At 34.3% G+C, this 124854-nt stretch overlaps 7 protein-coding genes across 10 annotated transcripts in view; all 7 read left to right on the top strand.

Moving 5' to 3' along the window:
- Positions 1–5505, top strand: part of LOC123527682 (hydrogenase maturation factor HoxX-like) — a 14476-nt gene extending 8971 nt beyond the window's left edge. Inside the window, exons 5-8 of the mRNA XM_045307297.2 lie at positions 640–913; positions 2332–2525; positions 3123–3298; positions 3525–5505. Coding sequence (XP_045163232.2) covers positions 640–913; positions 2332–2525; positions 3123–3298; positions 3525–3747 — 867 coding nt within the window. The 3' untranslated portion in view covers positions 3748–5505. The remainder of the gene's footprint in view (positions 1–639; positions 914–2331; positions 2526–3122; positions 3299–3524) is intronic.
- Positions 5506–32706: 27201 nt separating this feature from the next.
- On the top strand, positions 32707–44504 carry LOC123527680 (multiple epidermal growth factor-like domains protein 10). Its single transcript, XM_053523826.1, has 6 exons — positions 32707–32849; positions 39297–39336; positions 39609–41034; positions 41370–41461; positions 41795–41845; positions 42442–44504. Exons 1-6 carry the CDS (start codon positions 32829–32831, stop codon positions 42510–42512), a joined length of 1701 nt encoding a protein of 566 aa, XP_053379801.1. The 5' UTR covers positions 32707–32828; the 3' UTR covers positions 42513–44504.
- LOC123527679 (cell death abnormality protein 1-like) lies at positions 42868–60844 on the top strand. The gene is made up of 3 exons (XM_053522698.1): positions 42868–42900; positions 47977–48034; positions 59171–60844. The coding sequence occupies exons 1-3, from the start codon at positions 42868–42870 to the stop codon at positions 59995–59997; spliced, it is 918 nt and encodes a 305-aa protein (XP_053378673.1). The 3' UTR covers positions 59998–60844.
- Positions 60845–61265: 421 nt separating this feature from the next.
- LOC123528300 (uncharacterized) lies at positions 61266–65227 on the top strand. 2 transcript variants are annotated; one of them, XM_045308034.2, is made up of 5 exons: positions 61266–61458; positions 61924–61976; positions 62844–62906; positions 63062–63106; positions 64407–65227. In XM_045308034.2, exons 1-5 carry the CDS (start codon positions 61295–61297, stop codon positions 64442–64444), a joined length of 363 nt encoding a protein of 120 aa, XP_045163969.2. In that variant the 5' UTR covers positions 61266–61294; the 3' UTR covers positions 64445–65227. The 2 variants fall into 2 exon arrangements, with proteins under 2 accessions (XP_045163969.2, XP_053378764.1); XM_053522789.1 differs by lacking the exon at positions 64407–65227 and having other exon boundaries at positions 63062–63185.
- Positions 65228–69853: 4626 nt separating this feature from the next.
- Positions 69854–90107, top strand: LOC128545907 (scavenger receptor class F member 1-like). The gene is made up of 4 exons (XM_053523827.1): positions 69854–70024; positions 75480–75540; positions 75852–76802; positions 89956–90107. The coding sequence occupies exons 1-4, from the start codon at positions 70004–70006 to the stop codon at positions 90090–90092; spliced, it is 1170 nt and encodes a 389-aa protein (XP_053379802.1). The 5' UTR covers positions 69854–70003; the 3' UTR covers positions 90093–90107.
- LOC128548571 (uncharacterized) lies at positions 79232–84370 on the top strand. The gene is made up of 2 exons (XM_053523828.1): positions 79232–79374; positions 79560–84370. The coding sequence occupies exon 2, from the start codon at positions 80842–80844 to the stop codon at positions 81778–81780; it is 939 nt and encodes a 312-aa protein (XP_053379803.1). The 5' UTR covers positions 79232–79374; positions 79560–80841; the 3' UTR covers positions 81781–84370.
- Positions 90108–92620: 2513 nt separating the features above from the next.
- On the top strand, positions 92621–112471 carry LOC123527765 (multiple epidermal growth factor-like domains protein 10). Of its 3 annotated transcripts, XM_053523829.1 has the most exons (7): positions 92621–92813; positions 102568–102625; positions 103569–105233; positions 105992–106127; positions 106480–106532; positions 106953–107015; positions 109329–112471. In XM_053523829.1, exons 1-7 carry the CDS (start codon positions 92811–92813, stop codon positions 109382–109384), a joined length of 2034 nt encoding a protein of 677 aa, XP_053379804.1. In that variant the 5' UTR covers positions 92621–92810; the 3' UTR covers positions 109385–112471. The 3 variants fall into 3 exon arrangements, with proteins under 3 accessions (XP_053379804.1, XP_053379805.1, XP_053379806.1); XM_053523830.1 differs by lacking the exon at positions 106953–107015; XM_053523831.1 differs by lacking the exon at positions 103569–105233.
- The last annotated feature ends 12383 nt before the right edge of the window (positions 112472–124854 follow it).

The raw sequence follows: 124854 nt of genomic DNA on the forward strand, positions 1-124854 counted from the left end.
GAGTATCTCTTTAGTTAATTATATAAGTATAAGCGTGGTGTTTGGTATTCGAAGAGATTAAGTTTATATTTTTCGGAGTTTGTCGTTGGTTTACAATATATTCACTTAGATAGATGACTGTTGCCTTAAGGTAGCAATTATAAATCTATGTGAAATATACGAGTAAACTATCTGTGTCCACTGTAAAACGCAACACTTACATAACCCGATATAACAAAAGTCTTGACGAACGGAAATTATAATATGAGCCGCGCCATGGGAAAACCAACACAGTGGCTTTGCGATCCGCGCAGTCTGGTCAGGATCCGTGCTGTTCGCTAACGGTTTCTCGAATTGCAATAGGCTTTGAAAGCGAACAGCATGGATTCTGGATCCATGCTGGTCGCAAAGCCACAATGTTGATTTTCCCATAGCGCGGCTCATTTCACATTAATTAAGTAACTCTTACAAAATATTTCTGAAGCGACGGTTGATTCACATAGTTTTCCCACGTGTATAATTTCAGAAAGTACTTCTACTGGTTGATGATTGAAACAATAAAAGCTAAATAAATGACCAAAGAATAAGGACATTATTTGCCTTTCAAATTAATGGTATTAACAACTGTTTTCCGTTATACCATACATTTTTATTTGCCAGGAAACCAAAGATCTAGCCCTGAAAGTACCATCAATGGATCTGCTTAAAACGTATGCAAAACTCAAATTACCAACACTTGACCAAGAACCAAGTTGCTATGATGATATAAGAGTTATATCTACCGGACCCATTTGCTATGTGCATTTTGACTTCTATAATGGAGCAATGGATACCCGCCAGGCTGCAAGGCTTGAGAAGACGTTACAAAATCTTGACGAAGTACCAGAAATTAAGGTTGTCGTACTGATGGGAGGGGACAGATTCTTTTCAACTGGTATATTTCATTTTAATAAGTTTGAGACTAATTAATCAGTACTGAAGGGGAGCGGTGGTCTAGTGGATAAGGTGTCGGCCGCTTAGTCCAGGGGTCGTGGGTTCGAGCCCCACTGGGGTCACGACCATGACTTTTCATAAGACACCAGTACTGGTTTTTCCAGGAAGCGGACTCGAGAGTGGTTCCAATAAGCTTTAAGCTTTCATCACAATTGAGCTAAAACAAATTAGTATAAGCTAATTAATCAGTGATGATTTCCAATATTTAGATGTGCATCAGTCTAAAATGGGCGTATTTGTGTTTTGTTTAAACCGTTATATATCTTTTTCTCAGTAGGGAATCCTACACTTCGAAGGAGGTATCGAACCCACAGCGATTAGGGGAGTTTATGTTGAAATTGGTGACTTTAATCACTCGGCCACCGAGGTCCCAAACCTGCAGCGAGGAGGCGATGTTGGGAAAAGGGTATACACTCACATCAACACGCAATTAGTTGAGCTGGGCTGCTTTCTGAAGTATGCTTGGCGTCCATGATGTTTAATTAAGTAATCAAAAGAATTTATTGAAAACAACTCTAGTGTAAACGCCTTTTATTAAAACGAAAGTGCCCACTCGTTTTCCACTTGTACTTAAACAATTGTGTGGGGTCTATATTACATTGTAGGCTATGGTACTGTATTAAAACTTTTAAAGTATCTAAAGTTGGACATGAGACTTAGCGGAGCTATCTAGTCATCAATAGCGTGGTTCATATTGAACTGAAAAATGCAAGGAATGCTTTTTATCTCTTCTGTTTTTGTCGGCATGGCTATTTTTACAAGTCCATTGTTACAAGTCCAATGTTCTTACTTCTCTTAGTAATAATATCTACTAAAAATATATCATGCGGTATATGGTCTATGTTTACGGCGCGTTCATGAGTTTAATGAACAGCACAACAATACACTCGTTTCACGCTATTGGTGGTAATGATTTCTCCTCCGAAGGCGAAAGTAACATTGATAATCCTGTATCTGACTACAGCACCACTGAGGATGTTTTGACAGAGTGCTTTTCAGATGCGGGATAGTATCTGCTGTTAGAGATGTTTGTCTTAGACAAACCTTTGGGGTTTCCAGAATATAACATCTGTCATCCACTGGCTTATATGTCGGTGTTAGTCCTTGCGCAATAGGAACATTTCTCATCGATCAAGAATTCGTTGGCGACTATCTCTTACAATTTTTGAAAGATTTAAGCCGATATATAATAGACAACATAAATCTCACCAATATGGTATCTTATTTCTATAACAAGAAGCACAACGGCAACAATTGTTCGATGAATAAAGTAATGATTATGTTACAGTATAAATTGTAACAAAGTATGTTGACGTGTAATCCTCTGAATAACATATAATAACATGCACACATTTGCAGGCATTCATCTTTGTGTCATTGAGAATAGCGGTTTCAAACAGACAGAAGCTCGTGCAAACATCTGCGGAATCAATAACGTTATACGAAGTGTGGTAAAAATGAAGAACAAAGCTACTGTTGCGGTCCTACAGGGAAATGCTGGTGCCGGGGGAGCTATGTTTGCCATAGCTTGTGATGTCGTCGTATCTCATCCGGTAATGTGAAGCCAATACTATTTAAGGCTCTTTCCTTATATGAGCCGTGCCATGAGAAAACCAACATAGTGGGTTTGCGACGAGCATGGATCCAGGATCCATGCTGTTCGCTAACAGTTTCTCTAATTCCAATAGGCATTGAAAGCGAACAGCATGGATCCTGACCAGACTGCGCGGATGCGCAGGCTGGTCTGGATCCATGCTGGTCGCAAACCCACTATGTTGGTTTTCTCATGGCACGGCTCATATAAAACATATAAATATATAAACAAAAGACGAATACTTATTGCAGCGATCAAAAGTTAACTCAAACATTTATGAAGTGGATATATAAAGAATCTGAATTAAAATGAAGCATTTAGAAGCTAAACGTTTTACAGGTTAATTCAGGAGACTTACATATATTAAACCATTATTAGCATTGACTACGCTTGATAATGTATTATTGGTGTTATATATTAGATACAGAACATTTACTGAATAAATGGTCAAGAGCACTGGATGTCAGTAGATTTCATCAAAGGCACAACCGTTGACATCGTATGTTTGTAGTTATTTTAACTGTATGTTTTTAGTTTTTTCCTCACATATTTTCAGGGTGTTTTACTCACTCCGTCATACAAGGCGATGAATCTGCATGGTTCAGAGTATTGGACTTATTTTCTACCACAACGTGTTGGTGAAGAAACTGCACGAAGGCTTGTCAAAGATACGACACCAATTTCTGCTACAACGGCCCAAAGTATCGGGTTATTGGATCACGTTCTCTATACGTATGTTTTATATGTTGAAATTAAATGTCTGTAAAAGTACGACATGATGTCTAAAAGCAACGAAACCTTTATACTTTCAAACATTGTACTTATGTCTACTAGTTCTTTTCAAAACTGTAGAAACTACCGATTTCGTATTGCAAGAGCACATAGTTGATTTAATTTTTGCTGCTGTTAATTATTATAACACATATTTTATTTTACTTCTTGAAACTTTTGATTTCAGCGGAAAAGAAAGTTTTAAGCAGGAAGTCCAAGAATTTATTAAGCAATTTCATATGGATGGCAAATTCGATGACATCATTAGGAAGAAGCAAGTACAAAGGGACACTTATTGGTTTCGTTTAATTGAGAAACACCGCAGCTACGAATTAGAGAGAATGAAAGAGGACTTCAGATCAACAAAATTTCTTACATCTATGCGCAAATTTGTGTATAAATTACAGTGAGAAATGAACTTTATAAAAGACATGTAACATCGTGTTTGATAGTTACAAAGTAAAAGCGGTACGGGTATCCATGCCAGTAATCAATAAATAACTTACTGTAGTTCCGCTTGGATATGTAATGCACGACTTGTTAAAGTATATGGAGCATTCAGCAACTGTAAACCACCCATGCATTTAATTTTCATAAACAAAAGAACTATTTAATGCAAAATGTGAAAATTTGCTTATTCTTATTGTCAATTTGTTTGAACTGTTCCGTATTTTGCAAAGTTTTGAAGGTTTAGATAAATGTAAATCAATGTTCAACTAATCGTTGCTGTGAAAAGGGCAAACGTTCTATAGTTGCATTACCAAACACGCTGTGCATTTCATGCTTGTAAACCCTGAAATGTTCCATCTTTAGGGGACGGGACATAACATGTCACAGGAATTGAAATGCAATAAACATTTAAAGCTTACCGGAACAAAATTGCTACTCAACTGTAAGTGCAGTTTTGTTTATTAATCATTCAGCAGAATTAGGTAAAGCTTCTGAATGATGAATTTCAGTTATTGAGCATTTATCACTAAGCGGTTGAAAAATTTCGTACACGCATTTGCCAACATTATATTATCTTACAATCGGTGTCTGCTATGTTTGCATGTCCTCAGAGGTCGGACATATTCCTGAGGGAATCACGGCAGTCATCTTGTATGGATTGAATGAAATGTGTATGACATACTCTGTGGAAGTATGTACGGGAGTTACTTGGTATGAGAAAAAAAAGTGAAAAAGCAGTAACTAGCAGTAAAAATACTTTCGCATACATGATTGTGCATTGCACAATTTGAACGAACATTTCTGCGTTCAATCAGATTTCATCATGTAAATAAATCTGCTTGAAATTTTTACTTCTGATCTTTGCGTTTATTCATATTGTCGGAACTATGTTTACATGTTACGTAATTATCTACTTTTATTCTGACTGGAAAGGCTATAACATAATTATGTGAAATTTGAATTTTTCTTGAAATCAATGAATCAACACATTTTCTAAAATATTTTTACCATAAAAAGAGACAGGAAAAAGATATAATAGAAAATGAAACATTGATTTCTGACGCATATCTGAGTCTATGTAAAAAACCGTTTTGTTCCAACAGAAAAAATAAAAAGGGAAACTTGTCAAAATATTACTTGCAAATAAGTTACCACTCTTATTTCATAAAATGAAGTAATAGGTAATTGTTTCTTTGTCAAATGAATATTTTTTTCGACAAATGGAGAATGTTCTTTCATATACAATAAGAAAGTATGTATGACGATATGTGGTGGTTTATTTCAGGAACCCTGCAGACAATTAATATTGTTAATTTGCTGCAAAGCTCCAAGCCAATAGAAGCATATAATATGCGGAATATATGCTGTTAAAATGTTAATTATTATTATGTGTAACACATGTTCCGTCTTCTTTTGATAGAAGAAATTGTTAAAGATACTACACACTTGTATACAATTAGCATAATATTGCGGCAATTTTAGTTAGTTATTCAATAATATGATATTATTAATTAGGCGATTTTCATATTGGCTTTGTTGCTTGGCTGAGGACTGTTGTAGTATTAACCGGCATGTATTGTAAGGATGCAAATTATGTTAATACACTATTGGATTTTTATTTGTTTTACAAAACGGGTCATTTTGTTTCATACTTCTACATATTTGTATACTATTATTTCGTTAATTATTATTAAAGGACAATTTCAGTCTCAGTAAAATGTGTTGTTTTTGTCAAACAGAAACTTTCCACTCAACCAATTTATTTAAACGTCAAAATGTTAAAGGATGCCACAAACATCGTTCTTACTGAATCTACAACAATAACTATATAAACATATAGCAAACAGGATATTGCATTTAACCCTACGATCATAACATAAGTAAAACTATTCCTACTCGGACTCCCCGTATAAGTTAGTAGAGTAAATACGTTGTTTATTAACGTCACATGTTTTAAATATACGGTACATACATATTATAATAAATGCTAATTCTTAACATATCCGGGCCCAACGGATCTAACTCTGTCCTGTTTATTCATTACATACTTATAATTATCATGATCTAATATATATTTAGTATATGGCGTTTATACACTCGTTTTTTTTTCAAGTGCTGAAAGATAGAAATACAAAATACATTAACTTTTCTTAGGCAAACAAACACTAACGGATATTTGTTTGTTTCGTTTTTAGCTCATCTGATTTTTTGAAAAAAAAATGATGAGTTATTGTCATCACTTGATCGGTGTCGTCGTCGGCGTCTGCGTCTGCGTCGGCGTTGCCTGGTTAAGTTTTATGTTTAGGTCAGCTTTTCTCCTAAACTATCAAAGCTATTGCTTTGAAACTTCGAACACTTGTTCACCATCATAAGCTGACCCTGTACATCAAGAAACATAACTCCATCCTGCTTTTTGCAAGATTTATGGCCCCTTTTGTACTTAGAAAATATCAGATTTCTTGGTTAAGTTTTATGTTTAGGTCAACTTTTCTCCTAAACTATCAAAGCTATTGCTTTGAAACTTGCAACACTTGTTCACCATCATAAACTGACCCTGTACATCAAGAAACATAACTCCATCCTGCTTTTTGCAAGAATTATTGCCCCTTTTGGACTTAGAAAATCAATTTTCTTGGTTAAGTTTTTTGTTTAGGTCAGATTTTCTCCTAAACTATCAAAGCTATTGCTTTGAATTTGGAACACTTGTTCACCATCATAAACTGACCCTGTACATCAAGAAACATAACTCATCCTGCTTTTTTGCAAGATTTATGACCACTTTTGGACTTAGAAAATATCAGATTTCTTGGTTAAGTTTTATGCTTAGGTCAACTTTTTCTCTTAAACTATCAAAGCTATTGCTTTGAAACTTGCAACACTTGTTCACCATCATAAGCTGACCCTGTACAGCAAGACACATAACTCCATCCTGCTTTTTGCAATAATTATTGCCCCTTTTGGACTTAGAAAATCAGTTTTCTTGGTTGAGTATTATGTTTAAGTCAGCTTTTCTTATAAACTATTAAAGCTATTGCTTTAAAACTTGCAACAGTTTTTCACCATCATATGCGGACGCTGTACATCAAGAAACATAACTCTATCCTGCTTTTTGCAAGAATGGTGGCCCTTTCTAGACTTAGAAAATCATGGGTAGGCCAATATTTCTATTATACAAAAAAAAATCCCGCAAGGCGGTGCTCTTGCATTGGGTGTAACGTCGCAACGACACAATCATAAGTCAAGTGGCGACTTTCCAGGTTTAATGGGTGAGGCAGACACCATGTGTTCTCCGACCTTATTTAAGTTAACTTTCCAGGTTTAATGGTGGAGGCAGACACCAGGTGTTCTCCGACCTTATTTAAGTTATTTTCATCACGGACTGGCACCTGGGTAGACCAACCGACCTTCCGTAAGCCAAACGGATGGCTTCCTCACATGAAGAATTCAACGTTCCGAATGAGGCTCGAACCAACATCGTTAAGGGGAAAGTGGTTTGAAGTCAGCTGCTTGAAACACTCGGTCACGGATTTATTTCCAAGTTAAAAGCAAAGTAATTTTTTTCCATTTAGTCGGTCTACGGTACTGGTAAGTTGCAGTCGTATAAACTCAAGTGATAACGTAGTAAAGATGATTTTTAATTTTTTCTAATCCGGAAGTTCCTGCTTTGTATTAGGTGAACTATTTTTAGAAGCTACGAGGGGCGTTCAAAATGTAATGTTACTCTGCATATAGTTCCATAACCGCTTGTTATTTTAAGGTGCGGTTTTCGGCACATTAAAGAGCAATTTATTGGAAACACAATGCTATATAAATTATAAAAATCGGTAGATTCAAAGTAAAAATATAATCATTTGAGTGAAGTGTACTCGGGTATACTGGACAATTTTATGTTCAAAATATTGAGATTGTAACATGCAATTCCTTAATTGTACTATTCAACAACTAGAACTATAGTTTAATTTTCAGTTTAAACAGAAAACAAATCATGATCTTCGCAAACTTATATGAAAACTAAAATAAAAAAGTTTATAACAGTTTTAAATTGAGTGTGTATATTTTTACTCGAAAAATGATAAGATGAGTACAATAAGCCTCTGCAATTTTGTCAGGCGCGATAATCATCGTTTAAAAAATTCTTGTATTTTTAGTTGATACTAGTATCTTAATTCTCTCAACACATATTCCAGATGGAATCAACCTCGAGTTTAGAATTTTTAGTTGTGTTATAAAATTAAAAATGCAATAAATAGTTTAAAACAAACGCAAACTCATCACACATTGCTTTACCTCGTAGAAAAATGATAGAATTTTGTGATTTTACAAGTAATTCTATTTTTCTGAGAATATAGATACCTAGGACAAACCTTGATTATAATTATTGTCCAGTACACTCACTCAAATGATTATATTTTTTACTTTGAACCTACCGATTTTTATAAATTATATAGCATTGTGTTCCCAATAAATTGCTCTTTAATGTGCCGAAAACCGCATCTAAAAATAACAAGCGGTTACGGAACTACATGCAGAGTAACATTACATATTGAACGCCCCTCGAATGTAGTCTTCTCAAACTTTGAATAAAAAACCCCCCCCCCCCCCCCCCCCCCACATTCCTTTTTCTATGGCATCAGACTTGTAATATATGTAGCATTGCTATATAAATAAATAATAATAAATAAATAATTGTTGTATCCAAAATCACATAATGAACAATCTTAAAGGTTGCAACTGGCAGATACGACCTGTCTAAAACTGACCAAATATAGGTCTTAAGTAACAAGTACGATCTTATATTATTAACATAATGTCATTTTTGGTTCAATGAACAAGATCACACAATAATGATTTTTGTTCAAATGATAGCCCAATGCACGCAGTTTCCGAAAATGTTTAGGTTATGTAACAATAGGGAAACTTCCTGTACGGGAAATCAATTTATGGTTTTTCATTTCTTCCCGAACGGGAAAACAGTTTACTGAATCAAGTAACTTGTTTTCCGTTTCAGGAAGCAAAATCATCATTTTTGACATGTTTCCATCAAAAGGTCCAGCGCTTAAGGGTATACATGTTGTCATTAAATGAAATGTGCCAATGTGAACTAAGATACTTTGTCTAAAATTTAGATTTTTTCTGTCTTAACAAATTTTTATCAACTTTTATATTTCCTAATTTCCAAGTCTCCCGAATAGGAAACATAACTTCCATAACTTTTCAGGTCGTTATTTTTTAATTAATGATGCATACCATTGCATAAAATCATTTGGCCCAGTAAAATTTTAAGAGACACGAAACTTATAACAAGGACTGCATGTGCAGGAATATAAAATGTGTGTTTGTCAGAAGTAAGTGTGGAGCATCTGGATATATCATTTTGTTTGAGCATTTATCAAGCCGGGAAATGTTAATAAGTGTTTTATCAGTATTATTTGTGTAGCTTAATTACGCTTTGAAAAAAAAAATCAAATTGAATATAAATCTATATAATGAGCTTCCCAATCGAGAATTTAAGTTTCCGATCCGTGACACTTTGAAATTGAGTAATTTCAATGTTATTTTTGTTTGTTAGGATATTTATAAAAGCATTGAACGGTAGATTGTGTATTACATTTACTGATACCATGTATTTTCTTATGCACAGAGTCTAGTCAAGAAATGGTGATATGACTCCCCGAAATGGAAGCATGTTACTATATTTAGTATCATGTTTCCTGTTCAAGAAGAAGGGGAAAACAAAATGGTTGATTTCCGAACGGGATGTTTCTCCTACTTTATATGAGAATGTTAAGATTTGATATGAGTAAAATACACATATTGAAGAATATTTATACATTTGTATTTGCTATGAGCAGCTGCCAAGATCAAAGCACGTCTTCAACTATTGAGGTGTTATCTTTGAACTTTGATATATATACTGTTACATCTTAAATGAGACAGTTACTAAATATATAAGCATGCTGTAGTGTAGTTTTGACAAAAACAATTGCGCAGTTTCTTAAAATGATACCACACACCACAAAGAGAATAATTCAGTTTATTAAGCTATCATAAGGCACTGAAAATTCACTTAATACAACAAACCAGTTTGCCACATCATTTGAAAATAAGTAACATAATACATTCGTAATTTTTAACACCTTGTGCTGCTTCAAAAAAGTTAACCTTATATAAATGAGATTATGGGTTATCATTCAACATCATTTTTTTTTTCAATTTTCTATATATCTATATATAAATAATGCAAATGTAAAGAAACAAATTCTAGAAAGTTTTAATTATATAGCTTTGTGTTTTCATGCATTATTAACATTATAAATGATCATATTAAGGTATTATCTTGAAAATAAAATGAAATATTATATTAGTGACACCAACGTATGACACATTTAATTTTTGCACTACTTGGCAAACACTCGTATTTTTATTTCAATTTCAAGAATATTATAATACTGGGCCTAAGTATATCTCAAACAAGCTTAGAATCAAGACCTTTTCTGTATGTTGATATAATCGTCAAGTTCAAAACCATCATCATTATTGATTGACGCAATCATATTGAATGTTATGTAATTGTAATTATTTCTTTGCTAAATTTCTATAATGAACTTGTCCATCTTTCAATTTGGACAGTACCATTTAACTGTTAAACGTGTTTACTGCGCTTACTAAAATATACTGACCGAATAGCGAAGAATGCATATCTTGATCCAAGCGCATGAATGTGCAGACTGATCAAGATCTACACTGGTCGCAAAGGCAGAACCAATCTTGTCCAACATGCTAAGAATTAAAGGACACTATGTTATTTCATTTGAGTTTACCTGGGTATAAACTACACTGGGACATCCTGCAAATCCATGCATTGCACTAGCAGTATCCAAATGTGATTTATATTGGACCATGTATAAACGAATAAATGCTTGAAGATTATCTTGTTACAAAAATTCTTTCCGAAAGTTAAGCGAAAGGAAGGTGCGAACAAAAGACAGGACACTGTTCAGATTGCTCAGGGGTAAACTTTGGTTTTTATTGTGAAATTGCATGCATGCCCATTGAATTGAAAAAAAAAAAAACAAAAAAAAAAAAAAAAAAAAAAAAAAAAAAAAAAAAAACAAACAAAAAACAAAAATTCATATGACAGAAAGTTAGGATATTGTTCGATTTGGTGCGAGTTTGAAAATTTCTCAGGTCAAACATGTGCTGAATGTATAAATGGAAAGTTTTGTGATATGTGGTATAAAATATGTCCTTGAAATTGCAAAGATAGTGTATGCGCATAAATGTGCAGACTGATATAGGTGGGCCGGTGGTCTAGTGGTAACATGCTTGACTGTCAATCCAGTGGTCCGGGGTTCGAATCCCGGTACTGGCAATGGAAATTTCTGAGATGTGCTTGAGTGTCTGTCACCTAACTAGAGGCATGTACTGGTTCTTCCCAGGAAAAACGGCTTCGCGTGTATCGGTGCTATATACCGGGCACGTTAAAGAACCAGACTGTCTATTCGCAAAGAGCTAGCCTAAGTTAGCCGGACATGTCTGTATCTAAAAAGTTCTCTCTATCTGTTCTGGGGGCTTTGTCTCACTCTGTCCCTCTGGTCAGATCGCTCTGTGTCTGTACTAGTAGAGGATGAATTTCGCACCCTGTGCGGCTGCGTTTGCTATAATTATGTAAAGCGCCTTTGAACGTGTTTATCATGAAAAGGGGCGCTATATAAATCTGGTATAATAATAATAATATAATAATAATAATATGCAATAGAAATAATGGGCAGTTTTCCAACGGTAACCGTTGTAAAGCAAATTACAATGGCCCTTAATGCCATTACGGTCCGGAGTGTTACGAGACATGTCCAAACAAGAGTTAATGTGTCAACATTTCAGGACATTGCCTTAAATGTAAGGAAATTACTTTGGAAATATATGTGACACATGTAAGATCGGATTTTATGGAATTACATGTCAGTATAGGTGCCCGCGTAATTGTCATTATAACGTTTGCGACGTAGTCAGTGAAAACTGCCGTGCAGGGTGATATATACAATGTGGTAGGAGCATTCACAGTAATCAATGGAAATGAAAAGTGCTTGAAGTACTGTATATGAAAGTTTATTTTGAATTTGACGCTGACAATTCAAAACAAGAAACTATGTTTATGTGTATACTGTTACTCTCGAGTTCACGGAATCAGTAGTGCCCACAACCTCTGTTTCTCAGAATAAATTTAAGCAAACAGAAAAACAAGTAATATGAATATTGGCACAACCTTCTTTCTCATTATGTCCATTTATCGAGACAAAAACAGGTATTTACATCAAAACTTTTGAATGTAGGGGAAGTCTTATGATGCAAATGTGTTTAAGTGTATAGAATCTAATAGTCAGTTATAGTCAGGGGTGTGCCTATTTTTCAATGAAATAATTGATCAGTTAAATTTATTTTGACAATCTTATCAATTGAATTACAATAAATTACTTGATTTTTTGGACAAACATTGAACTAATTACAATTAGTCGGGACAAGTTATTAAAATTAATGTTTATCAAATCATGTCTTAAAATTTCCACTGGTATCTTTCGGCAAAATAAAACATTTCAATACAGCCAATGTCATGGTGTGCCTAAGCAAACAAGGCTAATAATGTGTTTCCTACAAGCTGACCTCTGTATATGAAGTGAGTGACTCTACTGTATTCACTCAGAAATCACTTTTCCGTTATATAAAATCATTTCATATTTGGTACACAGTACTGGACAAAACGGAAACTTGATTCCCTATTATTTTTTTCAATAGACAGAAAAAAGAAAAGAGCGAATTGTTATCAGATACATTATTTTACAATGCAAAGTTTTCAAGAGAAAAATATGCAAATGACGGATTATGTGTAGCAACAACAAGTAAAGTTATTACAAACCAGAAATGACATTGAATCTATATTATGAAAGAATACAAAAGATGTTGACAACTTATAATTTACAGCACAATAAATATAAACTATGACTGCGTTACAGTGTGAAATTTCACCTGAGTACTTACAGACGATGCAAAATAATTAAGAATAATTAGATTTATTCACAATTACTTGTCAATTTCGAAGTCAGTAATTAATTAATTACATTTTTTAAAATTTTGTTTCAATTATTAATTACTTTCAACTATTCAAATTGTTAATTAGTTATGATTGAATTTAATTAAATTTTAATTAAATTTTAATTATAATTATGCATTAGGTACAAGCCTGGTCATAGTCGTCTGGATAGGTGCACTAACTAAACATTTGTTATCTAAGAATATTCAATATGATATTCACTGTTAAGTCTGTAATTCACTGAATAAAACGTAAGATTCTTTGTAACAGCTGACACTGACATTTCTTATCTAAGTCGATGCTTTGTATTCCGTTAATTCCTTATTGTTTATATATTGTTTGTGCATTGTTGCTTTTGAGTCTCCGTATATATTTATTAAGAATAGGAAGTACTTTATTACAATTACATCTAAAAATCTTTTATTCCGATGTGACTAACGCTCAGTCGTTATAATGCATATAACATATCAGTAATATGTGAAATAAAATAGCACTTGGACTAAATTAGATATCATTTAAGTGCTTATCGAACATATGAATAACGAAAAGCTGAACTTTTTGTGATATCGTCTCTTTCCAAAAAGTTGCTTCATCAAGGTGGTTAATCTACTCGGACTTTTTGGATCAAATCAGCGTCCCACGGCTATATATGATCAGGCAATGGACTTTTTATACTTTTATTAAGCCGAACAATTGACAAGGCGTGGGTAAACGAAAAATATCAACATAAGCCTGTGTAAGTTTGTCAGATTTGTAAATTCATGGAATAATGAAATATATTAGTCGTTTATACATGTCATGCTATACCGCCTTGGTTACAGAATAAACGTGTGATTCTTTGAAAAGCAAGAGAGACTTTGTTAATTTGTGAGAAATGTGTCGACATTTGCCTCCATTATAACAATACTAGGACGATTTAAAAGGTTTTAGGGGGAGGACTCTATGATAAACAAATCCTACCAGAACTAAACTGTTTTGATATCTGTCCTCTGGTCTGTTTGTTTCTCCTGTTGCTCTGTCTTCTGAAAGACATTGAGTACATACGTTTTTGGTTCTTAAAGTTTGCTTTTTATGTATTTATACACGAGCATTTATGTGTTTTACATGTCATGCCTTTTTGTTTCCATTACGTGTGTTAGAGATTCACCTGGCGGGGATACTTTTATTTGTTTTATATATAATTTATTTTAGGTCGATTGTGAAGGAAGTTCTACAACTTATATTAATCACTCTCGACACCTCATTCCTGATGGAATCCATCGCCATGAGGGTATGAGAGAAGAGGCCAGTTTCCCTTTTAATCCTGGGCGCCAAGCAAGGGAGCTAATGGTACCATTTTTTACGTCTCCCGCACTCGAAGCGGACGCTCTACCACTAGGCTATCGAGGCGGTTAAATAACACTGACCCGTATCATTGGAACATGGTGGGGGTAAGTGTGAGGTTGGGTGTGCACCATAAACCGCTTTAAGCTCCCCAGTCGTGTTTTTGCCAATGACCGTTCCAAGGCGGTGCCCCACTGTTTTCCTTTGTTTGTTCGTTTAGTCCTGTGTGCGAGTGTGTGTGTGTTTTTAAGTGGTGTGCACGTCTACTTCCTGTAGATTTCGTTTTGTGGAGGTTGCGTTTTTGGTACGTGGCATTCCATGTTTGATACTTGTCTTTGTTTTTTTATAGCTAATTTGTGCTGTTTGAAATGTTTCGTTTTTGGTATTTGATGGAAAAGGACGATTGGAAATGAATGTAGGTTTTAGCTAACTTTTTTTCGGACACAGGACTAATTTTGATAAAATATCTCTGGGCTCTGTATGATTTTATCTAATTTAATTAAGAAAATAAAGCAACTACACATTATATTTTTGGTGACACATACGAAAAATGATCAAATCCCTATCATGAAAACAAAGTATAGACACACTAAATAGATGGCCTTCTTTATTTTGTAAAACTGCTGAAAAACTGCCAACACAATAAACACAATCGATATATCAATATGTTAAAAATCGATGTTACAAACAACGTTATTTTTTACACGGACCCGTAGGTGAAGCTTTTGTGATTACAGTTTTGCGGGTGTTGACATATACTAGTATTGTTTTTATTAAGATCGGCAATATTTGCTTCAAGGGGAATATTTCAATATATGAGGAGCTTTGTGACACATAAACCTAACATTGAGAAACAATAATTAACTCGCAAGTATCGATGTAGTATCTTTATATTTAATAGGGATGGAATATTTGGAATATTTACAGAGTCTCGGTTAACAGCTACAATAAGCCTATGACAAAGCCTTTTTGTCTTAGACATGTTACTAGCAGAATAATAAATCTGACATTGATACTTGTAAGTTATTACATTTGTATCAAAACTAGGCATGCGGAGATTTTGAGAAACTTTCGGCCCTCAGTATTTTTTTCAAGTACGGAAACATTGACACTGTTCTCATTGTGACAGTGTTCATGTCATAACATTCCGGACATTGATCACATTTAGTTAAATGATATAGTGGGAAGTTTGAAAGTCATATCAAACTGTTGGCCCGGTTTAATACTCGCGCAGTTGGTTCTTGGGTAACCCAAGATAATTCTATTTATCCTTATTCGTCAAAATATAAATGATTTCCATAAGGCATCTTTACTTTTCCCTTTTGTTGAAAAGCTCGAATTTCAAAATGTCTTATTGTTAGAAACATACGTTTGGTGTATTATGAAATAGTTTCAGAAATATTCAGTTGTTGATATTCTAACTAGACTGTTCAGAAATAATTAAAGTAAAAAATATGGCCAATTTTCTAATGGGAAACTTCTTACTTAATCATAAAACAACTTAGCACAAATGTGTCTTGTCAAACTTGCCCATAAGGTATTTTATATTCCGATACATAACAATGCAAGGCCGTCACAGTCAAAAGAAGAAAACAGTTGTACTAAACAGAGAAGTACACCTTAAATGCCTGTCCACAAAGATTATTTGTCAAAATACGGCCGCCAGAGCTAGAAATTAAAAATTATTTTAAAAATCATCTCCCCCGTAACCACTTTTCGGATTTACAGGTTTTTTTTACAGACATGTATCACAATTTACTTAAATTTTTGAAATCAGTTTTATTTGTCGAAAAAAGATCATGCTGCGTTTTTTTTCCTGTATGAATTTATTTGAAACTGAAACTACTATTTCAAATTTATGGAAGGAAATGTTTTCCTTTGTGATCCATGTGTGTTTCTGATATACCTGGTTAAGTTGTAAAAAAACTCTGAGATTAGTCCACAGCGGCCCTCTCTTACTCTTACGACAGGTTTGCCTTCATATTTGATTTGCATTAATTTTTGGTACATTTCTACGTATTCTGCTATATGGATCCTTAAACATGTCTTTTGGTTATGTTATCTCTCTTAAACGATGACTTTGATACTTGATACGACGATTATTTGTTCATGCGATATAAGTTTTGTTCCGTTATTTTGATAGAAAATATAGTTTTCAAGTCCATTTTGATACCAAACCGTTCTGATAGAATCCACTTTCACCGCAATGTTAGTAGTTAGATATGTATTTTAATAACATTTAAATTTATTCATTAGTTGATATCGACATGTGAATGCGGATACTGTGAAATCATTAAATTTCTTGGTTTTTGGTCAAAACGGCAATTTCTTGGGAATATGAATTCGTGGATTTCAACTTTTGAACATAAAATGAATGGAAATTTTACTTGTTCGTTGGGATTAAATTTCGTTGATTGACTCAACCGCGAAATCCACGAAAATTAGTCCCCCACGTACATTAATGATTTCACAGTATGCATCAAAATAATAAAACCACAATCCTGTGTAACTCTTATCTTTTGTCATGTGAAATTTCTTTTCATAAACTTGTTTTCCGTGTTTATTTGTATTTACAAGTTACCCATTGTACTTAAACATTCATAAACTTTTCTCATACACTTGCTGAAAGGATGAGCATCGTGTTTGTTGTAAATTGGCTTTTTATTCACTTTAAAAATGTAGTTCAAGAGGGAGAGCGCAGGTCTACGGATCGCCGGGTCCTGAGTTCGAGCCCTGGGCGAGGCATATGTTCTCCGTGACGATTTGATGAAAGACATTGTATGTGTTTGAAATCATTCGTCCATGTGGGGAAGTTGGTAGTTACTTGCAGAGAACAGGTTTGTACTGGTACAAAATCTAGGACCACTGGTTAGGTTAACTTCCTACCGTTACATAACTGAAGTTCTGTTGAAAAACGGCGTTAAACCCAAAACAAACAAACAAACAAATAAAAATGTATCGTAACCTTAGATATTTCTTTATGATTTGTATAAAAAATATTATTCAACTCGACATTAAATTCTTTATACGTTTATTGTTCGATTTTACAGGATGTCGAGAAGTTTCTCCAAAACATTTAGTGTGTTCTTTAATATTACAGGCCATATTGTATGTCATAGTAATGCAGTATACGCTATCAGGTACTTTTAACAGTGTAATACTTTAAACTTTACAGTAATTACACTCTTTTAATAGTAATTATATTATTACACATTTTTAATACAATATTACTGATACTCATTAAGATGAAATAATCAAACAATTGAAAATTCATATCTATTTTCATTTCACTTCTGATATAAATTTATATATATGCGAACAAATTTGTGTAAACCTACTCATATGATTTTCCTTCACAAATACAAAAAAAAAATACATATTGTATAATTTCTGTTTAACTAAATTTACTGTTTTAGAATTGAATTGCAAGATCGACTGCGCATGTTGCAAAGATAGACTGTGCAGTAAGTTGTCTCACTATGCGAACATTTGCAACAAAGGATGCATTGATGGCTACAGAGGAGCCAGATGTTACATCAAATGTGCCAACAACTGTAAAGCATGCGACAGGAACAATGCAAGTAATTGTACAAAATGTCATGACGACTTTTTAATAGGAAATGGAACAACGTGCATGAAGGAATGTTTTGCTAGATGTAAATCATGTAGTGATTTCAATGTTTGTACCGAGTGTCAGCAAGGGTTTTACAATACAGCAAACACAAGTAATTGTCCACATACTTGTCCTTCCATGTGTGAAGAATGTTCTTCATCGCATGATTGTAGCACGTGTGCAGTAGGACGCTATAACGGTCATGAATATGACAGTCCCCACGGTTTATTTTTAAATAACTGTACTAATAAATGTAACGCACAGTGTCGCGACTGTATATCGTACAGAAATTGTACAATATGTGTAAAGGGAATGTATGGGTATGACTGTCAACAGAAATGTTCCGAAGGTTGCACACAAGGAAGATGCAAACAGGAGACAAGGCAGTGTCTCTGTAAAAAGTATTTTACCGGAGACCGTTGTTCAGACTGCGTCACGGGTAAATATGGCAATTTTTGTGACATTGCATGTCCATTGAATTGCAAAAACAATTCATGTGACAGAAAGTCTGGCTATTGTTCGTTAGGGTGTGTGAGTGACAATTTCACAGGCCAAACCTGCACTGAATGTACAGATGGAAAGTATGGTGACATTTGTAATAAAACATGTCCTTATCATTGCAAAGGTAGTGTTTGTAATAGACAAAATGGACAGTGTTGTAAAGGAAATTATAATGGCCCTAAATGCGATGAGTGCGTATCAGGCCAATACGGTCCGAATTGTAACGAGATATGTCCAAACAATTGTGACAGTGGTAAGTGTGGCAACATTTCAGGATATTGCCTTAAATGTAAAGGAAATTACTTTGGAAATATATGTGACAAATGTAAGATCGGATTTTATGGAATTACATGTCAGTATAGATGCCCGCATAATTGTCATTATGACGTTTGCAACAGAGTCAGTCGAAACTGCCTTGCAGGGTGTAAGGACAGCTTTTCAGGCAATAAATGTTGTCTGAACAGCACGAATTGTGATAAATGTCTGTCAAATACAGTATGTAATACATGTGTGCTTGGTTTCTATGGTGGCGATTGCCAAAATCTTTGTCAAGAGAAATGTGCAGCTACTGCGTGTGATCGTAAAAATGGAACGTGTTCAAATATAATCTCCGAGCATTCCATGTCTCTTGACCTAGTTGCAATTGTGGTGTCAGTTTCAGGAATCGTACTTGTCGTACTTGCCACTCTTCTGGTAATACTTTTAAGAAGAAAAGGATTTTGCCACAGGTATGTAGTAGCTTTAAATCATGAAAAAGAATTTGGAACTCTGAAGCAAGGCTATGCAATTCTAATTATCGATTGGATTGTGTACATAAATGATTAAAAGATAGTTAGATGGTTAAAAGATGCATAGATGGTTACAAGTTAAATATTTCAATTTCTGTCTTTTTATGGCATTTGTATGTTTTCTATTATAAAGTCTCTTTTTAACCTTTTACACCTAAGCTCAATCACGGCCTGGATATGATCTATTATCTTTGGTCAGAGACGGTTTCAGATCTTTTTAGTTTAATCGATTTATCTTAATTACAGGCAACGAAACATACAACAACAAACGCCAGTATACTTTTAAAATTTGCATGTTAATTCTCGGATAAACGACGGAGTACCTGCGCAAACATCCGGTATGCTTATTTCACACATTCTAGCATATACTTAATCAAACATGATACTGAGGCTGATAATACTAAATTGATGTACTGAACATGTTGTAATTTTATGATATTGCAATGTTCCTTTTGTGATAGGTTTGTACATTTAACACATTTGAAACATGTTTTATTGGGCATAACATATAATAACAATATTGAAAAGAAATTACTGATAAAGGACAATACAAATTGACGATTGGCCGAAAGAAAATATGTTTGCATATCAGAACCTTTATTTCATTTAGTACTCATATCAATTTTATTTTAATGTCATATATGTGTAAGATTTAAGTATCGATTTACAGGGAATGCATCAGTATCAGAGAGAGCGTATGACACACTGGAACAAATCATATATGTGTAAGATTTAAGTATCGATTTACAGGGAATGCATCAGTATCAGAGAGAGCGTATGACACACTGGAACAAAGGATTAGTAATTATAATAAGATACAATGTACATCCAACTAATAATTAATATACATTTGGATTATATAGCAATTAACTGAACAAGAAAAACACCAACTGGGAACGAAATAAAATACCACACCGTATTCAATTCGAACCATGATATGGCTTCCAAAAGGTGTTGCTCAGTAATATTCTGATAGAGTAAGTCATGAATATTTTTAGTTACCAACCTACCCGGGCAGCTACTGGAAAAACTATACTCTTATTTGTCAAGGCTTGCAGTATTGTTACCTGTTATATTCGTAGTTTGGTTTCTATTGCTAACGTTGCAAACCACTGTTAGCAGTTATTAAATATGCGTTTACTGAACATTATTTTTACCCTTTGTCTGATAATTCAATTGATCGTTAAATACGTTTCAACAGGACATCGTATCCTATTAATTCTCACATAGCTGGAAGTCAACATGTGTTCTAATCTAATATAGCTTTTGCCGCTTTGTACACAAAAATGTTGGTTATAATTATATCATACAATTTTCAATCTAAATGTTTGCATGTTTATTTGTCAATGAAAACAACGAAAAAGGACAACCAAGTCTTAAAGCAAAACACAATTTAGCGCTTTTTTGCTTACTTTGAAAGACAATTAAGTCTTTAAGCAAAAAAAAAATTACCGCTCATTTTGCTTACTTTCAGCAGATGTGGGCACTACTAATTACGTCAACGTAATGGCGCATGGGAATACAACCGCGGCAATGGACCAATAGTGGAAGCAAACACAGTCGAAGTGAGAAGACCTATAAAACAAAGAAACCTGATTGATTATTTGAAATTTTCGCTTTATTCTTTGTCATATCTTACCGATTTATTGATTTCATGAAATGTACCTTTAAAGCGACTAACCCACACATTGTGAATAGTAATCTTTAAAATAATTTATCATAATGTACTTGAATGTATGTATGTACGTATGTATGTATGTAACCGCCTCGGTAGCCTAGTGGTAGAGCGTCCGCTTCGAGTACGGTCGTTGGGCGCAATGCAATTTTCCAGTGAGGCAGCACTATAAGGTTGGGCATTGTTCTCACTGCTACAAGTAGACACCGTCGTTTTTATGACTGAAATTGTTGAAAAAGGCATTAAACCCGAACACACACAGGCACGCACGCACAGACACACAGACACACACACACACACACACACACACACACATGTATGTATGTACAATGGATAAACGGGGATACCCGAAAGGGGCATAAAAAAGAAAATAACCATTGGGCCTCTGTATAATTTTCTTATATTTAGGCTATTTTCATCATCTATTTCCTTAACAATGGCTTATATTTTCTGGTCCTTCAGGATCATTGATTTCAACTCATTTAGATTTGAAGATTGAATACTGCTTAAGCCGGTGCTAGGGGGCGTGGGCAGTGTTGCTTTTTCCATTACTGCCCATGAACAGACTCAATCAAACCGAGTCTGCAATTTTCACTATTTGCCTTGTTCTCTGTGCTTCCGAGGGATCTACTTTCCAGATTTTATTTTTATTAGATATTTAATTGCAGTAAGTGTTACTTCAGTTGTTTTAGATATGACCAAAGTTCGGATTGGTTTCATGTTATTCATCTTTATTTGTCATTCATTAGTTAATGCCCAACATATAATTGCATTAGCTTGATATTTTTTAAAGTTGGTTATTCGGGTACCTACTCGTGTGCGCGATACCGCCCTCGTATGATTTATGTACATGTTGGCGAACAGGAAATTCACACCTTTAACAGGTTATTATTCCGTATTTAACTGAAGATTTGAAAAGTTTTAGTATTGAATCTGTAAGATCATACCTTAACTATATCCATGTCAAATATCTATCCAATATAATCTGAATAACTGTGAAAAAAAAAACGTTTTTTTTTTGCTGCGAGAATGAAGATATTTTAAGGCGATGGTATATATTTTCACGATTGATGGTATTATTTCGGATTATATGAGGACATTTTTGTTAGGAAAATGAAAAGCAGTCATTCTATGTGTTAGCCGTCACTTTCATTTCACATTAACTGGAATCACAGTAAAATTAGATCGATTTTTTCGAAGACAGTGTATAGAAAAAAAGATACCTCTGACGATGTACCATGGTACCATCCTCGTTGTTTCTGTCAAGATAAAGATAAAACTTTGGTCTTTTATGCCCACCAGCTACTGGAAACAGCCTATCCGGAGAAAAGCTTCTCACATCGCTTCAAATTCGCTATCAACTTAGTATCAAGATCCATCTACATAGACACATTCTTATGTGTATTTTCAATTGAATATTGCTTCCGTACATTTTGTCTTGTTATTTAAGTTGTTACGGGGTATAAAATGTTCATAGCAAAAACAAAATTGAATTTGTTCAGAAATTCTATGATTTTTGTCAAATATTTTATTGCGATCGACCCATGTTTCTAAGCTTCGTTTTGAGGAATAAAGCCAGTAATTCGGTCGAAAATGTGCTTCGTCAAGAGTAGTCGAAAGAAGCCAGTAGTAAACAGATCCTTATTTCTCCATGTTTTGTTTTTTCGAAAATTCGTATGGAACAAGTGCTTTAATCACACATTTTACTGCAAGAATACAGCATGCACTCATGCACAGGGCCGGATCCAGAAATATTTGACTGGGGGGGGGGGGGGGGGGGGGGGGGCACTCGTCTTGAACGAAGACATCACTGCCGAGGTGCAACACTGCAAGGTATTGGAGGGGGTGCCTTTGCCCATGTTAGACTCTAGGCAGGGTTTCCGGGGTCAGGGGGACTCCTGGAAATTTTTGAAATACAGGCAGAAAATGATGTCCTCTGGTGTATTTTAGGTCTAAATTTTGAAGTATTGGAGGGGTACGATACTTCCCTCTTGATTGGGGGGTCTGGGGGCTCTCCCCTGGAAAATTTTGAAATACAGGTATGAAATGGTGGCCTCTGGTATATTTCTGGGTCTAAATTTTGAGAAATAATTATTCTAAACCCGTTTTTTATGGGGATGTGGTTTACAAACTTCGTAAGATCTTGGGTCATGGTAATTTTCCAAATGTATTTGGAAAGATTATCAAACGTTTTATTAAAAGAGGTTACGACCCAACTGTTTTGAGACATACCGCATGTTTAGTGTTCAACCCGTTTACAGTTGGACACTACGCTTCCCGCTTTGATTGCGTCTGACGGAAGAGGGGGAGGACTCTATGATGAGCAGTTTTTAAATCCTACCAGGACTGAACTGTTTTGATATTTGTCTTCTGGCCTGTTTCGTCGGGCCCTTAAGGGTGTTTCTCTTGTTGCTCTGTCTTCTGAAAAGGCATTGAGTACATACGTTTTTGGTTCTTAAGGTTTGGTTTTTATATATTTATACACGAGCATTTTTGTGTTTTACATGCCATGCCTTTTTGTTTCCATTACGTGTGTTAGAGATTCACCTGGAGGGGATTACTTTTATTTACACTGTCCCATGTCTTTGGAACATGGTGGGGGTAAGAGTGAGGTTGGGTGCGCACCATAAACCGGTTTAAGCTCCCCAGTGGTGTTTTTGCCACTGACCGTTCCAAGGCGGTGCCCCACTGTGTTCCTTTGTTTGTTCGTTTTGTCCTTGTATGTTGACTTTGTGTGCGCGCGTGTGTGTATGCTTATTGTTCGTCTTGTCCTTATGTGTTGGCTTTGAGTGTGTGTGTGTGTGTGTTGTTCGTTTTGTCCTGATGTGTAAGCTTTTGAGTGTGTGCGTGTGTGTGTGTGTGTGTGTGGTGCACGCGTTTGCGTGCTCGGGGTTCGTTTTGAGGAGGCTGCGCTTTTGGTGCGTGGCATTCCTTGTTTGATATTTTTCTTTGTTTTTTTTGCCAAAATAGTAGGGTGCATCTTTGATGAGTATGTCACTTCTCGGCCAACTGGGGAGGCAGGGGCCCCCTCGGCCGGGCCTGGATCCGGGCCTGATGCATGAAATGAGATGGTTTATGTTTATAGGCCTACACTCCACACTGCAAGTTTTTGCAGATCGAAACCGAAAGTAGGGGTTTATTGTGCGGACATGAGCATATTTTAGGGTAGCAGACCACAACTGACTGGCATTTTACTAGGAACTATTACACTCCCTCTTTATTTTCATCGTTACTTTAAGTTATGATAGAACTTTCATGAAAAATAGGTGTTGGATAAAGTGATGTTCTATTAACAGGCGCGTAGCTAGGGCATTCTTCATAGTACGCAGAGGTAATGCGTAGGGATCTTGATATCTTCCTCATGATATTTTTTATCTGAGAACCGCAAATGGTGCATTTTGGCGTGTATTTGAAGCTAAACATTGCACGAAAACCTTATTCGTTCTTCATCTTTTATATAAAATGTATTATTTTACTAGGTATGCGTGTTATATTGCATGTGCAATTTGTGGTTCATTGATCCATGTTATATGTGTGCAGTATTCAAAACAGATGCTTGGTGGTAACACACTTTCAAAACATCATTATGATTGGATAACAAGAGATGTGTGTATAAGTATATATTTGAGAGTTGTTAAAAGGAATGTTGCCATAACTCCAAACTGAATACTAGTCAACAAAGACATGCTAAGTGTCATAATATTGTTACAAATGTACCAAATAAGAAACTGATGCCTTGCATAGGGAAACTATTTCGGCGAATGTCATCGACGTCTGCATTATGTCAACTTCGTGAAAATGTATCATTATCTTTTTTTCAACTAAAACTGTATTCTGCAAAATGTTTCTTACTCCTTTCAAATTATTTTGCAGTTTGCCATCGTGATCTTGCACTGAGCGCTACATGCATCTCTTTCTCTGGCAAGCTGTAAAGCGCGAGATAGCGATGGTGAAGCCATCGTGATTTCGCGCTGTGAACACTTTGCGTATTGTGAAGCGTGAAGCGCGAAATCACGATGGTGAAGCTAAACATCACGCTGGTGAAGCGAAAAAGTTCGAGAAAAAAACAACAAAAAAAACAAAAACAAAAAAAAAAAAAAACTCCATTTCGTGCTTTGTCATTTTGATCTCGCGCTTCGGGTATCGCCTTCCCATGACAGAGAAGCGTAAAAGACGAAGCGCGAGATCACAACGGAGAAGTGCGAAACTATGAGAATTTCAGGCTTTAACATTAGCATTGGGCAGATTTCGTACCAACAATATTGAATCATAAAACAAGTTTTTATACGTAGCGGGGATGTTGACATAATGTTATCTAAACGACATCTAAAACCAAGTATTACAGTGAAATCTTGTTTTGATGGTTTTTAAAAATGATGTTTAAGGTATTTCGAAATATTATACATATAATTTAGTTACGTAATACGCATTGAAAATATTAAATCACCAATTATATAGAAAGAGCATATTTGTCTCACTGTGAATTGGTTGTCAAATACTGTAATATCGTATGACTTGTACCGGTGTCAATAGCGTAAGATTTAACTAGGTGTAATGAATTGATTTCTATTAAATTTTATTTTCTATGGAATAATAGTTGATAATTTCATACAATTAAGTACAATTATAATATATATCTATGATATCAAAGGCTGAACGTGAAGCTATTATATCTTATTTTTTTTTATTTATATACCGTTACAATAGTTTCGCGCTCAGCTCAAGATAAAGTAAATATTATGCGAGACAAATTACGTCTGCAGTGTTATACAAAAAGTCATATTCAAAAGTTTTTAGCCTTGAAAATGTATTTTTTTTCCGATTTCTCAACCAACATTTTATTAATTGTTAACACTTTATTATAATTTTGTTATAGAAATTTCCTCCTAGACAGCTTATGATTGTAATATTTCACATGGTCAGGATTATTACAAAATAAGCAATCAGATAGTAGAATTATGAGATAAATTGCAAAACTGTACCCGAATTGTTATAAAACTACAAAGACAATTGGTTATCAATGCACGTTAAATCAACTAATCATATACTGGGCGCCGACCAGTCACCGGACAGAAATCGGGGTTTTTTCATTGCCGTTTTATAAAAAATGAACACAAAAGCATGAAATTTGCCCCGATAAAACTTCAGCTCATTTGTCTACAATTTGCACTACATCAAACAACAAGGTGGAATAGTCGCCGGACAAATATTTCGAAGACTGATTATTTTTTTGACGAGGACAATTATACCGAAAAAAACTGATTATGTCCATCTGTCTTCTACGCCTTCTAGAAACATGTTTTCATGCACATTCAAAGTGTTAAACTATCCTCGGGGTCGAACTACATAACAGCAGTAATTTACCCATGTTACCATTTTAAAAGAAATACTATCTGCAGTGGTTTGCTTGATCTTTGCTGCAGAAAATACCTCGGTGCTTATTCCACCATAAGGAGCCAACAATCAAATCTATTTCCGTTTTTGTTACTTTCGGAAAGCAATCATCCTGTTAAGCTATAGTTACGTCCAGAGAATGTCGGATTGCTTACAAATGCATAATTACATGGAAATTGCACAGCATCATTACTGATCCACTACCTTAAAAGGTTGTACTTATTCTGTTTCGCTACTTTCGGAAAACCCACGCAATCTATAAATATATTTTTATACAAATGAGGGTCGGAATGTCTGTAAATATATATTATCATATGCAAGGGCATTCACTCCTGCGGTATTAACACATGACCTAGCAAATGATACAGACGTTCATTCATTTTGCAGAAACAGTATTATGTTTTACCAATATGTGATCCAAGTGAGGAATGAATAAAAAAGAAAACTGTTTTCCACAGTTCTAGGGATCTGTGCTATACATGTAATTGTTTGAGACCCACTTGGTGCCCTCCCACACACCCACCCCCCCCACACCCCCCATACCAAAAAAAAAAAAAAATAAATAAAATAAGTTGCGCATGCGCAATGCCGTTCCAATGCCCCAAGGTCAGAGGACAGCAGTTTTGTAAACACGGGTGAGAATTGGTACAATATTCCTCGTTTATACTTACTGTCAATTTTGATATATGAAAATGAAAACAAAGTACTGAATGTTTCCGATTAGCCGATTACTAATTACGTTTGTCCGGTATATATTCCTGTCCGGTGACTGGTAGGCACCCAGTAAATCAGTTTGCTGTACAAATAATGTCTATAAGTAACAGGTTCGCTTTATTTTTTTTACAAACTCAGGTTATAACGTAAACGCACTTGCTTGTCCCGATGAGTTCGCTAAAACCGGAGTTTACTGTACTTCAAACACAATATGAAGTAAGCAATGATAGTGTATGAAGCCATCTCCGTTGCATGACACTAGCCAATTAATTGTGTATGGTTGCCAGATTTTCACTACGCAGCTGCGTATTTGCGAAAAAGTAGCTACGCGCTTGATTAAGATAGGTAAAGAGGACATGAAGTTTAGTAGGTTTGCAGGTTTGTCGAACAATTCAAGCATCGAGGAATTTGCTTACCATCAAAATATTGAAAATCAGAGCTAAAAGGATGGGAAATGAAGAAAAAAAAAAAAAAAAAAGAACCGACGAGAAATTTGGAACTAGGTCCACCCTATGCTTGCTCTGGCTATTTTTTGTACATCATTTCATAGTTATTACAGCTCGTTTGGTACTTAAACTTTAACAAAATATCATCTTACCTGTCTTATCGTCTGTTGCTAATTCTGTATTGCAAATGGTGTTTATGATTAAGCAGAGTAAGTTAAAGTATATACAAACCAATCTGCTCTTATATTGTGCCTTTGTATTGTGCCTTTGTAGATTACTAGAAAGCATTTGATTCTGTCGATCGTATATGTTTATGGAATGAATTGCTGCAGCATAACATTGATGATTAAGTCTTTGAGGCTAAATATGCAATATATGATAAAGCCAAATCTTGTGTAAAGAGTAGCCAAGGTCTATCAAATTTCTTCATTATAGCTCTGCTGGTGTACGACAAGGTGAAAATTTATCACCAATCTTATTTTCTGTTTTCTTGAATGATATAGTCTCACGTATGCCTAATATTTTTCAGGACTAGTGGAATTATCAAGCAATGTAAAGGACCTGCTAAATGATGATATTTCAGAAATGTTTTCAATTTAATTTTGTTACTTTATGCAGACGATACAGTGTTATGATTTACAAACTGCATTAAATGTTATGTCAGAGTATTATTATATTTGAAAACTTACAGTTCATTCCAATAAAACTGAGGTTGTTATTTTTTTACGTATAAAAATGCGAAACTTTTATTATAATAATGCGGCACTTGAAGTAGTAGATGACTTCAGTTATCTAGGAATTTAATTTAACAACAATGGTTACTTCAATAAAACTAAAATGTATTTGGTTGACCAAGCTAGAAAAAATATGTATGCTCTGTTGAAAATTTTTTAGGAAGTTGCAGCTTAGTATTGATTTACAATTACGTTTATTTGAGTCTGTGGCAACCAATATTATTGTATGGATCAGAGGTATTGGGTTGTGGTGATGTTAGCATTGTTAAAAGTTTTCAGCTTAAATTTTTTAAAAATGGTACTGAAGGTTAAAAAAGTAAACACCTAATGTCATTCTTTACAGGTTCATGTAGAGACTCCATCAGAAAGTGTAAATTATTGTTCTTGGATTTCATATGTAAAAGAACTTTTAGAACAACTTGGATTTGCTGAATACTGGTTGAATCAATCAGTATTTTCACCAGTGTATTTCCGCAATGTTGTACAACAGAGGTTGAAGGCCAGTTTATTCAATTTTGGAATGAAAAAAACTTTGCAAATTTACAGAAAATGTTTGTGTTACAGAATATTTATAACAATCTTTGAGTTTGAAAATTATTTTAAAGTATTACCAACAAATCTCGCAATATCCATGTGTCATTTCCGATGTAGGAACACTTTGTTACGAGTTGAAAGAGGGATATTTTTGAATATTGAGCTCAATAACAGGACTTGTTATCTGTGTAATAATACATCTTTAGGAGATGAATTTCATTGCATTATAGAATGTCCGTACTTAAATATAGACAGAGTAAAAATATACCAAACGACTTTCAACAGTCAAATGTAATGTCATTTCAACGTTTATTTCATAGTAATGATAGTACTCTCCTTTTTAAGTTAGCATTGTTTGTACAGAAAATACTTAAAATGTTTTGGGAGGAATAGGTTTTGTCACTGGCAGTTATTTGCTGGCCAGTTAAAACACTGTTTTCAACCTGGTTAATTCTAAATGTACACCGTCTTTTATCTTTTAGCTTACAAAATATTTGTATCAGATCTGTTATGACCGTAAAACTACTGTTTTATTTTATGTAGGCCCTTTAAGTGTTTGTTTTGTTAAATTTGTTGTTATTATAATATTGATGCCCGTATGGGTTCAGTTATAAATAAAATCTTGAAATCTTGAATCTCACAGATTTCCTCCCTTGTCGTACATTTAACGTTTACAACCACTGTGAGGTGTGTGTGAACAAACATTAAAAAGAGATGGGATCTGATAACCAGACTTCCATATCTGCTTCTTTTTCTTCAGTTAGTCACCTGTAAGACACTTATACAGTAGTGTATATTGTATGCACTTGTAAATAATAAGATCTGGAAAGTAGATCCCTCGGAAGCACCGAGAACAAGGCGAACAGTGAAAATTGCAGACTCGGTTTGATTGAGTCTGTTCATGAGCAGTAATGGAAAATGCAACACTGCCCTAGCACCGGCTTAACCAGTATTCAATCTTCAAATCTAAATGAATTGAAATCAATGATCCCGAAGGACCAGAAAATATAACAACACTGAGATGAAGTCGGGGCGAAGTCGCATTATCAGCACGAACTTAATGGAGGGTGCATCTATAATTACAAGATACGATGAAAGGCAGATTTATAAAGCCGCAGCCTCTCCCTATACGAATACATGCCCAAAGATAGGGTCCGATTTCCCTTTCAGGAAAGAAAGAAGGTCAGTCTTACCCTAAGCACTTTTGCACGGTGCGACGACAAGTTTGGTCGCTTTCATAATGAGACTGAAGGAGAAAAAGAAAAACTCCAAGTATGCATGATGATAGAATGTGTAGAATAGAGGGTGGGTGTGAGGAAAGATTTGATATTGGTGAAATACTGCTAACTCACTTCTTTACATCTTTAAAGTTAACATTCTAATCAAATAGATCTATTAAAGGTCGGGTTTCACATTTCCAGTTCTTATTTCCAGATCCTCAAAGCGATTACCTTTAATTGCGTTCATTTAAGTGTACCGCGGAAGTAATCGCTGCGGGGAGTTTTATAAATGTTCATTGACATAACGAGGACGGTACCTATGTGCAAACGGGTAGGTATCATTGTTTATTTTCATCCATCGTTAGAGGTACCATCAAAAACATCGACAGGATGTATATAATTGAAATTTTATCAACAAAAATAACTTGCAGGTACACGATCCATTCGTTTTGTAGTTGAGTATGCATAGTTTTACCAAGGAGAGTGGCAAATTCAGTTATCTCAACTTCGAACAAAGAAAAATACGTCTCAAAACGTCAAATTACATGTAGTCGTATCAATATTATTGAGGACTGATATTTTCACCAGTGCGAATTAATGCATTTCCTCGGACGATTCTGTCTTTAAAATGTTCAACATGCTTAAATGTGTGTCATACGTTGGCATTGTTTTTATATACCCTATACAACCTACATGTATATAAATCACACGAGGGCGGTATCGCTCACACGAGTAGGTACCCGAATATCCAGTGTGGACTAACTATATTTGTTAATACAAGGCAATTGGTGCGACGTTAAACCCAACAAAAGAAAAAAAAAACAAGGCAAAGATTTATTTATTTAAAGAATGCAGACCGCTAGAAACGAGACCCTATACCAGAAAATGTATGACAGATGTGAACAGAGAAAGCAATAGAAAAGCAAACAAACACAAACAAGTAGGCAAAACACAATGAGGAATTATGGAACGGGTTGTGGCTCCCAAAACACTTGAGGTCAGTACAAAAGACCCGACTCGTAACCGTCACCATGCCCTATTTTTCAGGGCATTGTAAACTGGACTTATATCCTCTAGGTAAATCCTTAACATACACATTTGTAACAGACCTAAAATTGTTATTATATACATGTATATAAATAGGAAGATAATCTAACATATTTCAGGCGTCGTCTCCCATAAGCTAGTAATATACAGAGGATATGCTTTTCGAATTTTGAATCATTTCAGTACGACGAGTTATAGTCAATTTATATCTATTATAATCATGAATCAACTATGGAAACAGAAATAAGATGGTGTTTATCATTGGTCTGTATTGCTAATAAAAAGTAGCGTTTTATGTACGCTGAACTGTTTTGTATTCATTAGACATACCAATATATATAGAAATGCCTGAAAACATTTAATGTGTCAAAAATTGCATAGATATACGAATGCAGTTAGACACATATAAAAGATATAAAAAGTGGTGATTGGTATGGCATGTCAAACATTGCAGTAATATTGATGTTAAATATCACTGATTCAATGATTTTCTTCTATAACGTCTTATATATGTCCTTAAATAGTATGTCGTGTTAAAAAGATTTCACCCAGTAGAAAAGCCTCGACAAGAAAGCAGCCAAACTGAGTTTGCCTGAACCAGTGAAAACCGCTGTAAGAAAACTTATTAGCATTCCGTTTAGATGCATTTATACTGTCCGATTATTAAAATTGTCATATAAATGTTTTATTGCATTAACAAAAGCAGTGCCTTTGATTTCATTTCAATATACTTATAAAGTTGCCAGTTATTAATTATCATTTGATAGATATTGCTAACAAAGTGAACCAAAGTGAAAGTTTTAAAACTACTTGAAGGTGGAGTCAGTGTATGTTAATATTTACTTGTAATTGGAAGTTACATGACTGGACACCATTGGGCCAAATCCGTTTTGCTTCGAAAGATTTTCACCAAACCTCTTTTAGGGCCGATTCAATGTGTTCTTGTTGATGACTGCTATCGGTTTATAATAATTCGGAGGCCTCCGTGGCCAAGTGGTTAAGGTCGATGACTTCAAATCACTTGGCCCTCATCGATGTAGGTTTAAGCCTCATTCGGGGCGTTGAATTCTTATTGTGAGGATACCATCCAGCTGGCATACAGAAGGTAATCAGGAAAAAGGGTAAAGTTGTTAAAAAAGGAACAGCGATTTGTAATATATCAATTAAAACATTTTATGTATTTATATAACTTAGCAATAAGTGTTCTATGAATCATTAAAGGTATCTAAACCGTAAATTACTAATTTCGAGACATAGTTTCTTGATCTGTATGATGAAGAGTCCTAGTCAAATTCAAAAGCATGCTTCAAATACTTCTCCAGTTCATTTTTTCCATTTCATTGACAACTTAAAAGCTCTCATTATGTATATATTTTAATTTGATAGATAGATAAAGTCAGATATTTTTGAATGAATGTATATGTTTTTATCATTTTATATGTTACTATTTGTTTTACTGAATGTAACTGAGACATTGCAGCGGATTCAACCAAAATCTACAAATGATCAACCTTTAAAATTAAGTATTTTCATCAAATTTCGACTAGTTATCAAGGTAAATGCAGTTTCCCCAAATTTGATATATTTAAAGATGGGTGCTCATAATAACCGTTTAATAGAAAAAATATATATAGTTTCACTTTTCCCACGATTAAAATTTCATTCATAGACATATCTGCCGTATTTTTGTCCACAATTGTATTAATATGAAATCAACTAGAGCGGAACATTCACTGATGTTATTTCTACACAATAAGTTTGTCTTGCATTACAACTATTTGAATAAATTATAACCACATACTTGGTGCATGGTAGTTAGTTGTACTTGAAGAGAATCTAATTTAAACTTCTATACTTCCTTGAGTTTATATATGCCATCTTATATAATCATTACTTGTTTAGTTGTGTAATAGAAGTGATAGATATAAGTGTTTGTGAAAACAAGAAAATTGTTGAAATCTAATAAAATGAAGTGGATTTACAGAGCGGTACGTAAACTTAGGGAAAGTAAGATTTGATGTTATACAATTATTGCCATTTAGTGAGGTCGATATGCGGATTTATCGACCTGATAAAAGCGAATATCGACCGGGAGAACAGCCTGAGGTTGATATCGCTTTTATCAGGTCGATAAATCCACATATCGACCGAACCTAAAAGGCAACAATTGTTTTATTATTAAATCCAGCCAAATGATAAGTATAGAAATTAAATTCAAATATATGCAACCTTTGGTACTTTTTCGTAGTAAATTGTGTACGACGTCGTATTGTCTTGACGTCAAACCATTGTTGTCTACGTTTGACGTCAAATTATTCGTACCTAAGCGATTTCGCACGTGACGGTTTTCGGTGCGGTCAATATGTACTTTAGGCCCCGCCCACCAGTCAATATGATAATTTATCATAGAGCATGTGAACGTGTTTAAACCAGTCGCAATCAACAAAAAAATCAATTTAATAATAAATTGTAATATATAGAGAGGGCATTACAAGCATGAATAATTGAAAATATTTCATCCTTTCAAGGTCTATGTTTGTTGATTAGAAGAATGACCATACGGAATAGGTTGGGTTTTTAACTTTTAGGGTTGAACTAATCCAATATAAACTTTTTATTGTAGAATAAGTGTATGTAAGGAAATTAAACATAGAAAAATGTTCTCAAAAATATCATGGCAAATTTTTGAGATATTGTTTCTGGAGTTCTGAAGTAACATTTAACACGAATTGTGGCCGTTATTGTGGACCATTTGCTTTATTGTTCTACTACTGTTTTTTACAACATAATGTTAGTTTCAAATAACAGAAAATTATATTGTTAGATTTCTAGCAAGTACTGGTAGGCTACGTAAAGTATTTTACCGTCTGTGTCAAAATTCAGAACAAGGAATTTCTTACCAAACTTATACATTATACTACAAAACCAAATTCGTCGTCATTGAAGTTAAAAGGGGCTGAACACCAAAAAGGTGTACTTCAGAGTCAAAAACAGGACAGGAAAAATCGTAAAACAAAAATGTATTCACTATGTTACTGCAGATGGGTGGGATACGTGATAACATAAATATTGCTAGAACATCATAAACAGTTACATGTCTCTTTTTCTGAATCGCAGAAATAACTAAAGACAGTAAATTGTCAACAAAACTCAAATATGTTGGAAAAAGTTTTAGGTCTGACATTATCATTATTTCTACTAAATACAACCGGCCTAATAACACGTGAATATCTAAAGTCGAGCAAATATATCGCGTGTACCTTAATACATATATTACTTTTTATTAAGATCGGCAATTTTTGCTTAAAGGGGAATAAGCAATATTCGACAATAGCTCAATTTACGAGGAGCTTTATGACACATAAACATGTCAAAATTGTTATGAAAATCAGACTGCAAATAAAATAGTTACAGCAGATGATATGAATCTTATCAATATACTGAAACGGCGACGCTTTTTGCCGCATTGACATTGTTGCTATATCCGTAAAAATACATCCAACATATATGAGCCGCGCCATGAGAAAACCAACATAGTGGCTTTTCGACCAGCATGGATCCAGACCAGCCTGCGCATCCGCTATTGCAATCATAGAAACCGTTAGCGAACAGCATGGATCCTGACCAGGCTGCGCGGATGCGCAGGCTGACCTGGGTCCATGCTGGTCGCAAAGCCACTATGTTGGTTTTCTCATAGCACGGCTCATATGGTATCAAAGGGAAATTTATGCTAAATACAATTAAATATGAGACTGTAATTCAATGTATTCACGTTTACATTAAGATTATAGTTCGTATCATATTCCTACCTTCAACATATTATCATCTTGAATGTTATAAATAGATTAACCAACCATATGTGGTAATGCCCATATAAATACCCCGTCATAACATGGATAGTATTCAGGTGGCTAGTATTTTTTCAATTTTATATTACCTTGTAAGTTATAATGCTCCATCAAGCTCTTTCTAACAGGACATGTGCTCAAATGTTGCATATTCCCTTTACAAATTAATCAGTTTTCCTAACATTTTTTTTTTATATTTCCTGATCTTAAAGTGTCTGTTACAACATAATTGAATTATAGATCAATTAATATGTAAATACAAATATGACTTGTTGCATACTAATCCAAAAGAGACTGCATTACTCCAAATGTTTTGTTTTGATACTGCAGCTGGTCCAGACAAAATTCATTATCAACTTTTAAAACATTTACCGCAAGAATAATTAGACCTCCTGGGAATTTACAGTATTACATGACACAAACTCCAGTAATTATAGACCGATTGCACTTACTAGTTGTTTACGTAAAACTCTAGAACATAACATAAATTTTAGACTTGTTTGTTATCTTGGATCTCAAGGCATAATAAGAAACTTTCAAAGCGGTTTTCGGAAGCAGCGCAGCACAACTGATCATCTTGTTCCACTGGAAAAATTTATTCGTGATGCATTTTTAAAAAAAGAGCATCTCCTGTCAGTTTTTTTCGGTTAAGAAAAAGTATATAACACTACATGGAAATATGGTATTATGAATGACCTTCAAGACTTAGGTTTAAGAGGTCGTCTTCTAACTTTTATATCACATTTTTCATTTGATCGCAATTTTAAAGTACGTGTTGGTTTTACCCTTTCTGACTCTTTTGAGAAGGAAAAGGGAGTTCCACAATGTTATTTTTTATCTGCTACACTTTCTAGCAGCATCAAACTTTATAATATCGTGAAATGTTCGTTACCAGGGACAGACTGCTCATTATATGTCGATGACGTTTCGATATGCTATCGTTCAAAAAATATGCGTACAGTTGAATGGAAAATGGTTTTAAATTTTCGAAATCGAAAACTCAGTGTGCACACTTTTGTCAGTTACGGAAACCACATTGTGATCCTGAGCTTTTCCTAAATGGTACAAAATACCCGTTGATGACGAAGCAAAATTTATTGGTGTTATATTTGATAAAAAAAACCTTCTTTTTGCCTCATATAAAATACTTTAAAGCCAAATGTTTGAAATCATTGAATCTTTTAAAGGTAATTTCAAATACTGATTGGCGTGCCAATCGCAAGGTTAAGACTTTATAGAGCTTATGAAGCAAACGAACCCTCTCTTTACACCCAACGTGACAAATTATCATTGCAATATGCTCCGAGAGTGGCTGCCAATAAATCCAATTCTGCTAATAAAGTCATATTTAAACCTAAGTACTTTGATTCATATGAGAGGAAACCAAAACAACTTAAAACTTTTGACTTTCGGATCAACACTTCTATGATGGAAACAGACTTTGAATTTGTTGATATAAAAGAAAATTCAGTTCCGGGTACGCCAACATGGACTCTGAATTCTCCTACAGTTCTTTTTGATATAAAAACTGCCTTCAGAAAGTCTGAAATAAACCCTGAAATATTAAAGTCCAAAAATAATGAAATCAAGTCGACTTACAAAGATCATTTCCCAATTTACCCAGATGGTTTCAAAGATGACTTAACGGTTGGCTGTGCTGTCGTCAGCCACCTCCATCAGTGAAGGTTACGTTTGTCAAATAGCGCCACAATATTTTCAGCTGAGGCAAAAGCTATTGATTTGGCCCTAATTTGTGTTTCAAAATATAATGAAGAAAGTTTTATTATCTGTCCCGACTCACTTTCAGTATTACAATCAATTTACAATCGGAACATGGAAAATCCTTTAATTCAAAATATCCTTCTAATGGTTCATGAACTATCATTTAGAAATCCATCATATTTTGTTGGATTCCAAGTCATGTTGGTATTTATGGAAATGAGGATGCTGATATCGCAGTAAAGAATTCGCTTTCATTACAACGATCTCATTTGAAATTACCATATACTAATTTTAAGCCGAATATAAACAAGTCCATTTTAACTAGGTGGCAGTCATCGTGGAACAATGCTTCGTTCTATAAACTTCATGATATAAAACCTACCTTAGGTGAATGGCACCAAGGGCACAGATCTGTTCGCATGGAAGAAATTGTTCCTTTTCGTTGTCGAATAGGTCATACAAGTTTAATTCATTCTTATCTTCTAAACAATTCAAATCAACCAGAATGTGTACCATGTCAATCACCGCTTACTAATAAACGTATTTTAATCGAATGTGTGGACTTCGCTCCGCAGCGCAATACATACTATGATGTTCAATCGTTAAACAATTGTTTGAGCAAATTTCTGTGGACAAAATTTACATTTTTTGAAACAGATAGGCTTTTGTCATAAAATTTGAACCATATTATAGTTTTTATTCACATTTTTTTCAATATTATCATGTTTTCAACTGGTATTTTCAACACTATATATGTATATACTTTTTAACTTTGTTGTAGATATGCATTACAATTAATGGTATCAATATAAATTTTATTCGGCATTATACATGTATGTCTTTTTTGTGTCGATTCGCCGTACAACCGAACTCATTCATTCATTCTACGCTTGAGAAATGAAAACAAAAAGATTAAGGGGAAAATATACTAAAGGGAAGACCTCGTTATAGAAACGCAGCGCCCTTACAATAGTGTTTGCATGGATATGTCAGAAATGCTTAAATAACCTTTGACATATAGATAACGTAGAACAAATAAGCAAAATAAAAAAAATAAGAAAAATATGTTTGGCGTATTATGAAATAGTTTTAGAAATATTTAGTGGTTGATATTCTAACTAGACAGTTCAAAAATAATTAAAGTAAAATTATGGCCAATTTTCTAATGGGAAACTTCTTACTTAATCATAAAACAACTTAGCACATATGTGCCTTGTCAAACTTGCCCATAAGGTATTTTATATTCCAATACATAAAAATGCAAGGCCGTCACAGTCAAAAGAAGAAAACAGTCGTACTAAACAGAAAAAAAAACAAAGACAAATATCAAACAGGGAATGCCACGCACCAAAAACGCATCCTCCTCAAAACGAAACCCACTGAAGTACACCTAAAATGCCTGTCAACAAAGATTATTTGTCAAAATACGGCCACAAGATCTAGAAATTGAAAATTATTTTAAAAATCATCTACCCCGTAACCACTTTTCGAATTTACAGGTTTTTTTAGAGACATGCATCACAATTTACTTATATTTTTGAAATCAGTTCTATTTGTTGAAGAAAGATCATGCTGATTTTTTTCCTGTATGAATTTATTTGAAATTGACACTATTATTTCAAATTTATGGAAGGAAATGTTTGCCTTTGTGACCCATGTGTATTTCTGATATACCTGGTTGAATTGTAAAAACTCTGATGAGCGGTCTTAGTCCACAGTGGTCCTCTCTTACTCCTACGACAGGTTTGTCTTTATATTTGATTTGCATTAACAAACGTTTGGTGCATTTAAACGTATTCTGCTAAATCGATCCTTAAACATGTCTTTTGGTTATGTTATCTCTCTTAAACGATGACTTTGATACTTGATATGACGATTGTTTGTTCATGCGATATAATTTTTTTTCCGTTATTTTGATAGAAAATATAGCTTTCAAGTCCATTTTGATACCAAAACGGTCAGATAGAATCCACTTTCACTGAAAGTTAGTAGTTAGATATGCATCTTAATGACATCTAAATTTTTTTCGTAAGTTGATATCGACATGTGAATGCGGATACTATGAAATCATTATATTTCTTGATTTTTGGTCAAAACAGCAATTTCTTGGGAATGTGAATTGAATTTCGTGGATTTCAACTTTTGAACATAAATGAATGATAATTTTACTTCTTCGTCGGGATTAAATTTTGTGGTTTGACTCAACCGTGAAATCCACGAAAATTAGTATGATTTCACAGTATGCATCAAAATAATAAAACCACAATCATGTGTAACTCTTATCTTTTGTCATGTAAAATTTCTTTTCATAAACTTGTTTCCCGTGTTTATTTGTATTTACAAGTTACCCATTGTACTTAAACATTCATAAACTTTTCTCCTACATTTGCTGAAAGGATGAGAAGCATCGTGTTTGTTGTAAATTGGCTTTTTATTAACTTTAAAAATGTAGCTCAAGAGGGAGAGCGCAGATCTACGGATCGCCGGGTCCTGAGTTCGAGCCCTGGGCGGAGCATATGTTCTCCGTGACGATTTTATGAAAGACATTGTGTCTGAAATCATTCGTCCATGTGGTGAAGTTGGTAGTTACTTGCAGAGAACAGGTTTGTACTGGTACAAAATCCAGGACCACTGGTTAACTTCCTACCGTTACATAACTGAAGTACTGTTGAAAAACGGCGTTAAACCCAAAACAAACAAACAAACAAACAAATAAAAATGTATCGTAACCTTAGATATTTCTTTATGATTTGTATACAAAATATTATTCAGCTCGACATCAAATTCTTTATACGTTTATTGTTCGATTTTACAGGATGTCGGGAAGTTTCTCCAAAACATTTAGTGTGTTCTTTTATATTACAGGCCATATTGTATGTCATAGTAATGCAGTATACGCTATCAGGTACTTTTTACAGTGTAATACTTTAAACTTTACAGTAATTGCACATTTTAATAGTAATTATATTATTACACATTTTTAATACAATATTACTGATACTCATTAAGATGAAATAATCAAACAATTGAAAATTCATATCTATTATTATTTCACTTCTGATATAAATTTATATATATGCGAACTAATTTGTGTAAACCTACTTATATGAATTGCCTTCACAAATACAAAAAAATACATATTGTATAATTTCTGTTTAACTAAATTTACTGTTTTAGAATTGAATTGCAAGATTGACTGCGCATGTTGCAAAGATAGACTGTGCAGTAAGTTGTCTCACTATGCGAACACTTGCACCAAAGGATGCATTGATGGCTACAGAGGAGCCAGATGTTACATCAAATGTGCCAGCAACTGTAAAGCATGCGACAAGAATAATGCAAGTAATTGTACAAAATGTCATGACGACTTTTTAATAGGAAATGGAACAACGTGCACGAAGGAATGTTTAGCTAGATGTAAATCATGTAGTGATTTCAATGTTTGTACCGAGTGTCAGCCTGGATTTTACAATACAGCAAACACAAGTAATTGTCCACATACTTGTCCTTCCATGTGTGAAGAATGTTCTTCATCGCATGATTGTAGCACGTGTGCAGTAGGACGCTATAACGGTCATGAATATGACAGTCCCCACGGTTTATTGTTAAATAACTGTACTTATAAATGTAACGCACAGTGTCGCGACTGTATATCGTATAGAAATTGTACAATATGTGTAAAGGGAATGTATGGGTATGACTGTCAACAGAAATGTTCCGAAGGTTGCACACAAGGAAGATGCGAACAGGAGACAGGACAGTGTCTCTGTAAAAAGCATTTTACCGGAGACCGGTGTTCAGACTGCGTCACGGGTAAATATGGCAATTTTTGTGAAATTGCATGTCCATTGAATTGCAAAAACAATTCATGTGACAGACAGTCAGGCTATTGTTCGTTTGGGTGTGAGAGTGACAATTTCACAGGTCAAACCTGCACTGAATGTACAGATGGAAAGTATGGTGACATATGTAATAAAACGTGTCCTTATCATTGCAAAGGTAGTGTTTGTAATAGACAAAATGGAAAGTGTTGTAAAGCAAATTATAATGGACCTAAATGCGATGAGTGCGTAACAGGTCAATACGGTCCGAAATGTAGCGAGATATGCCCACACAATTGTGACAGTGGTAAGTGTGGCAACATTTCAGGATATTGCTTTAAATGTAAAGGAAATTACTTTGGAAATATATGTGACAAATGTAAGATCGGATTTTATGGAATTACATGTCAGTATAGATGCCCGCTTAATTGTCATTATGACGTTTGCGACAGAGTCAGTGGAAACTGTCTCGCAGGATGTAAGAACAACTTTTCAGGCAATAAATGCTGTCTGAACAGCATGCATTGTGAAAACTGTCTCTCAGATATAGAATGTAATACATGTGTGCCTGGTTTCTATGGTGACGATTGCCAAAATCTTTGTCAAGAAAAATGTGCAGCTTCTTCGTGTGATCGTAAAAGTGGAACTTGTTTATATATAATCTCCGATCATTCCATGTCTCTTGACCTAGTTGCAATTGTGGTTCCAGTTTCAGGAATCGTACTTGTCGCACTTACCGCTCTTCTGGTAATACTTTTAAGAAGAAAAGGATTTTGCCACAGGTAAGTAGTAGCTTTAAATCATGAAAAAGAATTTGGAACTCTGATGCAAGGCTATGCAATTCTAGTTATCGATTGGATTGTGTACATAAATGATTAAAAGATAGTTAGATGGTTAAAAGATGCATAGATGGTTACAAGTTAAAAAAAGATGCATAGATGGTTACAAGTTAAATATTTCAATTTCTTTCTTTTTATGGCATTTGTATGTTTTCTATTATAAAGTCTCTTTTTAACCTTTTACACCTAAACTCAATAACGGCCTGGATATGATCTATTATCTTTGGTCAGAGACGGTTTCAAATCTTTTTAGTTTAATCGATTTATCTTAATTACAGGCAACGAAACATACAACAACAAACGCCAGTATACTTTGAAAATTTGCAAGTTAATTCTCAGATAAATGACGGAGTACCTGCGCAAACATCCGGTATGCTTATTTCACACATTCTAGCATATACTTAATCAAACATGATACTGAGGCAGGTAATACTAAATTGATGTACTGAACATGTTGTAATTTTATGATATTGCAATGTTCCTTTTGTGATAGGTTTGTACATTTAACACATTTGAAACATGTTTTATTGGGCATACCATATAATAACAATATTGAAAAGAAATTACTGATAAAGGACAAGACAAATTGACGATTGGCCGAAAGAAAATATGTTTGCATATCAGAACATTTATTTCATTTAGTACACATATCAGTTAGGATATAAACGTCATATGTGTGTAACACTTAAGTATCGATTTACAGGGAATGGATCAGTATCAGATGGAGCGTACGACACACTGGAACAAAGGATTGGTAATTATAAAAAGATACATCCCACTGTAACTTTATATACATTTGTATTATAAAGCAATTAACTGAACAAGAAAAAATAAAACAAATGGGAACGAAATGAAATAAAAACCATATTAGATTCGAATCATAATATGACTTCTAAACGATATTGCACAGTAATATTCTTATAAAGTGAGTAATGAATATTTTATGTTACCGACAAATCCGGGCAAAACTTGAAAAGCTGCAATACTCCTATTTGTCAAGGCGTGCAGTCTTTTACTTGTTACATTTGTATTTTTGTTTCTATTGCTGAAGTTGCAAACCACTACTAGTAGTTGCTATTTATGCGTCTACCTAATATTATTTTTACCCTGTTTCTGATGATGTAATTGATCATAAAATACGTTTCAACAGGACATCGTATCTTATGAATTCTCACACCGTTGGAAGTCAGCATGTTCTAATCTAATGCAACTTTTGCCGCTTTGTACACAATAGTGTTGGTAATAATTATATCATACACTTTAAATGTTTGCATGTTTATTTGTCAGTGAAAACAACGAAAAAAGACAACCAAGTCAAAAGGCAAAACCGCCCTTTTTGCTTACTTTCAGCAGGTGGTGGCACTACTGATTACGTGAACGTTATAGAGCATGGAAATTCAGCGGCGGCGACGGACCAATAGTGGAAGCAAACACAGTCGAAGAAAGGTGACATATTAAACTAAGAACCGGGATCATGCAATTGGATGTGTTGATTTCTTCTGTGTCATATCTTACCGATTTATAAAGATGTGTTTTACTGACTGCATGTAATGTATATTGACACCTTGTGTATATAAATCAAATACTATAGTATATGTCAAATTTTTAAATTTTGGTGTTTTATTAGCATAAGTGAAAGTTTGTTCGTTTGACTCAAATTGAGAGATAGCGACCGAACCATGACTTATTGCAGATGAAAACACTGGTATTTGGAAATGATTTTATGACATTTGAATATTACTTAAAATGGGGACCGAAATAATTTGTGAACGCAACATGTCGTCGAACGACATTGAGAATAAAACAAAGGTAACACTTTCCATGGAATATCCTAACTTCATGTTTCAAAATAAAGACGGAATATAGTCTCGATTCAGAAAAAAAACCAGCCATGATATCATCTGCAATAACTCTGAAATAAAAGTAGAAAGAGAAACTATTTTCTGGAAATGCTGGTATTAAAAAGGCATAAATTATTGTTAGCAATTGTTCAATTTTAGAACAAATACATATTACAGATTCAGAGAAAGAAGACTTTGTATCTCTGCATCGATTACAAGAACAAAACTTTCTTAATTACTTTAAACTGATAAAAAGCATCCCTATATATGATAAAAATAAAGTCAACTAAGAACTTTTGATATAACTCTAGAAAATCATTATCACAAATGATAAAGAGCTGTTAGAAACTAAATCTGTTTTTAAATAATACACAGATAAAGAATAAAAAAGATAAAGACTAGTAAATCTGAATATAAATTGAACAAAACGTTTTTACATGACAGTTTAACTTGGAAACAGCTATAGAAGATTCCATATTCAACAACAATCGCTACACTATTAGGCAATTTCCAAAACAGAGTCTTAAGGGGTTTACCACCAATCAATAAATATCTCTTAACATGTAAATTAGTACCATCAACCGTCCATGAATATAGAAACTGTTGAACATTTAAATTGGGAATATCCACATGTACAAAATGTATGGTCGCAGTTTATCAGCTTTTTTTTTAAAGTCTAAAGGCTTACACTATTGTTTAAGTTACAAAGATATAAGTTTCTGTATATTCGACAACAAAAGAAATAATGAAGTTGTCAACTTTATTATGATTCTTTGCAATCTTTTTATGTTTAGAATGAAATACAGGAAAACAATTCCAATATTTGAACACTTCAAAGTTTTTCTTAATAATAAAATAACATTAGAAAAAAAATGCATTAGTAAAAACAAGTTAGAAAAGCACAATCTGAAATGTTCTCGTTTGTTTTCAGTTCCTAGCATATCGTAGTTAACCATAAGAAATCCTTTATTTAGTATTAAAATAGATGGAATCGGTCAAATATTTTTCCCTTCTCCCCCTTCTCTTTTTTTCTTAAGTGATTAACATTTTTCAACTTGACCAAAAGTTTAATGATATGAGCCCCGCCATGAGAAAACCAACATAGTGCTTTTAGCGATCAGCATGGATCCAAACCAGCCCGGTTATGTTATTGCATATTATAGTTAGGTAGCAGGTAAATCTACGCGACTGAATGCTATCGATTTAGGGATTACAAACCGTATTTTAATATTTTTCCATAAAATAATTTGTACAGGGAACTAACTTAGCATTGTAAACATCAAAAGGTGATTATAATGGCCGTGTTCTGGCACCGTTGAGATATTTTGCATTACAGTTTTCTTATTTCTAGATTCTGCTTATATATGATGTTTTGGTACATGTTGCTCATCTCACAGTATCAAATTCTAGCATTGTTTGTAGTAATTAAAAACTAGTAGTTCGATGTGTTTATCTCTGCGTTAAGTGAGACCGTCTTCCCGATTTTTGTCAATAGCTTAACAATAACTATTTCTATACCATATGTTTATCTTGCTTTACAACAATTTGAATAAATTTTTAAATCTGTAGTTATTGCATGGTTGTTGGTTTTATTTGTAAAGAATCGTATTTACACTTCTTTACTTCCTTAATTTTATATATGCCATCTTATGTAATCATTAGTGGTTTAATTGTATAATAGAAGTGATAGATATAAGTGTTTGTGAAAACAAGAAAACTGTTGAAATCTAACAGAATGAAGTGGATTTACAGAGCGGTACGTAAACTTAAGGAAAGTAAGATTTAGTATATGGTAATATAAAAGGTTGGAATATGGTAATATAAAGGGTTTGTATATGGTAATGTGAAGGGAGGTCATTACAATAATGTATAATTAAAACTATTTCTTCCGTGCAAAGTCTATGTTATTTATCACTCGGGGATATAGTTTTTTTTTTTAACTTTTAGGATTGAACAGTCTAATATAAATTTTTTATTGGAGAAACTATTTATGTAAGGAAATTAAACAAAGAAAAATGTCCTCAAAATTTCAAAGCAAATTTTTAGATATTGTTTCTGGAATTCTGAAGTAATATCTAATATGAATTGTGACAGTTATTGTGGACCATATGTTGTATTGTTCTACTACTGGTATATTATAACATAATGTTAGTTTCGAATAACAGAAAATTATAGTGTAAGATTTGTAGCAAGTACTGGTAGGCTACGTTAAGTATTTTCCGTCTGTGTCGAAATTCAGAACCAAATTTATACATTATAAACAAAATTCGTCGTCATTAAAGTTAAAAGGGGTTAAACACAAAAACGGTGTACTTCAGACTAAAAAAGAAGACGGAAAAAATTGAAACAAAAATATATATTCACTATGTTACTGCAGATGGGTGGGGTACGTAATAATAAAAATACAGCTAGAACTTCATAAACAGTTACTGGACTTTTTTTCCTGAATAATAAATCGTCAATAAAACTCTATGTTGGAATAAGTTTTAGGTTCTAACATTATCATTATTTCTACTAAATACAACCGGCCTAATAACACGTGAATAACTTATGCCAAACAAAACATATCGCGTGTACTTAAATACATATATTACCTTTTATTAAGATCGGCAATTTTTGCTTATAATAATGTAAATACAACTTACATGGCATAATAAATAATCACAGTATTTCACAGATATCACAATTGTAATAATAATGTCATCTATCATATAATAATGATTATAATTTATCACAGGATGTTATTCTTGTTTTGATAATCTAGTGACTGAAACAACATAAAACAACGTAAATGATATAGATATTACATCTAGATAGTTGTAATACTTGTTCCAGTATATATAATTTCAATTAGTAGATAATGCACTGGATTGCCCGTAAAACTTCGGCATTTACATGCAAAAACTTATTTCCAACGTGGTCCATGCTGTCACATTTAGATCTTAAGTGACTAATTACTCTTAACAAAACTGTGTCACATGATGGTATAAAAGTGATAATGAAATCAAAAGACAAAGATCTTAAAGGGGAATAAGCTATATTTGACAATAGTTCAACTTACGAGGAGCTTTGTGACACATAAACCTAGCAAAATTGTTATGGCAAAACTGTTAAGAAAATTAGACTACAGATAAAAAGTGGTTACAGCAGATGAATCTTATCAATATACTCTAAACGGCGACCCTTTTTGCCACATTGACATATATGATATCAAAGGGAAATTTATGCTAACTACAATTAAATATGAGAATGTCATTTAAATATTTGCATTTACATTAAGATTAAGGACTGTATCATTTTGACCTTCAACATATTATTATCTTGAATGTTATACTAATTTCAAAGTGGCGGCCACTGTCCAAACGTTTACAGATTTATTGTTTATTATTTCAGTAACTTTGATAAAAGAAACGTCAAACTATTGATAAATAATTATAAAACATAAAATAAAACTACATTATCATTTATGTCTTCTCATGTTCATTTTTTCCTTTGTCATTGGAACAACTGTCATTTTTGAGATCTCTTACTAACAGTAACAATTCCTCAATGCAATGCAATATGTTTTGACTATAACTTTATCAATACCTGCCCTATTAACTAAAGCTGCCTAATACGAATATTAAGACGGTAAATTTCATTAATAATTTATCATATTTACTGGTACAGTTTCTTCTGTTCTGACAACTAATAACTTTCAATCATCATTGGTATTTACAATGCGCGTCAATTGTTGTCTCCTATGGATACTTCCACGTGTCATAGATCGTTATGATGGGTACCTGAAATTAGTCTCTACTTGAACTTGAGGAAATATCATAAATTATACAAAATGTATGAAAAACGGCATGGTAAAAGTTGTTTGAAATATACAACACAGTATAAAACAATGCCAACTTTATGGATATACCAAACGAATGCCATTTTTAAACACTACTGTTAGGAATCTAATACCTTAAGTTAACATTTGACATTCTAAACATACACGTATGCATGCACGAATTTTTAAACGTCATTATATTAATAAAAAAGAGAGTAAATGATGGCAGTCTCGCTTTCATTGAGTCTACCCATATGTAGTACAATCATTTTGAACGAAATAAAATAACAATGAATCAATTGAAAAATGCGGAGTTAGAAATTTTGATTACCTTCCCTTTGTCGTATTAGGTATTAAGTATTAAAGAAAAAATGATTTGAATAATAAATGTACGCTCCGAACTTTGTGAAACAGCCATTTTTGTTTTTATTTTAAAGATATTAACTAGGAGAATATATATGGAAACTATGAAGTCTTAAAAATATGCAAATGCAAGGATTCATCATTGAATATACTACATGTATACCTCTATATAATCAGTTCTTCAGTTTGGCCGTATATGTCATCATGTAATGAATAAAATCGAAAGTAGTGTCTGCCTACCGCAGCATCGGACATATTCAAATTATAGTGTTTTTAGTTTAGTGCAGACGGTCTAGTTAGATATTTTGAATTAATGAAAACAACTGATGCAAAATATGACTCATTTAAAGTTTAATGCAGACGACATAGTTAGATATTTTGAATTTGTAAAAATAACTGATGCAAAATATGACTCATTTAAAGTTTAATGCAGACGACCTAGTTAGTTATTTTGAATTTATGAAAATAACTGATACAAAATATGACTCATTTACAGTTTAATGCAGATGACCTAGTTAGATATTTTGAATTTATGAAAATAACTGATGCAAAAAATGACTCATTTAAAGTTTAATGCAGACGACCTAGTTAGATATTTTGAATTTATGAAAATAACTGATGCAAACAATGACTCATTTAAAGTTTAATGCAGACGACCTAGTTAGATATTTTGAATTTATGAAAATAACTGATGCAAACAATGACTCATTTAAAGTTTAATGCAGACGACCTAGTTAGATATTTTGAATTTATGAAAATAACTGATGCAAACAATGACTCATTTAAAGTTTAATGCAGACGACCTAGTTAGATATTTTGAATTTATGAAGATAACTGATGCAAAATATTACTCATTTAAAGGTGTGGATTCTATGGATATTGATATGGATATGGTTAAGTTCCAGCTTTCCAGTTGAAGGTAAGTGGAGTTTTTTTTTGTAATCAATTTTATATGAGGGGCGGCCAAAATAATTCATCTGAACTCCTCTAGTAACTATGTTAAACGAAACAGACTATTTTATATGCATAGAACATAACTAGATAAGTAAATTAAAAATAAATCATAATCACTTTGCCATTAAGTATAATATACAGTACTAGTGTGCCTTTATATCCGAGAAAGAGGCTTAGAAATTGCCTCTGACGGCATTCTTTGTTACTGCTCGACAACGATATTCAGAATTAACGTTATAAAACTTATGAAACTTGCAGAGGCGGTGTGATGGAGGCGGGGGCGAGGGCGTTTGTCTTCACCTTCTCAAATACATAGTAAGTCACAGCAAGAGGCCAAGTGTTAAATATGCACATTCATATTTGCGATATTTTGCTTCGTTTTTATTATAAGCTTTCCATTTTTCTATTAAATGTATTCACGAATGATAACAAAACTGAGTAATAAAACAAATAACGTCGCGTATATGTATTGAACTGAAATTATGGAAAATTCAAAAAGTCTATAACACGGCTACTAAACCCTAGCGCCACCACCAAAAAGTGGTGATAAGGAAAAGAGCTATCGACATTTCAGTGGTGCAGCTATCACCGGTAGGTGGGTAGCATTTATATTTTACGTTACATTTTCATTGATATAACTTATATCAAAAATCGGGGAATGTAGTGCCGTGAAAGACCATTTTTTTTTTACAATATGTTGACTGTAATTTCGTTAAGATATTATGTAAATTGTGGTATAAAGAGCTATAAAGAGCTTTTCTCCTGATTCCGACGTTTTTATATTTTTACATCTATATGCATTCCTGAATTTTGATGCCTAGACACATTGTATGAACATTATCGCTCATGCAAATAGTCTAAATACTCGTATGTATGATCCACACACAGACATACATTAGTATAAATAAAATTTCCCGTAAAAGAAATACACAAACATTCTTAAAAGTGGTGGCGCTTTCGCATCAGTGATGACGCTATACAGTAGTGGTGGCGCTGCGGCGGACGGTTAGCGTTAGAACGTCTGACTACAAATAAGTAGTTTTATTTATGACAAATTAGGTATAATTACAGGGATTATCATTTACATTTTTGAATTTAATGTCTTAAAGTTATTTTAGAATTAAGTGAAACATGTATGTGAATAATTATTGAATGACTAATATTTTAATCTCATTATAAAACTTTTATATATTCAAGTATTATACAGACACTGTTTATCCGTTGCAAGCGAAAGGGGAAAATAGACCACTCCTAACATCTTTAAAGAAGAAAAATATCTTGCCAAGCCTTTTTTTTCTACGAATGGATTAATTCAAATTAACACAATCATCCTACTGAAGGCAAGTTCTAGAAGTAGACATACTCCTCCAAAATATCGTCACTTAAAAAGAGCTTAATTTGTTCACCGATCAAAATCATAGGTCATTAAACTGGAAATCACATTCTAAATATAACAAACCTTTTGACAAGTCCGTCACTATCAAATCAAGAAACACTTTAAGATATAAGACGATTCTAATCATGACATTGAATATGGAGAAGTAGTTGAAAATATTAGCGAAATGGAGGATGTGACACTTACATGAAGTTCTACAAATGAGTGAAATTATGGAAAGTAAACCAAACACCCCGTGTTAAAATGCTACGCTTATACGTAACGAACAGCATAACTTAGCGGCATATTACCCGTATAAACAAGTCATAGTATCGTTAAATACAAGATTTATTAATTTGTTCTTTAGCAATAATGTTGACTAACAAACTGAGTATGACTTCATGGAATGTACTGTTCCATATAAAATATCAATGTATGTAAGGTAATCCGAAAAAATCTGTTAACTGGGCTCATGATTCGCGTCATGACAACAAGCCCCTATGACTTCTACAAACGAATCAGTCTTATGACCAGGGTGTCATTTTGAACCTTAAGTGACGACCGTTCCACCAGTATATTACATTTGGCATTTGAATACAGACAAGAAATAGTAAGACGCCAAAAAATTTTGATAAAAACGAATTAAATGTCAGTTGGACATCAGTTGGAAGGGTGTCCAAGAATCTTTTGTCTCATTGAGATATGCTTGAAGATCTTAGCAAGTAACTTGCAAAATACGCGTTTATTAGGGAATATAGATCTTTCGCAGTATAGTTCTACAAATGAATGAAATTATGGAAAGTAAACCAAACACCCTGTGTTAAAATGCTACGCTTATACGTAACGAACAGCATATCTTAGTGGCATATTACTCGTATAAACAAGTCATAGTATCGTTAAATGCAGGATTTATTGAATTGTTCATTAACAATAATGTTGACTAACTGTATGACCGCACGTGGAATGTACTTTTCCATATTAAATATCAATGTTTGTAAGGTAATCCGAAAACATCTGTTAACTGGGCTTCTCATTCGCGTCATGACAACAAGCCCCTACGACTTCTACAAACGAACCAGTCTGATGAACAGGATGTCATTGTGAACCTAAAGTGACGACCTTTCCACCAGTATATATTATTGGGCATTTGAATACAGACAAGCGATAGTAAAACGACAACAAAAATTGATAAAAACGAATTAAATGTCAGTTGGACCAATGTCCAAGAATCTTTTGTCCTATTGAGGTATGCTTGAATATTTCTGCAAGTAACTTGGAAAATGCGTTTATTAGGGTATACGAGGATTGTTCAAATATGAATGCATCAAAGCATATAAAAATGTATCCTTGATAGAGTTCAATGAAAATTTTATTTGGTCCCCTCGAAGTATTCACCTCCAATAGATATGCAAAGTTTCAGTCTTCTAACCTAATCCTTAAAGGCATTTTTATAGTCTTTTCTAGTTATACTATGAAGACACTGGAATATTGCAGAACCGAGGTGTTTGCGCTTCACAAATTTTCGACCAGAAAGGTAATTTTTGAGCCTTGGGAACAAAAAGAAGTCACACGGGGCAAGGTCAGGCGAGGGTGAGGGAGCACAACAACCTTTTCCTGCTTCAGAAAGTCTTGTACAATAGACGCCATGTGCGATGACGCATTGTCATGTAGCAATCTGACATGGCCAAAGCAGTTGCGGGTCTTCGATTTTTGAAATATTTCTTCAGTTTTCGAAGAACTTTTAGTCTTGTAAAACTTCGTATTTACGGATTTGCCTTTAGGTACAGCAACCTGAATGGCAGGACCCTGAGTTGTGAAGAATATGGCATACATTACCTTCTTGACAGTCATGGTCCGCTTTGCAATGCATGGTCTTTTGCCAGACTTTGTTGCCCATATTTTGTTCTGAATCTTTCATTTGGGCTCAAAAAAGTGAATCCATGTCTCGTCACCAGTGACGACATTTGCAGAAGACCGTGCATTGTAATTTGGAAACTGTTTAAGCAACAATTTTGCGCATTGCACGCGTGCCTTTTTCTGCTCATCTGTCAACAGATGGGGAATCCATCTAGCACAGATCTTTCTCATTTTCAAATAACCTTTAAGAATTGTATGAGCTGCTCCTAATGAGATGCAACCATACTAGCTATTTGCGTAGCGTTGTATCTTGCATCAGTAGCAACTATTTCTTTCACTGTAGCAACCATCTTGGCAGACGCTGCTGTTTTCGGCCGACGGCCATGTGGTGCATGTTCTGTTGAAACTAACCCACATTTGAATTTCTTTAACCAACGAATAACTGTCGAAAAAGACATTTCATTATGCCCATAAACAGAACATATTTCATCAAAAATGTATTTACACCCTATGCCAAGAATACAACGATTCTTAATATAGGACCGTATTTCAACAGCGTACGCTGACCTTCTTTCAAACATTTTTGTATTAGTATACACGAGTAGGTAATGTTTAGCGAGCGATAGACACAGCTTAAGTGAACGGATTTTAATGGGTGTGGTATCAATGTAAAGCTAACATGTTTACCAACCCAATAATCTTAATTTCCTTGTGATTTTAGCATTATTGATCGAGATAACGTTCTAGATGCATTCATATTTGAACAATCCTCGTATAAATCTTGCACAATATAGTTCTACAAATGAGTGAAATTATGGAAAGTAAACCAAACACTCCGTGTTAAAATGCTACGCTTATACGTAACGAACAGCATATATTTGCGGCATATTACCCATATAAACAAGTCTTAGTATCGTTAAATGCAAGATTTATTAATTTGTTCATTAGCAATAATGTTGACTAACAGTATGACCGCACGTGGAATGTACTGTTCCATATTAAATATCAATGTATGTAAGGTAAGCTGAACAAATCTGTTAACTGGGCTCATGATTCACGTCATGACAACAACGACTTCTACAAAGAAACCAGTTTTATGACCAGGCTGTCATGGTAAAGCTAAAGTAACGGCCTTTCCACCAGTATATTACATTTGGCATTAAGCGATAGTAAAATGCCAACAAAGTTTGATAAAAACAAATTTAATGTCAGCTGGACATCAGTTGGGCAGATGTGCAAGAATGTTTTTTGTCCTGTTGAGAGATGCTTGAAGATCTAAGCAAGTAATTTGCAAAATACGCGTTTATTAGGAAATATACATCTTGCGCGATATACAAAATGTAATTGTATTTAATAATTTGGTGCACGTGAAGAGTATGTCATTAATAAGGCAGATAAGTCAATTGATTCCTTTCTATTTAACAAAAAGAAAACCATTTAAGTATTAATCGATGTTCTTGAAATATTTGAAGAAGAAAAGGTAAAAATTGAGTTACTGTCATTTCAGTGTCGCGGCCAGGAAAATCCCACATGCTTATGATACGTGTATGGTTCTTTGTTTCTAGATGTAATAAAATGATTCCAATGCAGTCAGAGTTCAGCTGGTATAACGATACATTGCTCGGGGAAAATGGCCTTAGAAAATATTATGTTGTGGACACTTTTATTTCGGAAATGCTTAGCTGCGAACTGTTGTCTTTTCTGTGTGTTTTTATTGAGTGGAGATTTTTTGGTCGAGAAATAAAACTGTTCAAATTTTCCAGACCTTAATTAAGGTTGACGTGTAAACTGGTTGCCGCAATTGAACAGAAAACGCATAACATAGTCATAGCGCCACCACTACTGTATAGCGCCATCACTGATGCGATAGCGCCAGCACTTTTATAAAATACTGGCATATTTCCTTTAAGGAATATTTCATTACTGCTAATGCTTGCCTGTTTAAGTATCATACATATTTCGACCATTTGCGTGCGCGATAATGTTCTTAAAGTGTGTCTATGCATCAAAATATAGTTCGACTACAGACAGATATCGAAATGTACAATTGTGCGAATCGGAAGATAAGCTTTCGACACCACAATTTTGATCTTTTTACAGATTTTATTATTACATTTTAATGAAATTACTGTCACCCTGTAGTATAAGTGCTCTTACACGGCACTACATTCTCCAAATTTTCAGATAAATTTTATCAATAAAATAAAGACAGAATGTAAACTTTTAGATTTAGAAACTGATAATAGCTGAACCGCGGAAATGTAGATAGCTCTTTTCCTTATCACCACTTTTTGGTGGTGGCGCTAGGGTTTAGTAGCCGTGTATAATTATAGGTTATTAGCTTTGTATCGGGACATATGCACGAGTTCTTCAGCTGAAATATTGCGCGACTTTAGGAGCGCAATATTCTTCCGCTGAAGAACGAGTGCATATTTCCCGATGCAAAGATATTAACCTTTTTTATTACATACGCATCTACACGTATAAATATTATATAAATATCATAGATATGTTCAATAGCCTGAAAAGGATTGACAATACTGAACTAAATAGAAACAAAATAATGCAACAACACACACTGAATTATATCACGCACCCGATACGAAATTCAGTCTTCAGTGTATGGAAAAATATTGACAAGCTTTTGTAAAAAAACATACTTCCATTCAATTATACAATTTATAAACAGACGGAATCCTTATACATATCAATATTTCCTAGGTACAAATAAGAATGTCCTGCAGAATGGCAAGTTAATAATATTGCACCGATTTATTTTGTCATAAATCCCAATGAGCACAAACAAAGTTTGTCTTTAGAAAATTGAATCAACGCTCAACATGGGACTCGAACCTACGGCCCTCACCCTAAAATTGTCTCGTGCTACCAACGGAGCTAGCCGGACGCTAATACAAACATTTATAAATCAAGTTGATGAAAATACAGAAAACAATACCTCTACTGTTTTACTTTTATAAGTAGACCAGAAGCCCGTTGCAAGTTAGTCGGACTACCACCTATTCTAGCAAGTGTGAGGAAAATATTTTGCATAGATCTAACTTTGGCCAATTAAATAAAACTGATAGTGTTTGAACTCGATTAAAAACACATGACCTGTTTTGTACATGCTTTATTCTAGGTCTATAACGGTATACAATATGTCTTTCGATAGTTAATGAAGTTTAAGGAACAACAGGGCCATGGTGACCCTATATCGCTCACCTGAGTTTAATTGCTTGCTTGAACAAATTTCCTTGCTAAATGAAGAAGAAAAAGGAAAAACAGAACCAAACAAAAAAAAAAAAAAAAAAAAAGAAAAGAAACAAACAAACAAACTATGTGAGAAGGTTTGAAATCTGTTAAAAATTATACAGGAGGTCCAAATCTCTTTGCTGTATCTTCAAAAACAAGAAAGTAGCTCAGTAGGTCAGGGTTAATATTATTTAAGATGGGTATTGAAATCTGTATCAAACGGTCTACATGTTGTTCAAATTTCCATGCTGTATCTTCAAAACCAAGAAAGTACCTCAGAAGGTCACGGTTTAGACTATTCAAGATGAGTATTGAAATCTGAATATCAAATTTTACGGGTGGTCTAAATTTTTATACTGAAACTTCAAAAACGAAACGGTAGGTCAGTAGGTCATGATTAAGACTATTCAAAATGAGTAGTGAAATCTGTATCAAACATTATACATGTGGCCGAAATCCTTTTGCATTAGCGAAGGAAGAAAGTCGGTCGGTAGGTCAGGGCCAAGAACATTAAAGATGAGTATTGAAATCTTTATTGAACGTTATTGACGTGGTCCAAATTTCTATGCTGTTTAGATCGGTGTGCAAAACTGTAAATGTCATCCAAATTTCAAGGCTGTTTCTTAAAAAAACAGAAAAAAGTAGGTCAGCTGGCCTCTAATTACTTGGGGACACCAGGTAATTATAATTCGTCTCGGAAATATTATCAGATAATTTTGAAGTACTTTTTCCTATATAACTCATATGAAAGTGACCCCGGAACGGGCCACTTTTCACCCCAGTGGTATGATTGAACAATTTGTTAGAGAACCACTAGGCAATGCTAAATACTAGTGATAGGCAAATCGATTAGATTTGCCAATCGATTAATCGGCATAATCGGACAAGCCAACCGATTCGATTAATCGGATATAATCGGATAATCGGTTAGTCTAGTTGCATATCTATAAGTTCACCTCACAGAGTATGTTTTATGTCATTACTTAAGAAATGAACCACACAGACATCAAATATTCTATTTCTATTGTATCCATAAACACGGGTAAGTTAACAGCATAAAAGTAAAATATTTGTGAAGATAGTAAACTTCAAATCAGGTACTCGTCTTAATTTCAACAGGGACCTATCTAGTGATATTGTGTTATCAAATTAAAATTATTTGGAGCAAAAAAGTATTAACGATTTATTAGATCTAATTCTTAGTTAACATCTGGAATGATTTCAATCCCACAAAATCAAAAATTGGAAATAACTTTGCTAATATGCTTGCCTAAGTTTTTCGGCATTCTATGCATACTGCCATACTAATGTCAAGAGTTTAGGTTGATAGTTTTCCCGGCTTGATTTTGTAAAAGCCATATACCTTCCAAAATATGGGTGACCACAGGTGATCTCAATTTCTTTCGAGATTTGGAGGAAGCTATTTTTACGTAGAGTAGTTTCCCTTGGCGTAATTGTCCCAAAGAACCGTAAATACCAGAAAGAAAATGGTTAGAAACAACCAAATTATCCGTTTAGGGTGCCAAGTAATTAATCGGTCAGGGAAAAGTGAAGTCGGCGATCGCGTTCATGAATGCAACGCCGACGATTATTCGATTGTCGCCGATTGTCGGCCCATCACTACTAAATACCAAATATCAAAGACTTCAGCCTTGAACTTTCAGACAAGAAGACTTTTTTTCCTATATAAGTCTATGTAAAACTTGCCCACCCCCCCCCCTCCCGGTGCAGGGCCTCTTTTCACCCCAGGGACATAATTTGAACAGTTATGGTAAAGAACCAACGGGCAATGCAACACACCAAATATCAAAAGCCTAGGCCCTGCAGTTTTAGGCAAGAAAATTTTTAAAATTGTTTCCTATATGTCTATGTAAAATTTGGGACCCCTGGGTGGAGCCTCTTTTCATTTCAGGGGCATCACTTGAAAAATCTTGGTAAAGGACCACTAGTCAATGCTACATACCAAATATCAAAGACTTCAGCCTTGAACTTTCAGACAAAAAGATTTTTTTTTCTTATATAAGTCTATGTAAAACTTGCCCTCCCTTCCTTCCCCCCCCCCCTCACGGTGCAGGGCCAATTTTCACCCCAGGGACAAAATTTGAACAATTATGGTAAAGAACCAGCGGGAAATGCAACACCGGGGCGGGTCATATTTGACCCTAGGGGGGTAATTTGAATAATCTTTGGAGAGGACAACTATATAATGCTACATACCAAATATCAAAGCCCTGTGACCTGTGGGTTTGGACAAGAAGATTTGTAAAGATTTTCCGTTTGGTTTCCATGACAACCAGATATCTGCATACAGTAAAATTCTTTGAATACTTTTTTAACATATCTGTGAAGTTTCATCAAAGTACGGACGACGGACGGACGCCGAACGGTGAGCGATCACATCAGCTCACCCCCAGCACTTTATGCTCAGGTAAAATTAAATCCACCGGGTTATTCTTTTAAGTGGAGATCTGCAAACGATGAAGAGGCACTCTAGTCTACAATGCCAAGGGTCACGATAGCTGCTGGATCCGCTACTGCATTTTCACGAAAGTTATCAAGATACATTAAAGATCAGTCTATCTAACAATAACAGTAATTAAAGTGCAGTCATTTTATAAATATAATATATATTCACGCATCATTTTGCTATCAGTAATTTTTTTTAAAGTTCAGTTTTGATCTTTGATCTTTCTGTGACCTTGAAAGGACCCTTAGATACGACAATACCTTAATTGTTTCTACAGTTAGCCCATATATAAGGATAAGCATAGCTGTCAAACATTAACAAACATTGCCACTGGAGGTCACTTTTTCCAGATATGTAGTCAGATTATAAACATAAGAGAAATGTTCTAGATATAGTGGACGCAACTTGACCCAGATGGTTGACCTTTGTATTATAAAACATAATGAGGCACAACCTTTTATTGAAAAGGAGTGTTCGTAAAACATGAGCTGCACGAGAAAAAGGAAATATAAATGTGTAAATATAAATAAGTGTATTGGAAAGTTTTAACTGATCAAATGTAAGTATATATACTTTGAAACTGCACTATATACAAACTAATTCCATATAAGTATAATTATACAGCTACCCTAAGCACCCTTGATTTCTATAATGAAATAATCGATATGAATAATCAGCCTAAGGTCAACCATCGCGGTCAAGTTGCGACTACTATACATATATTTTTCTATTAATAATAAAATACATACAGGCGTTGCGACCCAACCTGTAAAACAAATGTGGGGTTAAATGAAAATGCGACTGTACAGCGGCATAGGTTATTTCTGAATGCAATAATTTGACCTTTGACCTCATTATATGGTAGTGAGAAAGGACCACTTTAATAATAATATCCGAGTATTGATATAGAATGGCATTAGTTGTCACATTTATCTCAGATATTGAAAGACTTTAGTGCCAGCATGCTCGTTCATCAGATAGATGCTGATATTCCTGAACAGAAAGAGTATTTGTTTATTTGTATTGATCATATAAATTGTATACAATTTCTCAGTCAATAAAGGATTAATACGCGTTCTGTTTTCCGCGCCACGTTGAAAAAGATATTGCATGATATTTTTGATATTTAAAAGTAACGTCGTAACCGCGCCGAGCAGCTGTAAAAGATGTGTCCACACATACTTTTAAAGCAAAAAACTAAAAACGTTAATCAATTTTTTATTTTTTGATTGTTCTATTAAATTGTTTTATGAAATCTAATATTTACAAAGTTAGTTTTTTTTCTAGAATTTGATGACCGTCCCTCATAGTTTAAACATTATTGGCGATAACATTATAATCATAAAAATTGTTTAAATTAACGAGTTTTAAAATAAATACTTACAGATTTACATATTTGAAAACGCATATCTGAATAAAACCAAACACCTGGAAGTCTAATGAAGGTACTACATGCATAAAGTTCTTGTATTTATATTTTCTTGTCTTATATTTATAACATGGGATGCACAAAGACATCCGCTAGAAAAGACGTGTCCATGAGTACAATTTGCAATGGTGATATTGTTTAAACTTCTATAATTGTTCATTTTGTATAAACAGTTATAAGGGAAAGGCAACACTATTCTAATATATATTCTGTCTAGTGCTCTTGAATATAGTTTTAACATTTACTGGAAAATTGAAAAGTTATAATCATTTAAGTTTTTCATAAACTGGCCTTTCTGTATCTACATAAAAATAATTGATAATCGTTTTTGTTTTGATATTTGTTTGAACTTCATTTATTTAATACAGCAAATAAATTCTACATTTTCTCTAAGTAATCTTATTTTACATTTCAAACTAAATAAAACAAAAATTAATAATTAAAACATTTGTTAAATAAATATTTTGCCACTTTTAGTAAATGACAAAATGAACACAAAATTGACTGCCCACGGATTAGCCATTCTTTCAATATAAACAAAATATTTTTCAATGTTGGCACGATATCAAAAACCTTTCAAGTGTTATGTGTGGCTAGACATTCACTTTCGTATAACAGGTAAGTTTCCCCTTCCAATAAAGAAATAATAACCATTAGCATGTAACAAACAGATGTACCATATTTGTATTGTATTCGAATAAATAAATATGATCCTTTGTAGGTATTGAACATGATACAACATGTTACGACAACTGTGACTGCTGTAAGAATAATATATGTCATACTGATGAAAAATATAATTGGAATAATGTCTGCAAACATGGATGCATCGGTGGTCATAGGGGTGCTAGATGCTACGAAATATGTTCATATAATAATTGTCTTTCGTGTCTCAAAAGACCAGATAATTGTGACAAATGCTATGAAGGCTTTTATCCAGGACCAATAAAGGACTGTAAATCAGAGTGTCCATCTGCATGTAAAGAATGTATTTCAAACACAAGCTGCACTTCTTGTAAGGACGGTTATTATGATAAAGAGGGCTCGACAACATGTCAGTATCATATTTGTCCAGAGAATTGTGAGTGTAATGGTAGTGTTTGTGTCACTTGCAAAAACGGGTTTTTCGACACAGCAGCTAAATGCAGCAGAGAATGTCCGCCTAACTGTGTCGCATGTTCATCTAAGAATCTATGTGACGAGTGTAAAAACAACTTTTATAACGGGTATGAATTTGACAATAATGCGGGGCCGTTATTCAATAATTGCACGTTAAGATGCAAAGATGCATGCACAAAGTGCCACTCATACGACAACTGTCTGCTTTGTGTTAAGGGAAAATATGGCCAAAAATGTCAAGATAACTGCTCAGTTGGTTGTAAGGATCGAATCTGCCATATCAAATATGGTGATTGCATCTGTTCTTCAAACTTTGTTGGTGACAAATGCAATGAATGCGTTAATGGAAAATATGGGACCAATTGTAACACGGATTGTCCCGAAAACTGTAAGAATGGTAAGTGCAAAAAAAAATTCGGGACATTGTAGTGACGGTTGCATTACTAACACAATCTTTGGTGAAACGTGTAATTTCTGTACAGTGGGTAGGCATGGTACGCTATGCAACAAAAGGTGTCCTGTCAATTGCAAAGGTACAAACTGCGAACGAAGTACTGGCGTCTGTACTGAAGGATGTGAAAGTAACTTTACTGATAATTTTTGTGACCGTTGTATACCTAGAAAATACGGTGCAGCCTGTGAAAATGAATGTTCAGTTAATTGTGCAAATTCAGTTTGTGAAAAAGAAACGGGGAATTGCTTTGGATGTACAGAAAATTTTGATGGGGACAAATGTGATATATGTAAAGATGGGTTCTACGGGCAGAATTGCAATAGTTCCTGTTCTTTTCAATGTTTCAACAAAACATGCGGTATCAAAAGCGGTATATGCAACAACGGCTGCACAAATAATTATTCAGGTGATAAATGTTGTGTACAGAGCGACAACTGCATAGAATGCGCCTCTGACACTGAATGCAAAAACTGTAAATCAGGTTATTTCAGTAAATTGTGTCAGAAAAAGTGCCCTGTTAACTGTTTAGGCTTCTGTGACATTTCATCAGGCGTTTGCAACGATTGCATAATAAATCATTTTGGACCTTTCTGCAACTCCAAATGTTCTGAAAATTGCAATGTTTCACGGAACAGCTCCACACATAATTGTGCGACATCCGACGGAACATGCATGTTTGGTTGTAAACAAGGTTTCTTCGGGCTTAATTGTAATGAGACATGTAGCAGTCTTTGCATGGACGCTTTGTGTAGACAGGAGAGCGGTATATGCGTAAGAGGTTGTGTAGGCACAAAAGACGACCCGATTTGCCATCTCAGTTCAGGTAAAGCTTACGCACGCAAAAAATATAAACGTGTATTTCAAACCTGATATTATATTTAGTTCGATACAGCGGCGGTAATACAATTAAAAAATATACACTTATCATGAACTTTGGAACATACTAACTGTATCAGTAGGTATTTCAGTATCTTTTCAAGCAAGAAATGATGAACAACTTTAAAGCTTGGAGGATATTTTGAAAAGCCATTCACCTCTGTATTCAAAAGCAAGTGGCAGTAAAACAATCAACCTTAAGATTACATAATGTGTACAATAACCCGGCAGACTCTGAAGTTTACTTTACAGTTTTGACCACGCATGAAACTATCGTATTAGATCATGATTATCATTTCAAATGAAGCAATTTGATTCTTTACTGATGTAGTTTACTTTGCGATTGTGAAAACATTTTATTTCTAAACCCATTAATTTTGAAACGTTAATTGTTTTATGTCTATGTGCTTTACGAATTCAGGGAAACCACAAGATGTATCCACTGACAAATCAGCAACACCTACGATAATTATTTTGACGACACTCCTTGCTACTACTTCCACTGCACTATGTATTCTAATTTTGATCAAAATAATTAAGAAAATAAGTTCTACAGTCAGGTAACCTTTAGATAATTTCCTTGTACGAAGGTTAAGATATTAATTGGTTAAATGATGTAACTTTATGTAAATGTTAAGGTACATTTAATATATAATATATATATCTTCATTATTATTATGTGTTTGTTAATTGCCTAATTTGAGAACATAATTCGGTTCATGATCCATTCAAAAGGCTGACATTTGACTCCACTTTTTATCCAAATTTTATATATGGCAATTAAACGTACGTTCTTAACAATAACTCTGTACTATATTCGAATGCTTTACATCTCATTAAGTTAAAAGGGAACAGCTGAATAATCACCAGTCTTAACAGTGAGTGTCTCCATTCATTGCCTTTCATTGTTTATGCAATATATATTCATCCTTAATTTGTTTGGTGTTTCTGCTTCTTATAATAATGTTTCATTTAGATATTGTCAAATTGTAATATGTAAAAAAACACATTTCATCTATTTACAGGCGAACCCAGGAGTCTATAATTCGAAGTTCCTTTCAAAATTCAGAAAATGAAGGTATTTGGTTTGTGCAGGGATTATGAAATGTATTATAAGTTTATTTTAACATTATTTTAATAAATGTTAATGTTGTAGGATATTTTGTTGGTCAAATAAGCATGCTCTAAAATAGAACCTCTACAGTTAATTCCTAATAAAATGCGTATAGCTCTCCTCTTGGATTCTCTGTTCTTGTAAAAGAGGAAAATCGACAGTGTTACAAAACATATAATACATGTTCGCTTATTATAAATATGTTAATATAATACAATTTAGTCTTACGTTTGGAATGCACGGAAGGCATCCATGCGTACTTAAAACGCATCCATATTTTTATATCCTTAACGTTCTTGGTCTGCAACGACTATCATATATTAACAGTTTTGTCTCCTACATTTCATATACATGTAGATTTATCTTAAAAATTATAAATTTTACCGACCTTGATGCGAAATTATTCGGTGTCTATATTTCACAAGTTATTCGTTTTGCTAGAGCTTGCTCAAAAGTAAAGATTTTTAATGGTAGAAATCTTCATATTAGTGGAAAAAGTTATTACAACAGGGTTATCCATATATAATTTACGGAAGGTATTCACTATATCTTACTACAGATAGTCCAACCTTTTAATGAAATATAACACAAACCTTAAAACACTTCTAAAACAAATATTTCTAAAATGTGTAAAATTTTTATCAAACGCAATGCGAAAATCATAAAGCACAGTGCATGTTTGGTGACTCGACCCTCTACAGTTAGTTGCGACGCTAAGACTAACAAAGTGTAAGACTCCATTCTTGCTCGGAGTACATCACCATGGTAAAAGCACATTAATGTTTTAAATACGAATAACATAGATAGAGCTGACAATCTTGTTCATTTCAGAAGTAATCGCTGTTACTGAGGTAGATAATGCCACCTATGAAAATCTCAATACAACTCATGGTGGTAGGTATATTATAATATCCCTTTATAGATTAATAAAACAGAACGTAATTTAGCAACAACAATTATATTAAAAATATAAGGGCTTAAACTGATAATTTCTATCTACTGTATTGCACTGTTATGTGTAAAATTAATGAATTAATTTATATTTACAGCTCCGGAAGACACGTATGATACAGCCTCTCACAGCGTACAAGAAAGTAAGTATTGCTCTAATCCATACAAAATTAGTACACATGATTAATGGCTTTTCTTAAGCTCTAAACCGATTTCTATTATTACTATATTATTTAGACCATACAATATAGTACAGATAAACTGTAAAAACAATATAAAAAATCGTCAAAAGTTACATAAACTCTTAAATTCTGCTTATTTTACAAATTGCACTGTACATTGATATCATAACATAATTAAATAAAAAAATAGCAAACAAGAAAAAATAACAACAAAAAAAAAAAAAAAAAAAACGAAACATTTTATCACCCTTCTTTTATTTTATATATATGCTGAAAATTAATATGGTAAATGTAGTTGAATATTTCAAGTTTTTGTCATAACAATTATTATATTTATGCATCTAATATTTCAAGGAGGCAGTTGTAACTATTATTCAAAGGAAGCCTAGTGGCGTTTACTAAATGACTGTTTATGTTGAGCGAGGGTCCGCAGCCCGTTGATGTTTGTTCTTCTCTACAATTATTGTTAATGAATAAGATAATCTAGCATTACTTGTCAGTCACAGAATCAATTATCAAAGTATTTTTTTCAGTTCCATGAGAGCATTCATTTACGCGTCTGTTGTACTCGCAAAATATTTGTATTGGCACTACTTCGAACCTTGTAAGAGAAAATATGTTGACATTGGGCAGTTTAAAATTATTGTGCGATGATTGTGGCAAAAAGCTCCATGCGTAGCGGCCAGTAAAACGTCTTTCTTTTAATTAACGTTAAAGCGGGACAGAATACTGGAAAAGTAGAAGGGGTTGTTTATGATTCAATGTAGAAGAAATATTCTTATACTATTGCATGGATAATAAATATTGAATTCAACGGTATCTGGTAGTATATATTGTAAAAATGATCACCAACAGAAACGGTAGCATTCGTGATGTTTTTTCAGAAACATTAATGATAGCGTCGTGGCATTTTCCTTTTGTTGTTTTTATATCAACATAAACTTGTCATAGTACCTTTTTTTTATTTCGTTGCACTATTATGAGCATGCGCCTGCGGATACTAATATAAAATGAGAGCCTGCATATTTTATGATCTTTGACGAAACTCTTTTTCACTTGCATTATTTATTTCGCGTATCGAACATATACATCCGTTTATTGTCGGTCGTACGTAGTCCATATTGTCTTAACAACGTGAATTGAAACGATGTGATCTTGTCCAAAAACATGTTCTAGGAAAAAATGAACGTTCCGTGCTGCATCTGTGTCGATACAAATTTACTTATTATTACAATGAACTGAATGTGTTCATTTGTTTCAGGTGCGGTCAATTCCGGGGAACAGGATACATGTATATAAATCTGCATATAAAAAAACATGAAATGCCAATCTCTTTCCGTGGCGGTTTTCTACACTTGCACAACATACGTATAACTAAGAAAGAGGACTTGGATATTTTAATGTGAAATTCCTTTACTCCACATAATATTTAAAAGATTGTGTAATTACGTTGTCCTGCAAATGATCAGTTCTATTAACTTATTTCAATGATATCGCAACGACATAACACTTGTCTGCTTATTACCTACAGTAAATGACTTTGAACACATCAGTGTTTTATGTGGTCTTTACATGTATTCAAGTGGTAGATTTAATCGAGGTCTTATAATAACTACGATTTATCAGAAGTATTGAATTTAGAACAATGTATTATACGTATTTATGTTTGTAAGAATGTTATCTGTGTAAACTACTAATTGTGTGTGGTATTTAATTATAAAATTAACATATTTGCCTGAAAATTATCACTTTGCTAAACATACTCATTGTTGTCACATCATTTACAATATGCGTGAGCAGTTATGAATTTGCCTTTAAGTTACTTAATAAGAAAAAAAGGAGAAACTCGAAAGAAGACTCTGCCATTGGTCGTGGAAAGATCTGCAGCATTTAATGTAAAAGCTACTTTCTCATTAAGTTTTCTTTACAAGTAATACAGCAAAAACAACAACAAGAAACGCTTTTCGATTCAGTAAGTGTATATAATATGGTATCAGGTATGACAAATCTATAAGTTTTCATCTTGTTGTTAGTCTTGTGTTTGCTGTTCATATTTGTTAAATGAAACATCCAAATATATATATTGTTGATATGACGTCTTACTTGTTTTATTTTAATCTTATAATAACAATGTCTTAAATAGATAGGAATTCAAATTTCAAAATTTATATAGCTCAATAAACTTTGATATGACATTGCTTTTGATATTATTCTGAGGCTGTTCCCTATCTTATGTAAAAATGTAAGACAAAATGTATTTTGGGTTTAGAAAGTGGCAAACCTATATTTTGGTTAAAGAGAAATATGAATCCCGTAGCAACAATGTTTTGATTGAGTTTAAAGGTTAAGTTGATCAAGTCTTTGAATTTCTTCTTTTTGCAAGTTACACAATCCTTATTAGGAATGATGTAAAAGATCTAGTGATAGCAGCAATATTTCGAATTGAGATATGTCTTAAATGGCCAAATGTGATTTTAACACAGGAAACTTAAAAAAATGTTTTAGGACGATTTCAAAGTAACCAAAATATCTTTAAGATAACAAACCAATATTATAATATTATAAAGTTAAAAACATTTTATTTAAAATAGAAAAAGTGGAAACTCCACAGATCGTTCAACACGACAAAAACGAAAATGTTGCAGACTCGGTTTGATTGAGCCTGTTCATGGACGGTAATGGAAATGCATGCTACCGTCCATGCCCTCTAGCCCCGGGTTGAGCAGAACTCAACATTTACACATGCTAAAAGTACAAAAAGCAATTTAGAGACACCCGCAGATGTATTCATACGACGGTGCACATGGAACCTTCAATGATACACGTGTTGTGGCGTGTAATTCCATGAAGGCTTGAATGCTTGTCTCTTTACTATTCATTATTTCAACTTGCATAAACTCCTTACAAAATGTAAATTTAAAGGATATTCATTATGATATCATTTATTCTTCTTCTACGTGCGGAAACGTTCTGCATTTCTAAATCTGATTCTTGTTAAATGTTGACAATTTTTGCCGCACCTTTACGTAGCGTTTCAGCTGTTTTATAAAAACGAAAAATGGCGAATCGTCTTTTCAGTATCTATCAGTATACTACATAAACTTTCTTCTTTATCATTTGTTTAAACTATTTCAAATAGACAAACACCCAATGTATTCTTTAAATAAACCATGCAAGTAACAAAGTCGGAATTTACAAACCGTATGTATTTCCGGTTGAAGGCACTGGCCTACAGATCCTACGGCAACAAAAATTAATTTTACACATCAGCAAATTATTGATACATTTCTTAAGAAACACTGATAATTCCATTTATGTCGTGATGGGCGATCTGTGGTTCTCCACTTGTTCTGTTTACTTATCACAGCAGCGTTGTATGTGACGTGTAGCGGCCGTAAAATGTCTCTCTCGTACTTTGAATTAGAACTATTATATTTCGATCTCTTCAGATCGTTCACAACAGCATTCATGTTATGTAAATGTACTGTTTGATTTTCCAGCTTCAACATTTCCGTTTGGGTGGTTTCAATACTCCGGCTTTAATAGCAATGGGTATTGTTCAATCACCCATAGGCTATGTTGCCCGCTTTTAAATGTTGTATTTTGGCAGTTTCTGTGATATGCAGGCCTTAACCTGAGATCTTCTCTCTTAATTCAAGTTTGTTAAGTTCTATCCATTGTTTGCTCGTTTAGGGCAAATCCATTATTCCACTTGTGGACCATACCTTGCTTTTTATGGAATTGTTCTCTGTGTATCATTGAAGGTTTTATGTACACCGCCGTTTGAATACTCCTGCGGATGTCTCTAAATCTTATTCAACGATCTTGAAACATGTTTTAATGTTGACGTCTGCTTAACCCGGTAGCTTGTATTTTCACTACCGTTTATGAACAGGCTAAATTTTGACCACTTTTCCAATCAAATATAATTCTTTCATAGTTGTTTTGGCATTACAAACTGAAATTTAGGATCCCAGACATTCCACTTAGATCTTGACATAACGGATGATAATTGCGGCAAGAGAGTAAATTGTCTTCCTTTATGTTACGTATGAATGAATTTGATTGGGTTTTCTCTGTTAACGAATCATTACATTTTTTACAGTACACAGCATATGTAGCTACGTAGAATCACTTTAAATTATCTGTTATAAACCTTTCACTGTGTGTTTGCACAAGCAAAGCTTTGGCAATCTAGACCAAGGAATCCAGATAAAAACAGTCATCACATTCTATGCTGTTAAGAATAATGTAAATATTCCAAATTATATGAACGTAATCTGCGCGTATTATTTGTAACAAATATGTCTGAATGAATTGCAATTTAAAATATCAGTTTCTAAATAACACATTTTGACACTTTGTAAAAATACATTAGTCATCGCAAAATGATGATCCCATTCTTTTTACCCGCAACAGCGACCTATATATATATAGATTCGAGCTTAGGAATATACACAGTATCCGTGTGTGCTATATCAACGTCAAAAATATCATACTTAATTACTTTGCATATGTTCTTGCCATTAGCAACAAAATCATGTACTGTTTAGGTATTATGTCATTTGGAATTCTGTTTATTGCTAAAAGGTGATTAAGATATGTGACACGTTTTACCTGACCTGTGTCAAACTGTTTATACTAGTAGCATGCTAGTCTCTAATACTTATGGTTACCATTTGCTATCTTATGCTTGTAGTCTTAACTTTGTTGTCATCGTGATATCTAATATGTGTTTTATAGTTTTAAATTTGCTTATCTGAATATGATTAATGTGCTATGCTTTGCTATGTTTTGCTCATGCATGTTATTTACTAGTCGGTTTAAAAGCTCTGCAGAGTACATGTTATATTGTTGTGATATCCGACTTGAAATAAATTTTACTTGACCTGACTTGACTCTCACGGCCCCTAGCACCGACTATTACACATATATTGAATGTACTTCATGATCTCAAAGGACCAGAAAATATAACAACACTCCTACTGATTTACTTGTCATTGATGAAATAAAAAAGTAGAGACTGCACAGGACGCCAAACATGAATAAAATGAAAATGTTGTAGGTTCGGTTTGAACATTTTGCATGAAAGATATTTCAGAGAATTTCCAACTGAACAATTATACATGTAGGTGAGCATCTTGAATGTGATTCTGGCTTTGATGGGTAGTCTTTGAGATCATTGAGTCCGTTCATTATATGTGTAATCACCTTTTAGTGTTTTGTTTACCTCGCTTTGAGCAATATCATACAAAATGATATTGCAATAATCTAAATGCGATATGACCATTGACAGAACAAGAATTTCGGCAGCCTCTTTGGTTAGATCTTTCCGGATACTTTTATTTCTGAAGTAGTTGAACATCGCTGTTCTACACTTTCGTTTAACATGCTCTTTAAGGGTCAAGTTTTCATCCACGTATGTACCTAGATATCGAATAAAGCTCACTGATTTCACTTCATCACCTGCAATGCATATTTTGTCAGTTGCGCACTCAGAGAGTTGTTGCCTACTACCAAACATGATGAACTTGGTTTTGAAAGTGTTCATTTTGAGCTTACCTTCATTCATCCAGTTGTTTATTGTTATAGCATATTGCTCCAGTTCTTGTATTGCCTGGGATTCCACTGTTGAAGAGGATGGTTTAATGCGTTTATTAGCCGTGTGGTCATCCGCAAAGCCGTAAACTGAAATCAATGGCGGAATAAACATCAAACAGTGTTCTCGCATATGTCAAATAGAGCCAAAGTCCTAGGCAACTCCCTTGTGGAACGCTAACATGTAGCTGGCGTGGAAAGGACATTACTGAATTGACACTTACACGACAATTTCTGGACCGCAGATAGGAATCATCCAGCTCAGTGCTGTTCCACAAATGCCATACTGCTTGTTCAACACATCAACGAGAATGTCATGTTCTACAGTATCAAAGGCGGCACTGAGCGCCGTAACTTCTTTCCTTTTCCATAGCATCAGTACATCATTTACTAGACGTAACAATGCTGATTCACAAGAATGGTTTTTCCTGTAAGCAGATTGATTTTTGGGTAGAAGATTTTGTTCGTTTACATGATCATTGAGTCTGAAGAGAGCTGCCTTTTCAATTAGTTTTGACAGAAACGAGAGATTACTAACAGGCCTGTAATTTGCAAATTCAAGTTCGAGTCCCACTTTCTTTAACAAAGGTCTTACAATTGCCTGTTTCCATTCTGAGGGAAAAATGCCGTCACGCAACGACAAATTTACCAATTTGGTAATAACAGGTAATAGTTCATCTAAGTACGATTTTAGCACTTTTGTTGGTAGAATATCAAGTTCACCTGATTTCGTCTGTAGTTGGTTTATAAGTTTTTTTAACTTATAAATGATCTGCACTATTCGCCATTCAATCAGTATATTTTTTCTATGCACCCCTTTAACAGTTAATGATACTGTCAACAATGAAAGATGGACAAGTTCATTTTAGAATTTTAGCAGGATAAGGGTTAAACAAGCAAACAATATATCAAAAAGGTTTTAGACAACACAAGAAGTTATGAAAGCGGAGTTGGACTTGGAACCACCCAAGCCTAAATGTTTTAGTTGAAAAACTAGGCAGAACCATTATCACAGTACGTATAATATGTGTGCGATAAAATTGAAACTAAACAAATTTGTTCAACTGTGAACATGCTGCATAATATTTATGGTATTAAACATAACAGACGTAAAATGTATCATGATTAAACTTGTTTACTTCCTGGATTTAAATAAATTTCATTTTTTAAATTCAGATCTGAAATGTATATTGACTTCCTGACTGTTTCATTAAAGTGAAATAATTTGTGGAAACTATTTTTTAGTTTAAATTTAAGAAAATGGAGCGTATTAAAATAACGGTACGTATGCAAACTTAAATTTGCTACATATGTATCAATATAATGGACGGGCTTCACAACGTCTCGTAAAATGGTAAATAGTTCTTAGTGCAATTCTTGCAAGTTGTTAGCAGCTATTTTAAACAGAATGTATAAATAAATGCTGAAGCGGTTGCAGATTTAGTGCTTACAATGTTCTACTTTAATTCAAACGAAATATATCGCATTTACCCTAACAAGTTAACTGTTTTTAGAAATGAGATCAATGTTATTGTCATAAGTTTTAAGTTTTCCCATTTAAACAACTGTTTTGGACTTCTTTACTTTCCTGTACCGGTCGCATTTTGCTGTTTAATTGCTGATGTTTCTGAAGTTATTTAATATAAAGGTCTTAAATCTTGTTTGAATTATTTATACCATTTACTGTTAGTACAATTACTTTAAAATAACAACGACGGTAAAGTGGTACAAAAATGCCGAATTATCTATTAAAAGCGATTAAACTCGGCACTATATCAGATGAAGTAGTTTCGTAAAATATATATTTGCAATCTAATACTGATAGAAAGTTATAAAAAGACACAATGACTAAAATTTTAAGGAAACTAATTCTTTTGAGAATGTAGTGAATTTTATAACATAGTTGATAGGAGGGTTGTGACTTTCATTATAATAATATAATATAATAATAGGAGGAGTGTTATGATACATATCAAGTTTTATCTGGTGGTGTGATTTACAGCAAAATCACTGAAGTCTAAATAAATGACATTGAATGCAGATGGTTTAACATCATTGTGTTGTGGTTAAGCTTTATATAGGGGAGTCTGGTGGTGATATTTGATTTGGGTAGAGTATACTTTTTGGCGAAACGTACTGAAACCAGCCAACCTTTTTTAACATTTGTAACGTGCTGTGGTTTCTAATACGTACTGCTAAAATGTAGTCATATAGGCATCGTCTGTGTTTGCTTTTATTGCCGACAGCTTGAAAGTCTTCTTTATTAACCCAAAATTAGTCCAAAAGTCTGCGTTACTTTCGCTTCCGACGTCATTGATTTACCACTGGATTTACGGCCATAGCTTCTGATGTGACACGAGAAATGTTTTCTCTGAATGACTCAAATGAGAGTTTTAACATATCTGAGCATTTATCAAATTTGTGTAAGCTAATAATAAATTATGATGTTATAGTTTCAATCTTCATGTGATTGTAAAATGACGATGTTATCTAAAATAACATAATTCCTTGTGTCATGTGCCAAAGTGTTTATGCATGTCACTGCCACATTAAGCAGGGTTATCTTCAGGCCCTTTCTGCCGGGCTCTTTGCCCAGATAAAAAGTCAGCGCCCTGCTATGAAATTTTGATGTAAACATAACATACTTTGACTATACCCAGAGGCAAATAAAAATGTTATAGTCGGGCAACGTTATCACAGACAGTAAATTGCATGTCCATACGCATTGAATGTACACGATAATACACAGATTAAACCTGAAACTAACATTGAGACAGTATTAAATAAAACGGACGCTTGCATAACATGTTGAATCATAAGTATTGTCTTTTTCATATCTAGCAAGAGAAAGCTAGGCCATTTCAGTCAAAACATGCAAAAATTTAACCGCGAATGGCGGAAATCGGCAAATACTCGTGCTCAAAACTGTAGCGTATTTTTGACGATTCACATTCTGGTAGACCAATGCATAGCGTCAGAGAAGGTAGAAAACTGCAATTATTTGATTAAATTACTTTTACTTCAAATATGTTTTCATAAAATAAGCTGCAGATTCAACTAAAACACGAAACACATGACTATTGTTAGGAGTGACTGACAAAACTGCTATGTTTAGATAAAAATTCAACTAATGCAAGAAAAAATCAGAATACATATTTTCATTTATCCCGAACTTCAAAGAAAATCAAGTAAAAATTTTTTAAATAAAATATCTTAGATAAGTATATATCTTTAACATTTTCGCAGGCTGTTTCATGTCATTCTTAAAAATTATCGTGTCAATTGCTTATTTAGATAAACTACTAAAAAGTGTATCCGTCTATAATTCCGCAGATCCCGGCTATAACAAAATCCTGGCTAGAATCCTGATTGATAGAGGTAGAGGGTTCCTGACCCTCCTTTTTATATTAAAGACAATGAACATGTTTTAGATTTTCAGATCATGTTTTTGTCTGTCATGTCCTTTAGTATTTTGTAATTGATTGTTTTTAATGATTGCTTATATAGGGCTTTTTTTGCACTACCTTGACAGATACACGTTGCGATGCTCAATCATAATGATATACTTTTCGATTGCTTCAACATCTTCTTTGTTGCATTAAATAGTGAGCAGGGAATGCATATTCAAATGAAATTGCACTCTATAGAATTCGTGTTTCGCAGGCTGCGTTTTTTCCTTGTTAACATATGTTGCATATTTTACAGATATAGTTTAATAGTTTTTTCTTGTAACATGGCGCTTCATCATGTTCATACATGTTTTTGTTTAGTAACTGATTTGTTTCATTTTCTTGCATTTAAACGAAAGAACAACGCTTAAACTATCTAAAATAGTAGTCCGCTTTTAACTTTTATGCTGAAATAGATTTGCGTCGTATATTTCTCAAAAAAGTGTTTGAACTACCGTCATAAAACATTTGAGCAATGTTATGCAACACGTGCAGCTGTGTACCTGTGGTGAATTCATCAAATTGCAGCGAATCATGTTATTTCTACAGTATATTATTATACTGATATTGACATGAAAATCTAACCTTGTGTAGTCTTGTTTTTGATATTAGTGGTTGAGTTTAATATACATTAATGTAAAATAATAATGCAGTGCCGTTTGCAACTCCGCACAGAAATAATTGAGAAATATGGCAAGTACTACAAAAATATTCTTTGACCAAAGACGAAAACAATATACATGTATCTCTTTTGGGAACCGCAACTGGATCCGGTAATAATGTCATCAATATGGCGACCAATTATGAAGTTAATATTGATAAATATTGTCCTAAGAAATTAATAGAAATGTTTATCGAAACAGATACCATGTAGTTAAACAAATTAATGTGGCATTTAAGATTATTATAGTTACACATTTTAGGAAAACAATTGTATCTAATCCATTTTACCAGTTTAATTTGAGCCCTTCCCACCTAATTTCCTTTTTTATCACGTCTCTACTACCTCTTGATAGTCATTACTTTTGCCTATTCTTGTCGAGTTGAATTTGAAATGTGATTATTTCTGAATGTAACAAGACGTGTAACATACTATCTGTGAAATGAAACAAACAAAGTCTACTATAAATTAGTATCTAGAATATGAGAAATGTGCAGTACAGATCGATGTCATTCGTTCAAAGCGATATTCTGTACTACAAAATTATCAAATATTGTTCCGTGTATATGTATTGTTTAACCCTTCAAATTTACTCAGCTTAAAATCAAAACGACAAGTAGGTCTGTTTAGGTTTAATAGAACTGTTTAATTCATTGTAGATGTTGCACGGTGTGTATAATTTTCCGGAATCTTGCAATCTTTAATTATTCAAGATTACTGATGAATTATATTCATTGAGAATTTACCTCAACATTCACTGTGTTTTACTTTATTCAGGCTCAGCCCCGCCATAACATAGCTGTATACATACAAGATTATTATCTAACAATCAAAATGTACTGAGCTTAACATGATGTTTCCACAATTTCATTCAGAAACTCACCAGGAGCAGTTGATAGTGTTGTCATGACTGGAACAAAGCAATTATTATAATAGTAATACTATTTCAGTATTACGCTAGGCGACGTGAAGGGTATTGCACTTTCCATTACCTCTCATGAACAGATTAATCAAGCCGAGGTTGCCATTATTTTGCTTGGTTGCATTCTATGCTTCTTAATGATCTCTTATAAATTTTATTATCTATCACAACAGCAAACTTTACGTATCATGTTGTGGCCGTAAAAAGATAGAATTTCGTTTAAGCTAAGGGGAAAGAGGGTCGATACACTTTCTATTACCCCTCATGAACAGACTCAGTCAAACCGAGTCTTCTATCAATAATTGGCTAAGTTGCATTCTGTGCTTCCAAAGAAAGGATCTTCTTAGAGGTTTAACTGTGGTTTTACCAAGTACATCTGGAAAATGCCATGACCCAGAATCTTACGAATACTCCTTATGACCTTGTTTTGATATACATTTTCACATAATTGCTTTAAACAAAACATCTGAATTTATATTTGACATTTAGTAGAGTATCTCTGCAGTTGATGACAACCGTTAGGTAGTCCTTCTATGAGTATATTTGGAAACGTATCGATAATGCTCATCGCGACTCCTTGCTCTGGCAAATCTGGTTTATTGAAAATTATGCATATGTATAAGGTTGCAAGGGGAGCATACACATCTAAGTAGGGGTCGTTTGCAATTCGTAAGTTAATTTGTGTACTTACATCAATTTTAAATATGGAGAGATGTAAATCCAAAAGCGATGCAGTGATATCTGAATAGCTAGTTTTATTTAACTGCATCTCCCAAACATAAAACGTATCGCCTATTCGAGTAAAGCCGTTTATCCGTACTTATTACTATCACATATCTGACAGTATATAATATTCAAACATTTCTTAACCATACAAAAACAAAATTGAGAGGAGTTAGGCACAAGAGGTCCCCAGGGAAATACCAACTTCCTGTAGTTAAATTGCATTCCATAATCGAACATAATGTTTTTCAATAAAATATGAAAAGGTGTAAAAATGTCAGTTTGTATTTCATGTAAAAAATAAAGTGTAATGTTTAAACTTGTTTACTTCATGGAGTAAAGATATTTACCATTTGTTATCGATTGTAATAAACTGGTTTTTTTCAATGAAGTTACATTATTGGTGGAAACACTATTTGTTATTGAACTCTAATAGAATGAAAAGGATTAGCAAAACGGTTTGTAGACTAAGCAGTATGATAACAAACACGATTCATTCATAATGGAGTAAAGCTTGTTTTTGTGTAGGAGGTTATATCTAGATGTAAAGGTTGTAAGAAATTGACTAAGGATGAGATACGTTATTTCCTCTAGTGACCTGTATCTGTTCGTAGTCATGCGCACTATAAATAATTTTATTGGATCGTCTAGGGACTGAAAAGAACGATCTAACATTCATAGGTTTATATACTTTCTTTATATAAAACATATACAACCTTAAGATAACTTTAGCAAAGCATTATACGCAACATATATGAAATCAAATCTATTAGAACAACCTTACAATCAAACAGAAAAAGAAACTCCACAGTTAAATGATGGCACGTATAGTTTGATTGAGTCAGTTTAAAAGCATTGTATTTAATGAAAGAATTAACGAAACATAAAAGCTATTTCATGTTGGAGTAAAGTAATCATATTTGCAATGTTTTAGTAGACAATAAATGTTTCGAAATGTTGTCTGTTTTAACATATGTACAGGTTGTGTTGATTCTATGGGTACCGATGCGGATGTGGTTTATTCCAAGATTACAAGTGGAAGGTAAAACTATTGATCAGCTTGTTTGGTTATAAAAGATGTCAGATAAGTATGGGTCATTGCACACAATGATATTATTTTGATCTGAAATCATCTTAAAGACTTTACACAATTATTTCTGACATGGACAACATTTTATGCACAGTTTTATACATTTTATGAATGTGCGCGAATACAAAAGAAACACCCGGAAGACAATATCAAGTGTTTACAGTTTCACATAAGTGTAGATGTAAAATGAAAGCAAATATACAAGTTATAAGTAAAATGTACTCTAACTATTGAATTATATCTGAATAATATATTCTTTATAGGTATAGTTGATAAGGAATGTTACGACAACTGTAACTGTTGTGAGAATAATAGTTGTCATTCGCAATATGGGTGGCCTAATGTCTGCACTGAGGGATGCATCGACCGTCACAGGGGTGCAAGATGTTATGGACTTTGTACCTACCATTGTGTATCGTGTGAAAAGGACGATAATGTATGTTCTAGATGTTTCGAGGGTTATTTTCCTGGACCAAATAAAGATTGTACATCGGAATGTCCCACTAACTGTAAAGCATGTACTTCTGACACAAATTGCACTGCTTGTAAGGACGGTTATTATGACAAAGATTGGTCGACAACATGTATGTACTCTATTTGTCCAGAGAACTGTGAGTGCATTGGTAGCACATGTGCAACTTGTAAAAACGGTTTCTATGACACAGACAATGAATGTAATAAAGAATGTCCGCCTGGCTTTCATGGGCTGGATTGCAGTGAAACATGTTCTATTCAGTGCTTGAACAGAACATGTGGTATCGGTAATGGTGTCTGTGATTATGGCTGCGTAGATGAATATTCTGGCGATAAATGTTGTTTGCGCAACGGCAACTGTATAAAATGCGCTTCCAACACTGAATGCAAAGAATGCAAACCTGGTTATTTCAGTTATACATGCAAGGAAACATGTCCTGTTAACTGCATCGAGTCATGTGACATCATATCAGGTGCTTGCAGTGTCTGCAAAATAAACCGTTTCGGACCTTTATGCAACTTTACATGCTCTGAAAGTTGCAAAGTTCCACCTAACAGCAAAACAAGACGGTGTGCGTCATTCGACGGAACGTGTATATTTGGCTGTGAAGATGGTTTCTTCGGTACAACATGTAATAAGACATGTAACAGACTTTGTATTGACAATGTTTGTATGCGGGAAAGTGGTCTATGTGTAAATGGGTGTACAGACTCATACGACGAAGTGGAATGTGCACTCAGTAAGTTATGTAGAACCACTTTTCACACTTTTTTTTTTTAAATTTATACAAGCATTGGCCCAATCACATAACATTAAATTTCAAATATAATTTAATATAAATATAAAACTTACGAAATGAGGCATAATTAATATTGAATGACATGCATGTTTTAATTTCTGATTTTTCGTATTGTTCCCAGATACCGTTTAGCGGGTTAATTCTGCGGGTTTTTATTTCTGCTAAATCTGCGGATGGAGGCTGTCACGCAGAAATAAATTCCGCACATTTAAATATCAGCAGAAATTTTTGACGCCGAAATAAACTTAATATTTTGCTTAATATAACGGCCCGTCATCTTTATCTCACGAGTTTTTCGTCTGCTGTCAAGTTATTCACACCTTGAAGTTCTCCGCGGTACGTAGTATAGCGGAGAACATATATCTTAACACGGCGAATCACAAACTCATTGAACCATTTTGTGCACGGGATTTTCGCGGGTATTTGGTAGCGAAGAAATCAGTTCTACGCAAGTTTCCGCACTAGTTACATCTACTTTATTGTGCGATGTAAACAAAATGGACGCAGGCACGGAGCTCATGGTGGAAAATAAAGTGAAAGAAGTTTTAAAAACGAACAATGAAGTATTGCTGAAGGACATCGGCGAAATGATGAATAAGATAAGTGCAACGTCTTCTTCTTCAAATTTAAACGCATTAGAAACGCCTAAATTCAAGCGCAAAAGCAACGAAGAACAATTTAAATATTATTCAAAAGTAGCTGTAAAATTAGAACAGGCCAGTGGTAGCTTATCGTTGCAGAAAGTTGATGAAGCGAAAGAAAATATTATTTAAGGTAATACATAAACAAAATAATAAATACATGAATAATTAATGAAATACACATGACTCGGGATATTTTCGTTTAAAAGCATGTACTAGGATCAGTGAGGATTTCAAAGTTTAGTTTTGTTTGCTTTGCTCACACTGTCAGTAAGATATGTTTATTATGTTTACAGTAAAATTTTAGTGTAGGCATAGGAAATAGAGATCAATATAATTGCACCTTTACTAATCCTACCAGGTGTTCTGTATTACAAAAGTGGATCTATTGTGACATTTTGATACAAGCAAAACTGTATTATCTGCGCTATTATTTACCTGCTGGTACTTCATTTTATTACCGGCTTGTTAAAAGTTAATTTTTTACCATATGTAAGTTGACAGAATCATAGGAACCATGTCTTGAGGGGTAAATCAAACACAAATGAATAAATCCTTAATGATTTTGTTGTGCAAAAAAGTATGATATTGTGTCTGAAACAGTTTTCATTTTCCACTCAATTGTGTAATTGCAAGGGAAGTAAACTAATATATCTCTACTTATAAGTACTAGCCCAAGGCAAGAGTTGTCATTCTTTGTGGATCACAACTTTAAATTAAAAATTAAAACTTCTGTTATTGATATTAACAAAACTATCATAAACTTCACATTTGTGAAATCATTTTTGGTTATTTCAAGGACTTGGAAATTAATTTCTAGACTTTATTTAATGTAATACTATCATTGAAAATTTTAGGGTCTATCTCTATTTAGTGTGTGTATTGATATACTGTAAATCACTTTATATTAGCGTGATCTTTATTTCGCGAATTCCGGTACCCTGAATTATTTCGCGGATTTATGAATTCGCGACGAAAGGGTCAGGAATTTAAATTCGCGAAGGTTCTTATCTTATATTAGTGAAATTTCAATTCAGTACCGTGCCGAATTTTAGCATGCCAAAGACTCGTTAAACACATGGTCCGTATTTCGTATTAGCAATCGGTTACTTTATTCACACAGACTGAAATAATTGAGCCTTTAAATCCTTTATTCAATTTACTGGCGGTTATTCTTATTACACTTCATAGCTGATAAAATGTTCAAAGTTTGTTACAGCCATTTCATGAATAATTAACGTACAAGTAAATAATACAATGGTGTGATAAATTGTCCGCTAATCCCTATTGTTGTCTAAACAAAATGTGTAAAAATATCAGGTTTGTTGAGAAGATAAGGGATGATATGGATCTTCCCCTCGGGCAATACGCGCTCTGCTTGTTTGACAAATACTAAGAGCATCAAGTAGATGATCTCCGCTAAAAACTGCCAGCTGCATGTAAATCTAATCTTAAGCAGTATATTTTACATGAATTATTCCTAATATATTGAAATGTTAAATGAATTGAAATTCATTGAATAAACATCGATGTATAGGCGGCTAGTATTGATTGCTGCACTTGACCGTATTTTGGACATTTTTTCGGATATGTCTGTATGTTATAGAAGGATATTTACGCGGATTCATGATTTCGCGATGCACCCGATTCGCGAAAAATAGCGAAAATTAAAACACCGCGAATAATACCGGATTTACAGTAATTCAACGTCAATAAGCGAGGCGTGACTTATCAACCATCATGTAGACGTTTACCGCAGTATTGTTATGAGCTTAGGTGTATAAAGTCTATTCATAGTAAAATTCAGCCGATTAATATTGGCTACGCTTGAATAGTAACGACTTTAATCCGTCAGAGAAAGGTGTATACAGGTACAAGTTATAATACATGTTTTAATAGCATGTGTCAATTTTTATGTAATCTGAAAAAACGATTTTCTTAAAAAGAATAGTTATCAGGTATTTTAGCATTGTAAACAAAATATTAACGTTATTTGATACATTTGTACAGTACATCTAGATTCGTCAGCTTAATATATGTATATAAATTATTTTAGCTTTAGATATGATAAAGAAACGACAGAAGCTGGTACAGTTAGCTGACAGTTCTGAGCTGGGCTGGCGCATGGTGGCGGAATATGAAACCAACCCGATAGCAAGTGACAGCGATGATGAAAAGAAAATGTATAAGGCTGAGGCGAGAGCTGCGAGGAAGGTGAAATCTGACAAGTCCAAGATCCGTCGTGGTCGGGCATTTCCTAACAGACGTCAACGACAGGTTCCAGATACTCCGTCGTCGTCTGGCGTAATGCAGCGTAAAAGACGTCCAGGTTTATGCTTTACTTGCGAAAAGCCCGGTCACTGGAAGATGGAATGCAATCAAAATAGTAGCAACCGTAACAATAAGTTAAGTAGATCTAGTTCATTATGTTTTGTAAATGTAAAGATTCAAAATTTGATACAAATATTGAAAAACTGTCTGTTGCTGGTAAGAAAACCAGTCAGAATGAAATGTCTGATATACAGCGTAGATCTACAGATGGTACTGTAGATGGCGTTTATGGTTCTTTTGATCAAAGTGTCTCATGTGCAAATACCAGTTTTAATGATACAGGACATAACAGCACAGATTCTATAAATAATCATGACACACACTGTGTGCAAAATGTTCATAATATAAACGTTCAAAACTGTAACGTAAATGAGACACATTTGACTGACAGTCAGAAAGTAGGTGCGAAACCATCGCCAGTTGGTAGGTTAAAGAAGCATGTTTCTGAGTGGAAAAAATATATCAGATAATGTATATATAATAGGTGTTGTACAGGAAGGTTATAAATTACCATTCAAAGAGATACCTCCTAAAGTTCATCTTAAAAATAATAGATCAGCTCGGGAAAATCCCGAATTGTTTGTAGTGAAATAAATTCACTTTTGCAGAAAGGCGTTATCTCCGAGGTTAATGAGAAACCTTACGTAGTTAATCCTTTAACTGTAGCTTGTAACAAAGAGTCAAAACCCAGGCTAGTTCTTGACTGCAGACACATCAATCCATATTTGCATAAATTTAAGATTAAGTTTGACGACATAAAAGTCGCAGAGCAATTGTTTGGTATATCAAGCTATACATTTACATTTGATTTAAAATCAGCATACCATCATATTGATATATATGCATCCCATGTTACCTACTTAGGTTTCGGTTGGGTACATGATGGTAAAGAAAAGTACTATGTTTTCAATTCTTTACCGTTTGGTATTGCCACAGCTGGCCATATTTTTACTAAAACCTTACGGGTGATTATCAGATACTGGAGAAATTTAGGTCACAGAGTTGTAATGTTTTTAGATGACGGAATTGGGGGTCATCGTGAATTTATAAAAGCTCTAGAATTAAGTCAGTCTGTGAAAGTTTCATTGTTAAAGTTTGGGTTTATGTTAGCGGAGGAGAAATGCAAATGGTTACCGGCTATGGTTTCATGCTGGTTAGGTCATGTTTTAGATTTCGAAAGAAATATGTTGTGTGTATCTGATGAACGCATACATTCATTAGAATGTTCAATAGATTCAGTGCTTTTTCAAATTTATAAAGACAGATTTAGTGTAGTACCAGTCAGGGTATTAGCAGCCGTTGTGGGTCAGATTATTTCATTACATAGTGTGTTGGGGAAAGCAGTAAGTCTCAGAACTAAATATTTGTACGGTTGTATTTTAGCAAGGGCTAGCTGGAACTCACCAGTGCAAGTAACAAAACAGGCCATTTTAGAATTACAATACTGGCGAAAGAATGCTAGAAACTTGAATTCTGCAGGCAGATCATTTAAGCAAGTAGAGTATATCGATGCGTACTTATTTTCAGACGCTAATGCATTTGCATACGGCGGTTACATACAGAAATTCGAACCAAATGTAGATGTTAAGAAAATGAGCAGTAGTTTAATAAAAAGAGTGCTCCCGGAAGTGAGCATTTGCGATGACGTATCAAAGATGGGGTCAATAATGCCCTCAGACGCGAGCAGTTGTCAGTTTATGCTCCCAGAAGTGAGCAAGTGTCCTGTTACGCTCCCAGAAGTGAGTAAGAGTATTTTTACGCTCCCGGAAGAGAGCAGGTGTTCAGTTATGATCCCGGAAGTGAGCAGGTGTTCTGTTATGCTCCCGAAAGTGGGCAAGTGTCATGTTACGCTCCCGGAAGTGAGCAAGTGTTCTGTTATGCTCCCGGAAGTGAGTAGTTGCCCTGTTTTGCTCCCGCAAGTGAGCAAGTGTTCTGGATTCACCTGAGGGGATTACTTTTATTTACACTGTCCCGTGTCTTTGGAACATGGTGAGGGTAAGAGTGAGGTTGGGTGCGCACCATAAACCGGTTTAAGCTCCCCAGTGGTGTTTTTGCCACTGACCGTTCCAAGGCGATGCCCCACTGTATTCCTTTGTTTGTTCGTTTTGTCCTCTTGTGTAGGCTTTGTGTGTGTGTTCCTTTGTTTGTTCGTTTTGTCCTCGTGTGTTGACTTTGTGTGTGTGTATGCGCGTGTATGTGTATGTGTATGTGTGTGTGTGTGTGTGGTGTGCACGTCTGCGTGCTGTAGGTTTCGTTTTGGGGAGGCTGCGATTTTGGTACGTGGCATTCCCTGTTTGATATTTGTCTTTGTTTTTTTTTCTGTTATGATCCCTGAAATGATCAGGTGTCCAGTTTTGCTCCCGGAAGTGAGCAAGTGTCCTGTTATGCTCCCGGAAGTGAGCAAGTGTCCCGTTATGATCCCGGAAGTGAACAAACATACTGTTAAGTCTTCGGATACCAGAATCTTTTCTGATATATTTTCAAATGAAATCAAGGGCAATAATATACTCCCGAAAGAGAGCATGAGTAGTGTTTTGTTCCCACAAATGAAATTGGGCAATTGGCAATCGGACTGCTTAGATCTTGATATGTGTCAGGATAATGATGGTGCCGTGTATGGCTCTTGGAATGACGAAGAAGCAGGCAAGAGTTCAACCTGGCGTGAGCGTGAAGCTGTCCGTAGAATACGGTATTGTTTAGTAATTTAGAGTTTTTGAAAAATTCTCATATCAAATTTTTTTCAGATAACCAGAACGTTAAATATATTTTTCAGGGCGGTAGCCGTGTAGAAGAGTTACATTTTATTTCCATGCATATTAACAACGTTTGTGATAAACACAATATAAGCTTCACCACTGAATGGATCCCTAGATCACAAAACGAAAGTGCAGATTATTTGAGCAGATGTTATGATGCAGATGATTGGTTTGTTACAAATGAAATGTTCAGGCATTTAGATAATAAGTGGGGGCCCCATACGGTAGACAGATTTGCTACACATTATAACAACAAATGTTTTCGTTTTAATTCAAAGGGGTGGGTGCCCGGTACAGAGGCAGTTGATAGTTTAAGCCAATTATGGCAAGGTGAGAATAACTGGGCTGTACCACCTCCGTACTTAATCACAAGGTGTTTAAGAAAAATCGAAAGTGAGAGGTCGAACACTACTATTGTTATTCCAGAGTGGTTCTCTGCTCCTTACTGGCCGTTCATTGTCAACCTTTACAAACAAAATCACGACAGTTTCATTCAAGATGTTTTTGCATTACCTTGTACAGGAGCAATTTCCGCAGGAAAAGGCAGCCGCGGAATATTTAATAACGAACCATTTTCTTTCAGAATGCTGGCTTTGAGATGTTCGTTCACCTAGCTGTTCAGTGTGTTTTAGTTGTAAGTTAAGTTGTTTAAACACATACATGACATGTATAAATATTTTGCAGGTTCTGGTTTGAGACATACTTTAAAACGAAAGTTTGAGGAAGCTGGTGTAAATATTGACAATAGTGATTCAGTAGTAGACAGAATGGCAAACCACATATTATCTGCTAGAGCTGATGGAACAGTGACGAAATATTCTAGTCCGATTAAATACTTTGAAAACTTTTGTAAAATGAAAGGCTTCCAGTCACGCCCTGCAAATTCTATACATGTGACTATGTACTTATCAAGCCTAATAGATTTGGGAAAGTCAGACAACGTGATATCTTCAGCGTTCTATGCGATCAAATGGTTACATGACATTAATGATTTCGATGATCCTACAAAGTCTTCGACAGTGACTAAAATGCTAGAATGCAGAAACGTTTAAATTCGAAACCCGTGCAGAAGAAGGATGTCATTAATTCTGAACATTTAGTGCGATTGTGTGATATTTATCCAGGCACTACAGACGTTATAACTTTGAGAGATTTAGCTATGATATTAATCGGTTATTCAGGATTTTTGAGATATAATGAAATTAGTGAACTCAAATGGAATGATGTTGAGTTTAAACCCGATTATATTGTATTACACGTTAGAAAGAGCAAAACAGACATATATAGGTCAGATAGACAGGTATTAATAGCAAAAGGTTCTACTTCGGCTTGTCCAGTTGCCATGTTGCAAATATATATTAAGCATTCAGGTCTGTCTTTCGGTTCCGATTCATACTTATTCAAGCCAGCATGTAGATCAGGTTCAAAATGCTTTTTGTTAAAGTCAAATAAGAAACTTAGTTACACTCGTGCTAGGGAATGCATATTGATTAAACTTAAACTTGTCGCTCCTGATTTGAATTTAGGTCTTCATTCACTTAGAGCAAGCGGTGCGACCGTTGCAGCAAACTCTAAAGGTGTTTCAGATCGCTGTCTTAAGAGACACGGTCGATGGAAAACTGATACAGCCAAAGATGGCTATATAGAAGATTCTCTAGATAAAAAGTTATTCATAACTAAACAATTACAGTTGTAAAATTTAAGGTAATATGCGCCACCTAACGATTTTAAACGGACTGTTAAGAAATTTTACCAAATTAAAGTTGACGATATTTCCGATTGACTGGTATTTTCTCCAGTTTTCTGTTATTCTCCATTTTGCAGCTCTAAATTTTCAAACATGACCACTATCGTCATTTTTTCAGCAGAGCGCAAAATGACGTACTTGACACGTTTTTTAAGTAGCGTTTTTATATACAACAAAAATACGGCAAAATTCTTTATTTTCAAGTTTGTATTAAAATCTTCTCTCCAATGATATATAATTTGTCAAGTTTATTTCGACGTCACGTCGGAGGCAAACGATTTATGAACGCAAAACACGCAAAACTGACGTCGAGCTTCACCCAAAATTTTGCGTAAAGACGCCATATTTAAGAAACTGCCAGATAGTTTTTTGAATAAATTTGAACAAGCGTGCAAAATTTCAATCGCTATCGATTCCGTAAAAGAAAAATGGGGGTCACCGTTTTAGATTTCGCTCTATTTACCGCGGCGCTTCCCCTACCCCCAGTTAAAATAACGACGTTTTTATATTTATTTTTTAAATTTCCATCAATTTAAATTCAGTTTCGGTTTCTGTTGGTGGATATAATGAAATAATATCACAATAATGATAAAATCAAGACGTTATTTCATGATATTCTTCAAACAGATGAATGCTTTCGAGAAAATGTTCTATACGAGACAAAGAGACAGATTTTATTATAGACAACAAACAAATTTGCCTAATACCCCAGTCACACATACGGCGCGGCGCCACGGATAGAAACGCAGTAATCCGTATCTATCCGTCCCTGAGTCGTACCTCAAAGTAGTAATCCGTATCAATCCGTACCAACACAAAACGTATTCAAGACTTATCCCAAACTTGCAAGTTTCTCCAACTTTTGAACATGCATAAAAGTTTGAGCGATCCGTAGCCATTTGAGCGTGACTTTAGTCCAACTTGGTTGAAACTTATTCATCCGTAGTTAAACGTACTAAAACGTAGTCATCCGTACTGAAACGTACCTTGCCGTATTGATCCGTAGCTGAACGTAGTTATCCGAGGCTGCCCGTACTTAAGCGGAGTCCAACGTAGTTCACCGCCAGCGGCGTACCTGGGCATACGCCTGTGCGTACAATTCAAATTCGGCACCGTGAAAATGAAAAGGCTCAAAATGCTAAAAATGCAATAAAATGTAAAGCCTTAGGAGGTAAGGTGGCTATTTAAAGTTCTTTATTTGAACAATATCATCTTTAAGTTAATGAGATTATCAAATTCATTTTTGAAATACTGTAAATCACGTTATATCAGCATGATCTATATTTCGCGAATTCCCGCACCCTGAATTATTTCGCGGCTTTATGAATTCGCGACGGGAGGGTCAGAAATTTAAATTTGCGAGGTTTCTTATCTTATATTAGTGAAATTCCAGTTCTGGAAGTCGTGATTACATTAATGTCCATTCTTCCGTATCGTATCGGATTTATGCACGCCAAGAACTCGTTAAATACATGGTCCGTAACGGTTGTTTCGTATTAGTAATCGGTTACTGTGTTCACACAAGTTGCTTTTGTTCGACTTAAATTGATTGAAAAGAGCTTTTTAATCCTTTATTCAATTTACGGGCGACTATTATTGTTACAGTCCTTTCACAAATAATTGTAACGTGCAAGTATATAATACAATAGTGTGATAAATTGTCCACTAATCCCTATTGTTATCTAAACAAAATGTGTAAAAAATCAGGTTTGTCGAGAAGATAAAGGATGATATGGATCATCCCCTCAGGTAACACGTGCTCTGCTTGTTTGACAAAGTGCATCAAGGAGATGCTCTCCGTAACCTGTTAAGAAGCAAAGTTATCATCCTGCCAGCTGCATGTAAATCCAACCTCTACACATTAGCGTTAATTCTGTCTTTAAGCAGTACGGGCGATACAGTCCTTTCACAAATAATTGTAACGTACAAGTATATAATACAATGGTGTGATAAATTGTCCACTAATCCCTATTGTTATCTAAACAAAATGTGTAAAAAATCAGGTTTGTCGAGAAGATAAAGGATGATATGGATCATCCCCTCAGATAACACGTGCTCTGCTTGTTTGACAAAGTGCATCAAGGAGATGCTCTCCGTAACCTGTTAAAAAAACAAAGTTATCATCCTGCCAGCTGCATGTAAATCCAACCTCTACACACATCGCGAATAATACCGGATTTACTGTATGAGATTGATTTGTATTTTGTAATAACCATGAATACAGTAGAAAAAAAAACGTAAAAGGTAAGTTTAAATTTCATGGAATCATATAGCACAGAAACACAGCCAGAGACACAGACCGCCAAATAGAAACACTCATGCACACACACAAACACCAGTACACAAACTGACAGCTAGGACAAAACGAATGGATATGTGTATATTGGGCATCCCTTGGTCAAAAATATGTCTGCAAAGTGTATTTTCTGTTTAAATGTCCGCCATTTTTGTTACAGCGATACATTTCGCTCACTTAATCCTTACAGCATACCATCATACGTCCTTTCCCCTGGTTGTATTGATTTGTCATGTTTGCAATTAAATCTATCAATCTATATCCAAGTCTAGATACGGAAATACCATATAGCAATTTACGCAGTTTGAATTTGCGTTTGCAAATACAGTAACTAGAAAAAGGTTACGTTTCGCACGAGAAAACTTAAAATATTTGCAATGTGTGGGTAGATACATGTCAAAATTCGGATGCAGAAGTCATGCATTAAATTAAACATTGACAAAGATTTCAAAAACGATAACAAAAAAAAAACTAATACATCCTTAATGTGTGCATTAACGTTCCATTCATTGCCTAAGAAGTATGCAATCTTTACATTGTAGGGGATATTAAATAATAAATAATGATAATAACAGCTTTTCACACGGTTCGAATATGCGATTTGTTCACATGTATATTTGGGATTAGGTTAGAGTTTAGATGCAGTTAAAGTACGGAATTCTGTTTCCGCCATCAACTTTTCGACTACACGAACGGGCAAAATGCACTTCCGCCGAGGAAGTTTTAACTTTTGCCTGTTTCCTAGCTACCGGCTTGTGCACACATGTCACGTGCAGTATTATTTTCTATAACGGTTCCTTTTGTCCCTATCATGCGTTCGACAGAATACCAAAGGAAGATAAAAATACACTGACATGGGAATATCCGGACCCGGCATGAATCATACCTGGTAACTATCAGTTCCGTGAACATAAATTTAAAACGAAGTCTTAGATGTACACCAAAATATCAAGTAATAGAATCTCTTAAAGATTGACTACAAACATTTTGTTTAGAACTATATTTAGGATTATGTTCACTTTTCTGCTAATGTTTTAGCATTTCGACAAATATTATTAATGTTCTCAAATTTAAAAAAAAGTTTGTTTAAGAATTGAAGCTGTAACTACAAATAAGAGATCAGCGTAAGCCCGGTGAATACGACTTTTGGCTAGAACGCACTTTACCGATACGCATTTCATGTTTCAATAAAAGGATTGTTTGTATTTCTATGTCGTATAGGAGAGCATTTTCTCGAAATCATTCATTTATTTCAAGAATTTCATGAAATAATATCTTTGTTTTATCATTATTGGAATTTGATATCATGTATCCACAAATATAAACAGAAACTGAATTTAAATTAATGGAAGTTTACGAAATAAGTATAAAACGTCGTTATTTTAACTGGGGGTAGGGGAAGCGCAACGGTAAATATTCCGTTTGGATCCGTCCATGTTTACAAACACGTTTGTTTATTTTTATGGACTGTACAAGTGTATATCACAAAACACTCTAGGTTTATGAAAAGTTAAACAAACTAATTAATGTGTATTGAAAATGTCTTTCAAAATGAATTACTGGTACTAGACCTACAGTATTCATTTTTAACTCTGATTTTTGATCATGCACGGTAATGAAAAAGAAATCAGATTTAAACATAAATCAGCTGCGCCAACTTCACTGTCCTAGATTCCGACTTAGATAATGCCACCAAGACATTACTGACGATATGCATTTGTGTCGTTAGTTATGACGTAGTAAATGCGGTAGCTATTTCCCATGCACAGAATTTACTTCCGGTTTATGCAAACCGCAAAAAATAGTTTCTGCTTTTCTCGAAGTTCGCTGAAATAAAAAACGCAGAAATAAACTAGGTCCATTTTAGGACAAAACCGCAGAATTGTTTGCCCGCAAAATTAAACGGTATGTATGTCAGGCAATGAAAACGTCGTTCTAAATCTTACAAGAATTCAAATGATATCAACAGTGTTTAACTTTATAGCCAGGGTCATAATAATAATAATAATAATAATAATAATGCCAAAAATGATGTTTTCAGAGCAAGCTGTAATTTAAGACTATTTATTCTTATTCAAAACTGAATTGGACTGCATTTAAACGGTAAAGTATAACTACAAATTAAACAAAATTTTCACACTTTTTTTTTAAAGCAGTGTCTAAATTTCAAAATGAACAACATACTGATATCTAGACGTTTAAAAAACCTACGTGCTTTTGAGCTGAACAATATGGTCATTCATATCTGGTAAAGTGGAAGCACAGGTTATAAAAATGCTTGTGATCTATTGAATATTTACGTTTTAATGTGGTTAACTTTAACATTATTCTTTTTACATGGAACATTTTGATTTAAAGCCTAATATTTGTATGGATCTCGATAACTGTCAAAATAAACAATCTTGAAATATTTACACATTCCTAGCTTAAAAAAGAAACATCCACCTCTGCATTTAAAGAGAAGCAAATTCTAGACAAACTTCTTTTCACCCCACTGTAACATTTAAATCACTGAAAAAATCATCCCAGCATAAGCTGCTATTTTAACAGAGATTCTATCGATTTAACATATGCGTGTTCTGTGGCCAAGTGTATAACGGATAATTAAAGAAAATGAAGTAAATATGATCAAGTAACAATGACACTGACACGTAGATGAACAGTACGTTCATTTTTAGCTCTTTAATATTTAATGCTAGAACAGGGTTACCGCGTATTTGTTTCTATAATATCGAAATATGTTGGTACCCTCTACCTTTCGGGCTTGGGCTCGGGGTTGACACGAAACAACATGCGTTATCCTTACAATGGTGTCACGCTATAGACTCTCGTTTATATAATAGGTGTTCAAACGCCTTTACCAGGAAGCAGAATAAATCACTTTAAAAACATTGATTTGTGTTAGATCAATTGATTACTAGACATTTTTTTTCTAATCTGTTTCTTTACTTACGTATAACAACTCTGAGGTGCAAATCTTATTATGTAAAAATTGCAACCGTTTATAATTAGCTAGGCGTCACCATTAATTACTCTTAAACTATAATTACTATTGTCTCTTAACAATTAAATCAGAAGCATAAAAATATGCACTGAACAAATCACTGCATGGGCCTAAGTGTTTTCTTCTACATTGTTGATATTCGGAATTATTTCTAAAAGGAAAATTATACTATTATCTTAAGCACAAAATGTATACATGACATTTTGTATTTGTCAATCAACAGAATGTTTACAGATAAACAAAAGCATTCAGCTTTAAAATTTAATCTATCAGTCCCATTTGAAAAACGATCTTCTGTAACGTTCTTTCTTAATTCAGGGAAACCAAAAGTTGCATCTGACTCATCAACATCAACATATATTGTTTTAGCAGCACTCTTGGCTTTGGCTACTGCTGTGTTATGTATCCTAATTGTATGGACAATGGTGAAGAAGATGCGATCTACAAACAGGTAATCCTTCATAAAAATGTAAAATATATAAATTTGTCATTGATATAACACAGCACATATGAATGTAATCGAAAACTTTTGTAACAGTTTGCTCAAATAACTTTTAGAATTTACTGTACTGACATTATATATTATACTGTTTATAATATTCAATAAAATCTGTAAAAAGATCCTTCCTTTGGATGCAAAGAATGCAATCAAGAAGAATAATAACAGACTCGATTTGATTGAATGGTTCATATACATGTTTATCAACATGAAAAGTTTAAGTTCAGCTTGATTAGTAATCTCGTTACTGCTATTTTTGTTCACAACTTGTCATGTCGACAAGTGGTTATCAAACTCATAGCTCCCAATCTGACTTAAGTACAGCTCCAATTAACGCTACGCACATAGGATCTGAAGACGTGCTATTGATAGCCTCGTTCTGACGACCCTTACGGTAGCCAATCAGAGCCTACTTACAACATTTTGTAAGCGAAAGCAGAAGTTTAAAAAATCTATATTTAGCCTGGGTTTTTCATATTTACAATTCTTATGGCGACCACATCGCGACTACGCCTTCGTGTTTTAAGAAAAATCATAGGTCATGGTACGGACTTGGTCACGTAAGGTGTCAGACAGCCGGTTAGCTCAGTCGGTAGGGCACTTGCCCTGTAAGCGAGAGGTCCCGGGTTTGAGCCCCGGACTGACCGCACATTTTTCTCAACCTTTGACGCTATTTTGATGGTTCAGCCAAATGCTTGTTGAAACAAGTCGTCTGACTGGTTCAAATAAAAATAGCAATATTAGAAATCCAAAATATACAGAAGACGAATGTGAATGGGTCATTCTCAGATCTTTGTTTAGAAGATCAAGTAGTTTAGTCAGATTGCAGAGCTCCCTACCCTTTTTATCTTTGCAAGTAACAGACAAGTTCCTTATCAGAGTAGTTTGTAATATACATATTCGGTATGACTCTTTTGTCTTATATTAAATTGTCTAGTGTGACAATCGCCGTTGGCAATTTTTAATCTATATTGTCTCTCTTCTTTATTGCTTTAACATGTTTAAAAATCTTTTATAGGTAATGTTATAGGCATTTACCTAGAGCATTTTATCTTCAAGGGAAATAATTGTGGTCTGACTGTATTATTTTGAAAATCACAGTTGAGATATTTTTATATGTGCACCGGTACAGTTTTGCAGGGAAGCGAAAGTTGCCATGGAATTTTGTCTTCTTCTAAAAACAAGGTAAGTTGACAGTTTTTGTTGAAATATATATCTGATAGCTGACACATAGAAGAATGTTTTGGTTTATATCCATCTTACAGATTTTATTTGAAAATGAAAAGAAACACGGGGAATTCTGTAAATTTCTTCTTATATGCAAATGAGCTGAAAATGTATTGAAATGACTAGATCAGAAGTTTATGCCTTTCCAGTAAGTTTTTCCCTACCTTTGACGATAGTTATTAAAAAGTATAGATATCAACCTCTTTGCTGATATTAGTACCTAAAATTTTCAGCCTGTGAATAGCTGTGGAAATTTGGGACTTCTTTTTGAAGATATAAATAGATCTAAGCTATATTTAGACTAAAGATTTTTTCAGTATAACAGCATGTAGAGAACCCTTACATACAGTCAAATATTCTTGATATTGCAAGGAAATATAATGCATTTTTCAAGTGCTTGCTGTTTCTTATGTTGTGCATACTTGATATAGGTCATTGTCAATGTCAACTATCATTATACTGACATTTGAAGTTGTTTTTTTTTTCTAAATTACCTCCCTTATATATGCATTTTTCTCAAATATATAATGATCGTCTTAAATATTGGCCATCAGTGTGCGGGACAAAACAATTCTAGCTTATTGACATTCCGTATCCCAGCGTTTAATCGGGGACTACTCACGTTAAACAAGAAACTTCCCCTTTATTTTTAAGCTTCTCAGGGGGGGGGGGGGGGGGGGGGCGTTACATTTTGCACAAAGGATGCGTTTATTTCTCTACCAAAATACAAAAAAAGAACGCTAAAATTTTGAAAAAGAACTATGTTGTTTTCTACTGCCTCAAATGTCAAGTAAGTATAAAAAGTTTAACGCTAACTAAGTTGTTAAATCCAACAATAAAGTTCGTTAAATCCAACAACATGGTAAATCCATTACTACTTTTAGTTGAGTAAATACGGCACTTGCAAAACACATTGTCCGTTTCTACATGTAGTGTATCATTCGATGCGTGAATTTGTTGCGCATAATTACCGGGTCGCAATAGAGTTTGTTTTTACAATTGACCATGCATTCAAAGGTAACATCGTATATTAACCTTTGTGACAAATATGATATTTGTCGTGTTTCACAAGACCACTTTTCCATCCTCTGGTTTAGTAATATGTAATCCGTGGAGCGCGTTCAGCCAAAAGGTTCCCTCAATTAGGAAATAAATAATTTTAGCATCAAACGTTATTTCTAAGGTCACGGAGTTTGATTGACCAGCTTATAATGACAAACAGCTTTCGAGGTCAGTTGCTCAGTCAAGTGAGACTTACCAACGCTAACTTTGCTGAATCATGTCTGTATCGCATGTTGTCCTGTTTTCAGTATATATCTATAACTATCATGGCCTTCAATATTTCGCTTCCTGTTGTGAAGTTTGAAACATGTGTTAGTTTACTTCTGTGGGATTAGAACTTATCCGTTGTTGCAAGTTGTGTTTTAACATTATTCGGACTTTCAAAATGGTATGCAATTACAAATTTAGTGTATATTAAGTCAACCTTACTTTAGAAATAAGTTTAAATGTTTGATACTTTTCTTATAAAACGCAATACCAACATGAACAGCCTGTTTGGATGATCATTTCGAAGCATATAAAATAAACATGTGAAATAATTTAACAAGTTTGTCTATGAAATAAAATGAAATTTGAAACTCTGAATTCATCAGAATTGAAACAGGATATGAAATACAATGTAGGAATGACATACTTATATAAGACGTTGGTTGACTTGACATTGTTTATAATATGTAAACATAGAAAAAATATTAAAGTGTCAGCGAAAAAGCTAACATATGATAAAAAGAATATTTCGTTTGTGCCTTTCCATACAGAAATTAGTTTTATAAATTCAATATGAAAGGTCACACTTCTTATATCCTTTGTTTATATGATATCCACGATTCTGTTATGTAAAATGTGCTGATAATAAGAATTTTAAAATGTTGTTTTCCATAACTTGTTAAAGGCTCATAATGCCTTTATTTACAATGAGACTGCCACTTTTTTTATTATGAACATAACGTAAGATTCTGTCGCTGGTTGCAAGTGCAGATGGGACTATCCGGCTTAGAGGGTAAATGTTTAATCCGAGTTACCGCATAAACAGTTACCCAAGAGCCGGATATTCCCATCACCTACAGCCAAATTTCAAATGTCAAACTGATGCTAAACTAATAAGAAAGTAGGTAAGATCGGTGTGCAAAACTGTACATGTCATTCAAATTTCAAGGCTGTATCTTAAAACAAATAAGTAGGTCAGTAGGTCAAGGTCACAGTCAGGTGACACCTTATCACTTTGGGTCATCAGATAATCATAATCAAACATTCTAGGAAATATGTTCTGATTTTTTAAAATTTTTCTTTGTAGAGGACCACTAGGCAATGTAACATACCAAATATCAAAGGCCTAGGTCTTGTGGTTTCAGACAAGTAGATTTTTAAAACATTTTCCTATATAAGTCTATGTAAAAATTGGGACCCCCGGGGCGGGCCTCTTTTCTCCCCAGGGGCACAACTTGAATAATCTTAGTAGAGAACAACAAGGAAATGCTACATACCAAATATCAAAGGCCTATGTCTTTTGGTTTCTGACAAGAAGATTAAAAAAAAAAACCTATTTAAGTCTATGTAAAATTTAGGACCCCGGGGCAGGCCTCTTTAATCCCAGGGACACATATTGAACAAACTTCATAGAAAACCATTAAATGATATCACATGCCAGATATCAAAGCTCTATGCCTTGCGATTTTTGACAAGAAGATTTTTATTTTTTTCCCTTTCGGTTACCATGACAACCAGAGTTCTGCATGAAATTCAAATTTTTTGGTACACTTTTGAAGGGGGGGGGGGGGGGGGGGCTTTTGGGAGGGTGACCCAAGGATCATTCTGTGAAGTTTGGTGTAATTATGCCTAGTAGTTTTCAAGAAGGTGTTTTGGAAAATGTTGACGCACGCACGACGGACGACGTACGACACACGACGGCTGACGGACATTGAGCGGTCAAAAAAGCTCAGCATGAGCCTTTGGCTCAGGTGAGCTAAAAAGAGATAATGCACTACACAATTAATGGTCATATGTTTTAAACTAGAAACAGTATTGTATGCGGTAATTCATCAAGTCTGTCACATTAACAGAACAAGCATTCAGCACCCATGTGCTTTCTCATAAGAAGGGATTATTATTTATATGTTGGTTGCGAATCTTCATTTCGTAATATGAAAGACAATACTATTGAAGTTAATACCGTTTAAACTTCCTCATCTGTATCGACATCGCACGTTGGTTGTTTTCTGCTGAAGTATCAAAATTTGAACTTCATAGTTTGTATTATGTTTCAAATGTTCAATTAAGGAGGTAGGTCACCTTGTTACCAGGGTAAATTTAAATTACTTGAAATGTTTTGTATTTCGTGTAATTTAATGCTTTGTAGGACCAAATTCGTAACAGATCGCATTTGTAACACCTGTTACAAATATGTAGCATATGTAACAGGTGTTACAAATGAGATCGCATATGTAACAGAAATCAAGCACATTTGTAACAACTTTTGAGACAAATGTGATCGATTCCGATTTTTGATGTGACATCTGATCACATTTGTCACATGTCATTTTCAATCGGAAAAATTAACAAAAAGGTGCATTTTTCATCTGAAACACATGTTTTAGCTCACTTGTACGAAGTGACAAAGTAAGCTATTGTGATCATCCTTTGTACGTCGTCCGTAGTCCGACCGTCCGTCCGTTCACATTTTTCTTGTGAATACGATAGAGACAACATTTATTATTTGATTTTGACAAAACTTGCACAGGACATTTATATCTGTGATATCTCGGTTCTCTTTAAAAACCAGCCGTATCACCTTATTCGTCTTGGAGTTATGGCCCAAGAGATGGCAATAAGAACTGATTTTAGCCTTGTGAACGCGACAGAGACCGCATGTTTTGTTTGTTTATTTTTACTAAACTTGCACACAACTTACATATCTATAAGATCTCGGTTCCTTTCAAAACAACCGTATTGCACCATTTTACTTGGAGTTACGGCCCCTAAATTGGCAAAAACAATCATTGTCAACACAATGGCGACTACATTTATTATTTGATTTTTATTCTCACTTCCTTTAAAAACAGCCATATCGCGCCATTTATATGGCTGAAATGGTAAATTTTGCTTATTTTAGTCTTGTGAACACAATAGAGGCCATACTTGTTATTTCATTTTGACCAAACTTGTATAGAAGTTATAATCAGTTTCTTTTCTATAACATCTCGATTCCTTGCGAAAACCAGTTATATAGCTCAATTTGTTCTGGAGTTATGGCCCATAAAATGACAAAATTTGCTGACGTTAGCATTGTAAGCATGACATAGATCACATTTATTATTTGATTTTGACCAAACTTGCATTTAAATTATATATCATTAAGATCTTGCTTTTTTCCAAGAAGAGTAGTCTCATCACGCTATTTGTTTTAGAGTTAAATGAAATGGCAAAAATCGCAGATTTAATAACATGTATAGTGTAGTATTACTCATGTTAGCGATAGTGGGTATGACGACCCTCTTGTTGATTAGAGGGATATTTCCGGTCAGGTTAATATCTTGGTACTGATTTGCTATCTGGCAATTAAACTTGGAAAGAATACCGTTATCATGACTGGTCTATTCATAGTAGCATGGTACTACATGTGCATGTTACTTATAAATTTCCCATATCGCTTTTGGTTTGTATGATTTCATTTTTACTGAATGCATGGATATTTGAATATGTATGATTAAAGGGGAAGATGCACACCACATGCAATACCTGTTCAACTTTTATAATTGGCAAATCGCTGGTTGTATCGCTTCGACAACAAATAAAATGCACTAAAAAACAAGATCAAAGCAGTCTCAACTAACATAGAAAGTCTTGTAAAAGCTTGTTTTCGTAAACACCGGGTATTTATACGTTTATGTATACTTTTAAATAGTGACTAGCTTGACTATTCGACGACTGCTCATGGCTATTGTTCTGATTCTGATGTTGTCAGCGTGCGCGGGTTCGCTGCAAGATAGTTTTCTCGTTTTTGTTTTGTTTATCTTTGTCAACATCAAAAAAAAAAAAAAACAAAAAAAAACAAAAAAACAAACTTACACTGACGACAATGGATACATCAAATAAAATATGTCTATTCAAAACCCTGACCTGAACTTTATTGGATTATATTTACTAAGAGAGTTTCCTTGCCAGGCCTGGTGTCTGCATTCATATGGAAACACTCTTATTTTGTATCCCTATAGGAGCGGCACAAATAACTCCTTCGGTGAGGGTGGTGCATTGGATAGTTTTGCAGATTACGAAACCGGCGGAGCCTGTTGAATTCCCAGTCTAGGCCGGAATTTCCAGAGATATTGTGTCTCTCATCCACCCAGTTAAGACTTTACGTGTATCAGTGCGTTTTACCAGACCCGTAAACGATTGTATGAGTGTAAACTCGCATATGAGCCAGTTCAATTAATATTAATGGGAGGAACTAACCATCGACTAGAGCGTCGAGGGATACACGTACGAGACCGGGTGATAACTACTCGTATCTGATGCGGTTTTCGCCTATCGGTGCTGTTTCAAGCTGGGAAGTTGTCTGTTACTAACATAAAGATACTGTTGTACTGATTTAATATTTTTGACAATTTTATCATCATTATCATCATAATCATCATCATTATTTTGGACTGGTCCGTTGCAGGATCAATGGTAAGATTAAAACTGTATTACCTAGATGATGTGAAAACAGGCGCTCTGGTTCCAGCAAACCAACATAATATTCATCAAAACCATTCTACAGGGTGGCAAAATTTGAGTCGTATGCAGTGATATGTGTAATATGATCATTACAGATTGTCAATAAATGGTGGTTATTTGTACCAAAGTATTTGGAAATCTGTCTAAAGCGAGTTATGATCCGAACACAAACGTATATATTACAACAAAATAACAAAACAAGTTCAAAGCTGATCATTTGTACTAAATGATTTGAAAATCTGACAATGCATGGACAAGTTATACCAAGGACAAGAACTTATAAATAACTGCACGAACGGAGAAACTCCGTTATTTCACGGAGGGATAATAATAAACGAAGGCCTATTTCCTTACAAGCGAGCTCAGTGGGGTGAGGGTAATTAAAAACTTAAGTGTATTTTCTTAAAATCTCATAGACATTAGTTCGCAGCACGCACGAGGTCGGGCCCTCCTAGACTTAAGGCTAACGACTCCGTCCATGACAAGTTGTATATAATTTGTCCCAGGACATAGCAACTTCCCGTTTGTCACCCAAGTTGAGACAGCTCTGGATAACGAAAGATAGCTACAAATGTATGTCGCCACCGGGTTCGAACCAGCGACCTGAGCATGTCGGTCTACATTTCAGCTAGTGAAGGTCACTGAGAAGTAGCTGAAGTTGTTATCATATTAAAGTGGTAGTGGCAGTGGCTGTAGAAATGATAATAAAAAGTGAGCAAAGTCAGGGGAAAATTTGCATTCGGACATTTTCTTGAATTTCCGGAAACTCTATATTAAGGCTGACCTTTGCATTTATGCATCTGAATTAGGGTAAGAAAACTTCATATTCAGGTAGAATAAGCCTTCTTTGAAATAACAGCGAACGATGTGGGCTATAATTAGACTGCGCGGATGCGCAGGCTGATCTGGGCCCACACTGGTTGCAAAGCCTCGAAGATTCCCGAAGGCCCATTTTCTCATAATGCGGCTCAAATAATTTCAACGTTATTGACGTAATCGACATGTAACGTCAATGACATCATTTTATGGCGACTATGTTTTGAAGCGTTTCTGAGGCAATTTACTCATTATTTCTGCATTATTAGTTTGTCGTAAACTTCGTCGTAAATCGTCACTTTAGCTTCCGGATGGGCATGAGCACATACAAATATTAAGGTAACCTACCTCCTTAAAACGTTTGTCAGTTTATAGTGCAGCCATATGTTGGCTTAAATTAAAAAAATCGTGAAAAGCATCAAACTTGGCACAAATGGTACTGGGTAGTATATATATAAGGAAAACGAAAGGAAGTTGCTGTAATTTCCAAGATGGCCGACTTGCCATATTCAAAATGGCCGCCAAAATCCAATATTTTTTTCCAATAATCTCTTATCATGCCAAATATATGTATTTCTAAAATATACTGAAAATAATGCTCAATATTTACACAGTATGATATTTAAGGCTGTATGATGTATTTTTTGACATATACTGTGTTATCAAAATGGTTATCAAAAGTAAAATGGCCTCCAAAACACGAATAATAGGTAGAAATTTATGTCATGAACCGAACCATCATTATAATGTAAATTAAGAACATATTGATCATGAAAATGAATTTTTAAGAGAAATAATTCAAAACAAATATTGTCATATCTATATTTGAAAGATTATGAAGACATAAAACCATTTTGAAAACTTATTTCAGCAACATACCTAACATAACTGCTTAATGTAATATGTAAAGAAAGTTGAACTTTATTTAACAAGATATATACATATTTCATTCCTTCTAAGCCGTTGCCATAATTACCACCACATTGGCAAGTAGCTATACATAGCATTACTGCCTTTGCAGATGAGGAACTATTTGTCTTTTCTAGAGCATGTGAAATATAGAGACATTTAACATCAATCGCTAGTGTCTAGCAAAATCAACTAGTCTTTGTTATCAAACCATGACTGTTTTTGAAAACAACCCTCTAATAATATGCATGATTGTGCCATGCATAGCCTCAAGTTGATAAGCAAGTCAGTGTTTATGTATTTAAACAGCTAATGTTCACTAATGTGACCGTGTAAAATAGCCGTATTTCGACCAAGTTGCACCTAATTACAGACAACAAGGCCAAACGTCTAAAAAAGAAGCTTTAATGTAAGCGGCGTATCTTCAAAATGTCACAATGAATAATCAAATATAAAGTGATGGCCTGGGTATTATCAGGATCGAATTTATTATTACTCTGCATAAGCCTTTTCCAAGAAGTCAAAAATCTGTAAGGAGACAGTAGTCATCTAGCCCGCTGGATTTGCTCAATAAGGAGAGTGCAAATCTATGGATCGCGGGGTTGTTAGTTTAATCCCCGTGACTATTTGATAAAATAAAAATACATTGTGTCTGAAAACATTCGTCCTCCACCTTTGAGGCATCCGTAAAGAGCTTGCACTGAATAGAATTTCAGCAACTTTTGTATCAATAAATCTGAAAACATACGGAATGCTCCACACTTACAGAAGACAAGTAACTAGGATCAGATCGGTTAGACGAACATCATGTGAAAACAAACTTTTCTTATTTGACTCATGCAAAAGAAGATGCAGACATGACATCTTAAGAAATTGAACTCTGACCATTTATAGCAAAATATATAAACACATTCCATGGATTTAGGTAATGTACCAAAGACACTTAAGAATAATCAAATAAGATCTATGTTAAAGAAACCTAGGCTAGAACCAACAGCCACAAAAACAACATGCTTGTATCCCGCCTTCCACTCATTTTAAAGGTTTTGGAGACGGTAGCTGATATCCAGTAAGAACACCACCAAGAAAAGAACATATCCTGGAGGGACTGCAGTCTAAATACAGAAAAATTCAGTCAACCAAATATGCGCCAATGAAAATCCAGGTTGACCTAACGAAGTTCCAGAACGACATTATTCAGCATCTTGACCAAACTACATGTATGTTACAAGCTACTAGGACCATGACAATTGAAAATCTGACTGTGTTGCAAACTTGAGCACCATTTTGAAGGTCGGAAGTCATTTATCTAAGCAATCACTCTCAAATGCATTGATGGGGAGTTATTGATAACTATGTTGACATAATATAGTGTACGTAAGGGGTCAAAATCTAAATCCCAAAAGTTACATATATTTACCATTGGTCAAAAAGGAGATGCTATGGAATGATTTGTTGTTACTGTACCAACGCCTTCCAGTTGTTCTTTTCTTTTAAGCCTTTACAAGCTACAGTTAGGTAATGTGCCCCCATATTGTAGCATGCTCAAACTCAATGCTGATAAAACAGAAATAATAATGTTGATATCATAGCATATTTCCAGATACAGTGTTAACATGTTGAGAAAGACCATTGACTATGCAACTATGTTTGTGAGGAGTCGATTAATCTCGGGCAATGCTAGAATTTTACATGCTCAACTTTGTATGCAGGACTGTATATCCACACTTACACTTTAAGGTCCACATGGTAGATGGGGACACCCAATGTGTAGCCTCGTTAAATAAAGTCGCTACTTACTTACTTACTTACTTACTACAACAACATGTACAGAACACAGCAGCCTGCATTATAACTAGGAATCCAATCATAGTCAGATTACCCCTTTAAAGCCCCATTTGACTGGCAGCAAAAATACATACTCAAACCTAAAAGTTACTACTCAATCTTTCTCAGGCATATTATTTACAACATGAAAGAAGTTTATGGGCAGAACAGGGACGCACAATCAAAAGACACTGTGTCATTAGAAGTACCAAAGTCTCCAACCTTCATGTATGACAAATAATCTATTTTATATCTATATAACACATTTTTACATCAAAAGTAGATCAAGGCAATATTTGAATGCTTTATGGGTAGCTGCATTCTTTGAATGACCGTTGGGCGGACTTTGATAAAGTCACCTATTCAACCTGGGTCAGTCTAATGTATTTTGACAGTACTTTCGCAATGTGTTAGTATCTACATGTATGGTAAAATCAATATATACATTTTACCTGAATTATCCTAATATTTATATTAAATATTATACAGAAGTTAAATGACTCATTTCTTGATAAGGTTTGGGATAACTGTGATTTCCTACATACTTGAAGTTAAAAATTAATTAACAAACATGATAAGTTCTATGGAAATGAAAAGGAACATGGTTGAAAAGGAGTCTATATTCATCCTTGGAATATATAAGGAAAGATGTTTATTTCAATTTATGTGGCAAGAACAAACTAAATGACAATATACATGAAGCACTTTTAAAATATGGCTGTATTCTCTAAAGAATGCGTCTCAAAATGTTTGGATAATATGTTTATGACAATTTGTTTTGTAATTTTGATTCTGACTATCATTTTTATCGATCGTTTAGATTTTTTAACACTCCGGATCAACCAGTCTGCTGTATAAATAGCGAAACTGCAACAAAGGGATTTAACTCAATTTCTGTAATCATAATTATAAGAAAAACAAGAAATAACCGAAACCTATTAAGAAAAGTGTTTATAATCAGTATTTGCATATAAATGATTAAAATACGTATTAACTGGCTAAAGAAAATTATTGATCCTTTTCGTTTGATCCTTTTCGTCATATTATTTATGAATTGCGGCCATTTTGATAATTTCAAACTTCCTTTCACTTTTCAATTAAAGACACCCTACTCTCGCTTTCTACCAAGTTTGATGCTTTTGACACAGATAGCACGATTTTTTTCGCCATATGCCTGCACTATAAGTTCACTTACATTATAAGCTTCAGAAATGAAATCATTCGTGGTAGCAGGTCGTGTTTAAAAACGAAAAGGCCTTTCAAAATGATATGTCAACAAACACAGATGCATGCATTTAAAATTGTTTTAGTTCCCATATGACCTATAATTGTGTGGTTGTGACGATAAACTGAACCAAGTGCAACGTACAGCTTTTAATTCCTCAGATTAAAAAAGATATGTTACTATGAATGATTTGGAATAATTTTTATTACTGTTACTGACATCATAATACGGGGATGTGTTTCATCCAAACGCTTTGCTATCTGATGTAAAGAGATATTGATGCTGTTCTTGGACTAAGTATTGTTATTGTTTCTGGTCCTTCCGTTCAATGCTATTTTGAATTGAATCCGGATACTAAATTTACACGAGGAAGAACAATCGAATAAACTTTTAATTCAGATTCAGTAATGCGAAAGACACAGTCGTACAATTTAACATCTTTAGAACTAACCCTGTCAAAAGAGATTTCAGTATATTCGAATTTTAATTCTGAAATGCCAAAGTCAATAATAAAAAAAAACACATTTTATACGGTAAAGTTGCAGTGATTTTCTGGAGTGTTTTATGACTGAACAAGCTAATTATTTCAGACCATCATTAGGGATATATTTACAACTGAAATGAAAGATGTACTATAATATTTCTTTTGCAGATGAGGATACACTGGGTACTGAAGTACATGTGGCTTTGTTCAGGATTCTTAGTGGAAGGTGAAAACTTAACCATTGAAATTGCTTCAAAAATAGGTTTTCAATTTGTCATTAATAACTTCATTCATTCTGATTTAGGTGAAGTGCTGGATATTGTTTGAAACTTTATCATCTGTCCATTTACAATTATTTATATGTTAGAATTCCGAAGGTACACACACTTTTAAAAGTTAACTTGCCTTTTAATTTAAATGCAAATGCATACAAAATGTAGCTAGAAAATAGTATTGATATCAAAAGAAATATTCAAAATGCTTTTCCAAACTTTTTAAATTATCACTGAAAGGTAATTACAAAATTTCACGAAATCAATATGGCATACACTTGTAACAGAGATCTGACTCCGTAAAATATTTCCTTTTTGTTCCTTAGATTATTCTCCAAAAGTATACATCAATGGTAACAAGACTTAATGTCATCAAATGACACCTTTAAAGCATTTGTATCATCGTAGCTCATAGAGGTCAAGACATAAAATGTAAATAGTCATTAAAATGCAATTGTTGGTCCACTGAATTGATCAAGCATTTTTATTCGGTCATTAGTGACGCGAAGTAATTAAGCGGCTAATATTTAGATACGTATTACTTTATTTCTTCGAAGTAAATCGATAGATTCGAACAGAATGAGTTTTATGCACATCTTAAGTAAATATATATTCCATGTAACTATACGTATTTGCGTACGAAGTAATTATGTCATGGTTTAAATATCTTAATACCAATATCTGCCAAAATCACGAGAAATGTTCTTTCCATCAAATTTAAGCATCTTTGATTTCTTTTCGATCGATTGTTTTAGACATACCGAAGGAAATAAGTAAATCTCTGCTTTTTTGGTGAGCGAATGATCTTTCATCTTTATTCAATAATGTTACGAATAATCTGCAAATTGTTAACGTACGCAGTAAATATGAACGAAGTATGACTTTATGCTATATTAGGTGCTGTATGGGATCCAAACTGTATCGACAATTGTAATTGTTGTCGGGATAGCATATGTCATAATTACCAATACTTTTGGAACGATTGCCCACACGGTTGCATTGATGGACACAGAGGTGCTAGATGTTATGAACTTTGCGAACATAATTGTACATCGTGCGACACCAGTGTTACAATTTGTGATAAATGCTATGATGGCTTTCACCTTGGGCCAAATAAAGATTGTACATCAGAATGTCCCACAAACTGTAGAGCTTGTATTTCGAACACAATGTGTACTGCTTGTAAGGACGGTTATTATGACAAAGATGGGTCGACAACATGTCCGCACGCTCTTTGTCCAGAGAACTGTAACTGCATTGGTTACACATGTTCAACTTGTAAAAAAGGTTTCTATGGCACAGGCAATGAGTGTAGTAAAGAATGTCCGGCTAACTGCAAGTCCTGTGCATCTCAGGAAATATGCAACGTGTGTAAAAATGGATTTTATAACGGGTATGAGTTTGACAATAATATTAAAAAGCTATTCAATAATTGCACATTTAGATGTAGAGAAAGCTGCACAGAATGTTTATCATACGACAACTGCTTGCAATGTGTTAAAGGAAAATATAGCCCGAAATGTCACAAATATTGCTCAGTCGGTTGCAAAGATCAGACATGCTATATTGAATCTGGAAAATGTTCCTGCTTATCAAATTTTAATGGTGACAAATGTACGGATTGTATTACTGGCAAATATGGACCCTATTGTAACGAGACATGTACCGCACAATGCAAAAATGGTAAGTGTAACAAGACTTCGGGATATTGTAGCGAAGGTTGCATCACTGATACAATAACAGGGGAAACTTGTAATGTTTGTGCACTCGGGATGCACGGAATAGTTTGTAACAAAACTTGTCCTTTAAATTGCAAAGGTAAAACGTGTAACCGAAAATCTGGATTCTGTTCTTGGGGATGTGAAGACAACTTTGAAGGTCCATTTTGTGACACCTGTATACAAGGAAAGTATGGTTCATCATGTAAACAAAATTGTTCATTGAAATGTACAAATGCTTTATGTGAAAACGAGACTGGAAATTGTTTTAGCTGTACCGCCAATTTTGATGGGGACAGGTGTAACACGTGTAAAAACGGATTTTATGGGCGTAATTGCATTAGTTTATGTCCTTCTCAATGTTTTAACAAATCATGCGATATTAAAAGCGGAAAATGCGATTTTGGCTGCACAATTAATTATTCCGGTGATAAATGTTGCGTAAAGAGCGACAAGTGCATAGAATGCTTCTCGGGCACGGAATGCCAAAAATGTAAATCTGGGTACTTCAGTAAATTGTGCGAGAAAACGTGCTCTGCTAACTGTCTAGATTCATGTGATATCTCAACAGGCGTTTGCAGCGATTGCATAATAAACCATTTTGGACCCTTCTGCAACTTGAAATGTTCTGAAAATTGCAATGTTTCACGAAGCAGTGCCACACGTGACTGTGCGTCATCTGACGGAATATGTATGTTTGGTTGTAAACAAGGTTTCTTTGGGCTTAAATGTAATGAGACATGTAGCAGTCTTTGCATCGACACCCTGTGTAGGCAAGAGAGTGGTATTTGCGTAAAAGGTTGCACAGGAGCAAATGACGACCCGATTTGTGTACTGAGTTTAGGTAAGAAAGTATGTGCTGTTGAACTGAATAATGTAATTGCAATTTCATATTCGCTTACGGTGGTCCTGTTTAGGTTCTTGAAGTCTTTATTGATACTGGCATCTTAATTTTCTGGTTAAGCTACGTTCTGAATTCGAATGCTTAATAATTTTCTTGAGAGAATTTGGACAAGAAGCTTTGCGCGTAAGATATCCAAGGACACACGTTGGATTCTTTCATAAATCAGATACATAACATTATAAATAAATATACATACTAGACTAGCACTACTCATTCTGGGTCTTACCCATGTTGAAAAATGTATGCTTACTTAAATTTTCTTCATTTGTGGAAACGACTTCAAAACCATCTCCTAAAGGCAACGTCCTGATTCGCACATCTCTGATGCTTATCGAATTGCGTGCTAGAATAAGGGCACACGGCGTTGCGCTTTAGCTTATCCATGTAAAAAATTTGAATTCTGTTGTAAATTATTATAGATTGTTTGGTTGCTTGCTGTGGTCTTTCGCTTTACGTTAACGCAGTCATTTTATTTCAGAACCTATAAAGTCAGAAAAGTTATTGTTATATGTTTATATGCCCAAATAATTTTCAGCTTTAATAACAAACATCAAATATCATTCAGCATTTAACAAAACCAAAGAGTAATTTGGTTATATTATTTATTGATCAGTTTTTGTATTATTTATATGAAACTAAAACGCTTTGTTCCATCTTAAATGGCATACTCATGCCTGTGCGTTCATTATATAATTCAGGGAAACCACAAGATGTTTCCGACAAGAAATCAACAACTGCATATGTTGTTTTTGCAACACTCTTTGCGGTTACTTCTACGGCATTATTTGTTCTTATTTTGAAGAAAATGATAAAGAAAACACGTTTCTCAGTCAGGTGATTTTATAAAATGTTCTTGTACGAAAGGTATGTTATAATATGGGTCAATGATAAAATCATTTGTAAACATTAAGGAAGGTATAGATCTACAATGATATAAACACGTTTATTATGTGTTTGTTCATTTAGAAACAAAATATAATTCATGGCCCATATAAAGAAACTATTTTCATTAGTGTTTGTGACCTCACTGTTTCGTACCACCTCTGTGGATTTCAGGTTAACGTACGTACCTAACATAAACTGTTTAATATTTATAACTGATATTGGCGTTTCTGTTTCTTGTTTTAATATTTAATTTCGAAAATGTTAATGTCATCTATGAAATATATTTTAAATCCATTTACAGGCAGACCGTGGAGTTTATGATTCGACATCGCTTTCAAAATTCACAAAACGAAGGTATCTCTTTTGAGCAGTTCACAAGTATATTTTAACGTCATTTCAATGTATTGTTATGAGGTTTGATATTGCGATTTTTAAAATAAGCATGCTCTAAGCTTTGCAATATTACTGTTACAAATTTCCGGATAAATCTTTTATTCTCTGTTATCATAACAACGGAAAATGAAATAATTTTGTACACAAAATACCTATATGATAATAAATGATTAAATGTTCGTAACATTTCATTCCAAAGCTGAAAAAACTTATATCCATTACATATACACATGTTTTAGTTAATAGAATATACTTTATCCATTTTATTGCTCTCAGTAAATCACATACAAGCAATCAATAAGATTTCATAACTAGAGGCTCTAGTTGTGAAATCTTATTGATTGCTTGTATATGATTTACGGAAACTCTTGTTCCTTTCAGAAGTAATCTCTGTTTCTGAAGTAGACAATACCGCTTATGAAATCATCAATACATGTCAAGGTTGTAAGTATTTTATAATATACTAAATTATAATTACGTATGATAAGCATTATATTGATAATATATGAATTGAAGCAAAACTTAGTCAATGGTCAACAATGAAATGATTGCATATTGATAAGATCGATATGAGGAAAATGTTGTTTTCGATAATTTTGGCAAGGAGATCAATCATAATATTTTAGAAAAATAAAAATAAACAGGAGTCGCAAATGCATGAACACCAGAAAAAAATTTAATCATATAATATGTTAGTGCCTCGTCAAAAATGATCGTCGCATTCTTTTAATCAATGCGAAAGTATAATTCTTTTTACACATTCTCAGTTTGAGATATGAAAAATAATATTACATGCGCAGAAAAATAAAATAACGCTCTTGCGTATGTAATATGAAATCTTATTATAATAACAATAATAATCATCATACTTATTATTATTATTCCGGATTTATATAGCGCCTTTGTCAAGATAAACACGTTCAAGATAAAGGTGCTTTACATATAGCAAGCGCAGCCACACAGAGCGCGAAATTCATCCTCTACTTGTGCAGACACAGAGCGATCTGACCAGAGGGACAGAGGGAGATAAAGCCCCCCAGAACAGATAGAGAGAATCCTTTTTAGAGACAGACTTGTCCGGCTAACTTAGCCTAGCTCTTTGCGAATAGAAAGTCTGGTTCTTTAACGTGACCGGTGTATAGAACCGACACACTCGAAGCCATTTTTCCTCGGAAAAACCAGTACATGCCTCTAAGTTAGGTGGGAGATACTTCAGAGCATCTCAAAAATATCCAGTGCCTCGACCGGGATTCGAGCCCCGTACCTCTGTATTGGCAGTCAAGCGTGTTACCACTAGACCACCGGCCCACCTTGAAATATCATTCAAGTTTAACTAATGGGAAATTTGCATTTTGCATTTATGTGAGGAATTATTAAGAAAATAATAAGTTCCCAAGTGTGGTTTATCGTAGATATGACTGTTGAAATTTCTTCTGTGTTTTATCCCCATTGCTTAAGGATTGCATCACATATTGTGTAACATGACCATCAAACCTTTCATCAATTACTCTCCAGTCCCCAAAACCAGGGCAAACCTCATAAATTGTTCCCGTACGATGTCTGTGCTATTTTGCAGCCGAACTTAGTTGTTGTTGTACGCGGATATTAAAATTTTTACGCTAATATTTACAAACGTCATATGACTTCCGTTCATAAAAAGAACAACCAAAACAACCCTTTGCACGCACATGGGTTATCTCAAAATAACCGTGGATTGATTTTCTTGTGTATGTAGATTATTTGCTGGCCGTGTTAAAATAATATGATATATCATTTGTTTATGACATAACAGTTTTTACTGAAGTAAACCCAAGTTAGACACTGTAGCGGCGGATCATCTTACTCCTCGTATGGAGTCGAGGATTCACATTCCGTTGAGAGACAAGTTTTGTCTCTTCTTTGCAATTGTTGTTAATGAATAAGATGATGTAGCATTGTTTTATTGTTTGGTAGTTATGGAGCGGCATTTTAAAAGTAATTATTCAGTTCCATGAGGGATGTTTACATAAATTCATTTTTAGGTTATCACCCGCTTTAAGTGCATTCTTGAGTGGCATAATATCGGTGAATAAATATTTCACTGGTTTGCATTATAACTTCTTTCGTGCATTTTGCATGGTTTTGGTAAAACAGATCATACAATTTTCTTTCATGCAGATGTTTGAAGAGTTAAGACTCTTGACTAGTCTGATAAAATAAAAAAAAAATCAATAAGTCGCTTTCAAAGAGCCAAACTTTCACTATTAAATTTATTTACCTGTGGAAACTTTTGCTATAGAGTGTAATTGGTGAAATCTCAACATTAATGAAAAAGTTGTCCATTTTGCGTCAGATGAATTGAGACGGTCATCTTTTCAATATCAATTATTTCTATTTTTATGACAGAATCAGAAATAAAAACACATATTTAGTAAACTGGTTTCAGTTTGTTTTCATTTCACATTGCAAAATCCATGAAAAGTCGAATTTGAAATGGTTAGGTACCATCTGCAGGTGTTGCCTCGTTTATTGAGACTATCATATATAAATTACCAGGGCCACTCGTAATGCGTTCGTTCATTATCTTTCCAACGTTGTTAAGGCAATGTGAACATAAAAAATTGGAAAAAATAAGCATTATTATAATTATCCACTTTTCACATTAATTGCAGTTTTTGGACCCTAAATGTGAACGTTTGTTTCATATATAACATAATAATATATTGATACAAAGTTCGATACTATTGTAATGTACTTAATATTTACCATTTGTTTCAGACACGGACACTTGTGGAAACACAGACTACATGAATCTTCGAATCCAAGCATCATGATATGTCATTCTCGTTTCGTAACATTTTTTCCACACCTATCAAAAAAACGGACTTGCATATTTATAACATTAATTGGTTTTATTTTTTGAAGCCTATTTTAAAGATATTTACTCTTAACAGATTTTATAATTGTAAGTGATATTTGGCATTTTCACAAACGATCGCTTTATATGAATTATTCTAGTGGTATTACATTTGGTTCTACATGTGTATATTCAAAAGCTATTTTTGAATTGCTGTTATGTACTTCAATAGTGTAACAGACTCGATCGAGACCGGATACTAATTACGATTTAATTAAAGTACTGAATCTAGCAAGATGCTTTATATTTATGCTTTGAATCTATGTAATATATGTAAGCTATATTTTTAATGTGGTATTTTTTCATTAATTTAATATTTTTGTACGGAAAGTTATTACTATGCTAAATCATTGTGTAAGTAATATCTATGTCATATCGTTCGTACTATGCACGAGCACTAATATACTGCCTCTACATAAAAAAGGTAGAGATAGTATCAGTATGATAAAGTTAACTTCCGTCTTTACTATTTTTTAAAACTTAATGTATCTAAATAGTCAAACGTTTAGTGTATTCATAGACACAAATATGCAAATGTAATTAATAACAACGTATGCAAGTCAATACGCATAATAATTATTATTCCTTTAAAACAATATTTAAAGAATAATATGAATATTACCAATAGTATTATTCAAGCTTTACACAAAAACAAGAGGCCATGATTGCCCTATACATCGCTCACCAGAGTTGATCTGGCCTACAGACCTAGTTTTTGACCCCACATGACTAAGAGTTGAACTTGATCTAAAGATCATCAAGACAAACATTCTGACTAATTTTCATAAAGATTTGGTTACAACTGTGGCCTTTAGAGTGTTCACAAGATTTTCCTTTGATTTGACCGGTGACCTAGTTTTTTTACCCCACATGACCTAGATTCGAACTAGACCTATAGATTATCAAGAGAAACATTCTGACTAATTCTCATGAATTTCAAACTTAAATTGTGGTCTCTAGAGTGTTGAAAAGATTTTCTTTTGATCTGGCCTAGTGACCTAGTTTTTGAACCCACATAACACAGATTCAAACTTGACCTAGAAATGATTAAGACAAACATTCTGACCAAGTTTAATAAGGATTGAGCCACAAATGTGGCCTCTAAAGTGTTCACAAGCTTTTCCTTTGATTTGACCAGGTGACCTAGTTTTTGACCCCACATGACCCAGATTCGAACTTGACCTAGAAATCATCAAGCCAAACTTTCTGACCAAGATTCATAAATATTGGGTCACAACTGTGGCCTCTAGAGTGTTCACAAGCTTTTCCACGGATCTGACCTACTGACCTAGTTTCTGATCCAACATAACCCGGATTCAAACTTGACCTAGAGATCATCAATACTATCATACTGATCAAGTTTCATAAAGATTGGATCACAAATGTGGTCTCTCTAGAGTGCTCACAAGCTATTTCTTTTATCTAATGTACTGACCTGGTTTTCGACCTCACATAATCCAGTTTCGACTTTAGCCTAGAGATTATCAAGACAAACGTTCTGACCAAGATTCATAAAGATTAGGTCACAAATGTGGTCTCTAGAGTGTTCACAAGCTTTTCCATTGATCTGACCTACTGACCTAGTTTTTGACTCCACCTGATCCAGTTTCAAACTTGACCTAAAAATTATCAAGACTAACGTTCTGACCAAGTTTCATTACGATTTGATAAAAAATGTAGTTTCTAGAGTGTTCACAAGCTTTTCTATTGATCTGACCTACTGACCTAGTCTCTGACCCCACATGACCCAGTTTCGAACTTTACCTAGAGATCATACAGATAACATTCTGACCAAGTTTCATAAAGATTGGATCAGAAATGTGGTCTCCTGAGTGTTCACAATTTTTTCCTTTGATCTAACCTACTGACCTAGAGTTTGACCCCACATGACCCAATTTCAATCTTGATCTAGAGATCATCAAGACCAACATTCTGACCAAGTTTCATAAAGATTGGGTCACAAATATGGTCTCTAGAGTGTTCACAAGCTTTTCCTTTGATCTGACCTACTGATCTAGTTTTTGATCTCACATGACCCAGTTTCAAACTTAACCTAGAGATCATCCAGACCAACATTCTGACCAAGTTTCATAAAAATTTTGTCACAAATGTGACCTCTAGAGTGTTCACAAGGCAAATGTTGACGGACGAGCACTACGCACTACGCACGACTGACGACGGACGACGCACGACGGACGCCGACGGAGCCGGACAATGACCGGTCACAATAGGTCACCTTGAGCACTTTGTGCTCTGGTGAGCTAAAAAGCTTAATCAGTAACTATTACATTTTTTTCTCATGCTTTTTTCTTTTATTTTTAATGTTTGCTTTTTTGATGACTACAAATATGGAACTTGTAAGGTACTTCTTTCCGCAGCAGTTATCTCCCCTGTCGCTATTCTGTTGCAGGGGAGACAACTTCATATAAGATAACATTATTACTTATAAGACTTATCGCTCAAAACATTTAAACTGTAAGACTTTATTCTTAAACTGTTTGAAATGCAAAATATTCAAATTACCTACATCTTTATGCAAATGACGTCTGAAATTTCTTTTGATATAAAATGAAATGTTTTAACTATAGTTGTACGATGTACAGTCATTGCCGTACTGTGTTTATGTAGATCTATATAGCAGCTGACACTGGAGTTTATTCCGTTTGAAATTTCTTTGCATCTTATTTACTTTTCAGAAAAGTGTTTTAAATATCGTGAAAAATTTTAAAATTTAAAGTTTACGTTTTGATTTTGCCTTTGAAAATGAACACTTCCAAAACTGAATTTATTATGTTTGGCAGCAGACCTCAAACTGTTGATATAAAATGGTTTATTTGTTCTGCTTATCTATTTAGTTAATTAATTTCAATGATGTGATTCAAATCAACGTAATCCATGTTTGTCAAAAAATAGACAAACAAACAAACAAACAAAACCTAACTGTTTTCAATATTAATTTAACTATTATATTAGTCAATGTGCTGAATAAATTCTGTGAAAAAGATTCTTTCTGTTTGATTGTGTCTATGTATGAGAGTTAGTAAATGTGCAGCACCACTCAATGTTCTCCATGATTCCAATGGACCAGAAAAAATAACATCATAAAGTCCTCGTAGAGGTGACCTTTTACAGCTGCCTTGATGGTAAATGAAATCTGCGAGAAGATTTTTGTAAATATAGAAGACAAGCAAGCAACATGATAGCAAACTCAATCAAAAACTCACTGTGATTGGGTTTGTTCATGAGAGGTAATGAAATGTGCAGGACCCTTCATACCCCCTATCATGGACTTATGATGAATGTTCTCAATGAACCAAACGGACCAGAAGTATGGGCCGGCCTTTTACAGCCGCCACATCACAAGACACTTACAGGCTAATTCTGCCATAGAGAAATCAGTGCTCAAGGAAATAATACTTAACTAAACAAGTTGCATCTCTTACTCACCTCACTCTGTACGTGTAGGTGTTAGGTGAAAAGTATAAATGCATCTTGTACTGCCATTTTCGATTTCCCGTAATTTGTATATAACGACATTTTAATAATCTGGATGTTCTAGATCAAGTTAAGAAATGTGTTAAGACTTATGCTGAATATGACAACCTGTGGAAATATTTAGTGAAAAAGCTCTTCGAATCCATAGTAAATAATATATTTCTATTATTTAAACCCGCTAATATTTGCAGCAAGTTGTGGCAAAACAAATTTTATGATAAATAGACCATGTTGGAAGTTGCGCGAGGGAAATCTCGTTCAGCTGAACATGTCAAAATTTTAAAGCGTCTCTTTCATTTTGAGTTTTAAATTCGATTTTTAAAGTTGCTCAGTCGAGAAGAAGTCTAAAAATTAGCGTTTATGTTATATATGTATTCTTATTAGAGGCGATAGTAGAATTGTATCAGATGTTGTTTTCCTCCTCCTGGTCTTGGACACCATAACCGTGTCCTGTCTTCGACTTGTACGAAGATTTGAGTTCAAATTGATGCCCGTCAAAGGCAGCATCAAGATAAAGACAACCTGCACTATGAACTGCAGTCTGCCTAAAGAAAGTTTCATTCTTCCACAAATATCTTAGTTCCTTTCATGTCTTTTTAGTCTCTGTCTATAGTTGTGACACCATGGAACATTATTACATCGCATTGAACATCATTGGAGTCACACGTAAACCATATACATTGGTGTAGTCATATATAAGCTTCTTTATACTTCTTGAGGATCTGTGTGGATGACAAGTAATCGACCAATGTGATGATGAAATACAATTTTTCACAGGGACCGGTCCTGAGTCCTTAGATTTACAAACTGCACAGACTTCAAAATGTTTACAAATGCAATGGAATGCTGCATCATTTCTATACTGACGACTTCCAGTGGTATATGTGCTTGAATTCAATAGAAGAATGAATTTAGTTCTGCATTTCCGTTATCATGTCACGGAGTAACAATTCAACTGCAGATAAAACAAAAGCAATGTTATGGCAATTTACCAGTTTTGTAAAGTACATGATTAACTTACGATGCTTTTTTAAATTCCCGTAAGTTTTTAATTCGTCATCGGACAATAATAATACACCCAGAACACGACAGGTTAAATTATAACTATGAATTATTTCGCAGCTACCAATTAGAAACAGATCACATATAAAATTCTGATCTAGGCATACAGAGTTCTACAGTCATTTCTCTACGTACATGAACCAATGGCATGATAAAAGTATACAAAACGAATACAAGACGCTTTACCATCTGCACTAAGTCTTATGAAAGCTCGAACCATTATGTATAACAACCATGCTTGGTACACATAGCCCAAAGTCTATTATTTATAAAACAAGATTATAGATACCATTACACTGGCAGCGTTCAAATGACTCTTACATCCATTTCATTCTATATTTCGCAGGCGGACATATATGTCATGTCTTTATGTTATACCTTACTTATCCGTTGTGTGAGACTATTGAATGTAGTTTTATTCATATGTCTCGTTTTCCATATTTCTTTCGAATAAATCTTTTTACAGTCCCTAATGCAAAGCATTGTTGAATGCATATTTATATGAACAGTATGATTTATATATGTGGAGTGCTGATTAGAATTACAAGCAAACGCTATAAAATGAAATTACGAGAGGTGTTCGAAACGAATTGCGTATTTTGATTTGGAACGTTCAAAATGTAAGTAATCACAAATTTCTTTATTTCTTGCCTCAAAGTACTCCAAATGGCTAGAAAAGACCTATGCACTTGAATTGTTACACTTCAAATTTAGTCATTAATATGGCTGTTAATATTTGCTGTTTTGTCACAGTTCCGTTCTTTAGGTAACAATCAGTTGTTACCTTTACACGTAAATATTCAATAAAAATCTACTTAAGTGCATACACAGTGTCACAAACGTCATCATAATAATTTACATTAACACGGATAACACAAGGTGAGTTAAACAATATCTCCATTTTTCTCTGCTCCGCCTCGTGTTTTCGTTCTCGTTCCTTCCTCTCTACTCTTTCCCTCTCGACAGAAGTTGGCAACCTCGACTTAATTGTGTCCTTCTGACTAAAAATAATAGTTCATCACTCTATTCTTTCGACAAGTATCCAGCACCAGCACTAAAGGCGTGCCGATGGGCATCATAATCTCATTTGTGACACAAATTCACAGACATTGCACTTGAAAACTGTTCAAAAGGGTACATGAGTGTTCATCCAGTGTTGATTTAACTTCGCGTATTTACGAAATTACTCACCACAGTCTGACACTGGGCAGGTATCACAATTCACCCTCCAGAGTGACTGTTCTTCATTTGGTCGCCTTAATTGCGCTTGAGCCATCTTTTGTAAATTGCATACAGACTGAAATAAATATTAACAGAAAGAGATTTTAGATATACAAATGTATATTAAATACATCATAACACACAAACATTTCTAAAAGGCAAGTTCCTAGAATTTAATGTTGTTATAATTGTCATTTGATTTATTTTGAACTGAAGTGCATTTATTTTGGACGTATCTTTGATATATGTTTTATACTGGGTTTATATATCAAAGTTGAATTAATATATTTTTATATTCTATACAGATTGTATAACTTTACAGATGAGCTGTGTTTGTTTTATTTATCATCTATTCAGATATACTGTACTTAATCTTTACTTCAAAGTTTAAAGTATAATATATATCTTAATCATCCTTTATTGTTAGCAAGAAAGACAACTCCAGCAATCTTATAGACTGTTCAGTTATACAATAATTATCCATCCTGAAAATATCAGTTACCACGAAAACATTATATAGTCAATTATCTGTGTATGTAAGCGAAAATTTTACAAATAAAACTTGGTGCAATAATGATTCTCCCATTTGTTAAAATAAGGATTATTTAGTTATAAATACAACTTATAACTCATTTAGTGTAATTTTATATTAGTTTTGTTTAAAATCAATAACTTTGGTTACATGGATCTTTTGTAAGAGATAATTATTTATGAATCAACTGATTGAGCCGAAAATATTTTAAAGCCTTTATCTCGTCGAGTTAAATATACCGTATCCATTATGACAAGCTAGACTAATGAATATGATACTATACAAACTTGCTCAGCTATATCAGTATCGCATGCTTTCTTGTTTAACATGTTTAAGCATGTTTAATTTGTATGATATTTTAAACATCATGGCCCTCAATATTATACTTCCTGTTGTGACATTTAAACGTATTCATGGTAGCAGGTTGTGTTTTAAACTGATAAGGACTTTCAATTGGAAAAATGCTTGTATCAATACACCTTAGTTTAGTATTGTGTTTGACTTTATTTCTTATGAAATACAACACCAACATAAACATCCTATTTTGGTTGATAATTTCAAAGCATATAGCATAACCAAGTTACTATTTTAATTAGTTTGTCTTTGAAAGAAAATGAAACGTGCAACTCTGAATTAGTCAGCAGTAAAACAGTAAATAAAATAAGTGAGTGTCTTACTTTTGGTGTAATATGATATCTCATGTTGACGTCGTCCCTAATATATAAGACTTTGATATTGTTTATACTATGCAAAAATATAAGAAACTTCAAAACGGTTAGCAGTTACAAACTAACATAATGGTAAGAAGGCTTTTACATTTGTGGCTTTTCACACTAAATTGCTTTAAGTTCTTTAAGGTAGTTCTGCAGTTGGATCGAAATTTTTTTCTACAATGTAGAATTTAATTAAATTCCGATTTTTCAAAACTTCATAATATACCTAGTAAATTCAGCAAATAAAAAGATAGGGTCGTGTGCTTGATTTTTTTTTTGCTAGACTGATTGAAATATTTGGACCTCATGCAATATTTCATGATGGGAGTCTAAGGGAAAACCATTACTTTCATAACATTTTCGCGAATAGAATGTTTTCTACAATGTAGATTTTGAGGAAACTTCTCACAGTTGTTAATAATCTCAACACATGGCCTATAATTTGGTGAAATAACATGTATAGGTCCGTGTGCTTGTCTTTGAGATATTTGACCATGATGAAAGTGAACCGGACATTTAACGCCAATTTTGAGACATTTTTTTGATTATTTTAATGTGTCATATGTTTTAGTATCATATTTTGACTTTAGAAATTAAGCAACAGTGCCACTGTAATAAATTTACACACAGATTTCAATTAATTCATAAAATGATTTTCATTTCCGTACGCCGAATCCAGGCTTTATTGTACGTTTTCCGGATAAATGACATTACGCCTGTGGAAAATACGGTCGTACAACAATAGACGCGTTGTGTCCTTTACCAGTCTAATATTTGAAAACGTCAAACCAAAACATATACAAAATAAGTGACGTCAACGATGGCGGTTAATAACGTCATAATATAAGAGCGTTAATCCCAACAACGCAATCACTTCCGGTTTATCAAACGTGCAGAACTTCTTTAAGTTTTGTTATTTTTTCGTGTCAACCGTTCAATGCTATTTTGAATAGAATCCCGATAATAGGAAGTATGGATGTTGTTGCACTTTTCACTTCCATGAACCTTTATCTTCTATTTATTATTCTGTTCCATTAAACGGTTCCTACGACGGATATTATTATTGATACTTTAACATATTTGAAAGCTAGAAACCTGTTTGTCTGTTTATTGTGCATCCAAACTTGGGGAGACATTTACATTAGCTTTGCAGGTCGTCTGTTCATCCGTCTGTTCGAGATTGTGTCGTCAGTATCTCAAAACGTATTTGACGTAAAATGTTTGTTTCTCAGCATTTAAAGTGGTGCACTTTGGTTTGTTAAATATTTCACTCAACTGGACCAGAGCTATCACCCTTGACTTAATCAAAGCTATAACCAAAGGACATAAAAGATTATGACGCATGTGTCTTAAAAGTCTTTGACATAGAGTCATAAAACCATGTAGGAATATAAGTATGTGTTCTATCGGCTGAACGGATCTGTACTAAAATTTCTATGGAATCCATATATGAACCTCTGTTACAGTTGTACTAAAACATTCCACTCAACTCAATTGTAGTGTGTAATAAGTTGATTCCGGAACTTAGAAAAAATATACGTATACATTAATGACATTTGGTGTGTATAACGATATAATGCTACAAAGATAACAAAGATATTATCGCCTAATATATTCCATCTTTTTTATAAAGAGGTCACACTGAATCTCTCACTTAAAAGTTCCCTGCAGGCAAACGACGTTAAACCGACGTTAGATACTGGTTGGAATTAGAATGCCAAGCTTTATAGTGCTGCTTCACATGAAAATCACGCCGTGGACACGTCATATGATTCCCCGACCAGTTACATTATTGTGATACCGATAATTAAACATTATAAAAATGAAACACTTCTACCAACATATATAGACATGTTTCAAAACTAACAAACGGCCTTTTAGCTAAAGCCTTGTATCTAATAATAACTTAATATCTTATGCAATAATATTTTGTTCTGATTTTGTCAAGGTATCGACCTAAAATGGAAATGTTTTCTCAAATTCATATATTTCTGAGCATTTGATTTAAAAGCCAGTTCCGTAAACATCACTGGTTACGTAGCATATCGTAAACAATCAGGAATGAATAAAACAAAACAAAATCTGCTTATATGTATATCAATTCAAAATTTTAATAGCCTCCAAAGGTTTTTACATGGACTTAAAGTTTCAAAATATCTTGAATATATTTTACTTTATCTCGAAAATAAGTTTTAGCGGGATACATTCTATTGTAAAAAAAAAGATCAACATTCTTCTCTGTTTGGATTTAGGTCGTTGACCTGAATTCAACTTCGATCAGAAATTAATACCATGACGTCAAACATACATCGACGGTACACGTTTGAGTGACTTTAGATATATTCATGAAAAATCGCAAATAGTGGCCGAATTTACGACGTCGGATATCTAAATTGTGATCTTTTAAAACTAAAACAGAAATAATTTTTTGAATAATGGACTCGATTCTTAAATGTACGCCCGAGTGTATGACAACATCGCAGTTCCAGTTTGATAAGTTAATTTAACTGTTTGCTTATTAATGCAAACGTCTCATTTTTTATTGCGAAACAATCAAAGTAAACACAATTGATTTTATTTCATTAAGATCATACATGTTTGAGTATTGCTTATAATTTGGATGGCATTATTTGGAACGTGCACAATGAAGAATCAGTGGGGAAGTTCACATGGAAGCTCTAGAGAAGGGTAGGCTGTTGTGTAAATTATACTTACTACCACCGGTAAAGTAACTGGTCAATCAAAAATTGGGCCCTGGAAATATGTAAAACTTTTTTTCTCTGCACATTGAGCGCTGTGATGAAAGGCAAGGAAGCAGTAAACCCTACCTCGCCGTGAGGTTTGTAGAGTTCAGCTCTTCAACGAGGAAGGTACGACTGGTGTACTAACTTATATCGTTCTAATTGGTTATCGAGTATAGAGTCGGTCTCTACGCTTCCCAAGAGCTTCGATGTGAACTTACCCTATAAGCATGCGGGAATAGATCTATATGTTAAATTCGGACCATTTTCGATTGAATGATGGCGGTTAAACTTTTGCTTGGGAAAGGAAGATGCCACTGGAGACGCTCTTTATAATGATTAAGAAGAGGGGATTATACATAACAGTAAGGTTTTCCAAAAATTGTATCTTATCAATACACATTCAGACAGATTTCGCTTTGTTTGTCTAAGGTTCTGAATCACCTTAAATTTTGGAAGTCTTTAAATAATCCAGACATGTTTGATTTTTATTTTAATTCTATAAAAGTGATGAATTAATATTCTTTTTACACGAATGTTTGGTCACAGCACAATTTCTTTCAGAGACTGTAAGACAGTGCCCCTTAAATGAATCAATATAAACCAAAGATTCATTTGGAATTATTTAAATTGCATAAGTAATGCCTAATTTAATGTAATGACGGACATGCTAATTAGCAGAGTCAATTAAAACGCATGCCTTTGTACTAACTTTTAGTGCATTGGTTGTATTTTCATATGAACACTGACATTGTGTCAACATATTTGGAACATTGACAGACGAATTAAGCTCGGATTTTTCTTTACGTTGTATGTAAGTATAGCAGAGTAAGTTTCATTTAAAGGAAAGCGGCTAAATTCTAGATATCTATTCATTCCTTTTTATAATAATTTATAGATTTGAAAAGAATTAATTTCAAAGACATAAATAACTTACGCTACACATACATGTAGTAGGTATTCGTTTTTGCATACAACGTAAAAAAATCCGAGCTTAATTGCCATGACTTAAATAAATAAATTACCAATATCTGCCATTATTTCTTGAATATGTTTTTCTTAGTTTTGCGTTTTGATAGAAGAATATTGTCAGTTATCTTGCCATTCGTATTTGTGTCACATTGTAACTAAACAAATATACATTTTAATCATTCCTTATAAAAGCACATTTCAAACATACATGTAACTCTTCTTTCCTTGAAATTTTAGTATTTTTGACTCCATGTCGATTGGGCGTTTCAGACAACACCGATCAAAATAAATAAATTCAAGGTTTAATTTGGAAAAAGATACTGCATCTTAGCCAGTAATATTTACTTATGCTATGCATGTTATATCGTATCGGATCACATGGTTGTACCATCGTCACGTGGTTTGCTTGAAGGCAGGGATGGTGGTTTAGTTTATACTAATTTGTTTTACCTCGATTTTGATGAAAGTTTCAAGCTTATTGGAATCACTTTCGATTCCGCTTCCTGGAAAAACTAGTACAGGTGTCATATGAGAAGTCATGGTCGTGACCCCAGTAGGGCTGAAACCCATGAACCCATGATTGAGCGGCCGATGCCTAGACCACCGAATCCCTTTTTAAGGGATGATGGTTTGACTTTATTCCTGCGCGGAGGTTGCTTTGGCTCTTGTTAGCTAAAATGAAAGTTCTATGCAAACTCACGATGTGAACAAACCCTTGAATTATCGATCTTTAAAAGATAAAAGGTAAGAGTAAATTTCTCAGAAGAACAGAGCACCCAAAAACATAGCCATAGAGTCATGTATCGCATAGTAGGCCCACAACAAAAGAATCTGTTATGGAAAAATATGGTTGCTTCAAAAATCAAACAAATACATTATGAATATATGCAAAATACAGAAAATGAGGGTTGAGTGTAAGGGTAGATAAAATGGTCTGATGTTGGGGGAAGGTTGAGCAAGGATGAATATTAAACAGGGAAAGCCATGTTCCTTAAACCAAGTATTCCTATAACGTCGCAGACACCTACGTTCAAAAGACAAACACACACATTCAACCAACATACACAGACTAACAAACCGACAAGCAAGAAAAAGCAACATTGCAGGGCATCGTCTATCACACACACACACACACACACACACGCACACCACACACCACACAAACACGCATGAACGTACGCATGCACAAGCAGCAAATACCGCATAAGGACGGCCGACGGACAAAATTATGGTGGGCACGGTAACTTACTCATGGTAAAATTATTGTTGGGGCAACGCCTATGACAAACACGCACAGATACGTATACGCATACATAGAAGAAGGAAACAACAACAGTCGGGCACCACCTAATAACGGCCGGCGGACAAAATTATGGTGGGCACGATAATTTACTCATGTTAAAAGGAGAAAGGAAGTAAATGCAAGAAGCCAAACACTTGGCCAAGAGTTTGCACGCTACGCTTGGTCTAACTGAGGCAAACATTTCTACAAATAATACAAGATGGTCAAGAAGACTTAAGTGGATTATCTAACCTGTACCTTTTGACCATGTCTGGTAAGCATCCAAAAACGTCAACGAGAAACTATTAATAGGTTATTTTATTCTAACACTGATTCACTCCAAGTGCACTTAAACAATAATGAGGACGTCAATACTAGGAAGCACTAAGCAGATCAAGAGAAGAAGTGTGTTTAGCTATGCCAGTTCCTACATGAATTCAAGCAGGGAATCTATATGTACAGTGCAGTCCAATTGGCACAAAATTTCGAACAATAAAACAATACACACAAGCTTCGTATCAAAAAGGTGACACTCGTTTCGGTACATGTTTACAGTTTACACGTAAAACTATCAACAACATTTTTGCGTGGACACAAATCACGACGAGATAATGATGATATAGCGAATGATGCCGACGACAAAAATGAATACCGATAATTACGAAGAATGCTGCTAACTACGAATGATAACAAGCATGCCAAGCACAATGAACGGTACAAATGACCGCCAAGAATAACATAAATGACGAATGCAGACGACTGTGAAGAAAACAAACGACAAAACGCAAACGAAGAAGAATATTCACGACGTAGTTTTCGACGAAGAAACATGCCGATTAAAGGGAATAGTGAAGAAGAAGAAAACGGACGATGGAGAGTGTTGGCAATGAAGATATGTGACGAAACCAATTACGGCGGCTACGAATGTCAAAGACAAGGAATGCCGACGACGACAAAGGTCAGTAAAGAATGCAATGCTGGCACCTAATAATGAGATATAACATTTGCAATCATTTGTGTATGTAATAAACAGATAATAAATGTTTTTATCATGGAAAATATTTTTTTTTATTTTAATCGAAAGGTAAGAAAATAAAATATTCACAAATGGTGTAAAAGCTATGATCCTCTAAATATTCAGGAAAAATCCTTTTAAGTACAAACTATATTTGATTCGCTGTTCATTCTTTGGAGCAATGTTATACTTTCTGATAAAGGTCATGTAAAAGTCAATTTTAGGAGTACGAAGTTTAAGTAAATGAAATAATCCTAATAATTATCAAGAGTAAAGTAAAGACATCTTTCAGCAAATAAAGCTTCTGAAGCTTATAAACGTTTAAACTATACCGATGCAACAACCTAAGGCTTAAACAGGTCCCTCAGTAGGTAAGAGCGTTGGTCTACGGATCGCGGGGTCGCGAGTTCGATCCTCGGGCGGGGCGCATGTTCTCCGTGACTATTTGATAAACGACATTGTGTCTGAAATCATTAGTCCTCCACCTCTGATAATTCATGTGGGGAAGTTGGCAGTTACTTGCGGAGAACAGGTTTGTACTGGTACAGAATCCAGGAACACTGGTTAGGTTAACTGCCCGCCGTTACATGACTGAAATACTGTTGAAAAACGGCGTTAAACCCAAAACAAACAAACAAACAAATTAAACAGGTCCATTATAGAGTTTTCTATCATTTTGGTTGTTTGTGATTTATGCATCCAAGGGATCTTCTACTACATTTTATTAAAACAAAATTGATAGATCTATAGCCTGAGTCAAGTCCAGACTGACATACTTCTTTGTAATTTGATCTAAAATCTTCAAATTTCTTAGGGTAGCAGGGCTTTTGGAGTAGATGACCACTTTTGCTTTTGGGGTCACTCCGTCAAAGGTCAAGGTCACAGGTGTCTGAACATGGAAAACCATTTCCGATCAATAACTTGAAAACCCCATAACTCAGAATGTTGAAACTTCATAGGATGATTGGTCATGCAGAATAGATGACCCTATTGATTTTGGGGTCACTGCGTTCAAGGTCAAAGTCACAGGGGCCTGAACAAGGAAAACAATTTCCGGTCTGTAACTTAAGAACCACTTGATACAGAATGCTAAAACTTCATGGGATAATTGGCCATGCACATTTGATGACCCCTATTGATTTCGGGGTCACTCTATTAAAGGTCAAGGTCACAAGGGTCTGAACATGGAAAACAATTTCCGGTATGTAACTTAAGAATCACTTTAGCTAGAATGTTGAAACTTAATAGGGTGATTGGTCATGCAGAGCAGATGACACCTATTGATTTTGTGGTCACCCTATTAGAGGTCAAGGTAACAGGGGCCTGAACATGGAAAGTCATTTTCGATCAGTAACTTGAGAACCACTTTTCTCAGAATGTTGAAACTTCATAGGATAATTGGTAATGCAGAGTAGTTGAATCTTATTGACATTGGGGTCGATCTATCGATGATCAAGGCCACAGGGGCCTGAACATGAAAAACCATTTCCGATCAACCACTTAACCCAGAATGTTGAAACTTCATAGGATGATTGGACATGCAGAGTAAATGACCCCTAATGATATTGGGTTCACTCCGTCAAAGGTCAAGGTCACAGGGGGCTGCACATGAAAAACCGTTTCAGGTCAGTAACTTAAGAACCACCTGACCCTGAATGTTAAAACTTCATAGGATGATTGGACATGCAGAGTAAATGACCCCTAATGATTTTGGGTTCACTCCGTCAAAGGTCAAGGTCACAGGGGCCTGCACATGGAAAACCGTTTCAGCTCAGTAACTTAAGAACCACCTGACCCTGAATGTTGAAACTTCATAGGATGATTGGACATGCATAGGGGGTGACCCTGTTGATTTTGGAGTCACTCCGTTAAAGTTCAAAGTCACAGGAGCCTGTATATGAAAACCATTTCTGGTCAGTAACTTGCGAACCACTTTATTCAGAATGTTGAAACTTCATAGGATGATCGGGCGTGCAGAGTAGATGATCTTATTGTTTTTGGGGTCACGCTATAAAGGACAAGTTCGCAGTGGATAGAATATGGAAATCCATAACTTGAGAACCATTTGACCTCAAACATTCAAACTTCATAGCGAGATAGGAATTACAGAGTAGGTGACTCCTTTTGTTTTTTTGGGCTCACTTCTTCAAAGGTCAAGGTCACAGGGGGCTGAACATAGAAAACACTTTCCAATCAAAATCTTGAAAACCACTTAACCCAGGATGTTGAAACTTAAAATGATGATTGTACATGCAGAGCAGATGACCCGTAATGATTTTGAGGTCACTCTGTTAAAGGTCAAGGTCACAGGAGCCTGAACAACCGTATCCAATGCATAACTTGAGAACCACTAG

This window comes from Mercenaria mercenaria, chromosome 14, assembly GCF_021730395.1.
Source record: "Mercenaria mercenaria strain notata chromosome 14, MADL_Memer_1, whole genome shotgun sequence".
In the NCBI taxonomy this organism is placed as follows: Eukaryota; Metazoa; Mollusca; class Bivalvia; order Venerida; family Veneridae; genus Mercenaria; species Mercenaria mercenaria.

Excerpts from the sequence above, each read along its gene's own strand:
- LOC123527680 (XM_053523826.1), top strand. The coding sequence starts at position 32,829 with ATGAAGTGGATTTACAGAGCG. Across the intron at positions 32,850-39,296 it reads TGAAGTGGATTTACAGAGCG|GCCATATTGTATGTCATAGT; the intron begins GTACGTAAACTT and ends TTTATATTACAG. Across the intron at positions 41,035-41,369 it reads AGAAAAGGATTTTGCCACAG|GCAACGAAACATACAACAAC; the intron begins GTAAGTAGTAGC and ends TCTTAATTACAG.
- LOC123527679 (XM_053522698.1), top strand. The coding sequence starts at position 42,868 with ATGTCGTCGAACGACATTGAGAATAAAACAAAG. Across the intron at positions 42,901-47,976 it reads ACATTGAGAATAAAACAAAG|GTGTGGATTCTATGGATATT; the intron begins GTAACACTTTCC and ends ACTCATTTAAAG. Across the intron at positions 48,035-59,170 it reads TTCCAGCTTTCCAGTTGAAG|GTATTGAACATGATACAACA; the intron begins GTAAGTGGAGTT and ends GATCCTTTGTAG.
- LOC123528300 (XM_053522789.1), top strand. The coding sequence starts at position 61,295 with ATGTCTATGTGCTTTACGAATTCAGGGAAACCACAAGATGTATCCACT. Across the intron at positions 61,459-61,923 it reads AAAATAAGTTCTACAGTCAG|GCGAACCCAGGAGTCTATAA; the intron begins GTAACCTTTAGA and ends ATCTATTTACAG. Across the intron at positions 62,907-63,061 it reads TCTCAATACAACTCATGGTG|CTCCGGAAGACACGTATGAT; the intron begins GTAGGTATATTA and ends TTATATTTACAG.
- LOC123527765 (XM_053523829.1), top strand. Across the intron at positions 102,626-103,568 it reads TTCAGGATTCTTAGTGGAAG|GTGCTGTATGGGATCCAAAC; the intron begins GTGAAAACTTAA and ends ATGCTATATTAG. Across the intron at positions 105,234-105,991 it reads GATTTGTGTACTGAGTTTAG|GGAAACCACAAGATGTTTCC; the intron begins GTAAGAAAGTAT and ends TATATAATTCAG.
- LOC128548571 (XM_053523828.1), top strand. The coding sequence starts at position 80,842 with ATGTTTTTAGATGACGGAATTGGGGGTCATCGTGAATTTATAAAAGCT.
- LOC128545907 (XM_053523827.1), top strand. The coding sequence starts at position 70,004 with ATGGAGCGTATTAAAATAACG. Across the intron at positions 70,025-75,479 it reads TGGAGCGTATTAAAATAACG|GTTGTGTTGATTCTATGGGT; the intron begins GTACGTATGCAA and ends ACATATGTACAG. Across the intron at positions 75,541-75,851 it reads TCCAAGATTACAAGTGGAAG|GTATAGTTGATAAGGAATGT; the intron begins GTAAAACTATTG and ends TATTCTTTATAG.